The sequence below is a fragment of the Fringilla coelebs genome, assembly GCF_963513975.1.
Source record: "Fringilla coelebs genome assembly, chromosome: 2".
In the NCBI taxonomy this organism is placed as follows: domain Eukaryota; kingdom Metazoa; phylum Chordata; class Aves; order Passeriformes; family Fringillidae; genus Fringilla; species Fringilla coelebs.
Window position 1 is genome coordinate 25,397,137 of NC_140029.1, and position 144,179 is coordinate 25,541,315.

Sequence of the window (144,179 nt, forward strand, 5' to 3'; positions counted from 1 at the left end):
TCAGGACATAAGAGAATCAACACCTTTAATTGTGAAACAAGGAAGAAGAAGAAGTGCAGACTTGCAATAATTGTATATTTCATTGTTTGTGTTACTTCAAAACTCCCACCATGGCATGGGCTCCACTCAACAGATAGTGCAGATGCAAAATATCTGTCTGTCCTACAAGGTTGTAATATAAACAGACAGTACTGGAACATGCAGGAGGAAAGAATAAAACAAGGGAGCTGTGCAGAGAGTTCTGGTGCTTTGCAGTAAACACCTTGCAGGGGAAAGTCTGACAAGAAAGGAAGCCAAGAAGGGAGTGGTATGCTCCTAAATCTTTTGGGCATTTCATTTTTTTTCCTTTCGAGATCTGGAAATGGTTTCCCAACCTGGGTCAAGCTTCTTTTAGAAGTCTCCAGGCAATCCATCTATACAGCTTTCCAATGGCAAATAATTGCCATGTTGTGTTCTTCATAGCTGGCAAATCAGAAGGTGTTGTTCAAAATAAATATGGAAGGGTGTTCAGTTAAGTGCAGAAGCATGGTGAGGAGGTAGGTCATGGATGCCAGTCAGTGACAACCCAGATATTGCTTATAAAGAAACCCTTTATGCTTTGTTAAGATCACTGTTCTGTGTTGTGATATGTTGTTACTTCCACTGCCTTTGGATGGGTTTTCCCACATCATGCTCTCTGCTGTAATCAGCCCTGTGCTTTTCACCTTGTTCATGTACCCATCACATCTCTCACATAAAAAGCTTCATAAACTCGTGCCCGTTGTTTTCTACTATGGGCCAGTGCCAGGGATGGCCCCACTTGCTGCTCACCTTGCTTGGGAAGATACTGGGGAACCCCCGCTGGGGATGCTGAGGTTATAAATGCCTTCTGACCCTTGCTGTGTGCATTGTACTTGTTTATCTCATCCTGCTTGAGTCCAGGTGGGCATTAATACTGGCAGAGGCCAGTCTGCTGCTCTCACCTCAACCAAAAAGCAAGGAGCAAAAGGAAAAACAAATTTTGGAAGAGGTATCCACCTGAAGTGTCAGAATTTCAGAAAATATGCACCTATTATGGATTAGGAGGAGATTGAATGTTGAAATTAGATAATCTTGTATCAAATTGGAAAGCACCTCTGCCTTTCTGGGCTGGCCGGTGGTTTGGGAGGAGAGTCTGGGTCGGAAGAGCCTACCAGAGCTGCTGCTCAGGGACTGCGATGGTGGCGGACGCAGTGCACCAGGCTGGAAGCAGAGCAGCAGAGATGACTTTGGGTTGGCATTATTCCCTCTACCTCTGCCTTGAAGGCGTTTTGCCCCTCGAGGGGTTCAGATGGGGCGAGAAGGGAAAGCAGGGGCCGTGGTGGTGTCGCCTCTCCTGGCGTGTGTGCTGCATCAGGGAGGCTGATGGCAACAGAGGGATCCTGGGAGCCCATACCAGCCAGCTCCTAACAAAAAAATACTGATTGCTCATGGTGCCCTGTCCGAGCAAAGCCTTGAGGAATGGTTTTTGTCAGAATAAAAGGCACAGGAAGGCTCTGTTTCAGGTTAGCCTTCACAGTACTTCTGAGTATTCGAGCTGGCTTCCCAGGCGGTGCCGCAGACCATCGGGGTGGAAGCTGGCGGGAGGCGCTCCGGGGATGGAGCATCCCGGCAGGCGCACGGCGGGGATGGCGCGCACCGGGGCGAGCCCGCGACCCGGCCGCTGGGCCGAGGTTCCCGAACGGGTTTCCGCGCGCAAGGGAACGACGGACGAAGGCAGAGATCTCGTTAGTGCGGCCGGTCGGGCCGGAACCCGCTGCCGGTGCTCCCGGAGGTAGATGGCCCGAAACCAGTCTGCCCGAGCCTGGCGCTCGTGGAGGTTCGTTCTCCGCGCGACGGCGCCGTCCGAGGAGGAAACGAGGGGCCGGGGTATCCCGCAACTTTTCCCCGCGGCCGGCGGCTCCGCTCCCGCTCCCGCCCCGCTGCGCGCCCGCGGAGGCCCCGACCGCCCGCCAGGGGGCGCGCGCCGGCCGCCCCTCGGCGCGCGCAGCGGGCGCGGAGCGGTGCGCGGGTCTCCGCGGGCGCGCGGCCCCCGCCCGCCGCCGCTGCCAGTGATGTCATGGGGCGGCGGCGGCGGCGGCGGCGGCGGCGGGGGGGCGGGGGGGCGGCGGGGAGGAGGCGGCACTGCAGCTGCATGTGTCTGTAGCGGCGGGGCCGGGGCGTCGTCATCTGCATTCACATGGGGGCGGCGCCGCCGGCCTCCGCCTGAAGCCCCCGCCGGGGGAGACACAAAACCCACGCGAGGCGCGGGGCGCCGCGACCCCCGCCCGCCGCCGCCATCGCCATGAATTCGGCGGAGCAGACCGTTACGTGGCTGATCGCCCTGGGCGTGCTGGAGTCGCCCAAAAAGACCATCTCCGACCCCGAGGGCTTCCTTCAGTCCTCCCTGAAGGACGGCGTGGTGCTGTGCCGCCTGCTCGACCGCCTGCTCCCGGGCACCATAGACAAAGTAAGTGCCCGGCGGCCCCCGCCCCGCCGCCCTTTGTGCGGCCGGGCCCGCCGCCCCCGGCCCCGCCCGCGCCGCCCCCCGCGCCGGAGGGGGGACCCCCGGGCCCAGGGAGGGCGGCGAGGGGCGCGGGGGGCGGAGCGGAGCCGGTCCCCCTCGGGGGGCCGGGGGAGAGCGGGGAGCGGCAGCCGGGCTGGAGGGGCTTCCCCCCGAGGGGCCACTGTTCTGCAAGTGCTGTACAAACGCTCCGCTCGCCAAAGCGGAGTCCTGGCTGTGCACGGGAGATGCATTAATTTTGGGGGGTGACTATGGACCCTTCCTTGCGTGCCACGAGCCGGCTGCAAACTTATCTACGCAACTGCTGGAACAGCCGGTGCCTCACCTCGCTTGGGAGGTGATTCAGCTCATCCCTTCCCGCCTCTGAAGGACATTTTAGCGTTTGATGCTTAGTTTTCTTGAAGGCTGTTTTAGCGTTATTTGGGTCCCTTACTGTTCGGTAGCCTGTGGAAAAAAAAACTCATCCTTTTTTTTTTTGGGGGGGGGGGGGGGGGCTGAAAAAACGCGTTACAGCTCTAGTTTGCGTTGTGTTTGAAGAAAATGTACTCTGTCAGGGAACTTTTCTGTGTTCTGTGTACGTACGTAATTCCTGTCGTAGCTCAGCCAGAGGGAGAGGGGTTTGGTTGCGCCTCAAAACTTGGGACAGTACAGTTGTCTCACCTGATGTTCAGTAACGTAGTGCACACAGAGATCCAAATATTGGCAAAAAACTTTCCTAGTATGCCAGTCTAAGGTAGTGAAGAGAAGATTGATGAAGGTCATCTGCTATGATGGTGGGATGACTCCTTGCTTGAAAATAACACCGTATTTTTCACCTTTTGCAGTTGGCAGAGCACTCCACTCATGAGAGCCTGCTGACAGTGGGCTTTTGTTACCTTTTGTGGCTCTATTTCAAGTAGTTCTCAGACCCACAAAGTTGTAACCAGTGCCTTGAGTTCAGCAGGACACTGGACTGGGCTGTCCCCCTTTGGTTCTTCAGTTTGCCTCCCGCTGGGGTTGTTATTGTTTTGTGTTGTACTGTAGCTGGAGGTCTTGGCTCTGTACTGGAGTCCCATTCTGCAGATACAGTAGATCATTCCTGCCTCCCAAATTCACAGGTAGATTGGGTGGTGGTGTGGGGATATGGAAAGGAGCCCACAGTGCTATTGGCAGGCGATGGAAGTGATGAGAGCGGGCACAGTGTGTGTGAGTGTGGGTAACTCAGGGACCACCATGGTGGCCAGTGGGGCTAGCTGGGACAGCTGAAGCCCCTGCCAGCTTTCCCCACCACCATTTCTCCCTAAGTGGCTGTCCAGGCAGTAAAGCTGAAGAGGATATTGCTGTTCCTAGGGGGCGGCAACTTTGTGGAGGTGGTACGTGAGGTGCAAACTGCTGTCCAGTGCACTGGGCTGCGAAGTGGGGCTCCAGAGCAGGTAAATGTCCTGTTCTGCCGTCAGGTAAATGTCCTGTTCTGCCATCTGGGGTGACATGTGTGACGTGTGGCTGGGGGTAAGTGGGGGCTCCTCCACCTAACTATCCACTGGCTCTGACGGGCTCTGCCCATGCCTCCTTGTCCCCAGGCTCTTTTGCCTGGTGGCACCAAGCCCAAGGAGGGTTTTGGCAGCCTTTCCCACACTGCTGCTCCAGGCACGCTTCCTGAGCACCTCTTGGGCTTTGGGTTCTGAGCTTTAGGGCAGGAAAGGTCTTTCCACTTTGTGTAGATGTCAAGCCTAGTAAAATGGGGTCCTGCACTCAATCTGGGAAAGAGGCTCTCCCGAAAAACAAAATAAACAAAAAAGCATAACAGAAATAAGTGTTAAGAGTGTTTCCCAACTTAATGTGCTTCTCTGTTACAGTATAGTTTGGGACAGCTCGGTTATTGAATGAAAGGCTCTCTTTTCATCTCAGAGGAGCAAACACCTCTCATGTTCAGGCAAGGGTCCTCCCTTCACAGCACCCATATGCAGAGGAGGGTTGGCAGAGGCGCACAGCTCCCCACAGCCAGCAAGGACACCGGCCTGGGTGCGAGGAGCTGTCAGTGGGACTGATTGTGGAGCTCGCGGTGCAGCAGTGCGGGGTTCACCATGGGTGCTGCCCGGGCTGGGATGGCCGCAGGGCGGGAGGGACGCTGGCACCTCGCAGCCTCCCACCCCCTGAGCTCGCCCCGCGTCGACCCTGGGTGTCTCCTCCGGCTCTAACTTAGTTGTAAGTCTGGGGAGAAATAGCCCTTTTAACATTTTTTTTTAGAGGGATCTTTGGTTTTGTGAGGGTAACTCTTCTTATTTCCACGGGCCGTTCACAAAGCACTTTCTAATTCATAGATGTCTCTCAAACTCATTTTTCCATCTAACTTTGTAAATATTCTTTTTCTGTAGACTCAGAATTTATAACCCATACCTCTTTCACGTTCTCATCTATGTTATGTCTGAGATGTTTTCATGTTATTTTATTCTCTTTCTTTGTTTGTTAGTAAACATATAAAATTTACATCCTTTACTGTGACATGGTATTTTTTCCAAGTCTTTTTGGCTACTACCTTTTGTTACTTTTTTTATACTGAGTGCATTTAAAATATGAGCCTTTTTATTCCTTATTTGCCCTGAAAGTCTCTAGTTAAAACTGGACACTTTTGAAGTTTAAAAGATACAAGGATGTCCCACAGATGTAGACTGATTCAGTTCTTAAAATCATTTGAGATCATAACTTTCTATAAATATCTGACATTAGCAGACACTTTGAAGACTTACAGAGCTCATTTTTCTGTAAATACAAAATAGTAACTAAAACCAAAGAGAAAAATTTAAAAATTACAGAATATAAATATGAAGGAAGGTTTATCAGCTTGGGGTGCTTTTAAAGATGTTTTCTAGAAAATGTTATAAATGTATTTCTTTCATTCAAAAACAGATTAGAAAGAGGATTCAATATATGCAGGAATGTAGTAATGTATTTTTTGGCATTTTGTGCTTTTTAAAGCCTCTGGGTACCCTCAGAGTAATTAGCAGGAGATTTTTAATAAATAAAGATTGTGCGACCATAAAAGGAATCAAGCACTTGAAGGTCAAAGAACAGAATTTTCATAAGTCGATAAAACAAATTAGTGGGTTTCAAGGCTGGTTAAATATATTCTTTCTTTAGATTACTGTGTATTTGTATACCAGCATTGCACAGAGCAACCTACTGAGCTTCTTGCCAGGAAGTTTTGGCTGAATTTGTTTACATTACAATCATATTCTATCTTGAACAGGAAAGGACAGCTATTAAATTGACTAGATTTCTCTAAGTCAGAATGAAAATACCTTGAAAAGTAATGTTGTTACAGACTGTTCCTTATTTTGGGGCTCACATTTTATGTCATAATCATTCCTTTGCATTTTGAAAGAGACCATGACAGGGTAAAACAAAATAGTTGGGTTAGGCAGTGTGATGGTACTGCACAATAACCTTGTCCTGAACACAGGAAATGAACAAAAGTGAGGGTAATTATTAAAAAAAAAAAAAAAAAAATGCAAAATCAACAAAACCAACAACAGCTTCCCCCATCCACCCTGTCCAAACCCAGACATGTCTTAGTTTTTTAAATCATGGAGATATATGCTGAAACATGGTTAATTGATTTGCTCCAAAAGATAGGGAATTGCTGAAATTAAGTAATTTGAATAAAAAAGCCATAATTTCAAGTTAGAGGGTTTCAGCCTTGTGTGGTAAAACTGAATTACTTTGATGGCAGGGAAGGGATCCCCGTGGAAGCATTGCAGTGCAGTTGTCTGCCGCTTAGATGCTTTTCCTCTCAGAGATCATTTTCCAAACAGATTCCTCCATCGCAGACCAGTTTGACCCACTTTCAACGTTGTAAACAGAGATCAGAATTGGAGCGGGAATTTTCCTTGTCATTTGAGGCTTCGCGCTCCATTAAGTTTTGTTTGTACTTTTATTTTTGGTCAGCTGTTCGACAGAGAGCATCTTTTTGAGGACAGCTTTGTTCTTTTTTGGGGAAAATGCAGAAGAGGCATGGGGGAATGCGATGCAGCAGCCATTTGACACCCCGCGGTGCCCCCCCTCCGTCGGGGCTCCTGGAGGGCACGGCAGCAGCTGCCTCGGCGCTCTGAAGCCGGGGCACGGGGAGCGTGCGGGGATGCGGCTGGGGCTCGCCCCCCGGCCTCCCTCCGTCGAACGGAGCATCCCCAGGCGGTGCACCGAGCGTAGGATTGAACGGGGCAGGAGCTGCTCGGCTGCGCGGGGGAGGCTGATCCAAAACACAGCCGCTTCCTCGGGCTGCTCCCGCGGCGCTGAGGTGGGAGACGGGCGGCACGGGGCTGGCCCCAGGAAAACAGAGGCAGCTCTCTCTCCTGTGGATGAGGCTGGGTGCACGGCCGAAAGGAAACGTCATTCCTGTTCCCTGTGGAGGATTGGGTACTGGCGTTGACATTAATTTGGTTATTAATTGGGGTAGTGCCAGAACTGATGGCAACAAAGATTCAGATCTTTGTACAAATACCTCATACATCTGTATGATTCTCTTTTTAATGAGAGAGGTCTGTGGCTAAATGAGGCATTCTGAATTGTAATTTAGGAATAAATTAACCCTTTGTGATTCGCAAATGAATTGTTGTGTGTGAGCGCAAGCACGGAGGGTTTGGGCTGCCACATGCGGCAGCCATGTCACCAGCCGTGTCCCCGCGATGAGCGTGTGCGCCTAGGCTGGGGCAAAGGGAGATTTATGCTCACTTATCTCTCATTTCACACGTAAATATCGGGGCTAAGTAGACTTCTCTCCTGTTGTGACAAGGTGTGACCTGAACATGATACTTCACGTGTTGCGAAGGAAGAAGAAAGGAAAGGTGTTTGGACCCAGAGTTAATAACAAGTGAGGATTTTTGTAGCCCAGTATATTTGCAAAGGGTGTAAGACTGGCTGGGAGCTGAATGTGGAGCCCAGACAGAGCTTGGGAACATCCCACCAGCAACGCAGATATTACTCCTAAGGTGGAAATTTCCAGGTGCTATTTGGCCCTGAGCAACTAACATTTTGGAAGTTCTTCTGGCAGGATGTTCTCACTCTGAAGCCTTGGTGAGGCTGTTTGGGTCTGCCTGGCTGACCCCAAAGGCTGTTCTGCCTTCTCACTGAAATCTGTTGGGAAGGTATTGTGGTGGCTGTGCAGCAGCAGCAGAAGGTCATCACAGGACAGGAAGCAAAACCTGCATTTCAATATGCATATGCTCTCTTCCTTCAGCAACAGTCCTCCCAGGGAGATTATTGTGCTTCTGGCAAGAATAATCCGTGCTGGACAGGTGTGCCTGCCATGGCTGCGTGCTCAGGGAACACTGGTGTGTGTATGAGTGCTGTTACTCCAGGGTGGAAGCACTGCAAGGACGAGCTGAGAGCCTGGGGAAAAGTTATCCCAAACAAAGTCATTAGAGTGCCTTTTCCCTGAATACATGCTGTTCTCATCAGTGATACTGTGAGCTTTGTAGGATTTTTTGGTCCTGACTTGTCATGGACCATGCTACTCCTACTGCCTTGTGACAGCAGGGATGCAGGAATGCTTTGAAGGAGAATGCCCTTGCTTTTCCTGTCTATGTACTGGCTCTGGAATTCTGACAACTGGGATATTATCCAAAGAAATATGGTCTGCCTGTGCTCATTGAGGAAGCAGAGGACTTGTATTTATGTGCACTGCTTTGTTCCTTGAAAACCAGATCCTGTCAGTGCATAAATATCTGGGCTGAGTTAAATAAAGGTGTGCTAGATCCTGAGAAGAGGGGGCAATTAAGGAAACTGTTGGTGATTAAACTGTTTTTTGTGAGAAAACATGGAAAAATAATGTAGTTCTGCTAGTCTTACTCTCATTAATGTCTTTTCCACAGCTTTTATATGCATTCTTTCTGTGCCTGTACATAATTTGGGCAACAAAAAGTTAGCCCTCAGGTACCCTACTGCTACCCAGACTGTCCTCCAAATGCTCTGTGTGTGTGTGCAGAAGAGGAAGCACTGTGGGGATGCCACCAGCACGCTCCCCTCTGGTTACACTGCATGCTAGTGGCTGATGGCACCACATTGTTGAGCTGAAAATGTTTAAGATTGTAATTCCAGCCTTAGAAAAGTGGAAGTCTGGCTTTAAAATTGAAGTTTGCAGACTAGGTATGTATATAAGTGTATTTATACATACACACACATATATGTAATATATATTATATATAGTATGCGTATATATTATTAAAATCTGCCTATGAATCACCGAGGGGAATTCAATATACATCTTCCTTAAATAAAAATTTAAATTAATTGTTATTCAGTGGCTGTGATTTGAAGAACTGTAACTTTAAAACATTTCAAGCATGACAGGGCTTGCAAAAATACTGTGAGCTGGCAGCATGGAAGCTGTGTCTTGCACTTTGGCTGGCTGAGCTTTACTCCCTGATCCTCAGCCAGTGTGACATTCTGCTCTCTCCCTCACTTTGCTGCCTAGAGCAAAGCCATTTTCTCTCCACATCTCTCAGTATGATGTGGTTGCTGCCATTACCCACCACCAGAGTCACAGAACCATAGGATGGTTTGAGTTGGAAGGGACCATCTCGTTCCAACAGTCGTGCAATGGGACACCATGGGACACCTTCCACTGAATCAGGTTGCTCAAAACCCCATCCAGCCTGGCCTTGAGCACTTCCAGGGATGAGGCACCCATGACTTATCTGGGCAACCTGTTTCAGTGCCTCAGCACTGTAATTGTGGTAGGGAGTTGAGCAGGGCTGGCCAGCTTCGTCTGCAAGAAGTTTCCCTCGTGGATCTCCTCATCAGGGGTCACTGACACCCCGTGGGCAGAGGCCCCTGGCCCTTCTTTGCCAATGAAACACTGCTTGGGTCTAAGTGCGTTTAATTCGGGTCTCCATTTTCCTGCTCTGCAGTGAGTGCTATTGGATGATGTTGGCAGCTTGCCCAGAAGAGAATCCATCCCTTCTGTAGGGCTTTGGTAGTCCTATGGAATATTTTCATGGGGTGGGGGGAGGGGGAAAGCAGTAAAAATCATATACCCCCCACTGGTGCAGCTGTGCTGTCAGAGAAGTGGTTTTGTTGGCTTTGTTAATGTCACTGGGGGAAGTGGTACTGTGAGACTGGCAGAGGAATTCCCTCTCTGGCATATGTTACATCCACACTGAGGAGCGATGCCAGCATATCTAGCAGCAGAGCTCTCCCAGTGTAAACAAACCCTGAGTGATTGGACTCCTGAAGCCTGAGCTTGCGCGGCATCAAAACAGCGATGCTCCACAGGAAACACTGCAGGCTTTACGTGACAAGGGGTGCAAAACCCTTCCCCATCAGCCTTCCTTCACAGGGGAATCTCTTTGGTTCTGTTCCTGCCAAGCCCACACCTGGAGCTGCACTTCATCAGGCTTTTTTCATGTGCTGACTTCAGGGAAATACGCATCTTCCTGTGGACACTTAACGCTGGCACCCCTGGAGCTCTGCAGCCTGAGGCTGATGGTGCTGCTTGGGATTGGGGTCAGTTGCATGCTAGCTGATTTCCTCTTTTTCTTTGAAATAGCAAGAAAATAAGCAAAACCGCAGGAATTAGGAATATTAGTTCTTAGCTTTTAGGAAGGAAGGGAAAGCAGATTACTGCTGCAGCTGCAGCCAGGCTCTCTGATGTGCATGTATCACATCCTTCAGGCACACTCCTGTGCTGTGTTCTGGTAGGACTCCTGCCTAGTTCAGGTCACACTGGGGGGGCCTTCAAGGCTCCTAATAGCACTGGCAAAGACAACTCGTAAGTTTTATGTGCATGGCATTCTCATTTTCTTAATGCTGTGCCAACCTATGTTTTCTGTCTGAAATATAAAAATTAGATGGAAACTTGAGACAACAAAAGTACCATACAGATTGCCCTGGTGCCATTAGACTATGGTGTATCTTAGGGCTGGGTTCAAACCTGCTTCAGGAAGTCAATTTATAGACTTCCACAAAATCACAGAATCAATTATGTTGGAAAAGACATCTGAGATCATTGAGTCTGAGTGAACACCACCTTGTTAAGTAGACCTTGGCACTAAGTACCCCATCCAGTCTTTCCTTAAAGCCCTCTAGGGAAGGTGACTCCACCACCTCCCTGGGCAGCCCATTCCAATGTTTAATTACCCTTTCTGTGAAGAAAAGCCTCCTAGTGTCCAACCTGAACCTTCCCTGATGCAACTTGAGTCTATGTACATTGATGGGAATTTAATCAGGGTCCAAGGGAAGTGGCAAAAGTACTGTACTTCTACTGCAAAAAAAAAAAAAAAGTACTGTTTTCCTGAATATTGTTTAATTTAGGTACATATCTGAAAAGATGAACTCAAACAGCTGAATCAGTTTTACAGAGTAATTTTTGGGGTCAGATTAATGGAAAAAAGCAGCTCTAATTTTTGCATAAGGTCCCATTTATAAAGGCTGCCACAGGACCTGGCTTCCATTTTAACCAAACTACACATTTCATTTGCAACCTAGCTGAACTTACATTTTGGGGGCTATTACACTAAAGAACTGAAGCAGCTAAAGCAGAACATTTGTGTGTTTGAATGTAGGTCACTGTTAATGATGGCTAGTCAGGCAGAGGAGCATTACTGAACGCGTGCAGAGGAAAAAATCAGAAGAGCTGGAGGAGCCTTCAGAATTAAAAGTGCTCCTGGTTTCAGATAGCATAGCAAAGTGGAGATGGAGGGAGCACAGAGTGGTGGCTGATGAGTTGGCATGGCCTGTTGGACAGTAAAGAAGAGGTGGTGGGTGATGTTTGTGTGGCTAAATGTGGGATTGCATTTGCTGGTTTGGAAGGTGGTGGTGTGTGGTCTGAGGTGGGAGAGATGAAAAGGTGGAATGCAGGGACTGGTGTGGGGATGTAGGATGTAAAGCAGAGGAGTGTCAGATGTGGGGTTAGTCATGCCGATGGCTTTGGAGTGAGGTAATGGGATCTAAGAGCTCCTTCTGTGGCTGTCACCAGTAGTGGTGTCCAAGAGGGCAAGAGGTTTGGGAACCTTTTTGCTCTATTGTTAATAAAAAATGGACACTGACCACTTTTCAGAGAATTCTTCCAAATGACACTCAAAGAACTCTTGTAAGTCTAGGAGATGATTGGAGTTTGGGACACTAAGTAGATTCCTGCTTTTACGTTCTGCTGTGCATGATTACCTTGGTGTCTGGGTATTCTTTTCAGCAAATAAGAATTTTAGGGCATATCATAAGGCACCTTCCTTCCTCTTTGTATTGTATGCACAGTCTAGGTGAGTTGTGGAAATGTAAAATTTCAGCGCATAAAAAAATTTAGTCCATGACCTGTAGGAGCTTCAGTCTTTTGCTGGATCTAGCTCTTACTATGTGTCTGTGTGTCTGACTGCCTGCTGCTGTGCTTTCAGACCATGGGTTCTTTCAAGCCAAAACACAGGTGTGCAGCCCATGCTGACTGCTGTGTAGGTTATTATTGAAAAGTTTGTGGGTTGCAGGCTTTACAGGGTGGGAAAAGTCTGTGTTAAAGAGCTACAGTACTGCAGAAATTGTATCATGCTAAGGTCTAGTGCTCTGTCAAGACACCTGATTTTAAAACAGAGCTGCTCTCCATTGAGAATTCTGATCTGTGTTTTTAGTTTAGTTATAGCATCCTGCTAATGTGCCATCAGTAAGATGTGCAGTTCTTTAAGTGATTTGCTCAACTGCAGAGTGCTCCTTACTTGGAGATGTGGAAGATGCGATCCTTAGAAGTGCAGCTGTGCCTCCTGCTGTCCTGGGAGGAGCACGGGACTTCCATCTGCAGTCCTGCCAGCCCAACTGCTCACTGACTGTGGAGGAAGTGCTGCACCTGCCATTGGTCCCTAGCAGTGGATGCTTCCTCGAGAGGCAGAGGATGTCTTCCTGTGTAACTGTGTAGCCACTCTTTCTTGTCCATCCCCACAATCCCCAGGGGATTTGTGCCTCACAGATTTGTGCCTCACAAATTGTGCCTCAATTTGTGAGGGTCAGTGGTCTCGGACAGAGCAGGAAACCCAAATGCCCAAAGGGATGGGCCCTGCTGGGCGTGGGTGCAGGTGGAGGCAGGAGGCAGCAGCTGGGCAGGGAAGGAACCGGAGGAGGTGTTGGACAGTTAATCGCCTGCAGCTTCACCTTGCAGGCTGGTGTGAGAATGGCCAGGCTTCCTCCTCATGATGCTTTTTAATCTCATTTTTGTCCCTGAACACAAGCCCTGGCAACAAATCCCAGCCTGTAGTGCTTGTGCAGGAGGTGTTTGCCCCATTGGAAGATAGTTGCCCTTGACCAGTCAAAGGGGTTGGAAGCAAGGGAAACACAGCTGCTGTGGGGCTGAATGTGATCAATAGGACCCTTTTGTTAGCTTTGCTGCATTGTGCAATTATGATATTTTTACTGATTAGATTGCAGTAATGCTCTGTGTATACAAGGTGCTCTGAAACGTGGAGGGACAACTGTTTTGTGCTGTGAGGGCAATCTGATATTAAAGGGTCCAGGCAGGATGAAAAGGATTTCCCCCTATTTAAGGGCTCAGTCTTTGAACTTCAGGCTCAAGCAGCCATACACCTGAACAGGATGTTTTTAAGTGTCTGCTGAACTTGGCTGCTAGTTTGCAGCTAGGTTACATTTTCTATTAGTTTCTGCTTTCTAGCTACTGAGATAGGCTTCTTACATAGTAAACCATGTTGTAATTTTTATATGTTGTGCTAGATAAATGAGTGATGTAGCTTGCATGTAGGAACTGTGTTGGTACTCACTCTACCTAGTAGATTCCAGTTTCCATATAAAGGCCTTATACATTTCTTGTTCTGTGACCCAGTTTGTCAACTTGTTCAGCAGTGAATGTAAGTAAATAGCTGATTTCCCATACATATAGCTGAAGATGTCTCCTACTTTTTATTAAAGTGTCATGTTTACTTGAGATTGCAATCAAAGAACTGTGGGTTTGCTTGGGTTTAAAAAAAAATTAATTTATTCATTATTATACACATTCCTTGCTTATTTTCTTCATATAATTTCCCTATCCAAATGAACTTTTTTTTAGCCTTTTTCATTTTTTCTAAGACCACCCCTGTCAAACCTTTTCCTGATGTAGCCTCTCTGCATTGCCCTTTCTTATTCACTTGTTATGTTGATTAAAACCATAGATTTAAACTGATCTAAAGGGATGTAACATTTAGCTAGGTACCATCTATTTGCATTGCACATTGTTCCCCACCTTTTCTGGATGGTGGGAAATGTACTCTGCTCCTTGATAGCTACAGTGCATCACATAAGTGTCCTCATTGAACTACCTGTGGTTTCTAGCACTGCTCCCCAAGAGATTAAATCTTAATCAGAACCTGTCCCTGAACCACAAAGAAGTGGTTTAAACAGTGGCTGCTCTGCATATTACCTTCCTCTCATCTCTTTGGATTCCACTGTGGCACCCTGGTCCCTAATTAAGAATCTGTCATGCCCCTCTGGAATCCCCGTCTTTTCTAATTACTATTAACCTTTTTTATTTGTATTACTAGAGCACACAGAGGTTCCAGTTGGACACTGAGGCCTCTTTGTACTAAGAGCTGTGTATACATATAAGAAGTAGACAACCCCCATTAATGAACTAATGGTGTTGGTCTATATGATAGGAAAAGGATGAAGCAAATACTGGAGAGGAAAATACATAACCTTTTTATTTCACTGGCTTTATGTACATGCAACCTACTTTTTATGAAGCTAAGCAATTTGGGAATATGACCCTACTTTTATTTATCCTTTGTGTCTGTACAGATTAGCCGTCCTTCAGGCGGACTAGGACTTACCTGTGGTCTGCTTGCATGATGTTCTGGTACATTTTGAACAGTCTGTGAGGCTATAAATGTGATCTGTGGGAGAGGTCGTGCTCCTGAGCTTCCTGTAACTAAAAAGGATATCGTGTACCATATGTGTGATTTTATCATGGGCCTGGCCCACATAACTGCACTTCAACATTCTGTCGCAGGGCTGGTTTTGTTTTTCAGGTCCCTTACTGTGTTTCTTAGCTGTCTGTCAGAGAAGGTTGCCAGAATCACATTAAGATTTTCCAGGTAAATAATGGGTTTGCTTCATTTTATGGGATCATTAATGCTTTACATTTCTAGCAGGATGCAAATGCTAAGATATTTTTAAATTCTTTACCCATATGCTTCTGTCTTCTGTAGTATAAAAATGCTTGCAGCCACAGAGCTGAGAAAATGTACCCTGCTTCTTTTATCATTCCAAAGTGTTTTCCCTTATTTTGAAGGAAGAAATCATATTTCTAAAGATTTACTGTAACTTATTTTATTGTTTTGAGGAAGATGATTTTTAACTGAAAACATGCATTAGAGTGCTGGTGGGGCTAAGGTCTCAGTGGTGCATTTGGCATGTATTTTAAGCTTCCAGACCTGATAGGAAACAATTTGCTGGGTTTGAGTTTTCTTTGCTTGTTGTTTCTTTAATCTTCAATTGAAAGTTTTTGCCTTTCTCTAATCATGTCTCTCCTTACCCTCTTCCCTTTCTTCTCCCTTACCTTTTTTTTTTTTTTGCCTCTTTTTTCCAGTTATTGCTCGGTATTTTATGAATTATGTGCGGCCTCTTATGAGGTGATAGTACACGTGTGGGTTTCTTAGAATTACTGAGTTTAATGTGTTGGAGACTTTGGGACATTTTGTGTTAATGTGGATTACGAGCCAAGACATTTGCTTCTTTTAAGAGAAACCTGAATTTACTGTGGTTTCTTGGGAGATGTTATTTGTGTTTGAAGAGGTAATGTTAACGTTTCTCAGAATGAAAAGAGGCCTTGATGAACAAAGTAGCTGAAAAAGAAAATGGTGGATACAAAAAAGAGACCATGAAGTAGCAAGTGTAAAAGGCCATAAACCCCAGTTATTATGCAAATAGTTTAAGATAAAACAGTTATAAATTGTAATGATAACATTGTTGTGTGTATATTAAGAACATACAGGAGAGAGCATACTAGAAGCATCAACATGGAAAAAATTCCCAGCATCTTATTCTAACAAGGGATGTTGGCATGATAGCATTAGATTTCTTACTACAATTAAAAAATAAATCAGTAGAGTAATCAAAAAGTGTTTCAAGGAAGAGACATGAAGGTCATGGTACTTTCAGGAGGGTTCCTTCACCTCTTGTGTCCTTCAAACTTACTGAATTTATCTTTTGGGCTGTACGTCCTTCTGTAGGGCTTCTTTAGGATTCCCTTTATGTTTTAGTGTAGTAAAGGGCTATTCTTAAGCCACAGTGATTTATCATAGTACCAAACAATTTGAGGAGTTTGGAGCAGTGTGTGTATGTGTTCTTTCCTTGAGGAAAGGAAGATTCTGCAACTCATATCGTTACCAAATTCCTTGTATTACAGACTAGTGGCTTTCATTTAGGACTCATCTGAATTTTGTTTAGAAAATGATAGCGACTTATGTTTTAAATTTATTTGTGCCAGGTTCACCCTGTCATGCTGTCACATTTGTTAATTTTTGTGGTATCAAAAATTACCTCTGTGGTAATAATTCTGTATCAAAAAGTACTTCTCTGGGTCAGAGGTATCTTTGTGGGAAGGCACTACCTTGGTTTCAGCTTGACAGAATGTTTGGAGTCAACCTTATGTGAATTTCCCAGTGCTATGCAGGTGGATTATGCTGTGAGTTTATGTAACCTTGACACACATGCATGTAACAAAACCTTCTGTGAGTGTAATGCATGATCAAAGGCCATGACACTGTGTGTTGCAACACCTCGGTTTCCAGTGGCTTGCCAGTGCACTTCTGTGCTAGGCTTTCCACTTCTGACAGAATGAGGTGTCCAGTTTGGGCAATGATTTGTTTGCTAAACTACTTCACAGAAATCAATGAATGTATTGTGAAACGATGCTTATGTGCCGACAGAATTTAGTTAAGCTGTGGTAAGTTAGGCCATGTCCCTGAAGCTCTTGGGGCAGGCTGCTTTCCCGTGGAAGGGCTACCCTTTGCTTTTGGGGTATACAGAGGCTGAGCTGCAGGCACCGTGAGTGCGGCTGCAGAGAGCAGACGGCTGCGTTGCCAAAAACTGTCTTAGATTCAGTCAAGGTTTTCCTCTACGTGAAGTTGTTTTTCTTCTGGGGTGGGAAGGGGCTGTTTAATAAACTGCAGATAAAGGTCGTTAACATCAGACCCTGGAATTGGCAGATTATTAACTCCGGGCGCTGGTATTTTCCGCGGAGGTCTTCGGAGCATTTCTGATATATTTCCTCGTTAGAAAACCGATACCGGTGGACCGGAGCCAGAACGAGGGCACCGACGAGCCCCACTGGCGACACCGGCCACCCCCAGCGCAGTCACTGCTTGTCCCGAGGAGGGGCTGGGCCGCTCGCCCTGCAGCCAAACCCGTCACGGCACTGGGGTCTGTGCAGCAGCAAATTGAAAAATTCAGGAGCACGGTGCGGCGAGGCCCGGGGCCGCTTCCGCCCGCAGCCGGGGCGGGGCTGGGGAGGGCCGAGCGGGGCCGCGCCTCCCTCCCTCCCTCCTTCCCTCCCTGCCTGCCTCCCTCCCTCCGCCCGCCCCGCCGGGGCAGAGCCGCCCGCGACCGCGCCTGGCCGGGGCACCCCTGCCCGCGCTCCTGCCCGCCGCCCCCCGCCCTCGCACGCCATTTCCTGTGCTCCGTGTTTACTTCCCGGTTCAAAGCTTCCAGTGGGAGCGATCGGCGCCGCTGCCTGCGGAGGGAGCGGGAGGTGAGGGGAGCGGCGTGCTGGGGGACGGCGCTCCGGTGCGGCGCGGTCCCATCTCCTCCCCGCGCTGAGCCGCCCGCCTCTTCTCTTGCAGGTGTACCCGGAGCCGCGGACGGAGGGCGAGTGCCTGAGCAACATCCGCGAGTTCCTGCGGGGCTGCGGTGCTTCCCTGCGCCTGGAGGTGAGTCGGGGCTGGGGGCGCCCGGCTCGGTCCCGGGGGCGGGGGGTTTCTCGCCCTCCCTTTGTGCCCGGGGACGCGGCTGACAAGATGGTGGCGGCCGCCCCTCCCCTGGCTGCGGGCCCGGGGGGCTGCGGGGAAGCCGCTGCCGCCGCCAGCCCGGGGCTGCCGGGGCGCTGCCCGATGCTGCGCGGTGGCGGCCGCGCCCCGGCGGAGCCGCGCTCGGGGGCTCGGGCGGCGGGAGGGAGCGCCCGGAGAGCGGGGAAGGAAGGGCCGCGCCGCTCCTCGGGCGGGCAGGGCGCGCCCCGTCCCTCTGTCACTGCAGACACGAGTGCCGGGGACGGGGTTTGCCTGGCCCCGGGGCGGCTAAAACCGCTGCAGTTCCGTCCGAGTGAATTCTCGGTACGGATAAATTGTGTCCGCTTTATTCGTGGAATCGCTGTGGAAGCGCAGCGGTCGGCTTAGAGAAATTAAGTTGCCTACAACCGAGTGAAATGCTAATTGAAGAAAATGGCAGGTGCTGTTTCTTCTATTTAAATTTGCGTTACATAAAAGCCCTGCAAACTGCCATCTTTTCCGAACGTGTGTTCGCAGGGTTGCAAATTAGGTTCTCGAATATTGCTGGTATATTTAGCTATAGCAAGTACATACTGCTGTCGAGTTTACTTGATGTTGGCGTGTGGGAAGGAACTGATGAGATTAAAAACAGGTTTCAGCTTCTCTGCGTTGGAAAGTGAGAGGTATTGTCATTTCAGTTCTTGGAGACATTTTTTTGGGTGGAAAAATTGGTTTCTGATGCTTCTGGACTTTAATGTAGTGTTGCCTTAATTAATTTGCAAGGTCTTATGGTACCTCTGGTCTTGCCTGTGATTTTGCCAGGTAACTGAATGTCATTAAAAAAGACCAATTGCTTTCTTGAGGCCTCTAAACAGTGAAGTATCATTAGTGAAATAAATGATACTTGCAGGACTTGCCCTTTATCTTAAGTTCCCTCATGGATAAAGATAGAAATTAAGACCACTTTTAGCACTCCTTGTGAGTAAGTCCTTACATTTTTACCTTTCTTCCCTTCTCCCCGCCAAATATGTAGAAAATCCCTTAGGATTTGTTGGGAGTAAAACCAAATTCAGTTCTGAAATACTCAGAAACCAGGTCCTGGGGTTAACCGTGCATTATGTCAAACATTCTTTTTGCTTTGGAGCAGCTGTCACTCCCATTTGTCTTTTCTAGGGCCACACTGAGCTTTTCACGTTTTGAACATTCATGTGTGCGAGCAGAGCCAAACTTCAGGTGGTAGACATTCATGAACTGGGGAGGACTGGGGGAGGAGGTACTTCTGATCTCAATGCAGAAATAAATTGAGTGTAGTAAATGTTAAAGAGGGGGAAAATGGCATTAATAACATCTGCTCCCCTTTGCTAATTTCCTTGGTCAGGTCCCTCACAAAGTTTGAAGCTATTGCAACTGTGACAGGCTGCAGGTAGTTACAGTGTTGCAGCTTGGACTCTTTTCTAGTTGCAAAAAGCTTTTGTCAGCTCCTTTCCTTGGGGTGACGAGAAAATGAAGAAAAATGATTGAAAGAAAAGATAATTTTGCTCTTGTTCTGAGAGCCTGAGTATCTTTGGGAATAGTCAAATTGTTAACCTGGCCTCAGGGGCTTCTCAGCAAGAGCTCCGGAAACACCTTTCTTACGTGGAGGTAACTGGCAGCAGTGGCTTCCAGCTCAGCATGTTGGAACAGGAGTTACTCCCAAGCTACCAGAGAGTTCAGAATCTGGCAAGAAGGGGCACAAATGCTTGGGCTTATGGAGCTCTTGTGTGTGTATTTATGGTTTGTACATTGTCTGCTCCCTGTTGTTTTCTCATTAATTTTTCCAACCCCCTAACTGTGGCCAAAGATGAGAGCGATGGCAACCTGGAGTAGCTGGCAGGGGCCTCTTGGCCATCCGCTACTCCTGGGCTCTTTCCCCTCCCTCTGTTAACAAGGTGTGAGTCAGCCCTGGAGAATCTGAGCCTTCCTCACCGTGGGAACTGGGGAGATGCCACAGCTCCCCTGTGCAGGGTCTGTGTAATGCTTCCTGAGCCTCAGTCAGGGTGTAGAGATTGCGTTGATGAAGAGTGTGAGGAGCATCTCTGGAACTGCTTGAGGGGATATTGTCAGAGAGGGCAGATGAGCTAACAAAAGGAGTTAGTGGTGAGTACAAATATTTGACAAAGGGTTACATGTGTATCTGGTATCTTAAATAATAGAAACATTTGGACAATACGGGTATCAGAGGAAGCTCTGGGGTGGTGTGGGGAGATGTGGCATTATTCTGTGCACTAATGTGGTGCTTTTCCTAATAAGTATTCCATAAGGTGGAGATTTCTGTGGCTTTTAAGGGTTGTGCTTGAGCCTTATGTTGAATGTGAATTATATCTAGTTGGATCAGATGATTTCTCTGTGTGTTATTTTGTGAGCCTGGTGAAAGCATGGTAGTGGTTTGGTTAGCCTAAGATCAGCATTGCAGAAGCACTTTTTGCTCCCAGATCTGAACTCATCTTGGAAGCAGTGGTGGTGTGTTTTGACAAAGCCATGTCAGAGCTCCTTGCCTTGCTGGAGCTCTGTAGGTGTCCAGTTTAGGAGACTTTGTTACAGCATGATTGAGAATTTGATAAACTGCTGTGGTTAATGGAAAGCTGCATGGCAGTAGGTGGCTTCTTAGAGATGCTTTCATCTGTGGGTACCTTTTTTAGCGGACATGATGACTTTGGTTGCTTTCCTACATGTAAAATAAGGGGCAGAGATGAGAAAATCTGTTGGTTTGGAGAAGTGCTGGTGTCTAAAAGTTGTTCTTGTTTTCTTCCTCTTGCTTCCCAGTAAGGTTGGGTTGTTAGAAAGAAAATAAAACATTCAGAAAGAGTATTTCAAATTCTAATGAGGAGGATTGCTGTTCTTCAGAGGAAACCAATGGCTCCCTTCCCACACCCCCCAGTATTTTTTGATATTTAAGTGTTCCATAGGAAAGAGAATACTTAATTTGGAGCTTGCAGCAATCTTTGTACAGCAAAGCATAATTCCAGAAAAAAACAGAAGAATATGCTGCAAGTATTGGGTTTAAAAATTATTTTTAACACAGTTTTCTTGTATGCGAATGCAAGGAACTGAAACCTATTAATGAAAAAATGTTCCTAAGACCTTCACCAGGGACTGAATTTCCATATTTTTTCCCTTCTGAAAGCCATTAGTGCATCCTGAGAATAATTGTAGTGTTGAGTAGTTTATTCTACTTTGAGCCTTCAGTGCTGCTGCTGAATGTCTGTATAGATGGAGGGGACTGTAGAATAGCTACCTGTGATGTCAGTTCACATCTTACTGTGCACCTTCTCCTCAGGCAAATAGGATATTTGCTAGGTACTGTTCTTGCCATTTTTGCTTTAAAGACTGTTTTCCTACCCTGTTTTCTTTTTGGGTAGGAAGACATTTAACTCTAGTCCCTTTTGAGGAGCATGACCTGCTTTTCAAAACAGGGTCCTAGAAGCTTGTTGTACCTGAGGGACTCAGTTCTGGAAGAATGTGGGTGGATATGTATAGTTAAGAAGGAACTCACTGCAGGTATATCTTTCACAGAAGTCCTGCAAAGGAGAGAAAAATGAAAAAGTGATGGTTTATTTCTACCTGAGCCCTAGCAGCCATTATGATTATCTTGTACCTGTGTCATGTTACTCTAGTTTCATTCTCTTTCAAAGGAGCTTGAGCTTCCTGAATATAATGCTGTCTTTTCTTATTCTATGACCAGAGCTGTTTGACAGCTTGCCCTGGAGAAATCACTGTATAGTTCAACAGCAGTGAAGTTTGTTGGGGAGCAGTTGTGTGTAGAATAATAAACAAAAGTAGGTAAATGTTAGTTATCTGCTGTTTAAAGGGCAGAATGTTTGACATATCCTGTGAACAATGTCATGGTCTGTGTGATCAAATTCTGTAAGAAGCATCTTGCAGGGTTTTTTGGCTGGCTTTCATCAAATAAAAGATTAATGCTTGCTTATCTGAATGTTAACAGGTTTCTTGAGCTAAAAAATATTTTGTATTTCTGACTTTTATACTGATGGGTAAGATAGCAATGGGAAAATGCTTAATGGGAAAAGGCTCTGAGAATCCTTTCTCTACCTGCTGAGAGACCTGCTTGCCTCTAGGATTCAAGGATGGTCATTTTATTACAGAAGCAGCAATGCCAAGCCCAGGAATTTATTTCTGTAATAAACTAACCAAAGAAGAAATGAAGCAAACCTGGCAGTCCTACAGTCCTGTGCTCGTATATTATAAAATCTCTTGAACAAGAGGGATTTGCCCTTAAGGTTTAGAACACTGCATGCAAATTTGTGAAATAAAATTCATAGCACTCAAGATTTAATCAAGATATACAAATGCCTGTGAATGTCTATGATGGAGCTCCAGCCTTGGGGAAAAGTTTGTGAGGGGTGCCAGTGCCACTGTGTTAGAGCAGGGAGTCTTTTGGGAGCAAGGGTACCTGTCTGTCTTCTTCCCTCACAGCCACCCCTAACACAGCAGTTCATCTGTTAGGGGATGCTTCTTTCCCCTGAGCCTTGCCTACTTCTTCAGATCATTGTGGCTACAATCCTACTGCTAGTGTGGCCTTGGAAAGGTATTCTGCCAGTTAACTCTCCAAGACTATTTGTATAAGGTGTAGAGCTATGCTGCTAGTGTGGATGGACTTGGCTGACATGCACTTGTCAGTGAATTAGGAATAAATAGGTTTCTAGCACTGAAGACCTTCACACCAGTCTTAAGATGATGATACAGAGATTAAATCATCTACCTATCCTTTCAGCCCTTGTTCAGACTATGATCTTTATTTTGTCAAGAACAGTATTCCTTAGATTTTCTCCTGGGTTTAGTCCAACACAATGTCTTTCTAACCCAAAAGGTGTGCTGCCAAATGCCTTCATGATTCTTAAATGTCATAAACATTTCCAGAATTTCAAGGTTTTAAAGTTGCCATTCTTTGCTTATGGTCTGCACATTATGAAGTTTTATTTCGAGGCTGAGATCTTATAACTTTTCCCCTTGGAAAAATATACCAGTATCTTTTAATTAAGTTATGTCTACTGTATTTTTTCCTCCCAACTCCCACCCTGATTTCTACTTGTTCACAAAACTATTCTGAATATATTCTGGATATTGCTCACAGCAAAGTGCTGTGTGTCACTGAAACTTGTCCTGTACGTACAGATCTCTGACATGTGACTACTTATCTCTCTCTCACACCTGTAATTTCTATCCTTTTCCTCATATGTAAATATGTGTTTTTAGGACAGAGAGATGCTGTTGCTTGACTTATTTACATTATTTCCATAAGAATGGCTTCTTGTGATATGAAGAATTTTTATGATGCACAGAGTAGCAGGCCTATGACTGAGAGTGTGTTTCATGTGTTTATCAATCCTTTGTATTCCTCTTGAAGAGTAGCCTTTGAATACTACTTTAAGGATGTCTTAGATAGAATGGTGGAAAAAAAGTTGGTTTTTTTTTCTGATATTAACTCAGTTCCTCATCTTGTATACCATTCATGCATAGTGCCTTGCTAGCAGAGAAGGTGACACAGAGGCAGGAACATATGGCATTGGACAGGGAGGAATGGTAGTATCAGAAACTGTTACAGATTTCTTTAGTAAAACCCAGTCTGAAACACAAATGTGCATGGTAGCTTTTCAAATCCTTACATGGTTCCCATTTCACTTAAACCTTCCTGCTCTTTCTGTGAGAATTTACTTCTTGTGATTCTGCCTTGTGTGAGCTTGTTGCATCAGCAGTAGCATGATATTGTGCTATCACCTCCTGACTAAAGTGAGTCCGGCGGCTCTCATTAAAGAGAAGAATGAACCTCCTTACTGGAGTACAGGTTCAAAAGCACCTGATACACTGTAATTTGAAAAAAGACTTAGAAGAAGAAAGCTATCAAGTAACAAAAGTGGATACTTAGAAGAAAGCTATCAAGTAACAAAAGTGGGTACTTAAAAAAAGCTATCAAGTAACAAAAGTAGATTAAAAGAGTGTCTTTGTAATGAATATTGTAACAAATAGTGCTAGAATATATATTTTTTTAATGTGCTGGTGTGTTTGGGGTTTTTTGCTGCTCAAGGTCTATGTTCAGTACTTTCAAGGTAAAAAAATAATTTTAAAATTTTGAATTAGACCATGAATACTTTAATTCTTGCTGGTTCTTTTGTATTGCCTGATTTGTGGTACTTGAACACAAACATAGAAAGCAGTGTGCATATAGAGACTGGTGCAATGGATCTATCATGGGTGCAGATTCCTTTCTTTGCTGCATGAAGCAAATGTGAGGGAGAGTCTGATGTGTCAGAATACATCCAAAATGTTTCAGTCATGTCTTGGTGGTCAGCATGTACAAGGCAAGTTGCAGTGACACAGTAAATATTAACTAGTCTTCCTAGTTTTGGCTGGGATTGAGTTAATTTTATTCCTAGAAGCTGGTATAGTGCAGAATTTTGGATTTAGAATGAGAATAATATTAGTAACTCACTGTTTTGTTGTTTCTGAGCAGTGCTTACACTAAAGCAAGGACTGTTTAGATTTTTGTGCTGTCCTGCCAGGGAGGAGATGGTGGACAGGAGGTTGGAAGGGGACCCAGCCAGGGCAGCTGATCCCAGCTGACCAGAGGGACATCCCACACCGTGCGGTGTCATGCTCAGCACTGAAACTGAGAGGAGGGGACTGGGGGTGTCCACCTGCTGTTCCCTGACCACTGGCTGGGCCCTGGTCAAGAGGTGCTTGTGCATCACATTTTTTCTATATTCCCTAATCATTGTTATTTTCTCTTCCTTTTCTGTCATATTAAAGTGCCTTTATCTCAACCCATGAGTTTAACCTTTCTTTCCAGTTCTGTCCCCTAACCCATTTGTTGGGGGGTGGGCTGGGGGATGAGTGAGTGAATGGCTCAGTGGTGTTTAGCTGCCTGCCAGGCCAAACCACAGCACTGGTATAGATCTGTTCAGAGCAGCTTTGCAAGTGAGTTGCTCTGTGGTTTAGGAGGGGCTTCTGTGTAACTGCTTCATTTGTGGTGTTTCTTTGGAACTTGAGAATAAAATGAACCTTCATCTAGCAATTAAAATGTATTGCACTATTAATAGAGAATGCACAGAAGACTTCAGTGTTATGCTCAAATATAGCAGACTGTTTTCACAAGAGGGTTTCGTTGCTTCTTTGATAGAAGAGGAGTTAATCATCTGAGGGAAGGTGTGGTAACTAGGAAAGTTGGGAGAAAAGGGTGGGTAGAGAGAGTTGGAGGGTTTTGAGCAGAACTTTGCAGTCCTTAAGGCTTAAAAAGGGAGAAGAGTCTGCTTCCCGATTTATACGCTGTTCTCCTGACCTGTCAGAGGAGTTCTTGCTCTGTGATTTCTTTAGCCCTGTTGTGCCCTTCTTTGTTGTGAAGCACAGTGAGGAGGGGCTCATCTGCTGGTTTTCTGAAGGGTGGGAGCTGTGGACCCTTCAGATGAGCCCTGAGCAGGGAGCAAGCTGTGCAGAGGTGCTGGGGATGCCAGGTGTGAAGGCAGGTCTTGGGAGGAGAGCAGGTGAGCTGCTCTGTAACAGCAGGGACAGTAGAGAGAGGAGTGGAGATGGCATTGGGACACTGTGGCACCTGCTGTGAGCCCAGTGCTCAGCACAGAAGTGCATTTCAGAAGTCAAGTCTTGTTCCTGTCAGGACCTGCCTGACTTTTTACTTCCCAGAGGATGGCTATGGTCTTTTTAGTTGCTGTTGTGGTTTTTATGAGTGCCTTGTGAGGTTGGACTTAGGAGGTCTCAGACTCCCTCCCTCCACTTACACTTTATCTCTTGAATAATTTTGAAGAGATTTTTTTAGCTGGCAAGCATACTAAAAATAGAAATGTAGATAAATCTTGACCTGTACAACTACAATTGTGTATACTGAACAGTTACATTTTTATTAGGTGTCAGATTATTTCCCAAGCACGTGTGTGACAGAGGAAAACAAAAAAATATACAAAATAGGTTATAGTTGGTAGTGTATTGTGTGAAGAAAACTTGGGTACCTGAAGACCTTAATGACATAAAGTGTTTTCTTAATGTATGCATTTGTACTGAGAAGGTCCTCAGAGCTGAAGTGCATCCTGCAGAATGTTAGATGGCAGTGCTCAGTCTCTTCAGGAGCCTGGAAAACTTTCTCCTCTTTTGACAATGACTGTATTGCATCATTTTGGCAAGGGAGGACTTCTGTCAGAGCAGTTGCTTTGAACCTTACCTCAAATGAGGGCTGTGCAGAAGAGAGTCCATCCTGGCAAAGCACGCTGCTGCTTTTGTTGGCTGTCATCTCACCAGAATATTTTGATTTTTCTTTGAATTTAAGAGTCGACGTAAATTACTTTAGTTGTCTGTAAATGGTGGAGTAGCAAATCTAGGTCTTTTGTGAGTTGCTCTGATTTCTTATGTCCTTTCAGCTTTGCAACTGTTTCCGACTTCTGCTTGCATGTAAATATCCTGGCATGTGTGGGAAAGGTGATACCCATTCTGCAGTGGAGAGTAGTTTTCACAGGCTTGGTTTTGGAAGATGGTGTTGACAAGAGGTGGAAAAGCACCTTGCTCTAATTAAAAGGAAGAGAAATATTAGAATATGGTGATTTCTCCATTTCCTTAAGGGGAGTTATCTTACTGTGCTCAGCTGAGTGCACAAATGGCTCTACCACTTGCATGTTTCAGCTTGAGCCTTCTATTTCTCTAGTTAACTGTGTTTTGATGTTTCATCAGATACTGGGCTGGTCCTGTCAGTATCACTGAGAGCTGGAGTTTGTGTGAAGAGCAGCATGTTTTTTTGACACTTCTAGCTTTTCCCAGGTCTTTCTGTTTTTCAGGAAATACTGAAAAATTCTGGGTCACGGGGAAAACTGTAGTGCTAAAAACCTCGCACTCTTTTTACTGAAAAAAAAGCTGTCTTCAGCTGTGTGCCTCTTCCTCTGGGATGAAGCCAGCAGGATCCAGCTGGTTGGGTAACCTGGGGACAGGTGAGGAGGGAGATTCAGCTATGTGGGAAAATGATGTGGTGTTTTCAGTAGGTGGCAGTCCTTCTCAGTCCAGGGCCGGTGGTGAGGCTGGTGACAGAGAAAGGCAGGCACCGAGGGAAAAAGAGGGAGCAAAGTTTTTCTGTCAGTGCCATCTTGTGGGCCAAGTGTAAGTGCACTGAGCACTGGTGCCTTGGGAAGAGGAGGGGTATTCCTTCTGTGCAGGGCTGTCCGCCTGACTGCTGCCCTGCGGTGCTCTGCCTGCTGGCAGCCTTTGCTGTCAGCCTGTGTGCGGGCAGCCCAGCAGGGCTCTCTTTACTTCTGAGGCCAGCAGGGAGAGGGTGAAGCATTCTTGGGGTACCCTTTGCTTTCTGCAGCCCTGGGCTAGAGGCTCATGTTTAGCAGATGAAACCCTGATTAATTCTTTTTCTCCCAAACTTCAGCTGAAGTCATAGACTTCTTCCAGTTTTTTGACTGTTGTTGGCCATACTTCTTTGAATGGAGTGTTTAGAAACTGTTAAGTACCAGTTGCTTTGGAGTCCAGTTTACAAATAAAACAATAAATACTGAGCCAAGCTCCTTTGCTACAAATCCTCAATGCTACTTGCTTCAGCGGCCCTATGAAAGGTAGCAGTGCAGCTGCCTTAGGCTGTGGAATTTTAAAGGAAAACTAGAGATGAGAGAACCCAAAACCAAATACATGCTATTACTAGCTGATGTAAGGGCATCTTCACAGATCCTCTCCTGCTAGTGCTGAGTGATTTTTTTTTTTAATATCTAGATTTTAAAAAAAGTATTCCCATGCTCTCCACTCTTATTTTCTATCCCCATCCCTGACACGTTTTCCTTGAGGAGGATAGAAGACTTATCAGAGAGAGGACTAGTGATGGTTAGTGAGAATATGGTGATGATATGCTTAATAATTTCTGCCAGATATATGGTTAAATAACTTGCAGAATTCCTGCCTGATCAAGTCTTCTCCATGTGATGTCCACTCTTGCTTCACAGCAATCCCTAGGCTGTTTTGCATGATGTTTTTAGGAGAGTGTTGGCTGGAAGTGCCAGCAAAAGCAGTTCTCCTAGGCAAGTACTGCTGAAAACTGAACCACTGCACTAGCTTTAATCAAATTATCTCTTGTTTCCTCCCCCTCCCCCCTTCTTTAAGTTCCCCTCTGAAAAATTTCATGAATGGGTATTCTGGATATCTGTTTCCTTGTTGCCCACCTGCCTGGCAGTGGCTGGGCATGGCAGAGAAGGGCACACTGGTTTAGATCAATGTGTGTTGCAATGGAAGCACCCCAGCAAGGTATCAGTTCCGCCTTTTACTTTCCTGACAAAGTTGTAAACTCTGTCAGCAAGTGTATATTGTCTGTATATTATTTTTACATCATCTAGGTGAGTTTGCATTGTGTTTCATGGTTATTTCTAAAGAAATGGGAGTGGAAATACATCTTGCTTTGTTTTTAGATGATCGACAGACTCCTGGTAAATTTTTCATTGCTTCCCTGCCAATATGTGTGTTAGATTTTTCTTCCAGTTGTGACTGACCCTCAGAACTGGATTGGTTGAGTGGTTGGCACAGATGACTCAGGGGAGAAGGGAGGAGTCTGGGATGTCCTCTTTTGACAGCAGCAACCCAATATCAAATAAATAGACCTTTACAGACTTTTTAACTGGAGCAGCCTATTCCTAAAATGTTCTGAGGTTCATTCAGTCAGTACAAAGCAAAAAGAGTGGGAGAGGGAGTGGAATTTATTACACCCCCACACATGTTCACTTAATTAATGAATAGAAATGAGGTAAGAAAGACAGTTCTGAATTCTTAAGTCTCTTAGCAGAAAGTGCCTGGAAGCACTTGGTTTTAAATCATCAGGCACAAAGATTCCTACTTGTTAAATTAACTGGCTTTTAGTTCAAAACACATTGAAATGCCTTTTTTTGGCATGTCCTATATGTTTATTAGTTTCATAGAGTGTCCTCAAAATGTGCACTTTAGACAATTGCCATGTTTTGTCTAAAAGCAAGCCTTTGCAGAAATCATGACATAGTTCATCATAGTCTTTGTTGTTAAAGCATTTAAATCATGTATGTTAAAGCATTTAAGTGTGTGGAGATAGGGTAATCGCTCACTTTTTTTCTCTAAAGATTGATGCCAAAGGTTTAGGAAAGTGTTTGAATTACAAACATGGAACAGGATGTAAATCTATACTAATCTAATAATTATTTGAATAGGCCATTTAAATCCATCCACCCTGTGGGCTTGTGAGCAGCATAAAGTAAATTACAAGAAAATGCATTTTCACACCCTTTGCCTTAGGCTAGTTCTTCATCCTGGTGTCACATGAACATTTTGCAAAAGATAAATTTCATGGATAGATGCAGCTAAAGTTATTTTCTGTACTTGGCAGTAAAACTGAAAGAGAATTCTTCATTGTTAAAATACAAACTTGTAGTAATTACCTGACTTTGATATTGTAAACTGCTGATAGTTAAATTGACCACACCTACATATTATTTATGGCCTAAATTAATTAGTTGGCTTGGAGGGCTCAGCAGTTTTGAGGATGTCAGTCAGCTAGTTGTTTCCTGCCTGTACTTGCTTATTTAGATGGCTTATCTCTTAATTTTTTTGTTAATATTTCTTGCTAGAGGTATTTGAAATGTCACTATAGCATTCAAAATGAAGGGAATTAGTGTAAATTTATTTATAGCTGTTGTCAGCAAATGCAGAAGAATATACAGGTGCCTTTAGAGTACTGAAAACAATCTCAGGTTCTGGGAAAGTACACTTTGAGACAGAAGGGAGAGACTGTTGTAATTTAGAATGCTGCAGTTTGTTGTTTTCAATTGACACACTGGAAACACTGTAATTTGGTGTTGTTTTGCACAGGTGTAAATAAATCAGCTTTTGTATTAGTTTAAAATAGGTAAGTGGAATATTTATCTTTGTATTGTAAAAGCACTGCAAGACTGGAACAACTGTAGGCTTAACTTTTGCACACCACAGTACCCTCAATTCAATTTTTGATGTGGATGTTACTTAAATTGCTATGCCAAACCCAAAAAGCTTTATTGGGCCGCTTCTGTATGTTTATTTTGCTAAACAGGTAATTGCTCAGTTTTTTCTAGGAACCTTGCCTGGTTCCAGCTGGAAAACTGTTCATTGCTCTTCCTTTATTCATTGGATGGTCTCAGACTTGGATTTAAGTATGGGTAGAATTAGTAGGTGCTGTAGGAACGCAGTGCTTTCCACAGCACTTTTATTTTTGGTTTGGTTTCTGAAGGAGTGGCATTACCCTCGTTTCATGGTGTTTGAGCTGCAGCCTTGAGTGTCTATGGTTTGACACAGCTCCTCTGAGGCTCAGCTGGAGCTGTGAGTGCAGAGCATGGCACAGAGCAGGCTGTGCTCCTGGGGTAGATAAACCCTTGTGGCAGTGGAGCAGCAGTGACACGTGCTATCACTTGCCTGTTTCTTGCTCATCCATTGTCTAGCATGGATGCTTGGCAGACTCCAAGGTGAGATGGTGCAGGAAGGTCAGCTGGTAGAAATAACCCTGCTGACCTGCTTGCTTTTCCTGCCAAATTGACCTTGTGGAGGTCAAGAAGGAGCTGGGGCTGGCTCAAAGTGTGAGGACAGATTATTGTACAGTGAATATGTAGATCATCTTTAGGTGATCCTAGACTTCAAAAAAAATAGGGAGAAAGAAAGTTCTCTGTGGCAGCTTGGGGATGTGTGGGAGATCTGCATTTCTGTGTCTCCATCTCAGCCTCTGCACCTGAGCTGTCAGCTTATCTGCCAGTGGTGGTAAGCTCAGGTTTCGGCTTTGTGTGGAGCTGGGCATGTTCCCAACTGCTGTGTTTTCTAAGTGTTGATAGCAGAGGGATGATATGACTTGGCTTCTACACCAAGTTCTTAGTAACTGTTTGTTTCTCCTCTCCCATTCTCTCTTTCTTGTTGGCTCTGTTTTTCCACTTGTGTTTTGAGTTCTAATCTGCCTTTCTGCAATGTTTTCCTAGGTGACTTGCCTCTGTTTCCTCATTCCTATCATTCCTAGCTTAGCATCAGCTGTCTAACCCTGATTTCTGATGTTTCCAAGGTCAGTGCAGTTTCTGGCCAAAGAGACAAGTATTTTTCTATCTGTTGCAACTGCTTACTGTAGACTCTCTGTGGTGCTGGTCAGGTGCTTGAAATGCTGAGAACTATTCCAGGAAAAAAACTGGATTGATTTAGTTTTCAATTAATTCAGTTTGTTAGAGCAAAGGGGGTGATGGGCTCAAAAACTGGGGGGAAAGGGAGAGTGCAACTTTGTAGCTGAGCGTTCAGTTGAAACAAGTGGGTTTTGCAAAGGCTGCAGGTGTCTGTAACACTATCCTTTCCTCCCTGTGGCTTCAGCTCTGTCTCATGGATCCCAGCTAGAGTTAATTGTGGGCAACAACAGGAGCCTCTCCAGAGGATAACCTGTGGTGGGTAGGATCAAGTCTTCAGGGATACAAAAGAAGACAGCATTGACCCAGACAGCTGAAAAATACTGTCCTAAATTTAGGTGAAACTTATTACTGGCAGAGTCATTCTTTGTCTGGCATGCTCTCCCTTCTCATTTCTAGATGTGGCTTTTGTTTTACATGCTTTGAATTGGACAGTTGCTTTCTCTTGGAGGTAAAGCTTGTCAGACCTCTATTTGTGCCTTGTGAGAGACTTTAACTGTTGGGGGGATGTATTGCCATGCTCAGCCCTCCAGATAGCGTCTGAATTGTTTTGCTTTGCAACTGAAGTTGGATTGAATTCTATCTAATTGCTGCTTGTAATTGCTCTCAAGTTTATTCTGTTCTTGGTAGCAGTTAAGGCAGGTATCATCAAGGAGTGTCCTCACTACCTACTGAATACTAATAGTTTCAGTAGATAAATGACCCAAGGGAAATAATTATATTTTCATGGCAGTGTCTACCCTCAGGTAACTGTGGTGGTGCTTGAAGTGAGATATACTGAGGTTTGTTTGAAATAACCCTGGTTTTAATATTACAGACAACTTTTTCATCTTTGTGCGTTTCTTTTTCTTCTGTGGAATAGGGAGGCTTTGTAGTCCAGAAGAGGAAGCCTTGGGTGCCCTTCTTGTGAGTTAATGAATGATGTGAAATCACAGCATGAAACTCTCTCCTCCTTTGTTTTCCTGCCTTTTAAAAAGCCTCTGTGAGGGAATTTATGCAAGCAGATGCAGCCTCCTCGCAGGCAGTGAGCTGTGGCTTGTTTGACATTCAGAGAACTTGCTCTCAAACAACTTGCAGAGAGCACAGCTGCTCACCTGTGGAAGAGTTTTTGACAGAATACCTTGGCCATTAGTTGGGGTGGTACTGGGAAGGAGATACTCTTTTATGTTGGAAGACCCAGTGGCTGCTAGTACTTGGAAATTAAATTGTTCAGAAAGTACGAGAATCATGGAGTTTAGGGTGGTGGATTGCCATGAAGCAGGACTTGAATTGCTTTGGTACAATCCAGATACTGCATTGTGGCTTAACTCCATTTTAAAAGGTGGCATCGAGTTTGGGATTATGGTTAGAATGTCTCTCTGAAAGGAATTGCTTGTACAAGGCAGTGTGGAAACCACTGCTTCAAGCTTGGAGCACAGTCTTCATGGGTGGATTTATTGTTGGGGTACACTAAAAGTAATTATGTTGCAGGGCACAAATATGAGGAGTATGTACTGTACCTGTACAGTATATGTGTATTGTTTTATCAGGTGTGTTGCATTGAGCAACAGTCCAATCAGTGCAAAATAAGGCAGGCTCTTCTAGAAGCCTGGCAAAGGCTTGGCAAAACAAATTCTGCCTGGCAGATTGGTAGTACAGAACAAGCATATTCAGTCAGTTTTTAAGGAATGAGAAATGCTTTTTAATAGTTACTTTGTGTCAGATTAAAAAAAAAAAAAGTATGTTGATTTCCAGAGCTACTAATTAGAGGTTAAAAAGAGTGTTCTCTTGATACTGTTCACTAGGAGTTGTGATCTCTTGGAAGACTTCAGTATTGTCCTGACTTCTTGTGCATTGTTTCTTGAAGTGTATTTGAAAGAGTTTCTCACCCACAGAAGATGATATTTTTTTGTGTTTGTTTGGTTCTTTGGAACACAAGTCACTTTCTTGATTATGTCATCCATAAAGATAAGTTGCTGGCAGTACTGTTTTGAGATAACTTTGCTGAAGATTTTTAAGCAATTCCACTTTGTTGGAACCATGCCTTTGCATTTCTTAATGCTTCTGGAGCATCCAATTGGAAAGATTTGCTCGACTTTTTAACCTGTTTCTAGAGTGGCACATTGTACTCCATTATCCACACAGGATGTGGTGCTTCCTTTTGCCCCACACAGAGCACCTCTGAGCGTGCTCCTCTGAGACTGGGTCCTTGTGGTCACGGCCCTAGTTACTGCTTTTCATAAACAACCTTTTGCTTTTCCATTTCATTGCATTGGCATATTCTGTGTTAGTAAATCAGAATGTTTTGCAGTCTGTGTGTCTTGTAGAAGTTGGATTTCCAGTGCTGCATGACTCTGGAAATATCTGGATCTCTGCTTTGGTGTCACAGCTAAGAGGTTGACATCTTGAGACTGTTAGTCACATTAGTGACTTCAGCAGGAATTTTACATGGGATTTTTGAGGAGTGTAATGAAAAGAATAATTTGAAAAAGGTTTATATGTGCTCTTAGTTTGGCTTTTTCTGAAACTTGTGCTAAATGCCAGTGTTACAGCCATTTATGGCTTTACAGTGATGAATTGTGTTTCTGAGGATGTTGTAGATCCATGAGGTTTGGTTGGTATCCTTTTATCTGAAGGTATTATGTAAATCATAGTTTCAGTTTTAAATGCTTCCCTGCAGGGGTTTCAGTTGTACTTGAGGCCTCATTGTTAACTCAGCAAACTTGACTTTGCATATTACAAAATTGCAAGCCTCCCACAGAAGTCCCATTAGTATAAACTTCAACTCCACAGTATCAACTGTGAAGATGGGTCAGTATAATAATCCATGACTTGTTCTTCTAGACTAAGGCTGACTTTTTTTGTGGTATTTAAATAGCAAAGATTAAGTGGGGATAAAATGCTCTTGTGTTAATGTACCACATGAAATTTTTATAACAAAATGCTACTTCTCTGCCATAACTTTACATATTGGTATAGTGATATTTGGAGCTGTTTCTTCTTGCTAATCTCCTTGCTGTTATTTAAGGTTAGACATGATTGCTAGCTAATTTTGAAGTGGTGCAGAGTTGTGTTGGTGTTTGGATGGTGCATTCAGTGGTGTTAGCATGACAGTGTTTGCCCCTCTTGGTGGTGAACAAGGTTTGTTGCACATCTTTTGCTGTGGCTATGGACTGCAAGTGTGAAACTGGGTAATCCCAATAGTCCACAGCAGCAAACACAGCCCTGCCACTCTCTGTGACTCACCCCATGATTCTATGATCTGTGACCAGATCCCACACTGGAGAGGTGTGGGGAGCACACCTGTGGGGTCAGCACTGGCCCTTGGAGTAACAGGGTGCAATTAGACTGAGCTAGGTACAATGTTCTCTCAGTCTCCTCAGAGGGAACTGCTGTCAGAATATTTCTGTATCTTCCAATATGACAATTTAATTGCTTAGCTCAACCTTTAAATCCTATAATAATTGTGAAACAAAATTTGATGCATGGTTTTGAGAATTTGGGAAATAAATGCTAATTACTGTTACTCAAGCAGTGTTTTACAGAGGATTTTTTGTCATAACTACACTAGCATAAAAACTTTTTACCTAGCTTGGTTTTGGACATTAAAAATGTAGAAATAACCTTACTGCCTTCAATGACATAAAGATAACTATGCAAGTTCAGTTCAAAGGCTAGCTTACCTTATCTTGTGAGATGCAGGTCTATAGTAGTTGTCTGGAAGAAATGGTAAAAAACCCAGACAAGCTGGTGAAAATAGAGCATGATACCTGCTGTTAAATCTTTCCAGCTTCTACAGTCCATAGCTGAGGAGCTCCTTTTGGAGTCAGGGACGTATCCCAAAATGTTTAATATTTTAGCTCAGTGGAACTCCTTCTGTGGCTTATTTAAATAGCTTTCTAATGCTATTTTGAACTCTCTTTACCTTCACAGCATCCTATGGCAGTAAATTCCATGTCTAAATTATGCATTTTATAATAATTTCCTTTTGTTTGTTCAGCTGCTGCAGCTGGTGGCGGCGGGTGCCTTTGTTTTTGTGTCAGAGTTGTTCTCCATGCTATATGTGAGTTTGTGTGGCATTAGGGTACTGCACTGCATCCTCTCTCTTTCCAAGATGAACACATTGAGTTCACTTTTCCCTCATGTGAATACCATTGCATTAATTTTGTTGGTTTAAACAGTTTGCATCTCTGTACCCCTTCTTGTTTTGTAGTATCACAGTGGACCACAGCTGTATTTAGGCTACAGAAATAGTAAACAAGTCTGTTTGTTGCCTTTAATTTTCCAGTATTGCTTTTCTTGGACTCCATGACTTGGCTGATTAATGACCTGAGGTTGCTGCCTCAGGGTCATCTTTTACCTGTCAGTATAAATAGCTAATTGAGAACTCATTTCTGTACAGGTATAATGATGAAGTTTGGGACTTTTTTCCCTATTATTTTGCCTTGGGGTAGGTTTTGCATTTGTTGGCACTGGATTTTGCCTCTCACCTTAATGTTTGGCTGTTGACAACATTGTATGGTGACTGTTCTGTGAGTTCAAGTTTTGACTAATTGAAATAATTCCATGTCCTCATTAAAGGTCTGTCTCCATGCCTTGTGTGAAATTGCAGGTACATTGTGTTGAGCAATGTGGCTCCCAAGCTGGGTCTCTATTGGTCACTTCTGGTACTCCCTTCATGGTGAAACCCAGTTGTTTCTATACTGTTGTTTGTTTCTTCGGTAGCACTTCTGAATCTTCAAGAGGAGTCTCCTAGCTCAAATGACCTTTGTTTAAAATAAAAGCAATCTATGTTGTGTTGTCTTTTCAGAGGCTATTCAGATATGATGTATTATCTGAACTGCCCTGTGTTTGGCTAATGGCTTTAAGATGCATAGAAGCATTTTGGAAAAGCTCCTTTCTTCTACCAAGGCAATGCTAATTCTTTTCTATTTCCCTATTTATGCCAACCTCACCAATTCTGTTTTGTTTTTTTCTGTTACATCTTTTAATAATTTACCAAGCTTAGGCATTTGCTTTACTGCTCTATAAATCTCTGGACTTCTTCCCTTCTTCCTTCCATGACCTTTAAAGGCTTGGTTCATGTTTTCTGCCTTCCATTCCTCTGCTGCTGAGGCTGTGCCAAGTATTATGTTGCTTGCTGTAGTTAAAATTTCAATTTAGTATCTGAGTCCTTTTACTGACAGGTGTCATGGAGTCCTGGCAAATCACAAAGACGCTGTGCTTGGTCACTCACTATTCTGTGAATTCTAGCATCAAGATGAATTATACTTACAGCAGTGCCTGGGAGAAATGCTGTATTTAAAGGAAATGGAATAGTCTGCCATTTCAAGACTTAACAGAACTTGTTACAAGAAAATGAAGGAATTGAGTCTGTGTGAGGCGCAGATAAATTGAGTCTTCTGTCAACAGAAGAGATGAGTATGTGAGATCAATAAGATCTTGGTAACAGGCAGCATGGAGAAAGTGGAAAGGTTATTTTTTATTTCTCTTTGCACAGGAGCTAAGGGTTACTCAGGAAAAACCAAGCAATTGGCAAGGTCATAACAAATGGAAGGAAGTGATTCTTCACCCTGTAACTAATTGTGCAAATGATTTCTGTGGTTTTTGTACAAGTTGAAATTGCATCATTTACGAAGTGCTATAGAAATCTAAAAAAATCCATTTAAGACCTTTAGATGCAGATAGTCCCTGAGACAAATGGTTGGAAACAACCTAATGAAGTATTACCATTTCATATTTGCTTTTCTGTATTCTTCCTTATTGGCAAACCTGAGATGCAGGGTTTGGGCCTGAATAGGCTGTCAGTGATTTTTCTTAATTGCTTGTCCTGGTTCCACAGATGGCATCCCTAGCTGCTGCTTGGAGGAGTGTATGGCCCTCTGCTAGAAATTCTTGCTGTCAAGGAGCAGCACTTCTATTAGCAAAAGGGCTGACGCCAGAGCAATCTTTGCCAGCCACTGAGCTGGTGTAACTTGTAAAAGGACAAGGTAGCATACCTGAGTCTTGCACCAGATTCTGCGCTCTTGTGCCTGTGGACAGACGCATTCCTGACCCTACAGGGCACCAGCCACCATGGGCCTGGACTCCTCAGCAGTGGGTGCCTGCACTCAGGTGCTCATTCAGGGGATGGGTGAGGATGTCTCTGTATGGCTGCCATTGATCCCGTGGTGGCTGGGGCTTGCTGTGTTCAGCGGCTGGCTGTAGGAAACCCAGGATGAGCTTCCTGGATCAGGATGCTGGACCAGAGCCCAAGCAGCACTGGTGTGTTGGCAGTGAGAGGCTGGAGTGGGGACTGTTCTGTGCAGGTTGGAGTGGGAGTGGTTGTGTTTTGGAGAGGGCATTGATGTTAAGGTGTCTGCAGTGGGGCAGGTGGCGAGGCTGGGGGAGCCCTGGGCTGTGGAGATGAGACTCTTAAGAAGGAATTAAACTGTTGGGCCTCACTGCTCACAGTATCACCTCTAGCTGCCCTTGTCAGCTTGGCTACCCAAGCCCGTCATATAGTTTATCACCTGATGAATCAGAACTATCAAATTCTTGCAGTAGCTAATTTCTTAAAGGAAGTTATCTTTATTTCTTTCCAATTGAATTCCTGGACATTACTATGAATAAATAGAATTGGTGTGGATTGAATTTTTGTGGTTGCTTGTAACTTGCTAGAGGGCATCTTTTATTAGTTTGGAATGTGGAAACTTTTATAGATATGCCCATAACTATGAAGTCTGAATTTCTTACAGAAACTTACTACTGAATGATGCTGGATGATTTGCTGTGGCTGGACTGTAGCTAAGTGTTTGGGGTTTTTTTGTTTGGTGGGTTTTTGTTGTCTTTTTTTTTTTTGGTTCCCCTGGAAGATGGGGTATTTCTCTCCCATGCATTGGCTCAGGTGCTGGTCTTGTCTGATACTGGACTGGTTTAGCTCATGAAATTTGCAGCAAGCTTTCTACTTGCTGGATTAGTTTTCTGTGAGTTCACTTTAATGCCCCCCCCCGAGTGAAAAGTGTATAAGGTGGTGTGAGAGAAGGTCTGGGAGATTTTACTCCTGAAATCTTGCACTGATCTGTGGGCTTGCAGATCCAGAGCAGGAATGGTTTTACCTAGACATGTGCTGCATGTCTCTCCCTGCGGTGTCTGCCTGGTCCTTCAGAGAGAAGAGATGTCTGCTGGCCTGGCAGCTGCTGGATGCCCTCACCTTACAGGCTGTTGCATTAAATTGGCTTCAGTTTCAGTTTCCTCTCTTGCTTGGCCAAAGACACTGGGCCCTGGGGCTGCCCAGGCAGCTCCACCAGCCCTGCCACAGCAGGAGGGGCTGGCACTGCAGCAGGTGATGGTGAGGCTTGTCCCTGCTCCCTGGATAAAGTCCTGTGCCTGCTCCTTCAAAGTGAGTGTTAATAAGTGGTGAAGGATGCTGGATCACACTGTTGCAGGTACCTATGAGAGAGGGAGGAGAGGGAGGGATCCAGCCCTAGGCCCCTTTTTAAAGATTATTTGTTCTGGCTGGAGTCATAATGGTAAGCTAGGGAGGGAAAAGGGTGTGCTGGGGAGGAGCTGTAGCTCAGGGATCTGTGTACAGCTTTGTGTTCTTCAATCACTTCTTAAAAGGGAAGTATTGGAATTAATTTACTGTAGTTGAAACATGAAGTGTTGGTTTTGGGGCTTGTTCATTTCTGCTAACTGCTGGAGAATTACTTCTTTTCCATTTTGTGATTCTAAATTAAATGAAAGTTTCAACAAGCTATATGAAAATTGAGTAAGCCTTTATTCTTAATTTTTGGCACTTTCCACAGAGTATTAAGGAAGCAATTGAGATTTTTGATTAAATCCCTTCTTACCAGAAGGGTGTAACATTTATTTTTTTCCTTTTTTTTCTTTAGTTCTTGCATTTCTTTGTTATCTTGATTCCCCTCTCCCACTTTTTTTTTACATGTGTTTAATCACACTTAGTCCAATTCTGACTTATCAGAATATCAATTCCCCCTCAGTCTTTTTTCTTTGGTTACTAGTACATACTTAATGCTACAAGGATTTTCCTGTTTCTTTTGTTAATATGTTTGTTTTAAAAGTATGTGTGCACACAGCAGAAAGAGACTCCCAAGCTGATAAGCAGTGGGGGAAATGAGCCCGCTTGAGGTCAGTGTGTCTGTGCTTCTGGCCCGTGCTCTGTCCGTAGTTCATTCTCCATTGAAGCTGAATCCCTGCATCATCTGATCCCTTGGCTGCACACATTTGTTCCAGATGAAATGTGAGCATGTGATGGCATTTAAATTGTGGTTGGAGCACGTGGTAGTGTAGTAAAGCAGCCAGCAGACTATTTTAGGAGGGAGATGATAACCTCATGTAGTAGAAAATCTTTTGCAATAAGACGCCTCTTTTCACCCACCTCCAGCTTTGCTCTCTGGCACGCTCTGGGCATGCCTGTGTCTCTGAGCACTGCTGTTCTGAGTCAAGTCTGTCTCAGCAATCCTACTGTGTGCCTGTGGCACTTGGACTTGCAAATGGAGATTTGGATTGCAGGTAACAATCCCTATTTTGGAAGCAGGCTTTCCTAGGTTTGGTTTTTTTTTTTCCTCTCAAAAAAATTTCATTCTATAAATTAAGCTTTTTGCTGCATTGTATAGGCCTCTCTTTATCTCTCCATACAGCATGGCTTTTGAAACTAAGCTGATACTTCAGAAATTAGTTGAGAAATGTTGGCAGAACATGCATCTAGACAGAAGGCATCTGAAATCAGTTGTGGCAAGCCATCCTTCCTGTGTTTTTAGGTAAGAGTATGGCGATGTTCACAGTTTAGCTGATGTGTACTTTTTTTTATTTTAGAAAATAAATCTACAACTCAAGTATGCCAGAAGCAGACTCTCCCTTCGTAACATTTGAAACCTAGTTGAAAATTTTCTGAATATATCAACTTTCTCTTTCCTAGGAACTGGTTTAATCTGAACCTTAAAACATTTATTGTGTCACTGCTCAGTTCAGCCATTGGGAAGGAGATGATTTCATTCTGAGTGCTTATGTTCATTAACTACTTGCAGGCCCTGGCCAGGCCCTTTGGGCATCCTGTTTTGGTACTCTTAATCACTGTCATTGTTGCTCTTGTGTGATTTTGATTTCCACTGTGACTGACTGATCTATTTCAGGTCAGTTTTCCTTTTCAGTGCAGCATGAAGCCTTGGTCAGGAGCTTGTGCCAGAGACCTTTTTTTAGATTGTTCTTTCATTTAGGCCTTTTCATAATTTGTTTCTTTTTAACTTATTACTGAGGAAAAGAAAAGTCAGGAAGAAATTGTGAATGTATGAAAATGATGATGCCATAATGTCTGTTTCTTCTCTAAAATGGGAACAGTTTACAGATTCTGTTGCAGTAACTTTACTTGAAAGTTTGACAATAATCTATGGATTATGGAGAAGAAGGTGGGACACTGGTCTGTGAGCTAGCACAGTACTACAGAGCACTACAGACATGCTCTAAATGGAAACTCAGGGAGGCCTGTGTTCTCCATGCTGCTCCATCATGTCAGTGTTGAATGAGGCTGCTGAAAGGATTTAAGGGCCCAACAGAGCCTGAAGTAGCAGGAGCTGTGGAATCAAGGAGGAGCTCCCAAATTCATAACCTAATACTGTGATGTAAAAAGCAGTGCAGCCACTGGAGGGACCAGCTGCTCCCCTTACTTGCTGTTGTTCATGTCCAGGAGGGATTGTAGTCTTGGGAAGGTGCCCAGCTGATAGTGTTACAGACATCACATGGGCTTGGAAGACCAAAATCTTCTGGTTTTTGTAATTGCAAGTTATTGACTAATGTACTCAAACAGGTTACCAGCCTCTGGCTTGTAGGCAGCCCTAAAAACTGACTTCATAGGCTTTCTCATGTGACATTGATCTTTAATGGACTCTTCATAAAAGCAGCCACTGGTTTCATGACACAGATGTGTCTGCTCTCAGAATCAGCATCACAGTCCTGGAGTACTTGTGAGCTTTGTTCTTGTGATGGGTAGGGTTGGGGGAAGGGTAGTAAGACCTAGAAGACCTAGTAAGACCTGCTTTCTTTCTCTATAGTCTATTTCATCTCTATTTCTATTTCATTTACCTTGCTCATGTGGTTTTCTCAAGAAAATATCTATTTTACCATATTCTTGTTTATAAGATGTACTGGCAGTGTCTGCCTTGTGCAGTTACTAGTGAAAATCAAGTTTCACCATTTTTATTACTAACTGCTTACTCTGCTTGATAGCAGAGCTGTCTGTATTTCCAAATGTATACTTGTTTTTTCTTTTTCTCAATGCTGTGTGTCTTCTTACTTGAACACAGTATTCCCTTTGCATTTTGGCCTGCATTTCTACATCTGTGTTTCCTGATTTATTTTAGGAGACTAGCATACATGGTTGTCTGTGTATACAAGGAAGAGATGGGTTTTGCTGGCTGAATAACCTGAATTTCTCAGGGAATGTTTCTGGCCAATTTTCCTGTTGAGGTGCCTCTCTTCATTGGCACTAGACGGTGCTTATGCAATTGCTGTTTCAGCCAAGCATGTAGGTGTAACCTGTTACATTGGCAAGGACTGAGATGTCTCAGCTTCAGTGTCCTCATCAAATTTTCTTTGGTAATTTAATTCCAACAACTTTTATTTTTGCCTGTAGTTCTAGAAGTGTGAGCTTCCTTAGGCTGTATTACTCAATTGTGTCTTAATACTGTGTGCTACTGAATGTCTTTTTCTGTCAGCTGAGATTATCACTTTGTGATATCATCTATAAACCAAAACCTACAGAGCAATTTGAAAGTGTTTTAGGATGAAGATGTAATAAATGTAGTTTTTGTTTTGCTGTGCAGGTAGGAATTTGGAATAGGCTTGTTCTTATGCTTTCTTACTTACAGAAGTGTAGGTAGTGCTAATCTTTCTATTTATGCTTTTCAAATTGTGTCTTGTTTTGCTACTACTAGCAAAGTAGTTGGTGTTTATGCTCAAAAATACAAAATTCTATGACATCTTACAAAAGAATTCATTTGAGGGTACTAACTTGCAGTGTTACATTCTAAAAACAGATTTTGAAAGCTTAAGAAAGTGTGCAGTTCATCTCCAAAAGGAAACATAGCATTTCTTTGTGTTTCCTTTTTTGTAATGATATTTTTGCTTGTGTTGATGAAAAATAGGTTGTTTATGTGGGAAGTTTACTTTGAAGCACTTTCTTGGCTAAAACCTTGTTTAGTATTTGGAAGTAATGCTCTGTAGAATCTTTAGTGCTTTGATGTGTCTGGGTTTGGGCAAAAATTCTTGGAGCTGGAAAGCTTTAGGACTCTTTTTAACCTTTGTCCTCTTTGGATTTATGTTTTAAATGTGTATCTGGATGCATGCACACACAGATGTGCACACAGACACTACAAACTTCCATATACATTTTTACAGCTGTTTTGCTTGTTTTTGTAGATAACATGTTATGTCTTAAAAGTATTACTAGTCCAGGAATTAAAGCATTACTAGTTGCAGGAATTAAAGCTTTCTAGGTGATATGGTGTTTTAGTACAGTTAGGTTTTTACTTTTGAGGAACAAGTTTATATGAGCAGCAAAACTTATTCCAGAGCACCTCTTAAGTTTTATTTATTCTTTTCCACTGATGTTTTTTTTGCTAAATGTTACCAAATGGCACAGAAATTGTGTACTGCAGGTCTGTTCTTACAGTTATTTTCAAACCTTTCCTTTTATCTTACTCCTAATTTTTGAAAGAGAACTATTTTTTTTTTAGCTTTCTTTTGTGCTGTACAGTGCTACATTTGGGCAACAGTATGCTTCAGAGAGATTTCCAGAACATTTGTAATCATCTCTTCTCCCCTCACCCCTTCCTTTCCTCTCAGTTGTCATAGTTCCCTGCTTTTCTTATCTCTCCTTTTACTGCTGCAGCTTTCAGATGATAATGCACAGCTCGAGCAGCAGCTGCTGCATAATAGCTGCAGCACCACTTAGAGCTGACCTAATGTGAGAATAAATGAACAAATCTGTGATTTGCTTCTGAGCTTACCTACAGGATCTTTTTTTCAGCTTGAGTTTATTAGATGTCATCACTGGGAGGTGAACTGTGGATGGCCTCCCTGGCATCCTCTTTCCAGCTGCTCCATGGATTGCTGCACAACAAAGAAAGGTGTTGGGATTCCTGGTGCTTTTTGCAGTCACCTGTTCCTAAACATGACTTGCTTTTTTTCCCTACCACTTCTTTATTCGTGGCCAAGAGCAGTGCAGCAGGAGCAGGTGGAGTGACACGCTGTGGTGTCACGCTGTGCTCGCTCAGGCCACTCCGCTCATTTCCTCTCATTTCCTCCGGCTGAGCGAGCCAATGTTCTCCTCAGCTTTTGGGGGCCTGAGGCTGCAAAACCGAGCTGGAAAGTGTCCTGCTGCTCTAGTACACACAGCCCAGGGCTTCCAGCTTCTTTGGGGCTGGCTGGGGAGGCTGGCAGCAGCTGCCCTCTCTGTGCTGCACACATGCCTGGGCTGCTCCTCAGCTGCCGCAGCTGGTGATGCGGTACTGGAAAGAAAGCTGTCACCTGTTTTTGTCAGATGGTTTAAGTGTTACTACTCACTGGGAATACTGTACCTGTGTATATTCAAGGCAGTATTTTAGCAAGGAAACATGTTTCTATTCTACTCTATTTTACTCTTAACCAGAATATGAACTTTTCTTGCTGTGACTGTTAGATACAGCCTTACTGATGCTCTGCTGGTTTAAGGATACAAGCAAGGTTTGTAGAAGACATATTTGAAGAAAGTGTGTCAGAAGAAAGCTACCCCCAATTTTTTTTTCCTGTCTCCAGTTGTAGACTTTGCTTTATCAGGTGAAGTACCTTTATTTCAAAAATACTTCCTCCATAACTGGATTCTGACTTAAAGATCTAGAAGGGGGAAATAAAATAGTATGAAAGTTACATGAGGCTTTAAAGCTGACTGATTTGAAGAAAAGGGTCTTGCTGCAGGCTTACTGCATACTGTAGTCTGCTCTCACAAGATAAATTTTCAGCTTTATTTTCTCATTTCCTTTGTCTTTCATCAAGCTCTCTTTTTTCTTTTCAGTAGGTACTGGTTGTTGCAGGGACACGAGGGATAAGCCATTGTTATGTTCTATTTCCTTATTGCTATCAGATAGAAACACTGAACAGAAGTCTCCATCCACTGGGGGTTAGGGGTTTAGATAACTTAAAATGGTCCTAATAATACATTCAGGTAATTTTGAATGTTATGGAGTTTAAGCAGATTCATGCAGAGTTTAGTCTTGTTTAGAATCAGAGGGTAAATGTGGTAGTTGAACAGCCAGTGTGTGGATGAAATGAATCTCTAAGGAATTTCGTTTGGTGTTGAAGAAATGTCAGTGATGGAAAAGTGAAAATGGCTGTCATGAAGTGAGTTTAAAAACTGGCTTATTAATAAACTTCATTATAATTCCAAATGGAGAATGACCATCCAGTGTATATCTTGCTGTGTGGGGGTTTTGCTGCTGTTGCTACTCAACCACATTATGTAACATTTTATTAATGACCTGGAAGAGGTCATAGAATTGTTATCAATAAAGGATGCAGCCAATTGAGACCTGGGGAAAGAAAATGCATATATAGTTGTGGGAAACTAGCCTTGTGTGTTGGGAATTAGTGTGGTCTGTGGAAGCCAGGATCTGTGGGTGGGGGTGGGCAATTGGCAGGCCTTGGCAGACAGTGCCCAAAAGTGCCAGAGTGCTCTCGAGTGTCAGTGATAGTGCTGTGTGTAGGTCACTGCTCTGCCTTTAGGACATGGGGTCCATCTGGGGTGTTGTGGTGGTGCAGCCCCAGGCAGCCACACTCTCACTCTGCCCTGCTGGGGTGGGGGAGAGATTCAGAAGGGTACAGGTGAGAGAAAACTCCCCAGGTGAGAGAAAGGCAGTGTCATGGGTACAGCTGAAGCTCTGCATGCCAGAAAGCAGAACAAGGAGTGAATCCATTGCTTCTCATGAGCAGGCAGATAGATGTTCAGCAATCTCCAGGAAATTCAGGCTGCATCACTCCTAGGGATGACTTGGGAAGACAAACACCATCACTCTGAGCATCACCCCGTTCTCCTCCTCCCATCTTAATGTTTTTGTAAGGGGTATGTGCATGTGGGCAGTTCTGTGGTATTTCATAACAAAGGTATAGATAAATAGTTTGCTCAAAAGATTTGGCTTAGCTTGGTCCTCATCTGATCTGATTTATGATGGTTTTATTCTTGTATTCCTAGTAATGTTTAATCTGACTCTTGGTGGAAAGTAAGGATTGAATGAACCAGAGGGTGAATTTCATCACACTTAGAGTCTCTACAGAGTTATAAATTTTGTTTTCCTGGAAGTTGAGGACATATTGGAAATATTTTTTTCCATAAAGCTTTGTTTACTGTCTATTTATGCCTGTTGCATACTATTCAAAAGACAAATCTTAATATTTGCAAAGTTATACCTTTCTAAGTGTTTGTGGTTTTAGGTTTACAGAGCTGCAGGGATGTGCAGCTTTGAATTCATCTCATGCTTATGCTGTGATTAGAAAAGTGGGTTATGCCAGCATTATAGAAGTAATTTAGTATGTAGACCTTATTATTTGGTAATATATTGTGTTATAAAAATAGTTTGCCTTGATATTTGGATCTCAAAACCCAGCTTTGATTTTTGCAATAGAAGAATTGGGAGTGCTGTATGGGTGGAGGGGGGTTGTTTGCTATCCAGTGTCACTGAATGAGAGGTTACTCTTTTTATCATGAAGATAAATTTTGAGAGCCAGTTCTACAGCTGATTTGTCCATAATTACCAGAATAAAGACTGCAGACCACATGCAAGTCAGACTTCCCTTGAAAACCTGGAGTAGATTGTTTTCTCTGGATACTTGATTTTCTTACCCCATCAAAATTTTCAGATATATTGTGTAATGAACAAACCTCCACTAAGATGGGAGAAGGGTGGTGAGCAGGGGGTTGGTGTTTTTAGGGTTTTGGTTTTGGGGGTTTTTAGGTGGGTTTTTTAGTGTTGTGGGTGGGTTTTTTTTTGTTTGATTGTTGTGTTTGGTTTTTTTTTTTTTTGGTTGTTTGGTTTTTTTTCCTTTTGTGGGCTGTGTATTTCCTTGGTTTTTGGTTTGGTTTTTTTAGGTTTCTTTTTTTTTTTCTCTCTTTTTTTTTTTTTTTTTGAGAGAAGGGGTTTATAATCAAGAACTAGCCTTAAAGCTTTAGAACACTTACGTTTTTTCCCTCACCTTTTACCTCTCTAAGTTAGTTATTTCTTATATTTCTTAAACATTTGCTATGTTAGGAGAAGACCCCTCTGGAGGGTGTCATGTCCCCCTATCCCTTTATTGTAGGCTGCTGCTGAACGTGCTGGCCATGAGCTGCTGAGGGTGGCTTCCTGTCAGAATTGCTTCATGTAAAATCACAAGGAAGCAAATGTCTCTTGCATCCTCCCATTGTGCTGTTTCCTGTGAGCAGGCTGGATGCATGTCCTGGATACAGGTTTTTTATGGCACTGTACGTGTTGGGATGACCCAATCAAATTGTTCTTGGTAGCCCCTATAGTCTGAGCGCAGCAGGAAACGAGGCTTCCTCTCAACCTTTTGTTCTCAACTTAGCCTGACTGTGGAGAGCTCTTGGCTCTATCAGAATCCAGAATGAAGGTGAGATTAAAACAGATTGTTTTAAGGTTTTGTAAGTTTAAGCTATCATTTGTAACCTTTTTTGAAATGTTCCCTTTCTTATCATTCTCTTTCTCCCTTGTTGTCCTGTTCTGATCCAGTTCTGGTTTCTGTTGGACCCCTGTTTCATGTATTTAATTCTTTTAGGATCAGGGTTAGGCTTTTGTGATTCTGTTCACACTTCAAGTTTACTTACACTTCAAGTTTGCTTAAAAACTACTACAATAAGCGTGTGGTAATAATGGAAATTTCACACTCTTAATACTTTCTTGTTCCATAGCAGCTTAATTTTTTCCCCAATTTGAGCAGTGGTTAAGCTGATCTCCAGCCTGGTTTTGACTTTATAAATTATGCTGTTAATAAAATCTGTCATGTCTGTTTGTTAAATCAGATTATTTTTTCTCCTTAATGCCTTTTTTGTGTACATAGTCTTTTAATATTCCTTGTGTTTGAGGAAAAGCTTTACAGAATTCACATCTAGGCAATTCCCTGGTGCCTCTCCTTACTCCTTACAGCTTTGAATAACTGAGAGAAGTATTTTTAAATTATCCATAGTCCAGTGAAACTTGTTGAAGTAGTTATTTGACTTTATTTATGTGAGCAATAACTGCTTGGAGTACGCTGTTGTGTGGTTCTGACTGCTTGATGCTGTGTGTGTTGTGTGGCATTGCTTTTCTGAGCTGTGTAAATGCTACTCGAGCTTGAGGGATGTTGGCCCTGTACAGCCCAGCTAGAACTGCTGCTTTCTGGGACCAGAGATGATCCTCAGTCTGAGGGGGGAGTAATGAGCATGTGAATGTATGCAGGTTTTAAATGTTTCCTGAATCTGTTCTACCTTTCCTGTGATATTACATCACCAGCAGTCAGAACTGGTCTGGCAGCCCCTTCTGTGGTTGCTTTCATAGCTTTTGTTAACACTTCTGCTTCTCTTGGGTTAAACTGGCCTTTCTTTGTTCCTTTCTCGCTTCTCCCCTGGGATTATGAGTTTTTCCTCTCCTGTCTGTGAAGGCTGTTTTCTGGGTAAGGACTTTCTGATAGTGTCTGTGGGATGGGTCTGTTGTCAGAAAAGTGAACTGGTTTTTGTTGACTTTTTAGATAAAACTGCTTCATTGTAGAAAACTAAATATCTTTCTGTTTCTTAAATCAGTTGGAAGAACTGCAGCAGCTGTCTTTTATTGTCAGCTTTCTAGTCTTGTACAAAGGAGTACTGTGAGTTCTTTCAACCTATGCAGAATCTATTGCAAGAGCTATTTTCATGAGACTTTGGATGAGTGTTTCCATTACCTCAGGCAAATATGGGTTTGTGGGGATTTTCTTTTTTTTTAAAAATGTCCTCTTTTCCCCAAAAAATCCAGATGTTTAATGTCATCACCCAGTGCTTGAAAGTTGCTGGAGTGTTTTCTGCAAGATAATTCAAGGTTTGGATTGCCTTACCACAGTTAAAAAATAAAACTAAAATGAACCGCTCCTTTCATCTGTCCTCTTCCCAAAGCTCATCCTTGATCTAACCTGTCCAGCAATTCAATTCTTTTAAAATTCATTAATGTTCAGGAATGTTGTTTTCCTCTGTGTCTTGTGAAGAGATGGCATGTAGGCTGTAGTAGTTATTTTCAAAGTACATAATGAAAACTCAGGTACAATGCCTGTGCACTGCTACAGAAAAAGAAGAGTATGCCAGGAGTAATGGTACCCAGTAGCTTTTATTTGGCCAAAATGTCTTAGGAAAACTTCTGATACTTGTTTTATTCAACATTCTTGTAACTAAATGATACTTGATATTTTTGTTTTCTCAGTTCTTCATTTTTTCTTCAAATGCAGCTGTTGCTATATTGTCTTTCTATTTAAATTGGAGTTCTAAATTTTTTTAAGGAGAACCACCCCCCCACCCCCCCCCCCCATTTTACTGGTTCATAACAACCACTAAAAGACTGATGCTTTGTTCATGCAATAGCTTCTACAGTTGTGGTTTGTATGTACAAGCTTAAAGGCTTGTTTCCATGACTTAACTTCTTGTTTTTTGGTTGTTTTTCAGACTTTTGATGCAAATGACCTGTATCAGGGACAGAATTTCAGCAAAGTTCTTAGCTCTCTTGTGGCTTTAAATAAGGTGACTGCAGGTAAGTAGACTGCTCTGTCTTCTGCTGGCTTACTGCTGCTTTCACCTTGCATCAGTGTATATTTATACCTGTGTTGTACCCATGATGAGGCGAACATATGCAGTATTTTAAATGAGCTTTTGTTGAAGCTTATGCTTTTAAAACTTTTCAGTGCTCTGGGTTCTCTAGTCTTGTCATCTGCAGAAGGAAGCTTTGTGGTAGAGCTAAGGCTAAGCCTTTAAGCTGGCAAGCAATTTAGGAAAATTGTGTTTTTCAGAAAGGCCTGTTTTTTAGGTTGTTTTTCTTTTTTTTTCCTTCAAGTTCGAACTACTAAAGTTGACTTTTGCTCCATTCTGTCATTCTCCTATTTGAACAGCTTGGAAACATTTTTGCCCTCCCCAGCCTACATTTCTCAGTGTTATCCTGTCTTGCCAATAACAAAAGGATATCCAATGTCTTTGATCCCTTAAGCCACATATTTCATTCATTTAGCAGCTAGAAGTCATGAACCACTCACCCTAAGTTCTTTGGTGGGAGGGGAAAGAGCTGTAGGATTAACAGACAGGTGAGAGGTGTCCATCCATCCTCACAGGGTGAGGCTGTGATAAATTATGCCAGCTGGACCCTGGGACAGTCAAGAAATGTTGACATTGGCCCTTTTGGTTTCTTCCTGTTCCACCGTCAGCAGCAAGTATCAGTGCTGGTCATCAGGTCAGAGTCTGAGAGGGAGTCTAAAACTGAACCATGCATGTCAGTTTTTGTGCAAGGAAGAAAAGGTGATAGAAAAGTCAGTGATGCATAAGTGTTGCCTGATTTAATACTAATGAATAAGTGTCTTGTCACATTTGTAATCTCTTGTCTGTTTCATGGGAGACTTTGTGGTTTTGGTGGGTTATTTTTTTTTTTCTTGCATTAGAAAGCACCCCTTAAAATTAAGTTTTGCAACCAAATCTTAGTTTTAATGAATGGGCATGTAGTAATACCATTGACTTCTTTGAAGCTGTTTGCACCAGCTGGAGATACTGCCTCTCATCTCAAGTGTAAGTGCCAATGCACACCAGTGCAGTGCATCTTTAAAACTGCTGTACACTGGCCATTGCTGCCTTTGCTGTTGCTAAAGGGGAGAAAAAGTGTGACTGTTTTGTCCAAATGTCTTTGGATTAAGGCCTGTGTCAAAGAGCCACAACTGCAGCTGGTTGGAAGGGACCTGGGCTAATCCCTTTCATGGTAGGGGGCATGTGTTGGTGGTATGGAAACAAGAAATCAGAACCACATGCAAGCTGTGGTGGTGTCTCATTCCTGGGAGCAGGCATAAACCTTCTTGTTCTTCCAAACAATTTTCATTAGCTGGGTAATTGTGTAGCAGGCATTTTAGACTGTATCTCTCTGCTCTGGTAGTGGAAGATGGATTTCAGATTCCCACGTGGATCTGCAAGAATTTCAGGCATATGCAGGTTCTTCTGAGAATAGGCCTTCTACAAAATGAGGAATGTGAGAAATGGCCATGATTACTGATGAAGGACTTCTGTGGGTTTTCACTCCATGGAAGTGTCAGTCTCTGGAGTGGTGGGATCAAGGAAGGAGGCTGCAGCCAGCACTGAACATGGCTCTTGGGAGCTGCTTTTGGTGCAGCCCCCGGCTGGCTGGGGCTCACTAAGCCACAGGACACACCCCCACCCTTGTTGGCTGCCAACATCCCATCCCATCCCATCCCAGGGATGTGCAGCCCAGTGTCCAGGGCTGGGGCTGCCCTGGTGCCCCCAGTGCCCCACTCCTGGCTGGGATGGTGGGATGAGCCCTGTCCTGCTGCTCCCACGGTGCCTCCCAAGCAGCCCCTGATGGCACACAGCCCTTCAGGTGAACACATCACGAGGGTGTGCTTCTCAGAGGAGAGACAAATGGAAGAGGGGAAATGTTTTGGGAGGGTGTTGTTTACTTGAGAAACAGCATTTTCCTTTCTTCTATTCCTAGTCCTCCCTCCAAAGAAGAAAAAATAGCTTAGTTGGCAAAAAAAAAAAACAAAAAAACAACAACGGGATGAGGCAAAGGAATGTAGGAAAAAAGACAGTGGAAGGAATGTTTTAATTGAGGAGGAGATGGGGGGCTGTGGGAAGAGCTAAGAAACAGATGTGGCTGGCTTCACTTCAAGCAAGTTTTATGCAGTCAAAATTCTTGGCTACTAGCTAAAATGATGCTGGTTATTTACCTTTAAATAGACTGGTGGTGAGTAGGAATAGAGAAATACAACACTAACCCTCCTCTCTCTAAACAGGCCAAGTTGTTCTCTTGTCTGTGTGGGGAAGAAATTGTCGATAACTCAGGATTTTAGATTATTTATTGCTATCATTTTTTGAATCTTGAATTACTGAATAACTGCAGATACATCAAATATGCTTTAAGCATGCGAATTTTATAGAGATAAGCAGAAGTTATAGATGCAGATTGTTAAAATTCTAATATTTAATTTTTTTTTCCCACCCTCCTACAGACATAGGGCTGGGCAGTGACTCTATATGTGCACGTCCCTCATCTCATCGGATAAAATCCTTTGATTCTTTGGGATCCCAGTCTTCACACAGTAGAACTTCAAAACTCTTTCAGGGACAGTATCGGAGTTTGGTAAGTTCTGGAAGAATGAAATATGCTGTGGTGTGCTATTTTTCCCCCTCTTTCTTTTCCCCATTTTTTTTAAATGAGCTTTGTAAGTAAATGATAGTGTAGCAAAGTAACTGTTTCTTCTCTTTCAGTTCTGTATTTTTAGCCTGTGAGTTTGTGTTTGCAGCTTTTTATATGATGTTTCAAAATACATGCAGCTTTTTGTGAACTTCAAACTATTTTTTCTTCCTTTAGTGCTCCATGTTGTCTGCATAGACAGTATCTTCATGGATTTGTTTTTCTTCTCAGTGTAAGGACTTGCTTTTCCAAAGGCAAAAAATCTCATTTTCTCTCTGAGTTTAGGGGTGATGATTGAATGTTTTTCAAACCTCTGTGAAGGTGATACTTTTGGCAGTAGTGGTAGTTGTTCCTGTTTTCTGTTATATTTCAAGGTTGATCCTTTAACTTGCCTTTGGGTAAGTGAGTTGTTTGGGCCATTGTTTTATAGTACAGCTGAATTCAGAGTTGCATATCTCATGGAAATTGTGATAAACGTACCTTTAGTCACGGAAGGTTGGCAAGGAGGGTTCAGATCCCTAGTGAAAGCTGCTTTATCCGTGCCTTTCTTAGGTGTGTAATGTGTTTTATCAGGTAGCAGAGCCTGTGAAGTTTTTGCCAAGGTCACTAATTCGAGCTCCTGTTGTGCTGTTCACAGCCCAGTCAGTTTTGCAGATGCAGCAGTTGGTGGGACTGGCTGGTAGCTGGATCACTGAAGGGATCAGAGTTTTCAGTGTTTCTGTCACTTTGGTGATCTGAGTTGCTCTGTGAAAAGTTAAAGGAGGGAGGTGCAAGGAGGAGGGAAAAAGAGCTAGTGGCCAAACCCAGGAAACTCCTAGTTTGGTTTTGTTGGTGCAGATGATCTGTTTGGAACCGTTCTCACCAAGTTTGTACTCATTTCCTCTGCTGGAAAGCCGTACCGGCAGAGCACAGGGTTTGTAGCTGATCTCACTGTGCAATGCTTCTGCTTATTTTGTGGCTTTTTAGCGTTTACTAAACCAAAACATTCTCTCTTGTTGAGTAGAGAGGATGAAAGCACATAATGTACCAGCAGAGGACTAAGGCACAGGCACTTGAAAATGTGCCAATCTAATTGTCAAACACTGGGACTTGCCCTATCTTGGGACTTTCTGCGTGTTTTCAAAGTTGAGTTTGCCCTCATTTTCCTGTAGTTTCTCAGCTGCTAACTGATGAAAGTCATATTGAGTTGTGATACAGCAACATGATTGCTGGGGTTATGAATTAAGCTGACATGTAAGATCCTAGTGACAACATGCACTCTTTTCATCACCTCAGCTATATAGGCAACATGTAAGTGAAATTCTTCTACTTGGATAGCTGACTAGGACTGCTTACACAGTCATTTTCTCACTAAGCTATGTTTTTAGCTGTACAGGTATTGATTCTTGGTTATGAGAGAGACAAACATGATTTGTAGTGCTATTTTCTCAGTTCCAGTGCAATGTTTTTAAAGTTGTCCAAGTATTGCATTTTTTCAGCATAAAGGTTTGCCCAAACGCTCATGTAATGCTTGAATGGTGCAGCTACCCAAAATTGGCATCCAAGGACAAAGTGCTCAGTTTGAAAATCATTAATTTTAATTAGTTACTTCAAAGAACATTCAGATGTTAGGACAGAGTGATAATCTGCCTTTGCAGCCATGGCAAGGGATGAGCATACACACATACATAGTTGTAGTGTCCACTACAAGTCTGACTGCTGCAGGCTTCCAGCTCTGCTGGCCTTCAGAGAAATGATTTGGGATACTTGGTCAAGGTAAGTTGTGTAACTCTTTCATGGGCTTTGTGAAAGAACACTCCTTCTTTGGCAGGCCGTGGAGACTTGTACCTTCAGCTGTGGAAGCCACTAACCTGATCTGTTACAGGAAAAAAAGGAAAAAAAAAAGGTTTTGTGCTGCAAACTCTTGATATATCTAAAATTAAATTAAGCCAAACTCAGTTTCTCCCTCCTTGCAGCACAGAGAATTTTAGGAAAACTCTCTCTAATGTAAGGCCTTTGTTTCTTTGTAGTTGTCAAAGCCAGTTTGAATTTATGCTAGTTATAGAAAAATGTATATTTTTTTTTCTTTGTGAGAACAATAAATTTTCTCATTTTTGCTGTTAACCCTTTATGATTTGGAGGGACTGTAATAAGTAAAATATATACTCCCATGGCTGATAAAAATCTGTAGATTAAAAATTACAGAAATACTGGAAATGCTAAATTGCACCTTATAAAGGCTTCTGAGTAAAAATGTGTTGGGACTGTTGTGTGTGGAGCAAAGGCTATTTCCGTTTTATGGACATTTCTGTTTTGCTCATGGCAGTATTGTTTAAGTCTCTAATGATCACTTTATTCTTTGTTTTCTCTTACTAGGACATGACAGATAACGGCAACCATCAGTTGGTGGTGAGAGCCAAATTTAATTTTCAACAGACAAATGAAGATGAACTTTCTTTTTCAAAAGGTGATATTATTCATGTTACAAGAGTGGAAGAAGGAGGCTGGTGGGAAGGAACTTTGAATGGAAAAACAGGGTGGTTTCCAAGTAACTACGTACGAGAAATTAAATCAAACGGTGAGTTTTGAAGGGGAGAGCATATTTGAAGAAATTCTTGCTTTGGGAGAGGTGGTAGTTGGTTGATTCATTAAAACTTCTAATGCTTTTTGTTTAAGCTTGATTTTATTTACTGAAGATCATTCACAGCAATGATTAATGCTTGGGGGCTTGCACTTCCCCACCCCAGTTTACTGTATAGAGTGGGTTCTGAATTAGCAGGAAGTGTGCAGAAAACTCCCCATTCTGCTTGCTTGTCTGTCATGTTTGGGCTGCTCTCACTTCCTTGGTCTGAATTCCTAGAATATGGGATTTTGACTCAGATGCTGACAGACTTTGACAGACTTTGAATTGGTGCTTTTGGTTTAAATAGTGAGCAATTTCCTATAAAAAACCAAAAAAAAAAACCACCCAAGAAAAACCTCCAAACCTAACAAAAATTTACTCAATACATCCCATTACTTAGAAGTGAACAACGGCAGGAAGGAAACCCAATTCTATCAAAATCTTCTTTTGAAACTAATAGATTTGTGATTTTTCTTTTTCTTTCTTGTTCATGTTCCTTCAGCTTTTCTTCATACAGGCTTCATCCTTCCACTGAAGTTTTATTTTGAACTTTATACAGTCAAAGTGCCTTCTGTAAATGTCATCTGAATATCAGAAATAACATTCCTTTTTAATCCACTAGGATATTGCTGTGGGTGACATAATTTCTCTGTCTCCTTTATTTCCTTTTTCTACCCCATGTCTTGGCTTATTTTCAGTGATTAGGGATAAGCCTGGTAGGATAAAATTACCCAGGGTCTCTGGGAGGCTTTACCACTGTTTGCTTTGTTACAGCTCCAGTGAAAACACACATCTTTTGGGGCCATGCTCAAGTCTTTGGCATGGTTTTTTTTTTTTTTTCTTCCCCCCATTATGAGGCAGCTATTCAGATGTCTGATTGCAGTGAGATTGTGGGAGCAAAAGTCAATTTTAAAACTTACCTTTTCTCCTTTGGTTGCATCCTCTTGTTTTCTTCCTTGATTTAATATCTCCAGTCTGTTGTTGCCAAATATTAGTGTTAGATCTGCAGCTTCATTGTCCTTTTCAACCAGCTTCTCCCAGACATAGTCACAATGTAAGACTTGGCTTTTACACTCTTTAGAGATCCCTCAGATGCAACTTATCCCGAGAAGCAATTCTTGAATCCTGTTTTTGGTTTGTAGTGTTTTAGCATCAGCCATGATGACCCTCTTGTCTCATTGTTATTCATTTAAATCATTACTGCAGAGATTTTGTTTGAATTTCATCAGTTTTGACCTCTTAGAACTCCTGGAACCTAGGTAGACAATTAAGCTCCAGAATAGAAACGCTTTAACAGTGAAAACCAAGAGCCAGAAGTTGCCAGTAACCAGAATTAAGTGGTTCTTTTTTCATTGGGAATGCTGCACTTGGGTGAAGTCAGTAGGAAGGGGCAAGCTGTAGTGCCAAGTGCAGTCTGATGCTTGTGTCTCCTTGCAGCCCTGTCTGATCCCTGGGGCTGGCATGGTTTTTCCTTTCACTTCTTGCCCTCAGAAGAAAATTTGTCCAAATCCTTCTCCCTCCACTTTATAAGTGTATTCTCTCTGCCACAACAGTTTATCCCTTGTGGCTTCTGTAAGACTTCTTGCATCCTTGGACTGCTGTCTCATATGTTAAATTTCTTCTATGGAAGTTTCTTCTGTTTGTGCCCAAGCTTTTCTCTTCTCAGGAAGCTTAGTTCATTGAGTATTACGAAGTTGAAATGACTGAGCTGTAGCTCACTAGCTTTCTCTGTTCTCCTCCTCCATTTTAAAATTACTGTGGTTGGCTTTTTCCAGTACTTTATGGAATTTCACTTGTCCTCTCTGGTTTCAGATATGGATATAGCTAGTTCTCTTACTATCAGTTCAGCACAAGAGGTACTGTGTAATTTACCAAAATAGTAATTTTAACCTGCTTTTATGCATTTGTAGGTATGTTTGAGTTGTCTGGAGTTGACTTTTTTATGGGGAGGATGGGGAATGGTAGAAGGAAGCATGACAGACATACCAAGGGCTTCTTAATGTGTTAGTAACTGTGGAGTTGCAGATGAGCTTTACCCCTTCATGTCTGTATGCATGCTGTGGGATGCTTTGTTGCTACTATCCTCATGACCATGTTAGTTGCATTTTAAATGGTGACCTGACTTCCCCTGCTTCCTTTTGCTTCTTTTTGTGTGACTGTGGTCAGTGTACATATTTGTGAGATTTGCTCCCTGTCAGTTAGCATCCACTTTTTCTGTTCTTTCTTTGACATGCCACTAACTTTTAAAGGAATTATCATTCTCGAGAACCTATTCTGCTTATGTTGTTACTAGTGGGACTTCTTTTTTTATGCATATTTTTAAGTTTACTGAATTCTTCTTAAAGTCCATTGTTGTAATTTTGCTGCACTGTTTCTTTTATCTTATTGCTTGTCTCCATGAAACTTGTTATGAGCATTTCTATTCTCAACTAAGTTTTGCTTTATGGATATTGTTGAAGATCCTAAAGAGAGGGCTTTTCTGGAGTTCTCCTCCCTTCTGTATCCAAATGCACTGTTCTACTGCTGGACTTTCTTTGTTCTGCTGTCCTTGTGGAAACAAGGATGTAATGCTGTTTGTTACAAAGCTCTGAAGTTGTTTGAATAGGTGGGTGTTCATGAGAAGCTTCATCGAAGTTAAATGTAATTTCTGTTGCCTTCCTGTGTCCCTGCTCTTAGCTTGTCTTCTTTAGGAGAGTTGGCATTTCTGCCCACTTTTCTTTATTTCCTGCCCACTGCTCACTTTTCTTTATTTCCTAGTACCTATATATACACCTCACTTCAGGATTTCCCTAATTCAGCAGTGTTTTAAGTGCCTTTATGCCTTAAACGTGAGGTTGATATATAAAAGTGCTCTTTTTTGCCTTACGTATTTTAAAAGTGGTTGGGAGAACTTGCAGCCTTGCTAGGTCAAATTCAAAATGTGTTTTCTATCAGTGTTACAATAGATTGATTTTAAAAAAGATCCAGATAGGATTTTTGAAATACATGCTCTTGATTAAGGTCTCTCTGAAAAAAATGTTCATCCTGGACATCTCATTTGTTTTCAACATACTCTGTAAAATGGTCTGGTATTGGTAATATAAGTCTAGGCTTCTTTCTTCTCTGAAATGTAGCTGAAAATACTGTAAATACTTAGAAATTCTGTATAGGATGATGCATTCTATGGAGAATCCCAGGACATGACTAAATAAGCTCCTGGGTTTCACTAAATTAAATCTCCTCAGTCTTATGTAACCTGATTTCTGCAAATTGACTAAATGAAGAAATGAGTGAAGTTTTTTATGCATGTGTATTTGTGAGAATTAAAACAAAATCTTCATAGGCATTAGATGTTTAGATAAATGGATTTTTGCTCTAAATTAAAATCCTGTAGTGTAAAAAACCTGTAGATATATAATCTTAGCTTTTACAGTGGTTCTGAAGGTATATATTCAAGGAAGGGAAGAAAGGGATGTGTGGCAATGGAACTGCCTTTACCCACATTGATTTCTTAAAGTGTTTAGAAGGAAAGTAGGCTGCATTACATAAATTACACCAGCAGAGACTATCACATGATAAGATATCTCACAGTGCTTGTGCCATGGCTGTAACTTGTTTGTTTAGCTGTGCCTGGGTGATTAGAGTTAGCACACAATGCTAATGAGGTGGACTACAAATGGTTGTAGGACACTGAGATTGATGAGCAAAGCACAGCATTTCATTTTCTTAGGCTGGACAGTGACTATTTTGGGGGAAAATAAATTTGGTTGAGATAGAAAGCTGTTTTTGTTTTGCTTATGAGTGCCTATTTATTCTGTCCCCCTCCCTGACCCAAGGAGAAAAAGAGGATTTGTTTAAAGTTGTGATAGTTATGATCAAATATCTAAAAAAAAAAGTAAAAAAAAGTATTGTTTTCTATTCAGGTACATGCCTACCCTATGAACTTCAAAATAGGTCCATTTCTCTCTCCCTCCCCCCCATTTTCATTTCCCTTTTCAAACCCTCTAACATCTTATGTTTTTAAATATTCTTTGATCCCTAGTCAGGAAGTACTTCAAAATGAAAGGATTTTGGTTTTATCCTGCTCTACTATTACATGTGACAGAGGGTAGAAAATAATGTGTAAACTTGCTAAGATACTTGACAGTGTGGCCTTATTGAGGTTGTTTTTGCTTACATGAAATGGAACAGGAAGAGGTGAAGGTGTAGGTGGAGCCTTGTCTCTTACAGTGCTGCTTCTGTCTCACACGGTACTTAGAGAGGTTTGGAGACCTAGTTTTGAGGGCTCCCTTGCAATGAAAAGAAGGGTGGTTAGCCAGAATGGGATGCACTTGCTTAGCTACTGTCAGATGTTAATCAGGTTTAAAAAAACCCCACATGATCTGTTACTGAGTTGTGTCCAAGCATAATGCCTTTAAATGGCATGAGATTACACAGAAGGGACTACAGCTGTGTGCAAACTACATTTGATATGTCACAAACTTTATTCTAATGCTTTGCAGAAATTAATGTGTCTTTACTGCCCTAGCCTCTGTTATGCTTTCTTGACAGTTATTGGTATCAGGCCCAGTGCAAATTACAGTGATAGTTTCTTTTAGTTGGATGTTAAAAAAAATCAGTGTGGGGAAAAGGTCAGAATATAGTGGGGGAGTAGAGTGTCAGCTACTTCCATCCTGTGGTATGTGAGGGAAGGAAAAATTACACTTTTGGCTTTGGGGAAAAAAAAAAAAAGCAAAGGAAAAAATAACTAAAACCCCATGAAGAACGTTAGTTTTTCTCTCCCCAGCCATGTACACTCAGAGGAGTATTGTTTTCTCTTGTCAAGTGTAACCCTACAGGCATCAATAAAGCAGAGGTTGGCAGCAGTGAATGCTCTTGGGGCAGAAGTGTTGGTGGTGTCTGTATTGCAGAGTGGAGCACTGCAGCAGTGCCTGAGCCCTCTTGAGACCTGGGAGCAGGTTTAGGTCTGCCCTCCTGATGCTGGGCTTGAACTGATTAGTCTAGGAAGATGGAGCTTGCTTGTAGCACTTTGCTGATGGGGACCACACAGCTTTTGGTGTTCTTGTTGACACATCTTTCCTGCCCTAACGTGGGATGAAATAACCCAAATCAGATTTTTTGATCACGCCCCACGGCGCAGTGGTCACAGAAACGCTCAGGGATGTTCTGTAGCAGTAGGGTCAAAGTGCTTTAGTAAAGTATGTTCTGAAGGGAATAAATTCTCTGTGGAGTAGAGTGTTGCATGAAAATTAATATGGCATAAACTGAAGACATGGCAGAAGAGAGAATTTGGGAATGTCAGGTAATTTGAAGGCATGTAAGTTAAAATAGAAAGAAACAGAATATTGGGAAGGATTGGGGAAAGTGTCTTTTTACAGCCAATAAATAGACATTTGTAAAGAATAAAATAATTTTAGGGAGTTTGTGGCATCTTATACCACTTAGGGGAAGGTTATAAAAGCAGTTGCTTCCACTTCAGATAATTATTTGCTGGAAAAGTAATGTTAAAAGCCTGTGATACCCTCATTCTCCACCCAAAGATGATCTGTTCAGTGAAGTCCATCTGGTTTGCCACTAGACAATGCATTATCAAGTGTGGCTGAAAGCATTTGAATGTGATGCTTTGATCACAAGAGAGATGGACAGTGGGAACTTAGCTCTTGGTTTCAGTCACCAGCAGGATACCATCTCTTCCTGTACTTGAGCAGATGCCTGCCAGCTTTGGATTTGATCATACACTGAGCCATTTTCACTGTGCTTTCAGTGTTAATATAAGGGATGCACATTGTGGCTGGAGAAAAATAGGGAGATGCAAAAATCTGTGTGGGAAAAGCTGGTGTCTGGTTCAGGTCTCTCTCTTCCAGAGCTTTGAGAAATGGAGTGGGCAAGGTGCCAGGGTTTTGCTGATGTTTCCAAAACCCATGGAGTTCATAAAGACATAATGTGCTGAATAGGGGTGGTGCCTCCTTGAAATGTTTAATGAAATATGCTCTGTTTGCAAAATAATCTAATGTTCTATTACCAAGGATAATAAATGACACTTAACTTAGCATAAACAAAGAAAACGATTTCTTATGTTCAAGATCAGGATTTTCTTCTCTGTAATGTGTTGTGCAATAAGCTAATTGCAGCAAGACTGTTTCTTCTTCCTCATTATGAAGCAAGGCACTGCTTGGAGGCAGAATACCAGACATGATAGACAGATGGACTAATTTGCTGTGTCTGATTCTGTGTTTCTGCAATAGAAATGGCCTTTACATTTTAAAAGCTAAATGTTGATTATGACTGTTCAGGCAAAATTATATGAATGTGTGATTCTTTCTTTGTATCCTGTCTTTAAATCTGAATTTGGACATGTGAGTGTCTCTGATGGATAACTGAATCAGCTGAACAGCTGGCAATATAAATGACTCTATATGTTTCAGCAAAAAAACCTCCAACTTTCTTCAGCAGCTTAAGCAAAGAGAGGTATTTTTGCACCCTTTAAAATAACAAAGAACCGGAATTCCACGATCAGCCAGCTTAACAATGGTCAGGCATCTGTATTATGATAAATTCAGTGACAAGTATTTACCTTTATCCTTAAATAACTCTTGTTCCTCCTTTCAAGACATCTGTATTATGATAAATTCTGTGACAAGTATTTACTTTTATCCTTAAATAACTCTGGCTTCCCCTTTCATGCTTTTTGGCACATGATTAATAAACCTTTAGGTATTTAGTGAACCTGAAAGTCACTATAAATTGTAGGATAAGTTCAAGAGCTTCCACAGAGAGTGAAAGCAAATTACCACATTTGTGGGAATGACATCATTTTCATCTTTCAGTACAAAGAAAAGAATTTTAATTGTCCCATATAGAGAAGCATTATAGATGAATATATAAATGAGTAGCCATACATATGAGGTGATTTTAGGTGTTTTCACAAAGACCTAAAGTATTTGATGGCAAATCTGCTTGAGTTTACAGCTTGGTTCTAAGGGGGTGGGAGGATCCTGTCATTTGGAATTACTTGGCTGTATAGCAGAGCACATATGCATTGCAGGGCTGGTGGCTGAGAGCACCAGTGTTCCCAGCTGGATAACTGCTGGGTCTAACAGTTTTTGTGCTGTGTGTCAGCTTAGATCTGACATGGGCTGGATAGGCAGGGAATATTAACCAAAAGGGTTTTACTGTCGTCCCTGACTGTGCTAAGGAGGATTTTTTTTTCTTTGCACATGTTTGGCAGTTTTAAGACTTTATTTTATTTTTAGATTAGCTTCTTTGAGGGCAGTTCCACTGCAATAAAGAGCAAATCCCCTTAAAGATACTTGCGTTGGTGTGCTTTTGGGGCCTGAGCTGCTCTTTGTGGGCTGTTAGCTGAAGCCTCTGGCCTGCCAGGCTGTGCTGGTACTGGAGATGAAAGGGTGATCTGCACCTGGAGTCAGCTTGAGCTGGCATCACCCATGGGCTGCAGCTGGGAGCCTGAAAAAGCCCTAAATTGCTCAGGAGAGGCTGGTACCACAGGGAGTGTTGTGCTTATGATGGTGCTTCCCTGGTCAGCTCTGCTCTCCATGGGAATTTTCCATAGCTGGCCCTTAGCTTGGCTGACTGGGCTTCTCCTGGAGAGGTGTTTGAGGCTTGCATAATTTATTCTTAGCCTGAGGTATCAGGTAAACGAGACTTAAATTATTCATATATCTTTATTAAAATGTGTTTGAAACAGGAGCTTGCTTTTAAAATAAATGTAGAGCCTTCAGTAGGTATGTTTTGGTGATGCTTCTGTGGTTTTGTTTGGGGCAGTTCAGTTGACAATTTGCTGTTGTATAGCTTGGGTGCAAATTACTCAAATGCTCATTTGACATTTGCATATTAGAGAAGCCTGATTATTTAAAAAACATACAAAAATAGACAAACCAAAACACCAAAATGTCCTGATAAACACAGTCTCACAAGCACTCTCAGTTGGTTGAGTGCACAGTCAAGTGTGAGAGATCAAGAAGAGATGCTGCAAATCTTACTTGCTGTTTCTGCAGCATGCAGCATGTTGCTTTTGATTTTCTCTTGCCTCATGTTTGCTCCTCTGTAATTGACTTAGAGGAGCAGTAGTGGTGGGAGGGAAGGCTTTAGGGAGTGTGTTTTCTCTGTCTCTCTGATCTGGGCCAGCACTGGGGTAACTCTCAGGACTGTTGTTTTGATCTTGCAGATTAATGTTGTTCTTCTAGGAAGAGCATGCATTACTGAGGGATAGATTCCCTGTGGGTTATAGGAAGGATTTATTTTTATGAAGAACCCTGTTCTCATGTGTGTAAGCATCTCTATTCTATCCTTCATTAATAGCAAAAGATCATTTGTTTTAAAAGATGGTTTTCTGTGCACAAGGTAAGTCAGTTAACTAGTACAGTGTTTTGAATCTCTATTTTGAGAATGAGTGTAGTGTCTCACTTCTGGATTGTTCAGCTTTTGATTGGTCACTTGCTTTCACAGAGTTCATTAAATCAATATTGAAACTTAATATTACTTTTGTTTGAAAGTGTGTATATGGTTTGGAAGTGCTTGTTACTGATTTTCTTTTTTTACTTGTTTGTTTTTTTAATTGCAGTTTCTGACAACATATTGTTTTTAAAAAATAAATTTGGAAGAGCAAATTTTATTAACTTCCTTTCTAGTTCTAGGAAAAAGAATGGCAGATTTTCAGCTCGCCCTCAATGGGGCTAGAGTTTCATTCAATGTGAGCATACTGATTCTTTGCCAGTAATTTCAAGTACAATTATGTATGTTTCTCAGGGAAGCACCATTTTCACTGTATCTTGATAAATATTTTAAAGCAGTTTGTTTGACCTCTAGTGTTGAGCTGTGAAATTGCACCCCATTGACCCCAAAATATCTTTTATTTCAGAAAAACCAGTCTCCCCCAAATCAGGTACACTGAAGAGTCCACCTAAAGGCTTTGATACATCTGCAATTAACAAAAGTTACTACAATGTGGTGAGTGATCATTTTTTCTTCTATGGGAGCTGTTATATACAGTAGAATGCCGTTTAACTAAATGCTCATATCTGCCAAAAAAAAAAAAAAAAGGAGACAGTCTTGCCAGGAAGTACCAAAACTAGATAGGGGTATTGGTGGATTCTCATATAATCAAGATCATCATGAGTTTAATAGAATATGACATATGTGGATTCTTAAATTTTAGTCTAAAAGTAAGTAAATGATTGGCTTTTATGTAATATTATGCTCATGTTTTGCTAGTTGTTAATTTCCTTTTTTCTCCCATCCCCCACATGTGACATCAGTGTTCCCCAATCTCCATGAGTTACTGGAATTCTGCTGTGTTAAACTAATTAAGTATACTTTTGTCCTTTTTGTTGAATAAGAGACGGTTTCAAAATGTTCAGTTTGCTTCCTTTGTATTGATGCTTGTAAATCAAGTCTGTTGTTAACCTAAGGAACCTCTCCCTTATTCTGTGGGTAGATTGCACAGCAAGGCAGTACAGGCAGAGTGAGCCTTTAGCACACCCCCAGGAATTCTTAACCTGTACTCAGGTACTAGGTTGCATGGAAGAAACAGATGCATGTAAGAAACATACCCAGCTCTGTCTTTAAGTGTGTTCTAACCACGTTGAGAATAATTTATTTATTGAGGAGATACATTGGGAAGCAAACAAGCATCTTACTGTTTTTGTTAAGCACTGCTCCCTGCTGGTGTAAAACCAAACCACAACCTTTCTTTCCCTTTTCTTCCAAGCAGCTGTCATGGGTTTTCATTTTCTATGTCAGTTTTTAGGAAGGATCATAAAGCATCATTTTCTGGTTTTGTCTTGTGCGGTCGAGGAATGAATAGCACCTGAAGAGCAGAGGTGTTTTGTCTGTAGTCCCTAGTTGAAAGCTGTGAAGCAGCCTCCTGCTCTCCATCTGGCTCTGTCAGTAGCTGCAATTCTGTGTGGCTGCAGTTCTTTGGCTACTGCATCCCACAACTGTTGGTCACAATGGAAAGTATCCATGCAGGCACACCCTTCCCTCAAACTGCAGGAAGTAAAGATCTTGCTGTGGTATATCCAGCGACAAAATAGTGGATCGATTTTAATTTATTTTTGTTTTCACTGTATCTCTTTATAGTGTTTTTTTCTTTTTAAGTTATTGTAGGATGTGGATGCAAATTTGAGAGATGAAAGTGTATTTAAGTGAAAATAAGAGAATGTAAATGTTGAATTTGTTCAGGCACCTAAGTTGTACCATACAATTTTGAAATATCACCTTTGGTTTGTGTAATTTTTATAATTATTCCCTGGATAACCTTTTCTAATTGTGGAGGCTCAAGCTACTATACTTTGGGAAATACAGCTGTGGCTGGCTTTTAAAGTAGTTTAATTTAAAAAGAAACAAAACCCAAAAAACCCCCAAACCCTAGTGACCATCATATACCTACTCTTAGGATTAGTTTATTTTATATCTTGCTCAGGTGCAACTTTCTTGGTACAATTAACCTGATGTAATGAGACTGTTTTGACTGCTAATTGCTTAATAACTGTTGATGACATTGTAGGGAGTGAAAAGGACCAGTTCATAATAATATACTAATATGTTGTAAATTACAGTACTGACCCTAGATTGCTGGCCCTAAGTCTGTCTGCGATGAATTGGATAATTGTCATTTTCACATTTTTCCCCAGTGTGGCAAATGCCCCTGCTTTTTTTTAAGTCACCATTTTATTCTTCTGGTTTAGAAAATGAGAGGCTGTGCTGTATCTTGCCCATTGTTTCAGAGAAGTAAGACTGTACTGCTGTGTCTGAAACCTGCATTAGGCATGTTGACATTTAGGTTTTCTTGAAATATGTTTTGTGCTTCTGATGGCACAAAAATGTGCCATTTTTGACTTCTGAAAATATCTATAGAATATTTTCAATTTCTATTAAATATGTAAGATTTTTACATGTTTTGCATGTAGATTAGACAAAAAGCAAACCCATTCACTGAAGTGAACTTCTGAGTTGAGTTTTTGTGCTGTCTTAATATCTAAGCTGCAGACATGGCACTTTGCTGTGCTATATGTCATCACTCTGTACTGATAATATAGTTGAGGAAAAAGCAGAAGATCTTTAAAAAAACTTCTGGCAACTGGTAGCTGAAAGGATGTAGCTAGAATGAAGGAGTAAATGTTAAAATATGTGTTTAAGGTTCTCTTGGCTACTTAGCTGGAGTTGAGACTGGTACTCTGGGACTATGTTCTATTTTTGGCTGTCCCCACATGTGGATGTGCTGAGACTGTAGTCCTCACAGTTATTTATGGCTGTTTACCCTGGGGAAGGTTTATGTGCAGGCAACACTTGAGGATACATTTTTTGGACTGAGGACAAAATCAAAGGGCTGTCCAGAAAGTGATAGGAGAGGCTCCCTTTGTGGGAGGAGGACTAGGATAGGCTAAGGGAAAATACTTAATGAAAAGAGGAGACTGCTTTCACCACTCTGCTCTGCTCTTTGCTCCCTTGTAAACATGTTCTTTATTTCTGTGGATTCACAGCTCCGTCTGGAGTTCGTGAGACAAATCACATGCCTTCTAGTCTCAGTGTGCTTAATTATTGCTCCTTGCACTACGTGTTGCTGAGAAGACACATTTTTTATGTATGTACATTTGGCCTGGCTCAGGAATTCAGGTTAGTAGAGAATGCTGAGGTTTTGTCCTCCATGAAATGGTACAAGTCTGTAGTAGTGTGTAATATGAACCAGACTTGTGATGAAGCATTTTCCATGTAGAAGTAATTTAGTAGCCTATTACTGAAGAAGTGGGTGTATTGTTGCACGTTATTCCCTGAAGACAGAGCAGGCGTTACTCTGAGTTTTATTTTTGCTTCAGATCCCTTGAGATTTTATAACTGTATCCAAAATAAAATCAGGTTCTCTCCGTTTACAGTTGCATTGAGATTAGGTAGCTGTTCTAAAAACAGGTGAAGAAATGGGCATATTTCTCCACAGTTATGGGTATTTGTATAACTTTGCTTCCTTTTAAGTGTTTGAGAAGTAGTGGGGAAAAAACCACTCCTTTTGAGGTCACACTTTTAAAGTTGAATCAAGTTGTCTACTGAAGCTCATGTAAGTTTTTGAGACCCCTCAAGATATAGTATACTTGTGCAGTGCTTTACAATGCCCCTCTCGAGGGCCTGTTTTAAGGAGTTCAGCAAATTCTCATGAACCAGGAAAATGACATACTGATCACAATTTTGCTCAACTGTGTGATATTTTGGTGAAGTGCCAGACTACTGTGATAAAATGTCAGCGTGCTGCAGGATCATGCCCAAGTGTATCTCTGAGCTCTGCCTTTTCTCCCACCGACTTGGAAGGCAATCATCTTTGTGTAGGTAACTTTAAATCCATTTTTGGGTGGTAGGGAGAAGGCTGAGGTTTTGTGTGACAGAATTGTTAACCATGCTTGCATTTTGTGTGCCATGTGCTTGGGAGAGCTGGTGCTGTAGGAGCTCAGCTGCGTGTGCCTGCCATTCATCAGCGTTAGGGGCTGCCCAGGCTGCTGCTGCGATGCTGCTCTGCCGGGCGGATCGCGCAAATGTCGCGGTGGAGTTGTGGAAACGAGGTCTTGGAGGTCTCATGGGGTCCTGCAGCAGCCAGAGTGCGCAGAGAGCAGGGAAGGGAAGAAAGGTGATTATTAGATCATGCGGAAGAGATGTGGATGTGAGGAATGTAAGGGATTTCTGGTGCCAAAATACTGAGTTGCAGTCATGACTACTTGTCACTTCAAAGCACAGTCCAATAATCCTCTCAGCTTCTCAGTGAGGTAGGTAAGTCAAGCTGGAAGAATGCAAGATACCACAGAAATTATGTTTTAGAGCTATGTAAGCAAGGCTATTCTTTAAAAAATGTATTCAAAGAAAAAAAAATTGTGTGCAGTGAAAACTGTACTTGTTTAAAAGAAGGGGTAATAGATTTAATATGTTCTGGGGACTGTTGAAACTGTGTATATCTCAAGTATTGTGAAGGATTGTGAATTACTAGAATAAAAAGATGTGTAAGATCATCTGGTACTCTCCACACATTTTGTAGCGTGGTGTTATTTACAGTGACATTAATTTTCCTTTTTCCACTAATTGTCAGGTTACTAATTCTAGTTTTTAAGCTTTCTTGTTCTTACCTCCCCCTGTCCTTAAGTCTTTTTCCTCTAATCCCATGTTCTGCATATGGCAAAGAAAATCCTCAAAGAAAAATCCAAACCAGCACAAGGAAAAGAATGAAGTGTGTCCAGCATGAAACTAGTTTTATTTCAAGCTTTTCAGACAGCTGTTTAAAGCACAGAATAGAAGTTGTCTTTGAGAAAATTGGATAGTGGTGCAGTCTTTCAAGATCTTTAGCAAATTTGTTGACTTTTATCTTTCAGCGTCTTTTAATACAGTTTGGGTCTTCATCAGGACACTGTGGTTTTGTCCCTGGCTTTCAGTCTCCTTTTCCCTACTGATTTTTTCTGCCAGTGTAATGACTTTGGGCTGGGAGATTTTTGTGGGAAAAACCATACTGAAAAACATTGGTTTTGCACTTAGTTTTGAATGTCATGGATGCCAAGTACTTTTATATTTGCATTTGAACTATTTGCTTTCTTTGTTTTATATATATGAAAGAAAATATGGAGTTAGTGCTATGATTGGCAGAGATATTTTATTTCCCTGGTCTAAATGGTCAAAAAACTCTCTTAGCTTTTTAAAAATTTGCGTGCCCATATTGTACTTTGTGCTCTAATTTCCCTGCTAGTAGCCATAACTTTCCCTGTGACATTCTTCTGTCACAGTGTTTAGTAGAGAATGGAGACATTTTAATCTTCAGTTCAAGATTCAGACTTGCAACAAAAGAATGGACTCAAAAATGGTTTCTCTCTCTCTCTCCCCAAATGAATAGAAGCATTCAAGGAATAAGCAGAATCAGTGACACCAATGAAAGGAACAGTGAATTCTTCATTGACATACTGAACTATTTAAAGTTATTTCATCAGGTTTGCATTTAGGAATGAATGGCTTTTTTTATTTCCTAAGAAAGAGTATTGACTACAACAGTGAATAATGCACTCAATTACAGTCGTTCCTATAAATGCTGAAATGAGATATTGCTGTAGGCTTGACAAATAAGGCATGTAACAAAATGAGGTTTGTGCTGTGGCTTATGACCACTTACTAGCAGTAAGTTTTTGAAGTTCATCTCTGTTCACTAAACTGCATTTAATTCTGATGATTCTCTTGCTAAATAACTTTTGGAGGCAAAAAACATGTTGCCTTCTAAAAGCACAGTAGAGCCTGATATGATTATATTGGAGGATGTCCTAAAGCAGGCTCCCAAGAAATGACCTAGTAAAATGTTTTCTGCATATACTTGGGGTTATTCTACTTGTTTGATTTATATTCAGCTGAAACCCAAGTGTGTGTGCTGTATTTTATTAATACCTGGCTTTGCATCAGTCTATGCAATTTTCTTATGGTAGTGTACTCCCAGTGTAAGGTTAGGCAGCACTATTTGAAAATAATGTAATAGTGCTAATTGTATTGGTGAGTGACGTTGGAAATTACTTGACCTTTGTAAATCTGTTAATATTCAGGTGTTCTAGCAGGTTATTTAGTGCATCTGAACACTCCACTAGCAACATTAATCACAATGTGTTGTAATTGAGACTGAGAAAATGACACTGTTAATTTCTCTTGCAACTTCTATTGTGCTTTACCATCCTCTGATGATCTGTGACTGTTCTGAAGAACATAGGGGGAATAATTACCCCTGACTTTTGAGGAAAGCTCTGTATAACTCAAATTTTGCAACAAAATGTAGTGATAATCCTGTAAACTTACCTTTTTTTGTATATAGCTAAACGATGGCTCATCTGGTGTAGTGTGTTTTTTTTCTCCTGTGAATTTCACAGATGTATAGTATTCAATATTTACTGATATTTGTGTTTTTAAAGTAGGAACTCTAATTTAAGTTTTTCTCATGCTAAATAAGTTTTAGTATGCTTTAAAACTGGTATTGATATATCTTAAAAGTACCAATTAGCAATTGTCATTTATTGTAGGTGCTACAAAATATATTAGAAACAGAAAATGAATATGCTAAGGAGCTACAAACAATGCTTTCAAACTACCTGCGACCATTACAAGCCAGTGAAAAGTATGTGAGTTTGTCCTGTGTTTTAAATTGAGATCTCTCATGTGTTGGGGAGGGTTAACGTGGTCAAAATGTGGATGTCAGTGTGAATTCACCTCTGTGAACTGTGTTATTCTTGAGGCAGGGATTGCTTTTATTCAGTTTGCTTGCTGACTGAAACAGTCTGGTCCTTGATCTAAGAACCAGTAAGCATTTTCTTTAAATGCAATAGATAGTATTAATGCACAGTTAGTCAATAGCTGCAAACCTAAACATGTTTTATTTGCTTTGGCTCCAGGTTAACCTTGACAAATACTTCTTACTTAATGGGAAACCTGGAAGAAATAAGTTCTTTCCAGCAAATGCTTGTACAGTCTTTAGAAGAATGCACCAAGTAAGTATCATGTGTACTGCACAGAGTAAATGCTAACATGCAAATATCTTCTATTCCTTTACTTGTTGCATATTTTGTTGGGTATAGATTTTTTTTTTTTCTTTCAAGAGTTGTTGCCAGAGCAGCACAGTAATAGATATTTGGAGAATGTATTGATTGTTTGTACAGATACATATTGCAATTGCAAAGATAGAAATTTTCGATGTAGTTTAAAAGAAGTTTTGGATTTTTGTAATGCAAGTTCATACCAGTAGGAAAGTGGTGGTTTTGGTTTTGGGGGCATGAATTTTAAATATTTTCTTCAAAGTAAGAGAAAGAAAGAATGGAGGAACCTTATGTGATGGTGGAACAATGAAGAAGGAGGTAAGAGACTTGGATGAAAGACACTGTATGAGAATGCTTGTACTTGGTATTCTTCTGGCCTGAGGAAAAGTGATCATCCAAGTGTGCAGGATAGGCAGAAAGAGCAACCTGAATTAAATAAAACCCCTCATTGCTTGTCCTACAGTATATAGAAAGCATGGAGCACAGAAAGGAGGGCATGAAGACACTAGTTCTCCTTCCATAATTTAGGCTGAAGTGGTAACTTGGTATTTGTTCAGCTTGTTACCACAGCACTTGGGCATGTAGGAAAGAAGGTGCCTTTGGATTGTCCTAACAATTTTCTGAAACTCCACTGAAAGTGTAATTTACATTCAGAACCTCAGTTGTGTCATTTTCTTTGCCTGTCTTCTGGTTTTGTCTGACCACACGGGGAGCTAAGGCAACTTCCTAATACAAATTTTCTTGGTTTCTGCCAAATTAGTAATTTGATGTGCTAGTGAGGGCTTAACAAGTTTCAGTTTGCTGTGAGAATGAATCAATGTCTTGGATGGAGAAGGAAATACCAGTTTTGTCAAGAGTGAGCTTTGGATCACCTCAGTATGTGTTGTTTTGACTTCTCCCTCCTCTCCCTGAGCTGCTCTGTGTGAAGAAGCAGCCTTGTCGTGACAAAGGATAGGCTGCATCTCCTCTAGGTAGGAACATGTGCCTGGTACTGTTGCTGGCTTGAGGTCCCATGCCCTCCCACCACCTGCCTTCTGTCCCTCTCCTGCCTCGAGATAACCTAGACCAGAGAGAGGGGAAAGGAGGATGGTGTGTGCTCTTGGAATAGACTGTTCTTGGAATGGTCTGCCTTTCCTGCTGTGGGAAAGGATAGTAGTTCTGGGAAGTTTGACTTGATCAGTTAAATGTCTAAGTCTGAAAGTGCCTATTTGTCAACATACTCAAATGTTTCCTTTTGTTTCTTGTCACTGCTCTTTGTTGTCTCATTTGCTTGTTACCATGATTTTGTTTTTTTGTATCAGAAGTCAGGGAAATTAAATACTTTGCATGGAACAGACTGTCATCTTTTAAAACTTTTTTTTAAGGTGGTCTTAAAAATGAGAGGAAAGGAGTATATACCTTTAAATATATATATATTTATATATACACACACACACATATACACACCTTTATACTATACCTTTAAACAAATATTAATGCAAACTTCATTTTGACCTGCATTGTAAGTTAGTGATATCATTATGGAGCTTCAAGCTCAGAAATTTTTGTTATTACTCTGCTTGGTTTAAACTGTTTTAAAGCACCTTTTTATACTGTCCTTTATTTCTTCTCTCTGGTAAGTGAAATGTTGCTGTATAATAAGCTACAGGAACATACTGGGTACTAGTAAGTGGGCAGAAAAAGTGATGCCCTAGAGTTACTGAAGCATTATTGCAAACATTTTGTCTTATTTTCATTTCACAAATATGCTCATCATGCTGAGATGTATTTTTCAGTTTAATTTTCATCATAGCACATTAACTTGAGCATACAACATCCTCCTGTTTGGAATCTAATCCATTAATCCATCATGATTCCCATCATGTAGAAGAATGCTTGCTCTGCTGCCTTCTTTTTTTTCCTTGTCATTTTGCCATGTTTTTTTGGCTGGTGAACCTGTTCTGTAAACTCAGACTAGCTCCCAGGCTGAAAATAGATTTATCATTTTATTTTATTTTTGGCAGAGAGCTTATAGTTCCATCATTGGGGCACTTCATACTGCAACATCCGGTGTGGTGTTTTATTCTAACTTGACATGTCAGAATGACCAAGTGCTGTCATCCTGCCAGTTGTAATGCTGCCAGCCTACCTTGCTTGACAAATTCCTTTTCTGGGGCATGAGAGTTAAATATTTTTTGAATTCCACACCCACCTTGAGACAGTTTCTCATTAGAGTTTTCTCTTTAACAAATCCTGGCACATACTTCAGAAACTTTCCTGTGCTTTCCTCCTTTTTACTTGTGCCACTTCAGCTTGTTTAATCCTCCTGGTGTTAAACATTGGGTTGTGCATATAATGCTGTAGTGGGTTCTTTGTGTGTTTTGGGGGAAATGTTTGGATATGGTTTGGGTTTAGTTCTGTGTTGCCCTGCCCACAGCCTTGAAGGACTTCTGGTTCATTGATAAAGGTTTGTCCTCTTTGAACTTGTCCAGGTTGATGTTATTTCCACTTTTGTAACTTCTTAATTTGCAAAACAAAAGTGGTGTATGGAATAAATCCAACTAGCACTGAGTGGGAATCTTCTAGCTGATAGGCTTCAAAGGTGGGGTTTTTTTGGCTAATCAGCTTCCAGTGTACTTGGTCCATAGATGGAAAGGAACTGTGACAAGGCAGAGAGATGCTGTTTGAGCCTTCAGTTGTGAGAGAGCAGATTTCTGACAGGGAAACATAGAAAGAGTGCTCTGTGCTCTGGTCTCTTGAAGACAAAAGTGAGCCACTGCTCTAGGTCTCATTCCAGGTCTGTGGTCCTGTGCCAAAGACCAGCTCTGCAGTAGTTCACACAGCAGAAGAGCCAGTGTCCATCAGGTGATCTCTGGCCTGATACAAATGATCTCTATTGGAAGTGTTGCTCTTTGGGTACTTTTGTAGCAGGAGGGTGAACCTGATTTGATCTACTGCTCCAGAAAAGACTCTTCCATTCACCTGGAAGTAGAAGCAGTCAGTCCATGGCAGTATTTCTCAGTAAGGAGGGACACATGACACACGGGCTGGCTGTTGGCACCAGCCTGCATGGACTGCTAGACATGATCTCCTCTGTAGCAAATTGAAGTCTCTTATGTAGTATCACAGGCTTACCTCCCAGCCCTGTAACAGCCATGGCTGGGGTTTGTCCTCTCTTTCCCTCATGCCCCTGCTCTGCAGTCACAGGAACTGGTGTCTTGTTCCGTGTTTAGGTGCAAGCAGATATTTCATGTTTGGGAATGATCCTAAAGTGGAATGGAATTTAAAAAACCCCCAAGCAACAAAAACAGAGAGACCAGAGTGTGAGGGGGACACTATTTAAGTATACTCACAAGTATTTCAGGTTTTGTTTTGGAGTGCAGATACAAATTAAGTCTGTTAGGTCCCAGTATCATCCTTTACTTTTGGTTATCATGAGTATCAACAGAAATAAGGCTTTTGATGGTAAGGGAATTTGATTGCAGTGTCTTTAGATATCCTGAGACAAACATGCATGGTAACTGATGTCTGAGAGATAAAACAGTTAGACAATTAGTGAAAGGTGTGGTAGTGAAGAGGGTGAAAATTAGACTGAAGGATTGTGAATACGTTGAGTAGTGCCTAATTTGTGCAAGGAGTCTTTCAGAAAGTTGCAGCGGCCCCTTATTTCAGTAACCTTGTTAACTGTGAAGTCTCAGGATATAACGTTTAGTTTCTTCACAAACTGCACCCTCTGGGGCTCAATTACACTTACCTTTTATTTATTTCTTCAAATTACCATGCACTGGGTGCCTGTTGTAAGTCTGGAGAATCAGAACTGATAGCTGCTGCATGCAGCTCCAGCAAGCAGACAATATTAGGTAGTTTAGATGTAGTCACATGGTGGTTCCTCCAGCAAGTGTACAACAGCAGAGGCTTTGTTATGGCTCCTTTACATTTGCAAATAGAATTAAAACATGTATCTGTTAAAACCTTCTTTTAACTGAAGTTGGTATAACTTAAATATATCTGTCAATATTTATATGTGATTCCTTTTTAATGAAAGTGTTAAATATGAGAATAATGTTGGGATGATAATTTCAGAGTAAACTGTAAAATACCTATGGCCTTTATGGAGCACATTAATTACTAGAAGGTTTATATGATGTGGTGATAGGCATTAAAGTATTGATTTTTTTTTTTTTCAGCAGGTAAAGGACATATAGATAGTTTATCTGCTGAAAATAGTAGAGCACTTGCAACTAAAATGCATGGATTAGAAAAGTTAAAGGGGATGAGTTACCACCCCCTTACAAAGTCTGTTAATTATCTTAATTCAACAAAGAATATGCAGTATAAAGTGGCAACGCATGTGCAACGTGTGAAAGAGAATAATATCAGTCTTTGATTCTGCTAAAAGAACAGCAGACTGAGAAGACACAGATGTCTGCCTGGTGCAAAGAGCCATAATTCACCCTCCACCCCCATCACTGCAGTATGAAACAGGAATTTAACCATTTTTAGCAACTGTTTATTGGAGCCTCTTGCTATTTAATACTGAGTTATAAGTCTTGAGAATGTCTTCAGAGTTTGAGACTTTGGCTGCATCTATTACTCGAAGAATGTATTATTAGCTCGTGCTAGATTTATGAAAGGGGGCCAGCTGCTTGGCAGGAAATGCTGCTTGGCAAGGCTGTAAGAATAGCATTCCCTCAGTGTGCTTGGTTTTCCCCATAACACCTGCAAAAGCAGCCACTCTATTGACTTCAAACCTAAACTTCTTAAAAACAAAAGATGCAGACCTAACATATGAGCCCTAGCCTTTGATATAAGGAGGGTTGGTACTGTGACCTGAGTGTGTCTGGTGTGATGTGTTGGCTGGGGATTCTGCTGTTGTTTTCTGGGTGTCTAACAAATGTTGCTCTCAAATAACGTGTGTGTTTCCTCTGACTCGCATTTGGAACACCTCTACAGTCAATTTTTACTTCATTTTGGGTGGTCTGCCCATACTGTCCAGAGGGACTGAACAGCTTAATAAGAGACGGACTTAACTATTTGGAATTTGGGGGAGAATTTCTTGGGAACTTTGAGTTTTGACTGCTACGAGCAAACCTAAGGACTGGGACAAGTTGACTGTGTTTGTGCAGAATGGGAACATCCCCTGCCTGCAGGAGTGGTTGTCCTGGAAAGCTGAATGGTTTATTTCCTACTGAAGTTCCCTGGAACATCTCTCACTTTTTTCTAAAGGCGAAATGCTTAATACTGATGTTTAGGAACTTTATGTACATGTCTGGCACAACAACAGAAAATACTGACTTCTGTAAAATATTTTTTTTCAGGAAAAAAATATTCTTCCAGAAAGAATTGTTGGAGCTGATCTTAGAATGAAGCTCTGACTGTGTTAACAGTATTGCATTAAGTACTCAGTGAGGGCTCATTTAGCTTTACAGCCGATGTGAAGAGTGAAGTACTGGTTTTAAGAGCAGTTAAAAAGATTAACAACAACAGTAAAATCCACTGTCACGTCTTGCAAAGAAGCAAAAATTCAGCATATTTATTTTATGCAGCCTTTATGGAAGGGAGAGCAAGTGCATGGAGAAATAGAAACATTTTATCTTGCACATGTTGTACAGTGGTTTAGACAGGGTGTCAGGAATAAGTTTGTAATGTAGGACTGATGAAAGCTAGTGGCCCATCTTCTGGTTAACCTCAGTGTGGGTTATACAGTCGGTCACACAGCCTTCTCCTGAAGAGGCTTAGTCCTTCCAGTGGGGGCTGCTCTGTAGAAAAGAAGAGTTTCATCCCTTCTGTCAGCATTATACTATTGCACAAATCCAAAACATGGTGCCCTACTAGCCACTGGGAAGAAAATTAACTCTACCCCGGCCAAACCCAATATACACTGCTTTTTTGGGCTTTAATTTATTTCTCTGTCTGGTTGGAATTACAGTATTTTTATCTTTATTACTCTGTTTTTAGGTTGCCTGAAGCTCAGCAGAGGGTTGGAGGATGTTTTCTAAATCTGATGCCACAAATGAAAAGCTTATACCTTACATACTGTGCCAACCACCCATCAGCAGTAAATGTCCTCACAGAACACAGGTATGTTAACATTGTGGTCTTCTGAGTCTGATACAAAAATTCAAAATATACACTTCAGAAAATACAAATATACACTTGAATTGTAAAGCTGTGATGTCCCTTTTGACATGTTTGTTGAGGTAGAACTTGAGAAAAAAAACCTGCACTTTTAAATAAAAGACTAAATGCCCATAAAACTGTTTCATGTGGTCAGGACAGCTTGTCACTTTTGGCAGTGTATTATCAACTATTTGAGGGAATTTTTTCATTGAAAGAACTCATGCTGCCCTCTGAATATGTAAAGCAAACTTTGCTGATTGTCATTTTTGTTTTAAAATTGTTGAGATAAAAATGAGTTTGTGAAATTATGGCAAAACTGACATAATTTAGGCTTCTTAGACAGTTGGTGCAGTGTAACTTAGCCCTGTAAATGCCTGTATATACTTAACTTCAAAGTGTATTATACCCATAGCTTTGCTTTTGAGTGCTATGAGAGAAGTGGGAGGTTTACAAAATTACTATTTTCTGTAAGAAGTAGGATGCTTAGTTAACTTGATTTAGGTTGCTCAGCTTTTGGACAGATCTTACATTTGCGTGGAAGATACCCTGTATCATCTTGAGGGAAAAGTACTGAGGCCAGAATTTGATTAAAATAGTCAGGTTTCACAAGCTTTTGCTATAAACTTGTGTTCTGATGACCTCATGCTGAAGCAGCTGTTAGTTTGGGGCTATTTATGCTCGCTTCTGGTGCAGACCAGAACCATGACTTCTTCTTGGAGGTCAGCTATAGGACAGATTCTCACAGGATATATGTGCTTTTTGCTTCACACCCCTCTCCTCTTTGTCTTGTTGTGTTGGACTAAAGTAAAGATATTTTTTGTACTCTTAACACTTAGAAGACCAAGAGGATTACAATAGATTTTTTTCTGTAGTGTTAGCTTCTTTCAGGAACTCAAAGTTTGTTTTAACAGCAACATTGTGGTATACTTCTGAGCTTTACTTATAATGTTATGAAGACAAAAAACCTTCTAGTAACCAAATACTATGAACTTTCATATATGTTAATAATACATGTAACTATATTCCAACCCCAGCTGGAAAAATCAACCTGCAAATTCACATTGAAGTATAGGTAGAAGGTAAGTTTTTGTCATTAAAATTCAGCAAGACCAAAATATTTTTAAATCCCCCTGATGAAATCCCTATGTGTTTGCTTTCTTTCAAAATGCCCTCTTCTTAGTACCATTTTCTGTAAATGGTTTTTAGTACTCTTGGGATTAGAAAATGGTTTTTAGTACTCTTGGGATTAGAATTTCTTTTGTTTGTTTGAGTCTTTATGCTCTTTCCCAGAGGTCTGGGATTTAACCTATAGATGGAAGATGACATGATCAGCAAAGTGATCATCTACATTTTTTAGATTTGGGGATATCTATAAAGGATTATCTCAGAACTTGGTGAAACAGTGATAGAAATGGGAGGGAGGAAAGCTGTTTCTTCTGCAAATGGAGAAGAGAAGCATTTCTTCTCTTTCATGTTTCTTTTTGTGTAAGATGTCCTAAGAAAAATTCAGCTTCAGGTCTCTAAAGTCAGCTTGACATCAAATCCTGGTGGAGACAGTATAAGTATGATAGAGGAGTTGAGTAATTTGGTTGTGGAAGTTTGTTTCTGTGAGATAGCTCAAGGGAAGGGAAGTTGAGATGGATGGTTTTCTGTTTAATGCTATTGTGTTACTAGGCATGAGTCAACAGAATTGCACCCTATTCTTTCCAATTGCCCACCTTTTATTATTCTATTACCTTAATTTTTGTTTTTCAACGTTGCTGTAGGTAGCAAGTGGCCTGACTAAATATTCTGCTTGAGACAGCTGCCATGAAAAATCAGAAGGTGGCTTTAAGCAGTTCTGAATCTCTGCCTCTCAGAATGCTGGAAAACTTCTTAATTACATTGTTTCAGAGCAGAGGGAAAGAAAGAAATAACAAATAACTGGTTGGAGGCATGAAGAAATGTAAAATACTCAGAACTGTCTGTTTAGCTGAAATGATTTTAGTGTGTAAAAACTCCCCTATAAACCGAAATTTTAAAGTTGCCATGAGGTTTGAGGACAGCCATGATTGTAGCAATGGTGAAACAATGACACTGCAGTTTATACTGATAAAATACCAAGGTTTGAAGTTCTTAAGGAATGGCAATGTTAGTTGGCTGTTTTGTCAGTACAATTTTAGAAGGGGGTCCAAACCCAAGTGTTTTAATAGTAGCAAAAATAGGGCAAAGAAATAAGTGTATGTGGAAGACTTGGACTTCAATATCATGTTTGTAGCATCTGTGCTATTCAGTAGCATTTTAGAGAAGAAAAGAGAACTGTCTGGAACAGTTTGATTGGGAACATAAATTCTTACTATCTACAGAAGGTTATTTCTTGCCATGAGCTCTGTGCAATTCATAAAATGAACACATACACTATTACTGCACCTCTGAAAGCCTTTTTATGAAAAAACCCTAGCAAATGTCAAATTCTTATATCACAAAATTACTATTTTCTTCTCAGTTTATTAGGGTGCTTGTTTTTCTGGGAACCCATACCAACAAAAAAAATCTAGTTGCAAATTGCTCTAGATGCAGACTTAAAAAAATATTTTAAAATATACTACTTTTATTATAGCTTTTTTTTTTTTTACTGTCACTGGCCAAAAAAACTTTAAAAAAATTGGCTAAAGCATTAACTGTATTCTTTCTTCAGAGTGATTGGATCACTTACATTAAAATCATAAGCAGTTGTCTGGTTTGGTAGTGGGGGTTTTACATGCCAATTTCTGAGCTATCAATGGTGCTCTTCAAGCAGTGTTGTGAGACCTGTTAAAATGTTGGCACCTTGTAAAGTCTGTGGGTATGTATATAGGTAAAACACAATATTGATGTGCTCAGAACTGCTGTGCACTTCTAGAGAAAAGCTTTTTTTGAATAGCATTCTTGTGAAATAGGTTCTAAATAGCAGTCCTGGGGATGGGGTTGGAGATGTAAAAGGGGCATTCAATTGCAATGTGACAGTCTTCTTTTCCCCTTTCTTTTAAATGCCATCCAGTATGAATGCAAATTTCCTTCCACTTTATCTTTTGTCATTTGCTTCTTGATCATATGCAGCAGCAACATGGGGGCTTTCATTGAGTTAATCCAGAATAAGGGTTTGTGTGTACATATATGTTCATGTATGTGCATGTTTATGTAAATACACAGTCTGGGCTGAAGGGGGTCAATTATGTTATTTCAAGAATAAGACATTTATCATGTTCAAGTCTTCAAAGCCACAAACACCTTTCATTTCATTAAGTTAAATTATTAACAGTCAGACTATTAAATGACCATTAAAGTCATTGGAGACCTAAATGTATGTGAACATGAAGAAAGGGGAATAAACCCTAATGCAGCCCATACATGAGTTCAGGTTCCAGAGCTATGTGTTTCTGAAGATCTATTTGCCTCTGATAATCACAGCAACAACTAAATCTTTCTGTTAAGTTTGGGAACAGATTCTTTTCTTGGTTCCAGTTGTGGCTTTATAAGTTTTTATCCGGGTGTTAAAGTTCGTGTACAAAATAATTTCTCCTATTTTATACTGTCTTCAAATTTGGTAGATACCTTTTTGTCTCAGGAATTGTTTTGGAGCTATTGCATACTTTTTTCCCAGAGTTTAAATTCCTTCTGCTTAATGAATCAAGGTTTTTGAAGGATTAGGTAATTTTTCCTCAGATCAGTCATTGTATCTTGTAATTGACTCTTAAGCCACTGGCTAGAGCTGAAGAGGTGGAGTTTGCCAGGTACAGTTGGGTGGTGCTCTGGCAGAGCTCAAAGTTTTCCATGTTCCCTTCTCATAGTGGCTGCAGTGCCACTGTACACCGTCCCTATTTTATTTACTTTATTCCACAACAGTCCCAGCTTTTTGGCTCCCTTGTATCAGATTTAATTTTGCTTGAAGATCCCAGTTCACATCTAAGGGTAGGTATTCCAATAAATGGTGTTACTTTAGGACATAATTTTGCTGGCTGGTGAGACCAGTACTGCCTTGAGGGTGTGGAGTTTAGTCAAACTAGCATTGTTCCTGTGTGTGCTTCTGATCATAAACATGTGCTTGCCCTCCAGTAAGAGAAGTAACAGAACGAGCAACTGAAGGTGTGAAAGAGTGAATGTCCTGCAGATTAAAATACCCAGCTGGATACAAAGTACAGAAATGGGTAATTGGAGCAGGATAAGGAGTGCCAGGAACATGAAATGTTACCTAGCTGGAAAAGATCACGAGCAACAAAGTTCAGTGCAACAAGAAAGTCTAGCGAAAAGAAAAAAAAGAGCAGGCAGAAGCTAGGACTGGGACTTCCTATGGACTATATCCAAAAATGACAAGAGGAAAGATATTTGAGTCGGGGATTTACTGGAGTTTGGATAACATAATTTTAAAAAACAAGTGTAACAGGCCCCACTGATCAGTGGACAAAAAGTTCTTTTGAGGAGATGTGGACAGTACAGACCAAATGTAACCAGCATCAGGTATGTAATTTTGGAGGGGTAGAGTGGGGTGTTAAACTTTTTTACTTTGTTGAAACAGCAGTATGTTTATTTTAAAACAGACAGAAGAAAAATCTTACCAGAAGAAAATTTAATTTGATGAAAAGGCAGTTGAAAATTACTAACACACACCTGCTTTTTTTATTTTGCAAAGGGGCAAATATCAAGCCAGTTCTCAGCAGCAAGAAAGCTATGCACAAATCTTTACTTGTTGAAACATTAATTTTGCTAGATTTTTCTGTTCTCTGAGATAACATGTCCCAGACATATTCTACACTTGCATCACAGACCTAGCAGTCTGGATAAAATTTGTGGAGCTGGAACATGACAATTACTCTGAGTAACTGGAGCATGGAATACAGATCAGCTTGAGTCAGAAAACTCTTTGTGCTTCCCCCACTTTGGTGGATCCCTGAGCCTGCAAGTGTGCAGGCTGATGTCATACGCTGAGCAGCAGTCCCCGGGAGAGGAGCTGGGCTGGGAAGTGTAGCCCTAGGAAATCCAAAGCTGCAGCAGAGAGGGGTTGCTGAGCTGAGCTGTGTCACGACGCTCTCAAAATGCGGTGCCTGTGTGCAGTCCTCAGACCCCTCAGCAGTGATAGCTCCTGCTCCATCTATTACAAACAGAGACCTCCTTCAGAAGTGTAAGTTGTGATTTTAAATGTTTGCATTTTTAGTTCCTGGATCTGCTTTCCTCAAGGTTCAATGGCCTTTTTTTTTTTCTTCTTTTATTACTTGTAGGCACATCTGAACTTTGTTTTCTTCCCTCTTCCAGTGTGATTTGCAGCTTTTGAGGCAGCTGTTCTGAGAAGAATTTGAATATATTAGTAGGGCTTAAAGACAGTTTTCATGGTGACCTTTAAAATATCTCAAGCTGTGAACCAACTCCAGTCTGGAGTGGGGAGAACTCTTCAGCTTGAAATTTCAGAATAAATGAAGAACAGGACTTTTGTATGCTTCTCTGCATTTTATTGTGTAAAGTGATGCGAGTAGTGAATTAAAGTCTCATCTGCCTCTTTCTGAAAAGCTACTTGCTTAGGCAGTTGTGACTGAGTTGATGATTTCACTGTTCAAAAGATTTTCCTGTTCAGCTAAATGATAGCTTTTTATTAAAACATACTCTTAGCTGTGGGCTGGAGTTTCATTTAGCACATACTGTCTAGGAGACTCTGGTACTTGCAGGCATCAATTGAAATTGTGACATGAAAGAGCCATTGTCTTTGGCAAAGCAGCTGACACAGACTTTTTCATGTTGCAATTAATTACAAAACGGTCGTGAGCTGTTGTCATGTTCGAACAGTATTTTAACTCCCTCATGTTTTTGAAAGTAAAAATGAACCCTTCCATTATGTCCTGTATGCTGTTTGTCTTTTGTGACTAAATAAAAGACACTCTCTTTAAGCTAAAGTAACATCCACATTTTGATGGATATTTTATGTCCACAAAGCTGCGGAGATGCCAGGTTGGTATGGCATGAGTAGAATGCTACAGTGGTCTGCATGATGGAACTGCTCAGACAAAATTTTGGGTACTATTGTATTAAAGGAGTGTGTGCCTGTGTTCAGACTAGAGCTTGAACAAGCAGGCATGTCAAAACTTGTCAGAGGGAAGCGTAGAAGTGTATGAAAGAAAACATTGTCCTCTTGGGAATGTTGGGAGGAAAACTTCGTCATTCAGTTTTAATTACACCTATTAACACTGCTCTCCGTTGATGCCATTACTAAGCCTGTTTTTCAGGATTTTGTGTATGTTTCAAGTGAGCTGAGGTTTAAACTTGCTCCATAGATTTCTATATTGTGATTAAGTAAAAACAGTGGTGATCAACACCCAGTATCACTTGAGCGGAGGATGGCATAACCAGTGAGTGTGTTTAGTTAAAGGGATTGCAGAGTAGACAGTGAAAACAAGATAATACCAGCTTTTCATTTCAGGTTTCCAAGAAGTCAATTTTAATTCAAGCTACAGTAAATTTTCCCCTGTTTTTTTCATGTATCTTTCATAATGCTGAAGTTGAAGAAATGGAACAATGAAAATGAAAATGAGAAATGTGAATGTAGGTGAAACAGTAACCAAAGTTTCTCCTACAGTAAAAGAATTTAAAAAAAAACAGGGTGGGGGGGAAGTGCCTACATTGTCTGAGTGGATGGCTCAGCAAGTGCTATTTGTATAATGCATTTGTATGCACTCAACAGTATGGAGATGGCTGAAGTAACTAGGAGTGGGGGGTTTTGCCCCTTAGCAGTCTGAGGGCAAAAATGAGGACTGTCAGAACAGTGTTCAATTGAGTAGCCTGTGGTATTTGAGACTGGCACATCCTGGGGAAAATGCAGCTTTGTAGGGGTGAGAGAATCTGTGTAATACACTTATGGATTGTGCTGCCTGAAATGGGGCAGAGTAGTAGATACTGTAAAAAGGCAGAGTTGGTAGAATGAGGCAGCAGGGGCTGTGTCTGACTGAAGCAAAGAAAATGCAAAGAATGAGTTTAAACAGCTACTTCCTCTTGGCTCTTGTAGGAAATGTCATTGACATTAAGAAGATGAAGTATCAAGTGCTGTGTGTAACCTGACTTTATGATGCTGAAATGGGTGGGGCTGATTACAGGTGCAATGAATGGATAAAACAGAAAAGCAATGACTTGCACATGATTAGTGTCGTACATAGAAGGAATTGAAATTTCAAACCAATGAGTGCTGTCTGGCAGAAGAGCTTTCCTGGTGAACTTTGGTAAAGCTTCCTGTGTAAACTGGGTGTCAATACCTTTATTACTTTCTGGAAACAGTTTATCTTCTTTTAAGTGAGTCAGGAGGAGAGGAGGTGACAGCACACTGTAGCCGGGAAGCCTGGTGTTTCAGGGAATTACCCGGAATACTTGACCACAAAGTGGTAAGCCCAAGACACAGTTACAAGTCAAAATCTGTAGTTTTGTTTAGGGTGCCACTGCAGTCAGCTGTCAAGTTTTAGAGTGGTGTGATTTTATGCTAAGCAAGGGCTGTGATTAAGGAAGCATTAGGCAAAGTAGGTCTTCAGCCTCTAGGTATTCAGAGCTGGCCAGCTTTACTTAAATTTAAATTTAAGCTCAAAAAGTACTCAGGTTCATCTGTGTTGCATTATTATAACCCTTTGTGCAAGGTACTGTAGGAAGTTTTTCAAGGTGTTTTAATTCTGGCTAAAACCTGTTTATGTCACAAGCTGATTTGGAAGGCCTGGAGTTGCTGATATATCCTGTTTAAGAGGGATGCAAGGTCTTTCCCAAGTGTGCCCAGGTCTTCTCTTTGCATCTTCAACACACACAGCAGATGTTGAGAAATCCCCTCACCCTCTTTCTGCACTCTGTAGTGAAATGCAGCTGAAATGGCACAAATACATACACTGAGGAGAGCCTGGGCCTCCTTAGAATGGGGACAGAAAGCTCTGGACAATAGTGGTGTAAAATGATGATGGACCTGACAATTCAGAAACAGTGCTGGCTATTCATAAGCAAGGTGTAGCGTAAGTAAATTCTAATTAACTAATCCGAAGGCAAGTAAACTTGGAGTAAACTGTATGGAAAAGTATCTTCTTTTCTGAGAACTGGGGGAAACTTAGGTGTCTGAGAGGTGAAAGATCCAGGTGGGATGGTGGGTAGAGCACTTACATTGGACTGGGAAGGTCACAGCCCATAGAACTGTGGAATCATTTAGGTTGAAAAAGACTTTTAAGATACAATCCAGCTGTTAACCCAGCGCTTCCAAGTCCACCACTAAACCACGCCCCTAAGCACCATATTTGTGTTCTTCTTCTGTTGTCTTCATCTGCTTGGACAAATGGCATGGATAATCAGTGTCACTTGTTCTGCACTGGGAAGGAGTGTGTGTGTGTGTGTCTTGAATGCAGTAAGATGTTACATTTTTAATAAATTACTTTCTGATTTTTTTTTACATAGATTTTTGCCTTTAGAATTCTGTGTTCTTTTGCAACTTGTATTTTATGAAGCCTGGCAATCAGCCCAGGTGCTGCTGTATCTTTCATTCTGAATGGAGAGGGCTCATTTTGTTCTTGGTGATTTAAACTCTTGAAAAGCTAGTCCTCCTGCACCATAGTCCTTTAAAATCTCTGCATTGTAAGCAGAAGATGTAGCTATTTTGTTTCCTTGATAACAAAGGGAGCTGAAATTCTCAGATCTGATGTTTTAACTGAATTGCTGTAAAAGTTGAGGGGCTGGGCCAATTCTGAATTATTCAAATAACCAAAAAATATCTGGAGAGGGGAAGTAGCAATTCATGATGCATGGAGAGAATGGATTTCTTACAGTGGCTTTGCTGTGAAAAGATGTGTTTTGTGTAAGTCCACACTTAATGAAACCCTAGCTCATTAGAGAATAGATTTCATGGTGATTTTTCCTACCATTTGAATCAATGTTGGTAATTATTTTGCATTAACACCTTGGATGTGAGATGAGGATTAAACATGTAAGTGCGAGAGAAAAAAAACTGCTGAAAATTTGTCTTCTTATTAGTGCCTGACACCATGAAAATACCTGTTTTTTATTTGTACATGAAGCATTTGACTCTTGCTTGTGTATTACTTGTGTAAACTACCTCTAAGGTCATATGTCATTTTACTAGAATAAAGAGCTGAGTAATAAAATACAGCTTGATTCTGTAATTGTTGCTTGAATGGTGCAACATCTAGGAACTATCTTTGAGCACTGGTTATCTAGAACAGTGGATTTGTTCTTCTGTGTGTTTTTCCCTGGTTGGGTCCAAAATCTGCACATGGCTTTGTTCCTGTGTTTTGTTTAATATGCAGACTTGTCACAGCACTTAAGTTATACTTGAATTAATTTTTGATTTGGCCTCCTGTTTTATTGGTATACTTCATTGCAGGTGAAAGATTGAATCATCAATCCTATGTAATTTATTTGTTTTGATAATTTAATCTTAATTTGCTTAAATATCTTGTGTACACAGTGAGGAGCTAGGAGAATTCATGGAGATGAAAGGTGCAAACAGCCCTGGGATCCTTGTACTGACCACGGGCCTCAGCAAACCTTTTATGCGTCTGGATAAATACCCCACGTTACTCAAAGAACTTGAAAGGCACATGGAGGTATATCTTATCAGCATTTATGTTCCAGCTTAATGATGATTTGACAACAATTATTTTAAAGGTACATGTCAAACATGATGGGACCCAAAATTGCATTTGCTTGCTCTTCAGTCAGCCTTCTAAACTACAGGCTGCGGTGGTTTATGTAAAAGTCAGTGCAGTAAAACCTCTGTAAAAGATAAACATTTAAAGTAAAAATATCCAGAGAAGCTAATCATTATTCCTAGAACAGTCTTACCAGGGTCTTCAGTTGACTTGACATTGAATGTGTCCACTGCACAATACTTGAGGCCACTCTATCTTAGAGGGAGTGCTGCTTTTCGCCTCAGTGTGCTGAACACATTGGCAAAATAGTCCCCCTCACTTCTAGTGAGCACTGTCCAAAAGTGATCTTTACAGGACAGGAAAGTGTTTGAGGACCTACTCTTTTCACTTTTGCATTTTGTAGGTTATATGTTTGGAGTGGGGAAAAAAGAGAAATAGCAAGTGTGGGGGTTTTGTCACACAGATTGATTTGCCAGCCAGTGACAGCAGAATGTGCTAGATAGTCTGTAGGAAATCACCTTTGTGACAAAGCTAACCTGCTAAACAAAACTCTGTTAATACTTTCTGCTTGAGATTCCAAAATCTCTTACCCACTAGGTCTTGTAAAACTTCTTTGGCTCTATTTGAAGTATAAGTTAGCATTGTGCTTAGTAACTGCAGTCTTACTACAAGCCAGACCCACCAGTGTTTAATATAGGAAGGCCATGAAGAGACTAGATCAGTCTACAACTTCAATTTAGCAGAATTGTTTATTTGGTTTTAATTAAGCCTCTAACAATTTTTTAAATTAATTCTGCTAGAACTGAACCTTTTATATATGTTTTCTCCATTTTTTTAGGATTATCATCCGGATCGTCCTGATATTCAAAAATCCATGACTGCCTTCAAAAATCTTTCTGTAAGAGTGATAAAAGAATAGATTATATATTTTACGTAGAATGTTTTCTAATTACATCTTCCTTTATTGCTTAAAAGAGTGAAGCTTTTTCATAAATGTGTAATAAATTTTTTAAAGCCTGGAAATCAATGCTGTATGTAGGCAGAGCTAAGGATGGTAATTTGCTGGGGAGTTGTAGTAAGTGGACTATTTATAAGAGTTGTGCAAAGTATTCTGCACCTCTTTCCCTGCCCTCTCATCATACTTCATCTCCCTTTCTACTAGTGCTTGTATGACTATGTCCTGAAGAAGGGCTTCTTTACAACAAATGAGTATATGTTCTGCTTTTGTTTTTTTCTGCATGCATTCCTTCTCAGGGAATGATGTTGGATTTGAGAGAGGTTGAAAAGTGCTAGTGAAGTTAGAAGATGCCAAACTTCTAGTAATAATTGGAACAGGAAGCCTAATTTGAACAGATAAGCTGTCTGCTACTGTCTTTACAAAAAAAAAAAAAGAAAAGCTATGCCTAAACTGCAACAATGATTAATGCAATCTCAGTTGCAAGAAACTTAATGTGTTGTGCTTCCTCTTAGGGATGTATGCTGATGATGACCTGACATTTTTTATTTTTTAAATCAGAAATTTAGTGTTATCAGTGTTAGAAGAGGTTTGTGAATTGCATTCTGTTGGGTACTCTAAAAACAAGAGGAAACAATTCTGTTGAGAAAAATTCAAATAAACAGAAGTTGAGCAGGTTACTTAATAAAAGTAGGAGCACAAGGTTTGCACAGGTGGCATGTCTCTTTTTACTGAAAGATGCTTCATTGTGTAGATGTGTATTTCTGACAGCTGTGTTACTCTTTGCTGCTGAGCATGTCCATTTTTGGGCAGTCACACCAAAATTTGAAGTATAAAGGAAGGAGAAAATTGAGTAACAGAGCTGTGACTGAATTTGGAATGGTAATTGAAGTCAATGTATTGAAAAGCCATAATATTTAATTTAGTAAAACTAGTTCGTAAAACATATTGATAGCATTCATCTAAATGAAAGTGCTATGAAAGCTGCTGTCTTCTGTGTATACAAGCACAGCAGCAGTAAATACAACTGTAGTGGTATTTCTACCCTTAACCCATTCCAAGTTGGTAGAGTTGATAGAGATGTTTTTCCTGTGTTTGTTAGGCACAATGTCAAGAAGTACGGAAACGGAAAGAACTTGAACTGCAAATCCTGACAGAAGCTATTCGTTGTTGGGAGGGAGAGGACATCAAAACACTTGGCAATGTGATTTACATGTCCCAAGTCATGATTCAGTGTGCTGGAAGTGAGGTAATGTCCTTCTCATCTTTACTGTCACTCTTCCAATTTTGAATAAAATTCATTATAATCATTATACAGCAGAAATAAAGAGAGTGCTTTAGAGATGGTAATTAAGCTAAAATCTTTGTGTTGATTTAAGGTATTTTTTACAAAACCTGAAATAAAATTCCTTGAAAATGGATGGTCTCTTCTGTAAAATTTACTGAAAAGTGACTAAATATAGCAGTTATAAATATTGTAAGATGATTTTTACAGGGCTTTTTTCAGAGGGCATAATTGAACCAGATTTTCTATGTGTTATGTTACAGGATCATTGTTCATAGCAGTTATTCCAGTGTGTTTTAAATAGCAAAATGTTTCAAGTTTTATGTTGTAAGGTGTCTGAGACAAACTCTTTTTTGGCTGTTATGGGCACATTGCTAAAGTAGTAAATCTTGAGTACCAAATGCTGTTTGAGAAATAGAAAAAGAAGATACATTAGAAAGTTTAAAGTGACAAAGTCTGGTGATATATATTTTTTTTAAACAAAACAGCAAATAAAACATAAAGAAAAACTTGTCCTACCAGAACTAAGTATAAATGCTGTTAAAAGCAAGTGCTAACAGAAAGGCAATGTTATACAGCTTACTGACATGTTTTTATTGCTTGTTGTTCTCCTGAAAAATCAATGAGGCTTTGAATCTGATGAGAGCTTTTGAATTGCAACCTCATTCAGTCCATTTCCTCCCTTAGAGCAAAGAGGTCCAGAAATATGAAAAAAAAAGTCAAGTGTTTGTGCAACTGAATATTTAGAAGTTAGTCACTTGATATTTTTCTCTCAGGTATTTTGTTAGGTGTTAAAGTAAATAAGATTCAGTAGAGCTGACAGTGCATCTTCTGCAGCCATGCCTCTTTTTCAAGCCAGCAAAACAAATCACCATCCCCCACTCTCATCATGGGTGAAATGTTGAATGTAATGGACTTCTAGAAGTTTCTGTATAGCATCACAGCTTTTTGCAAGATACAGGACAGCTTCATTTGTGCAACAGCAACTGGGTTTGGTTTTCTCTTTCTAAAAATTATATACCCATTTGCAAATATTTACTTAAAAACATTAAAACCTGCTAAGGACTTGTAATTTTGCAAAGGTGCTTGAAATTAGGATGGTGGCTTTGTCAGTTGATACACTTATGTTGTCATTAAAATATTACGCTTTAATGCTTCTCCCTTTTGTTGTCTATAGCAGTAGATTCAGAGTAAACTTATTCGTAAACTTATTCCTTCTTCCATAAAATTACCTCAAAACACAACCACAATGGATAACTTTGCACATGAAACCAGAAAATTAAAACCAGAACAAAGTAATGAGTGCTTTTGTTGTGACTATACTAATTGTTCCTTTGCTTTTTCTGCTTCTGGGCATAATCCACTGTTTAAAAATCTGATCTCCAATTTGAGAGACCACAGTCTTGATATGACTGTAACAGTATCCATCTAAATTATAGGAAGAAATAGATCCAGTATGTAATTTTGGTTTTACTGAAATTGGCCACACAGTTGTTATCATATTAAGCAAGGTCAGTATTTCAGCCAGACTGTAAAATTCCTGTTTTAAAATACAGGGCTGTAATCTTCTGGAAAAAGTATAGGCATGTGTTAGTAGCACTTCTCAAATAAGAAAATAAGTAATTCTGTCTTCTTTCATTTTTTTTCTATTTTTAATTTTTTTTTTTAAATACAATGGAGAAATAGTTTTGCACTGTGGAAATACTTGTGGAGTAATCATCCAGTTTTAATGCTGATAGCTTTTAGTAATAGAAAAATGGGAAAGGGGACTTGTGATGGTGTATTTACTTTTTCATTTTCTTCTTTTAACAAGGAAAAGAATGAAAGGTATCTTCTTCTCTTCCCTAACATTTTGCTAATGTTGTCTGCCAGCCCAAGAATGAGTGGCTTTATCTATCAGGTAAAGTAATACATTTACATGTGTAAAAATATGTTGGGGGTTGTGTTCTTTCCAAATGATATTTCACAAGAAGCTTGGAAGGATTAATAAAGTTTTGCATTTATAAAGCTGAAAGGCAATATCTGCAATAAGAAGTGATCATCTGCTTTATGAAATTCTGGCCTAGAAGCCCAGGGTCTCATTTTCTTTGTGGCTGTGACTATCACCAAGGAGACATTATTTTTCTTTACTTTGTTGATAGTAGCTGATGAGATTGGCAGCTTTTTAGATGTGTGTGGAAAACCAGTGTTGCTGCATAGGTTTGTTAGTGCTCTCAGACTGCTGCTTGAGACTTAACAGAGTGACACAGCCCCCTTAAGCTTCCATTAGTGTGAATTAGGCTGTTACCATCAGTCTGTTTGGGGGCATCCACATTTGTGTTTTATCTTGGAATCGGTGGCACACTTTCAAAATTCATCTTTTCGTTTTTTCTGTTTAATGGGCACTGAGTCACAGAGTAGAAGTTGTTTTGGGGCTCACAGAATAGATTCCATCTGGATGAAGTTGAAGACATGTTCTAAATGTATGCTTGAGATGCTCTAACTATGGGAAAAGATCAAGTACACGGACTGACCTTCAGTCCCTGGCCCCAGCCTGGGGCTCCCCAGTGTAATAACACCACCTGAAGTGCTTACAAGGTAGCCCTAGAGACCTGAGCACCAGGTCTTTCACTTCACAAATCCTCTGCTCACAGCAGGTAGACAGAGCCTTTGAGCTCTCTCCCAAGTTTCCTAGCTGAGCACTTGTGGCTGTTGCCCCACAGGCCTGTTGCAGAGGTGGAACAAGTGCTGCAGTGCAGGGGTGCCATTTGTCTTGGCTCCCTCTAGCTCTGGGCTATGTTCCACAAAAACACTTGCATCTTGGGTATATAGTTTCAAAGACTCCTGAGAGAGGCAAATGTGCAAACCATGACTTCCAAAGTCTTGTAAACGTTCAAGTAATGCCATGGGGGTTTGGGACATCACAGTAAAATACCAAAAGACAGGGAAAAACTGCAACAAAGTTCTAAAAGGAGGCAGAGATTTCACCTACTAGAAATGCTTCTATAAAACAGACACTTGAACAGTTCATGCCTTTCTCCTGAGCAGTGATTTGCCTGTTTCAAAGGAATGCTGAAGGTTGGTCATTGGGTGTTCCTCTGTGATCAGCCACAGTCAGTCACAAAAATGTGACTTCTTTTTTTTTTTAATTAAGAGCAATTAAATTCCAAAATCTGTGTTTGGATTCGTACCTTACCTGCCACAATTCAGATGGATTTGTCTAAAATGCTGCCGCATTAGGGGGTTCAAGCGGACAGTCAAGTTTGTTAATTTTGGAGCACTTATAATTATCCCAGTGTTGATGGCAAAAGATAGTAGAAAAGGCAGGTTAGTTCTGTGTTCCAAGGGTACAAACAGAATTTCTGGAGAGGATAGATTCTTCTGTACTGATTACAAAGCAGCTGACTGGAAATTTAGCATGTTAACAAGCAACATGAAATTAAACAGTCCATCAAGCTTTATTCTTCCTCTCCTATCACTTGCATTTCTTCTTCCCACCCACTTTATCCCCTAAATGTACAGCATTATTTAGTAAATAAATAAGCCATTTTCTGTGATTTGTCTTCAGCTTCTACTCAGAATGGCCACAGCCCTATCTTGGTGCTCACTATCCAACCATCCCTTGAAAGAAAACTCTTAATTTCCTCACAAGCTCATGTGTGATCGTGCTAGCACTGAGACTGTCTCAGATTTTAATGGCTACATGTTCACAGCAAGGTGAAATTATTTCATCACTGTCTGTGTCTGAGTCAGTTGATCAGAGCCCATGTCTAGAGAGCATAATGTGGGCCGCCTGGACATTTCTTCTGAGGTTCACATCTCAGAACTGGGATGGATATGGGCAGAAGATGATGCAGTTCTCCCAGTCTTTCTCAAGGAAATTATGCCACTGGAGGCATCATCCTACATAATAACTTTTGCATTTCTGAATAGCCCAGTTGTTGTCAGGCTTCAGATTTTCTGGTTGATAGTGCTGATATCCACCACAGGAACTAAGGGGAAGAACTTTTAGCAGTTCTAAGCTGAACTCACAAGGAGCAAGAACCCATGCTTAGGAGAGCTGCACAATTGTTTGTTAAAGAAGGGGAGTACAAATGATTGACAAGCTCCCTTCAGTTTTCTGTTTTGCTGACTTTGTGTTTTTTGCTGCCCCGTGGTTCAGGTGATCTCTGTCACCACCGTACCCCTCTATTGCCTCCCCACCTGTCTCAGCAGTTCTTGCACATCTCTCTCGTTGTGGTTTTATGCTGTGTTGTTCATGAACCAGCAAACATGGCAAAAAAGGCAAAAGAGCAAATTTTAGCTGCATTTAATAGTGCACATGGCCACCATGTTTCCTGCAGCAGGGAAGCTGTCACAAGAGATCTCCTCCTTTCTTTTTGGTCTCTTGGGCCTGAGCATGCTCTGTGCCTACAGAATACCAAGTGATTTTTCGTTTTCAAGCTTCTAAGAAACCTTTGTCCGTTCTGCTGTCTGTAGGAAAGAGGAAAACATAAAGTTGGTTTTTATTCTTTCTGCTGTGTTTGGAGCCAAAATTCCACAGTACACAGTATTTGTGCTTTTGCCAGTATTTGCTGAATAGTGTTTCTGTGCAGGAGAATACAGGAAGTCTTAAAGAACTTTTCTTAAGTTTCATTTTTAATAAAACCTTTCATCCCAAAAATACTCAATTTTATTTATTCATCTGTGTTTTAAAGGGTCAAAAAGTTATCCTAAACTGACTTTTTTTTCCCCTGCTTGACTGGGTTTAAAATGGGATCTCCTGAAAAATTATTATGTTCTTCTGAAGAAAACTTACAAATTTGAAGGTGTTCACTGCTTCCCCCCCCACCCCAAAGTATTTCCATGAGGGAATTTAGGAGTGGCTTTATTAGAGAAATAAATTTCAGTAAATAATTGATGCATTTATTTTGTGAAGTACTCCTTTATAAATTTACTTGTTCTACAGACTTTATTCTGGGAGCTAATAAGACAGTTTGCAAACAAATGTGCTTAAAGTAGAGTCACTGTTGCCTCCAGTCATGTAATATGATCCTGAAGGTCTCAGTTTCAAGAACCTGAGACTGAGGAATGATCACTATGGTGTTTGTATGGATTTTGTAGCCTGAATAGGTATCAGCTAGACTTACTGACATCACAGATGTCATTTGCAGAAGTTGGATATATGAAAAACTCCCACTGTAACATGCTTGGATGGATTTTTGAATGTTTTGAAACCCATTGGGATGTATGTGTCAATTTACTGTGAATATCTTTTTTCAGAGTTTAAAGTTTGTATTTTCTTTAATTGGGAATGTTTTTATGTGTTTTGTATTTAATGTCAATATTAATGTCTCTTTTTTTTTTTTAAGGGAAAACTGCCTATGACAGGAATGACTATTACAAAGCTAGAAGACAGTGAAAACCATAAAAATGCATTTGAAATATCAGGTATTGCCCATTAGTATTTTTATTTGCTAGCTATTCCAGCATATACTGTTTCAAACATCCATTGCTCGTTTTGAACGGAGGAAAACATTTTTATTGTGAGGGTGACCAAGCACTGGCACAGGGTGCCTGGGGAGATGGCTGTCCTTGGAGGTACTGGAAAGTTCCCTGGCCATGATCTCAGGCAGCAGCTCCAGGTGTCTGTGCCTGAGCAGTGGGGAATGTGACCTGCAGAGGTCCCTGACAGCCTCAGCCATCCTGGGGGGATTCAGCCTTTGTAACTCAGCCATCCAGAGTCTCCCTTGAAGGCTGCTTTTTACCGCTTCTCTTAAGCAGTGCAGGAGCTCTTTGCATGGGATTCATCCTGGAATTTCTGTATCTTAATAAGTGGAGGCAGTAGCCTTGGAGAAGATCTTTTGGGATGAAGCAGTTCCAAGTGCACTATTTACTGAAAGAATAGGCATTCAAGAGGCTCTGGAAGAGCTTTCAGCAAGAGTTTTCTTCTATAAATTTTCCACCTCTTTCTGAGGAAACAAGATTCTTCTTTAGCATCTCTGATGTTAATGATTGTTGCCATTGTGCTTATAGGTAATTTCTATCTGTTTAGTCGTTCATTTCATCATGTGTGTCCTGAGACAATTTAAAGGACAGTGCAGGGTCCCCATGGTGAAGTTTTTTATCTTCATTAATTTCCCAGATCAGTTCTACATTCAAGCAGGTTGCATTTAGAGAAACTAACTTTGACTGTCTCAAGTATGATATCAATGTCATGAGTCACAGGGGAAAAAATTGTTTATATTGAGAAAAAAATGGGGTTTTTTTGGTGATAGTAGCTATGAAGCTGACCTCAAGGGGAATGCAGTGGGTTAAACGGTGTTAAGTGCAGAAGTGAAAGTAGTCTTTGGTTAATATTACATTCCCAAGTGACTTTTGCCTTAGCTTTAATTTTATGCCTTCTTCTGAGGGAAGATTGGTGAACTCTTATTTTATAATTTTTCCTGTGTTGCAGTGTACACACTCAAGAATGACATTTTAGGCTGTGTACAGGCTTTGCTGGGGAAGATGGAGAAGCATAAGGCTAGTAGATGAGCCTGTCTCCTACTCTTGTCATTTAAGGTTGTGCTTAATTACTAGAGTTAGGGGAAAAAAGTAGAACTCCTGTGCTAGGCTAAGAATAAATACATGGAAGCGATGTGTGTTACAACCTGGAAAAGTGGGATGCTGTTGTACTGAAAATAGGCTTTGAATTTTTGCTTAGTATTGAGAGGACATCATGTTTTAAGAAATAAGTATCTTTTTTAATCATGTCAGATTGACTAACTGGTTTTTTTTTTTTTTTTGCTTCCTATGTCTTTCTGGTGTCTTTGTCTCTTTCTATGTCTTTCCTATCACCTAGGAAATATGATTGAAAGGATATTAGTATCTTGTAACAACCAACAAGATTTGCATGAATGGGTGGATCACCTGCAGAAGCAAACCAAAGTCACAACTGTTGGGAATCCCACCATTAAACCTCACTCTGTGCCATCTCACACGGTAAGAAATGAATGAGCAGAATTAGGTTATAATTAGGTTGTCTGGCAAATATAACACCATGGAAAGTCTTTTTTTTTTAGCCATTAGTAACAAGAACTGAATTTTGTCACTTTAGTCCAATAGGTAAAAAGATAATTCTGTTTTGAATTGTGTGAACAAAGAATAAAATGCTTAAAAGTCAGTGTAACAGTTAACTGGGGTAAAAGAAAGTTCATTATCATTACTTTTTCTGTTTTGACCAAGTGCATGCATCACCATTTTTTAAGTATACTTAGAACAGTAGGTTGTAATTGGTGATGTACTTGACAGGCTGTGGAGAAACAGTAATTTCTTTTGGGTTCTGCATTTGAATTGTTGGATATGAATGGTTCTAAATTTAGTTCCACCCTTAGTGGTGAGAGAGTGGGAGCAGGGCTGCTTGTAGCTGTTCTATTTTTATTTTATGCTCCATCTGTGGTAGACAATAAAAAAAATTTAAGCTCCTTTTTTCCAAAAAATAATTTAGTGTCAAATTTTTTGAAGGCCAGCTGTAATAAACAGAAATGCTCTAGCAAGAGGGATTATTTCAGCAGTCCTCGATGATGTTGTATCTCCATTATGATAATATGCTTCCTTTCCTTTCCCGTCGTGTTCCACAGCTTCCTTCCCACCCAGTGACTCCCTCCAGCAAGCATTCAGACAGCAAGCCAATACCACTAACTCCTGCCTACCACACTCTCCCTCATCCCTCCCATCATGGGACTCCACACACCACAATCAACTGGGGACCACTGGAACCTCCCAAAACGCCCAAGCCCTGGAGCCTGAGCTGCCTGCGTCCCGCCCCGCCGCTGCGGCCTTCAGCGGCTCTGTGCTATAAAGAGGTGAGGGGCAGCAGCCCAGGAACAAGACAGTGGGACAGGCCTGCAGTAGGAAGTTGTACATTTTTTATGGTGGCTCTGTGTATGTGAGTTTCCTTTAATTTTGTGAATCTCGTAAACAGCAGGGAAAAAGTGAGAGTTTTTCTGCAGTGCAAGATTTGCATTGAAACTTAGCTGCTGTAAGAGATTCTTCTGTTTGGCTGTATCAGTTTGGCTGTACTATACCCTTATTTTGTAATTTAACTTGAGATCCTTTTATGCTTTCGTGTGTAGGCCACTAAATTCTCCAATGTATTAAAATTTCAATAATCTTTATAGTGTTTAGCCTGCAATAACATCCAAAACCTGTCTTGATCAACTTTGGTAGGTCCTGCTCAGTCACCTTTTTTCTTTCTTGTTCTGTGTTTCCACAGAACATGTCTGGGATCCTTAAGGTCAAGGGTAGACCAGCATCTTCCTTTTGTTCCCAAAACTTAGTATTGTTCCTGTAAATTACCATGACCACCATGACCACATCTTGAGCAGAAATGCTGCTGGGTTTCTTGTTTGTGAGTTTTGTTTGTTTGTTGTGTTGATTTTGGGTTTTTTTTTCCTGTAGACCTCTGTAAAAGCAGACCTAGACTTTTACAAATTTGGGCTTTGAGGAGTATAGTACCTGGCAAGCTTCCTTGTTAGGTCCATCTTTTACTTCTCAGTAGACAAGTGAAATGCGTTGTCTCTTCTGGAAATATTCCGGCCTCTTCTCTTCACTCTAGCTCCCAAACAGGCTGAATATCTTTGCAGCAGGTTTTATGTACATTTCTCTTCATAGAACAGATAAAATATTTGGCTGTGTGGATAGCTAGAGGAAGGGTAGAGAGGAAATCAGCCAATTCAAGTGAATTGAACATGGCAAAAAATATTACTAAACTGAATTTTGGTGCTGCTAAAAGGTTTTTAGTTAGTAATTCCTGTATGTATCTTAGAAGTTAAATTTTTGAAATACTGTCTAGAAGCTCTACCTTTTATTTTTCCTGTACAGGATCTCAGTAAAAGCCCTAAAACCATGAAAAAGCTGCTTCCCAAACGCAAGCCAGAGAGGAAGCCATCGGATGAAGAGTTTGCACTGAGAAAAAGTAAGAGAGACTTGAACAAATATCTGCATAATACGAAGGATGGAATTAACATCAGTTTAATTTCTGTAAGAATTAGGTGCACAGTGTAAGCAAGTCAGCTGGTTTCCTCTCTCATGTCAGGGGAGAGGGGTGGGTATCTCCAGAGGAGGATTTGCTGTAGTCATCTTGTGCTATGGTGGCATTTGTGGAGCTGTACTGATTGCTACAGTGGATGTCTGCTTGTGAAGTGCCTATTTCTGAAGGAAGGGAGGTTCACTAGAGAGCCAGGTGAAGTTCAGTAAGGTAAACCTGTCTATTAGTACTGTAAACAACAAGGTGAAGATACCGAACCACTCTTGCAGAATACTTTGTAGCTATGTTCTTAAGTTGGTCTTGGTAGGAGCTTTTATTGTCCTGAGTGTTGGAAAGCTGGTTATTGCTGCTGATTTGAAGACAAGTTGCTTCCACAATCACTCCTTCTAGGATCCAACAGTCTTCTCTTATCTCCTATAAATAATGTCTGTATCTAAATAAATTGCAGATATTTAGGCTGCCTGAAGTCAGAAGAAAAATGCTGATCTGAGAGAGACTTAGTAATGTACAGAAAGAGAGAGGTCAAAATCTGGATGTTGGGATAATTTGAAGTGGAGGGAGCATTAATGTTATCAAGCAAACACAGTACTCACTTACTTGTCAGTGTTGCTGTAATTCTTCCTTAGAAATGTGTGAATGAATAATCTGATTACTTGTATCAGTAAAAGACCGGGTGTTTTAGTGGACAGATTTTTGCTGTAGCTTTTGCTTCTCTGTGTCTGTCTTTTGCTCATGGACTTTTATTTAGAGTCTGTGCCATGAGTGTTCAGTGCATGAAGTGTGTTATTGTGGCAGTTCTTTCACAGGCTTATATAGAGTTGGAGAGAAAAAGCTTTTGCCCAGGGTGCTCTTGGTTTGTCTGAGGTGTTAGACTTTTTGAATGTTCTGCGAATTTCATGTGGCAAAGGTTAAGGTAATGAGTAGAATGATTCTCTGTTCATGGATGTGCAAATGGATGTTGTAGTTCAGGATGTTTTATCCTGACAGCAAGGCATCTGTTTAGGAAAAATAAAAGTACTATAGTACAGTATCATTTCAGATGTTGGAGAATGGAGATTCAAAAGTTATAATGATGAAGATGAAGCTGTCAACTTGTAGGTTTAGCAATTGAGCAATTGTTAAAGAACACAATGGGAGGAGTTAAGGATTTTCAGTTGGGGGAAGGAAGGAGTCTGTAGCTCGCAAATACATTATTCTACTCCTGATAGGTAACTTTTATTGAAAGATATTTTTTGGTAGCTTTTAGTCAAAGAGTGTTTCTTACAGATTCTTGGTATTGACCTTCCCTAATCAGTAATTAGAAGCTTCTGTTAGTGTTTCTTCAACTTTCTCAATTTTTTTTTGTGGAGCTATAAAAGTTTCCTATTTCTATCAAACTTAAAGCATATATTGATAGAGAGGTCTGGGTTTTGTTACTTCCCTTCTCAGGAATCCAGAGAATTTATGGGCTATGTTTTGAGAACTGCTGTGTCAAATTAGCATTTCCACAGACAAAAGAACCGAGATGATTCAACTGACTGCCCTCAAAATGCTATTTCAGAAGTGTAGAATTTGCCCTGCTACTGTAATTATATGGTGCTGCATTCTAACTACAAAATCCAATTATTTTTCCTGCCTTGAAAAAGGGATAACCCATACTTTGGAATTTCCGCATCTCATAAGCTGTAGGAAAATTACATTGGGTCAAGATAATTTCTGCAGTAGCTAGCTTATCCCAACAAATGTTTGGAAAGTTGGCTTGTTCTGGTGATAATAAATCACAAAACCCAACAGGATGCATTGGCTAGCAGAGTATACAACTGCATTTTGATGTTGAAGGCTGCTCAGATTTATGTAGCAGGAAATCTTCAAACCTAGTTATTTCACAGGGGAAAAGAGGAAAAAATGCTTTTAAAACAACAAATTGTCTTTCTTTGCATATAGACTTCTGCTTTAATCTAAACTAATAATGGTAGAGGTGGAAGTTCACTCTATTGTGAGTGAACAATTTGACACTATTTTTACTGAGTCACCCAATGAGATTTGCTGTGGAGCTTTACCTTTTGGAAAATGTTGCCATGTTTAGCTTGAATAGTTACATTTGTTCAGTAGTGCTATTTCTGTTGAAGTCTGAATAGTTTAGAGTAGTCGCTTTTCAGAGATATGTACATGATAGCAGTGTGTTCCCTTCTGCTGGACTGAAGTTATGCTGCTAATTCTGAGTTCTGTTTTCAGTTCTGTGCTGTTGAAAGAGGTAAATTTGATTTTTATATACATACATACAAACACACGTATATACACACACAAATGCAAAAGGTTTTTGAGATGTTTTCTGTGAATTAGTATTCTGTTCCTTGATTTTGTTGATTAAATAATGGAATAGTATACATATTGAATTGTGTGTTTATAGAACTTGAGTATATAGGAGTTTTTGAGTAAAATGGCTGGTTTAGAATGAGAGTTCTCACACTTCAAAACGCATTCTGTATAACATCAGACGCTCAGAAAATATCTTGAATGTGTGGGTGGTTACTCTGAATTATTTCTAAGCATTTCAAAATAGTATTTGTCTTTTTAGACCGTGACTTTTGTTCATTGAAGTTTGATTTTTAAAACGGTATGATTAAAATAATTTTAAATGGTTGATTAGGCTGAACTTTTCACTCAACTGAACTGTACTGATTTATAGAGACTTTTCTATATTAAGAAACATGCCCATATTTAAGATTCTGGTTTTCCCATTGATTCTAGGTACAGCTGCTTTAGAAGAAGATGCTCAAATTCTTAAAGTCATTGAAGCATATTGCACAAGTGCCAAAACACGTCAGACATTAAATTCAAGTAAGTTAGCCATTTCTACCCATTTTAGTACTTTCTAGCTAAAACATCAACATTTGATAGTTTGCAAAAGACAGTGCTGTATATTCTCAGGCCTTTGCAAATAGTAAGTTGGACCTGCAAATAATAATAAACTGTTTCTGGTTTAACATCAATGCCAGGTGTTCATGTATTGGATGCCAAGGACCATGGTTAGAGGCTATCATTTTTTTAGCATTTTGAAACAATCAGAAACAACAAAAACCCAAATGTAGCTACTTGTCATGGTTTAAAATGGTACTAAAGCTTTACCAATGAATAAGAGGTGTCTGAATTGAATATAACAGCTAATCAGTATGCTTTTGGATAAATTTCAAGAAGCTGGTAAGTAGGAGGAATGAAAGAGTCATTGTAATTTTGAAGGACTGTATTTTTGTTGTGTTCTGTTCAACAAAGACTTTGTCCCTGGAAAAGTAACTTAGACCTATAAAAATTTCTTTAATTTTATTGCCACTAGTTGTTTTTAGTATTAACCACAAATTTTAATCCCGTCTCATAATTTCAGGAGAAATTGTTCTCAGATGTGTGTTGCTTAAAGCCATTTTTAGTTTCTCAGATCAATACCTAGCATATTGAAAACCTGTAACGTGCCTCTGGGGTCCTACTTCATTTAATCCAAATCAAGGTTGCCATGTGGAGTTCCTCTGTATTGTAAGTAAAACATTGCTCAAAGCAGGGGAGTCCACCAGCATGTGTTCCATTTACACAAGGAAGGAGAAAATGCTGTTGCGTTTGTTCCTTTTTGCACTGTTGAATACAAATTTAATTTGGAGATCCTTGGAACACAGTATAATGAATTTGAGGTACTTGGCTGGTTTTGCTGGAACTAGAAGACTGGACATCATAACTTCTTGTCCATTTAAGATATTTAAATGTTGCAATATTAATCACTCTTAGTGCTGCCTACAGTGTTCTAGGCCTGTTTTGCTTCCAAGCAAAAGCACTTAGTGCTGACAGTTGAAGTCTTAAAACACAATTGCAGACTTAGTTCTTGAATCTTCCTAATATTTGCCTTTTTTGCTATTGCCACTTTGAAAAAAACACAGCTACTTTGTATTCCTATGTAACTTACAATGGGAATATGGCAGTTATATTAGACTGTAAAAACTTCTCAAGTAGCAACAAAAGCCTTAATTTTAATTTTTCTGTCTTAATGAACTGTAGATCTCCAAGATCATGAAATCAGCTACTACTACTACTAATCTTTTTACAGTCCTACAGTCATTACAGTAGTGTGTTTAATTGGATAAAGGGAATGAATGAGTTCAAAGTTCTGAAGATATACTGTTGTTCCAAACAAAATCAAATGAGATGATTGCCGTTGAAACACCTCAACTGTGTTCTGTTATTTCCAAGGATAACGTGACAAGAAATGGTTGGGAAAACATTTGCACTTGCACAGTAGTGTGTGTGTGTGCAGATATGAAGTGGATACAATTTTTTTTTTGCTTGCCTATTTTTCCTGTCTATGTATATTTAAGAAATATACATAGTGCTGTGGGTATCATTGCATACATCAGAAGTCAGCTCTTTTATTTGCTCTTAATTGAAGCAAGAAACAATTTTTTATTGATTAGGCACACAGCTGCTTTGTTTGGAAAGCATAGTGTTGTCACCTAAGACTAGGTTTCAGAAGGTCCATTTGTAAACTGGAATTGGAAATGGGGGAAGAACCAATAAAGCTGAAATTGCTTCTGTTGGAGCAGTAGTCAGAGTAGAATAATAGAATGAGAGTGTTGCCTGTCATCTGTGAAGTATGCTGGTTTTTACATACTCCATTCTTACCTCCTAGTTAATATTCTGCCTGTCCCTGACAGCATTCACTGGGCAATTCCCCTACTGCACCTTAATCTGCTGCTTTTGGCAGTGTCAGTACAGCAGAGCTATGGCACCAGTGCAAACTGGTAAGGTCTGGTATTAGAGGTAGCAGAGCAGCTTTTTATCAGTTTTTTGGGTGGGAAAAAGTGGGATTTAATTTGGGTAGATAGATGGAAATGAAAGACCAGAGTCTGACTTTCTCATGCTTTTTGTACACTGAGCTTATTTTGCATTCCTGCTTCAAATGAAGACTTAAAATCCTCTGCAATATCATGTGTATGGTGGCGCATAACATGGCCACTTACATGGCTTCAGTCCTTCAATATTGCCAGGCCTTGAAAAATTAAAAAACCTGTCCTTACTATGTTTGACCAATGACCCCAGAGATGTAAAAATACTGAACTGGGGGGATGGACTCAGGCATGTAGGAAGAGGTGTGTGAGGGGTCAGAATGGGCTAGGCTGTGTCACTGTTAGGCTCTTGGCCATGTTTTTCTGTGAGTTAATTTGCCACATGGTTTAACACATAACAAGGGGTATGGGCACAGAGAAAAATGTACTTTGACAGTCTCCTTCAATGGGTGCAACATGTTGCTGCTGATTTAGTAATCAGCAGCCCTGCTCTGCATGAGAACCTTTGCTTTTCTTTTTCCCCCTTCATTTTCCTCTTCACAGTGGTGACACAAGCACTTCTGTTGGCTGTGTTGTGAGCTGGTGGGAAAATTACCTGCTTGAAAAAACTAACCCTACAAAAGATTTTTTCATCTGAAGCTGTTTCCTGGCCTGGCTCATGAAGCAGCTGCACAAAAGACTGTGTCATTGCAAGGGAGGGAAAGGATGAGGTACAGATATGTGATGGGGAAGGGGCTGTTGCTTTTCACATTGGTGCTGGATCATGCTGGCTTACTGTGTTTGTTTACTGCTCTGTGCCCAGTCAAATCCTCCCCAGACCAGAACTGACTCTGTATTTCAAAAGAACCTGACTTCCTCTTCAAAAAATTCTACTTTCAAACAATATTTTGTTACTCAAAAAATTCTCAACTGAGACTGCCTAGAAACTTAAAAACCACTTCAAAATTGTATTGTAACCGTTCAAACATTATGTGCTGAGTGTAATTTATACCTAAACCCCAAACAAATTTGAAAAAAAAAAAAAAGAAAAAACCCAACTTTGGTGCCTTTTTAACAATATTTTCTCTTTTCCTTCTCTTCCCATCACCTTTTTGCTTTTATTTCATGTGTTTGGTTGTGGCTATTCCTTACGTTCTCCTCCTCATCCCACCTCTGCCTATCCACATCCACCATTTCATTTCACCTATACATCCTTAGCATGGCAAGGCACTGACCTGATGCATAATCACGTCTTGGCTGATGATGACCAATCAAGTCTAGACTCCTTGGGTCGTCGCAGTAGTCTTTCTCGTTTGGAGCCTTCAGACCTCTCAGAAGACTCTGACTATGACAGTATATGGACAGCCCATAGTTACAGAATGGGGTCTACATCTCGTAAGAGCTGTTGCTCATATATCTCTCACCAGAACTAATGCACTTCTGAGCTTTTTCTTAACAAATGCTTGTTGTATCACAGCCTGCTTTTCTTAGATGTTTTCTTGCTGTTCCTTGTCTCTTTAATGTGATATTTTAACAACTTCTGAGGGAGCTCCTGAAACTTCAGTTATACCTGGTGGAAGGCTCTATTGTCAATTCAGTACACGTACAAATAAGTCATTCTAAAAAGTGTATATCCTGTTAAGGATGATACTTCTTGAGGGTTTTTTAACTGACAGATGTTAATTTGTAGCTCTGAATGGTCTTTTTTTTTTCCTTTTGACTTGGTCAGTGTAGTAACAGGTCCTTTATTTTCTTTTTATTTTGGATAAGCACATTTTTATATTTTGTACTGAAGCCATACTGGTTTGAGAGCTGAGTGCCAGCTATATGGAAATACCTTAGTGGTAGTGGTTGGATTTTCTACATATTATTAACAAAAAACATAGCTGGTAGAGTAAGTGAAATGCAGCTTAAAAATAAGCAGTACAAGAGCTGTAAAATCATTCAGATATTCACATATCTGTCCTATTTGTTTGGAAGAGCATTTGCTAATCCATAAAAATTTCTGGTTTTATACTGCTGTCTTTTGCTCATTGCTTAAAACGTTTATATGAAGGACCTTGCTGCTCTTTCCCCACCCCAGTCCAGCAATTGTCATGAAAACCTGGCAGTCCATGCTCATTACATGCAGTGTTTCGGTACTCTCATGTTACCTGTGGTCATACTGTCACTTTACTGTGTGCAGTAGTGTGGCAGAAAGCAGGGTTTAGATGTTTACTTGCCTGTTAAAATACACAACTGTCAACTCTCAATTGACCATTCTTCTTGAAAAGACAAGAGGAAAATGATTCCCCTGATGGAGGCTCCAGTGTTCAGCATCTGAAACTCTAGGTACAACTGTGATCAAATTGGCTTGCTTGAAGTTCTGAATAATAGAATGCTTGGCTTTTGGGTTGTACTGTTTGGAGCATGTCTGTGACAGATTTTATTGTGTCTTGTAACTTCTCTCATAAGCAGGTTTGTTTTCAGCAGCAGCTCTTCACTTACGGTCACGTTGGCTTTTTCAGAGAACTGTGACATGCTGTGCACAGCTGAAGGTCTCAAACCTGCACCTGGGGCACCGCTGGGGTGAACTGTGTGTGTGTGCTCTGTCTTGTTGTTAAAGTAATTGGCATCAAAACAAAAATGGCATGTTTTCCAAATCTTTGTAAGCATTAGGGAAAAGTGTGGTGAAAGTGATGAAAGGACAGAAACAGTTCTCAGTTTTGCCAGGGTTCCCAAGGGCAACACCCTTATCACTTTTCACAGAAGCACGTTATCCAGTGTTCAGATACTACTGTATGAACAAGTTCAGAGTAACTGTGATGAAATTTAACTGCAGCCTGGGAACTTGATCACACTGTTTAAAAGGTAATCAATACCTTTCTGCAGGTCACATGATCAGAAAGGTGCAATTGCTAGGAGTGCATGACTCCAGAAGGTGGTCAGTGTGGAGAAGGTGTTTCAAGGCATTTCATGTCTTCAATTTACGTACAGTCTTGTTTGATCCCCTGCTTTATCCTCTCTCACTGTTGCTGGCATTCTATAATGTGACTGACAAAAGCAGTAGTGCTTACCAAGGAGGGTTTTCAGGGGTACATTTCACTGCTGGTCATATATTAATGTAATGACCAGGAACTTGTGTATGTTGAACCTTTTGCAAATGGAGGAGTCTTGCTTAGAGAAGTGAGATAAGTATATGTGCCCCATATCATTTCACAGCACATTTGTAACCCACTTCACTCCCTTCTTCTTTTCAGTCAGTTTTTTTTGTTTTGTTTTGTTTTTTTAACATATATGGGAAGTACAGATTGTTTTTTGCCCTGTTTCTTATAATGTGGTCTTCTAGTTGAATAATGTTTTCTGCACTGGATAAATGATAATTCTTTTATGTCTGTTTCATGTTATATAGTGTAAATATGAGTTTGTAATACAGTTGTTGCACTTGAACTTTCCTTATCACACAGAAAGTTTTGTTATCCAGATCTGAAGATTGACTTTTTATGCACCAAAGCTTTGACAGTTTACCACCATTAATTATTGTAGCATTTATGTCATTAGGTACTATCATAATTAGGATCTCTCATATTGTGTATTCTCATATTAACATCACAGCACATTTAAAACCATTCTACGTCTTCAGTGTTACAGGCTGTTAACTATTGTGAACTGATCAGGATTATTAATGCAAAATGCTTGAAACAAAAAAAAAGGACAAATGTGGAAATGATGGTATTCAGTCCAAAGGTTCAGTGTTTCTATTTTTGTGGAACTTTAGTCATGGTAAAAACAGTACCTTATGTTTATGCAATTCTGTAAATTGTATGTGTACAGTTACAAATACACTGGAAGGATGGAGAACCTGAATTGGAAGGTAGGTTCAAGCCATTGTCAGGCCCTCTTCTCATGGCTTATGCAGTGTTTCCATATAAATGAGTACTTACCATAAGCTGAAGCCAGCCAGTATTGATTGGGTGTTTTGCGTAACCTTGCCAAAACACAGTCATGTGTACATAGTGACGTAAAACATAGAAAGAGTAATATATATTGTGCACTTCATTTGTGAATGGGAGAAGCCATCTTTAGTAGGTGACTGCCTTTGGAAAATGCAAAATGGATGTATATCTGAATGTTTCATTGTACTGTACAGTATGCATATTGTTTGTGGTTGCATATATCAATTAAGTGTTTTGTTTTATATGAAAAGGACATCTGTTATGTACAGTTGAAATAAATTTTGCATTTGCTAGACTGTGACTTTAATATTTAATTATTACACAGGGGGAAAGGACAGCAGAACTTGTAACTTAACACATCCTCTTCTCCCTATGCCTCCTTTCTCTTCCTCCCTTCTTCCCAGAGGAATCAAATGCTGACATGAAAGACCTTTTCTGACATAAGTGTGTAATCTTTGTTTAATGTAGTTGACATCCACAGGAAATTCAATGTAATGGAAAGTATGTATTCTTCTATATCCTTTTTTTTTTGTAAAATAATTTCAGAGACGTTGCCATCTATAGATTGTTTTTCTGTTGCCTTCCTCTCCTGTTAAATTGATTTTATTTTCTTCCTTTTAGTTTTTTGGTTGGTTTTTTTTTGGTGTGTGGTATTTTTGGTGTTGTGTTTGCTTTGGTTTTTTTTTTTTTTTTTTTGCGGGGGGTGGGTTTTCTGTTTGTTTGTTTTTTGTTTTGTGGGGTTTGTTTTTTTTTTTTTTTTTTTTTTTTTTTTTTTTTTTTTTTTTTTGTTGGTATATTCTCAGTAGAAGCGTGGGCTGAATTATTGGAACAATCTAAAATTACTTCTGCGGGTCCTACTACCAGAAAGAAATTTTTTTAATATACTGAGGGTGTATATAACCTTATGTGTTTTCATGATTTAATATTACAACATTTTTATTTTAAAAGCAAGAGCTATTTTTAGTGTTTCTGCTTAAAAGTTGTTTACGTATGAGTGAATTTAAACAAATCAGTAAGCTAATATATGTGCTAAAAGGTTTACATCAGAATAAATTTAATAACCACCCCTCTATTAAAAGGTCATAACTTTGTTTTGCTATGATTTTAGCAGCTCTAGTCCTGCAGCAATGAGCTTTGAAGTTTTTGCATTGGTTAGTGAAATACAGCCTGGTGGAGTAGCTCTTTACAAATGTTGTCTTAGGGATCTCCCATGTCTTCAGATGGTGTATCTGTCTTCTCAAACCATCCGTTCTGTTCTTACATCACTAACACTTACATATGAAGTTATATTTTGGTCCACTTTAATTGTTTCCATTTTACTCATCTAAGCATATTGCTGTAAACTGCCTAAATCAGTCATCTGAGTCATGTGAGGTTTTATTCCTGTTTGTGATTCTCTATTAGTTAAAAAAAGACAAAACAACTTCATGCCCAAACCTTTTTTACTATTCCCAAGAATTTGCAGACTATGGTATATCTTATACAGTGAACTAAAGTTTAGCTCATATTTGGCTTCTGATTTGTGTTTTCTTTACAAAGATAGTAAAGGATACCCTTTTGATTTTGGCAGATCTGTAGCACAGATTTTTCCAATTTTTAAATCTCAACACATGCAGAGTCTGGGAACAGCATTTTTAGAATTGTTAGTATTAGGACCTCATGAAAAATTTATTAAGAAAGAGAAGGTTAATTTGGCAGGTCTGCTCATCTGCTTTAACATATTTAATATAACAAATGCAGTGGCACACTGAATATTTAAAATGACAAGTAATTTTTTTTTGTCTAATATTTGCCTCACTAGGAAATGTATATGTCTGTACATGCCAGTGGTTAATGGTAGATCTAAACAGTTGTGTATGCACACACTTGTTTTTCAGTGGCAGGTCACAATCCTGTCATTGAAACTTGAGTAAATTTAATTTCTGAGAGCTTCTTAGCTTGGGAAGTTGGTGAAAAACAGAATTGTATATATACAAGTACTGTTTCAAACTTTTGACCTTTATTCCTGCCTTGTTTCCCTTCTGACCTCTCCTAATCCCAGTAAAGGTATGAAGAAGTGAAGAAAACAATACTTAAAATCCATGCAACAGAGTCTTTGCTCATGGCCTCAGATAATACTGTGCATTTCTTGAATGTACCACCATGCCCACACATCTGACTTCCATAGCTTAAATTGGGACACTCAGTCTTCTATGAGCCTTCTCCTCCCTTTCACCAGCTGGAGGAAGCTGTTCTTGGTTGACTGGGGAGAGCTGTCTTTTAACTGATCCCCTGAAATTAGCTACTTCAGGCAGATCATGTGAATAACCACCTCCATTTTTCTCTTTGCTTAAATGGTTCCTGGACAGACAAGGTCTTTGGACATAGGCAGAGATTTAATATCCAGTTAAAGTGGAAAGGTTTCTGAATTTCATCCCCCTTTTATTGCTTCCCTTCTGCAAAACTTCTGAACTGGCTTCTGTCAGGAGCCAGGATGGTGCCACATAAAAATAGCATGGTGCCCAGGGAAATTGTGAATGCCCCATCCCTGGGAGTGCTCAAGGCCTGTTTGGATGGGGCTTTGAGCAGCCTGGTCTAGGGGAAGGTGTCTCTGCCCATGGCAGGGGGGTTGACTCTGAGTCAACCATTTTGTAAAATGTCATGCTCCTTTTGTGGGAGAGGGAATGAAAGGCTGAGGTTGTGAGTTAGGATTGCAAACAGACAGTGAGAACCTCTGTGACATTCAGTCTCTGCTGTAGTCTCTTTCTGATGTGGTGTTAAGACCATACTCCAGGGCAAGGAGTGACACTCTACCTGTTTTAGGCAGGTATAAACTGGACTTTTGATATGAAGTCTTTCAACTGTGGAAATACCCAAACAGGTTCCAGCTTTCCTTATTTATAGAAATCCTCAGAACTGCTTGCTTGTTTAAAACAGATTGATTTAGCTAGAAAGGGGATCAGGCACTGAAAACCAAAAGCATGGGGCTGTTCTTCACAGGCCTATTCTTGTATTTCAGGTGTTCCACCACATTATGTAGGTGGTATTGCTAAGGCCTGTAGCCTTGCTCTGAATGTCAGGTGGGCTGTGTTGTTACTGGCTTTACTCTGGAGGCTAAATTTGCTAAACCTAGAATTTAGGGTATGGTTTTGTCAAAAAGCATTGTAATTCTGTGTTCTCCACTATAGTGCTGAGAGATATTGATATTGAATAGATAGCTTTATTTTTTTTCATGGAATTTAATTTATGGAAACTTAATTGACAAATGATTGTAGTGGTCAGTTGTTGGCTTTAATTACTCAACAGACTTCTAAACAGTGGAGTCATTCTTCCAAGACCCCGGTTTTAAGAGTTCCCTATTGAGAAGTTATGGCAACTTACTTGGCCTTGATATTTGTTTGCCAATCTTGAAATAATTGTTTGGGTTTGTCAAACATACTTTCTCCCCCCATCTACCTTTCTTCCCTCAAGACCCACCCCCTCCAAAAAAAACCCCAAACCAAATGAAACCCTGTTTTTGAGTAGCTTGGGGTGCAGGGTGTCCATCTTAAAAAAAAAAACCCAAAAACTAACCAAACAAACCCCCAAACCCAAACTAAACCAAAAAAACCAACAACAAATCCCCGCATGAAAAACCCCTGCAAGCTAACTGACTACTACTTGTGGTTATGTTATCTCAAGGTGAATTGGGCAGTTGTTTGAGGTCAATTTAAATATAGTCATTTGGCCTTTTTGACTTGGAATAGTGTCTTGTAATAAAATTCAGTATGAAACTTGGATGCTTAGGATTGAGGAATAGCAGACATGGCAAACTAAAGTAACTTGATTCTTCCACCCTGTTTCATGAAAATGTGGAGTAGGTCTCAAAGGTGTTTAGGCTTATCTGAGCTGTATGAACTTCCCAGGCTGTCCTTTCAGTATTAATTCAGTGGGAAGTGCCCACTGTACTGTAACAAAACCCTCTCTACATGTCCTAAAGCTGTAGCTTTTGCAGAGGGAAATGGTTGCATGGGGGTAGGCCTAAAGAACTTGATGATGGCACAAGGTGGAATTTAGGCGATATTGCTGAGTGCCAGTGATGATTCTGCTTGAAGTTACTTCCAGATGTGTAATTGCAAAAAAAAAAAAAAAAAAACCAAACAAAACAACTTAAAAAAAAAAAAGTTAGCTGCTGACATAAATGGTGCAGAGAAGCAGGATTTTGAAGTAGCTTTCTTTTGCCTTTAGAACTTGACACCTCATTTCTGACGTTACTGTGCATGTACTCATTTGATGACCGAATCCTTTTTGGCAGGATAGATGTGCTGTGTGTTTGTACCTTTGATACTCAGCATGTGCTTGTGGGGTTTAGGAAAAAAAATCTACAATAAAGAAAAGCTCACAAAAGCTCACAAAGCTCACAAAACCCAAACCACGATCAAGGAGAAAGTGTGGGGGTTTTTACAGAAGTATGAAACATAAGAGCAGCAAGAGTTCTGACGTACCAATAAGGGTTTGTATGACCAAGGGTATTGGAGCAGTGAAGGCAAGAGTGGAACTTGTGTTCCACAGTGGTTACTGTCCTGTGGCACAGGAAGGTCAGTGTTGACAGCAGCAGTGTTCCATTGGGTGTGTTTGTTTAGTGTGAGGTCTCCTTGTGTGTGTAATGTTGGTGAAGTGCTTTGTGTGTCTGTGCAGTGTTGTGTGCTGTGCTCTGCTGTACTTCCATCAGGATATGCTGCTGTAGACATCTGCTTCACATGCATGTGTTTGTATAACTGAACAGCTGGGACATTTGTTGTCAAGCTGTCTCCTCCATGCTATCTGTGCTTTGCAAGGACCCATTACCCTGCCCAGGCTGGCAGCTGGATGCAGCTCTGTACAAAGGGAAAAATGTGTGCTCCATTTGGGTGATGGGAGTCAGGGTGAGAAATGTGTGCCAGTTCTCTCTCCTCGGTCAGTGTCTCCCTTGGCCTGTGCTGGGCTGAGGTGTGCTCCACATCAGTACAGAGCTTCAAAATGCAGTGATCTGGTAGCAGCTGCTGCCAACTAATTTCTAATACAACATTTAATTCAGTTCTATGTTAGCTGCCAGGCTAATAAAGCAGAGCAGTAAGCAATTAACTGAAATAAACATAGGAGAGCTTTTTACAGAGACTGACAGCACAAATAGGGAAGTGTCCTTGAGCTCCCTACAGAATTTGGATGTGTTTGTTTTATAGGTTGTTCCTCCTGGAAAATAAGTGGAAGTCTATTAACCCTTAAAAGATTTCTTCGCTCCGTAAGAAGAACTTACAGCTTTTGAGGACAAGATTCTTTCTCAAATCTGCTGTTCTCTTTAGTCTATATAATTTTGACAATCACATACTGATATGTTAGATCTTTACTGTAAGCTTAAGGAAACCTTTTTCTGCATTAAAGACATCTGTCATTGTTTGCTAAAATAATTTAAATATCTAAACATGTACAGCTTAGATAGGATCCCTACAAGCTCACTGTTCAGAACTCAAGACTGCAGCTGTTTGGGAAGTTAATATTTTGCAATGAGTGTTATTTATTCAACATTTTAATTTATTTGTTTATATTCTGTATTTTACCATGAACCTTAAAAGAAAAGCATTGCTAGCACAAAGCAGCTGCTCAGCAACTGATTTCTCTGGGCAGGCAAGTGCTCTGTAGTATGAAGTTATCAGTTTCAACTGTATGAGACTTGAGAAATTCCTGGTTAATGAAAGTTCACTACAGTGAATTTGTGACAGGTGTACCGTGTTTGTTAAAACTGATGTCTTAGTTAAAAAATGCAAGAACTTCAGCACTTTATCTGCAGTGTTTGAATTCTGAACAAATGCTTAGACACCAATTTATTTACAGACCTTCTTAAAAAAAACCCTTGTAATATGTTGCAGCCGAATTGAATAATGTTTATAGAATTATGGGTGGATGCACATTTCTGAGTTGTAGCTTTTCTAGTCAGAACTACATTTTTATAATCTATATGTTTTATCTCGATGTTATAAATTGCAATATGTGGAAAAAGTTCTGAAGATGTTAGAATGTTTTGAATTTTAATCATCAAACCATGAAGTGCTTTTTAAAACACCTATTAAATACAAAGAGTGTGTGTCATTTGGTAGGAAATGTATTGTAGGACTAAAAGGTTATCTAAGAGTATTTGCATGTTTATGCACACACAAAGAGGGGTGCTTACAGTGTTTTGGGGAAAAGGGGTTTTACTTATTTTTCTTTAATTGCTATGTCATTTGATACCACTATTCTGCTCCTTGCTGACAGTAATGGGTTTAGAGCAGAATCTTATCTTGGATTTATATCAGTGTGAGATCAGAATCTGTCCTTGATGCTTAAATCACTGTTACTTAAACACAGCTGTGTCTTTCTCAGTCTGCTGTGCGGAATTTGCACAGCTTTTACTGATGGTTGACTAGTGCTCTGTTCCTTGAACAGTGTAACATGTTACTCAGGAGTTATGTCACCAGTGGGGTAGGGGTGTCACACAACCTTTTGTTGTTGTAAGGCTGTGGTTTCAAAAGTAAAAAATGTCTCAGTAACTCATGTGTAGAGGGAAGGGGAAAATGGAAAGTGGTATACCTTGGTCATGGGGGTGTATCATGCGGTGAATGAAAGAATAATCTTTAAAATGCCCCAGTGGTATTTGTGAGTTGCTCACTTTGTAATTTATTTTTACAACAGGTTCCCGTAAAGAATCAGCTCCTCAAGTCCTGCTTCCAGAAGAAGAAAAAATTATTGTAGAAGAAACTAAAAGTAATGGTCAGACTGTTATAGAAGAGAAGTAAGAAAATGTTTAATGAATGATGAATTAAAGTAGTAAACTTTGCACTCTTCCTCCTCCTCCTGTCTCCCATTATAGCAGGGTGTGTGTGGTGTGTTTGGAGTTGGAATAGAGCTGTTTGGAGTATGCTGCCAGTCCTCTAAGTGCAGCTGGCCTTCATTTAAATGTCTGGTTTCTTTGTATATGCTGTGCAAGCTATTACACCCATGCCAGGAAGTGATGTGCTTCGCTTACAAATAATTTCTCCAAGTGCTGTCATATTTCAGTATTAAATTGGTGTCATCCTTCTAGTTAGCCTGTGGTGTCATTCAACTTTTTTGGTAAAGTGTATGTTGGTAGTGAAACTACAGTTCTGTTCTAGAAAGCTTTAATACAGAAACCAGCAGAGGTCCATAAATCCTTGAGAGGTGTTTCTTGTCACAGAAGCTGGTAACTGCCTTACTGAATATAAATCAGGATTAGAGACTGTTTTTTTTTAACACAGGTCTGAAATTAGCTATGAGGTGTGGGGTGTTTTTTTATTTAATTGCATTTCATTAAACAGTTTTGTCTAATAATAGATTTAGATATGTGTTTCTGAAAACTGTTGTTACAGATGATCTTTTTTTCGTTTTAGAAGCCTTGTTGACACAGTATATGCATTAAAGGATGAAGTACAGGAATTAAGACAGGTTGGTAACTTGCTACATTTATAGCAACATAGAGAAAGAAAAGATGGAAGGCTTGTTATAAAACTAACTATGGCTTGCAAGTTCACTTTGACAGTCATGAGCTTGAATTTTGGGCTAGATTTATTTTTAAAAATAAAATATCATTTGCCAAGAAAGCACTCCCTGTTGTTGTCATCAGTGTTTTTTGAGAATCACATTTAGGATTGCTTCTCTGAAGTGAATTACTAAGCTGGTTTTGGATGTTGCAGCTTCTGAAATGGTGGAAGTGTTAAGCAAATTCAGTTGTGCTGTATCACCAGCAAAGTAAGCTTACAGAGACTGAGAAATCATAGCTGCTTAAGAATGCTAACAAAAGCCTAAATAGAACCAGATATTTATAGTTCTAAGCTGATACAATCTTAAAGTAACCCAAACTCCTCAATGGATCAGTTCTTAAAACTGCTCATTTCCAGAGACAGGAGTCCTTTTCAGTGCCTCTCACATGGCTTTTTTTAAATGAGGGCTTCACAATAGCTCTGGGTGCTTTTTTGTCACTTGTTCTAAATATCCACCATGATTAAATAAAAATATCACCTTATCAGGGCATAGCTTGTTTTAACCATGTTAATGGTGCTGCATGTAGACTTTGCTTAATGTATAGATGAAAAGAAGCATTAGAGTTTCCTCACTATGCAAGGTGTTAATCTGCTAACCACTCTGACTCCTGAAGTTGGATAAAATTTCTTGTGTTAATGTAAAAAGGATTTGTGTTCAAATTTCTTCAGGTCCTTGGCTATAAATGTGATTTTTTTTTTTTTTTTTTTTTGCCGTCTGTAACCATGCCTAGTATTTCTAAGGATGTCATGCATATTCCTTGAAACAGGACATAAGTTGATGTGTTGCATAGTTAAATTCTGCTAGGTTCAGCATATAAAGAATGAGTATCCCAGGTTAGAACTGAATTTGGCAGTCTTTTAAAAAATACAATTCATATAAGAAAAGCAGCAATAATAGCTCTCTAATACTCCTGTGACCTCCTGCTTTTGTACAAAGAATAAACGTGCAGCCCCACTGAAGCTCTGCACAGCTCCGTGCAGGGCTCCATTAACAAAAAGTCACCTTCTCCTGAGCTTCATGCAACAGCTCTCTTTTCTGGTGCCTTTTCAAATAGATGTTCTTCAGAATCTTAAATCTTCCAAGCTTAGACATATTAAAGCCTGATTTCATTTTCTAACATATCAGGAATATCTTCTTAAAAACATTTATTGGTCCACTGCTCTGATGCTGCTAACCAGAGAAGGGGCAGAAATAATCTCTGAGCTGGCAAGGGCTTTTTGGATAAAGGCTCTCTGGAAGTACATAGCGTCCTGCTTGGTGCAGACACCAGACTGCAAAGTGGGATCCTTCCTAGAGCAGCTTCCATCAGTTATTCATAGCTGTTGCTCCACAGGCAATACACTTGAACTGGTCCTGAACTGGCAGACTTAACTTAAATCTGTTCCTACATAAAATAATGAACTTTCTAAGTTTCTTAACAGACTTGAGGAGGGAATGGAGTTAATGAGGTGACAGACCATGATTATGTGTACAGACTAGAGAACAAGAAGCTGCAGAGCAATACTGTGGAAAGGGACCTTGGGGTCCTGGTCAATGGCAAGTTGAACATGAGCCAGCAGTGCCCTGGCAGCCAGGAGGGACATCCCTGTCCTGGGGGGGCATCAGGCACAGCATGGCCAGCTGGGCAAGGGAGGGCATTGTCCTGCTCTGCTCTGAGCTGGGGTGGGCTCACCTCGAATGCTGGGGCAGTTTTGGGTGCCACAGTGTGAGAAAGATATTGAACTATTGGAGAGGGACGTAAGGAGGGCCATGAGGATGGTGAGTGGCCTTGAGGGAAAGCCTTATGGGCTGAGGTCACTTGGTCTGTTCAGCCTGGAGAAGAGGAGGCTGAGGGGAGACCACATTGTGGTCTGCAACTTCCTCATGAGGGGAAGAAGAGCAGGTACCAATCTTCTCTGGTGACCAGTGTCAGGACTTGAGGAAACAGCATGAGCCAGGGGAGGTTCAGGTTGGATATTAAGAAAAGGTTTTTCACCCAGGAGGTAGTTGAGTGATGGAACAGGCTCCCAGGAAGCCCAGCACCCCAGGTCACAGCACCAAGCCTGTCTGAATTCAGGAAGCATTTGGACAATGCTTTCAGGCATATGGTATGATTCTTGGGGTGTCCTGTGCAAAGTCAGGAGATGAACTTAATGATCTTGATGAGTCCCTTCCAACTCAACTCATATTCTATGGTTTTATGATCCCATCCTTTTTCTAAAATGTCTGTGAAGGACAGCTAATGGGAGTCCAGTTGGACCCTTGGATTGAAGACCTGTGTTTGTTAAACACCATTAGACTTGTCTTGGGGCCTTATTTCAATGTTATTTTACCTTCTGGTGGTTCCCTATTGTTCCCAGCATGACCTTGACCTGTGCAGGATTAAATGGTGTAAGCATTCTTGAGGACTGGTCCCTGTCATTCTTATGGTCCTGTTGTTCATTTATTTCAATATTGCCTGATGGCACTAAACAGTGAGAACTCAACTTGTTAATATACATGTAGAGAGTTGGTGTTCCTTGAATTCAAACTTCTCTTAGACTGCTGGTAGTCACCAATCTAGTTTAAAATCTGGTCACAAAACACTTTTCAGAGAACTTATTGGTTTTCAGGATAGTCCTTTCAACTATTTACATTCCTAATGAAGCAAGTTGATTAACATTAAGCTTTAAACTTTTTGGAGATTGAAACCAGTTAAAATCACAGGAGGTTCTTACAGGGGATATTTAGACTGCTTACTGCTCCATTGCCCTTCTCCATTAGCAAGAAATATCTTCTACTCTTCATTGATCAGATTTGAGCAGAAGAATTCATTAGTGGCCATGTGTTACTAGCACTTGCTAGTATAAAGGCCTCCAAGTACAAATAGGAAGTAGCTCCATTTCCATTTGGTAGCTTTTGTTGCATTGTGTGAAATAACTGTGTGTACCTTGTGAAGTTAATAGAAGCTTTGCTTTTGAACACCTAATACCAGTTTTATTGAGAAGGGCCTTCAGAGTTTGTAATTGATAGTGTACATGAAGTCAGATCTACTAAAAGCCCCCAAAACCAACCAGTAATATCTCTGTCTCTGTTAAACAGGATAACAAAAAGATGAAGAAATCATTAGAAGAGGAACAAAGAGCTCGCAAGGACTTGGAGAAGCTTGTTAGAAAAGTTTTAAAGAATATGAATGATCCATCTTGGGATGAAACCAACTTATAACCGCTTTTTCTTTTCCCCTTCTTCTTTCTATTGAAAGACCAGTTGTAGAACTGAGCTGGGAAGCCTTCTGACATTAGTCAGTGTTGCATCAAGAGCACTATTAAACAGGATTTAACTGGATCTAGTGATTTCTTGCTCTGAACATACAGAAAGAGTCAAGCCATTTACTGCAGCAATCTGTACTTTAAGCATGGAGACTGTGGATCCTGAACTCTACTAAACTTAATTTGTTTGCATCCAAATTACCTCATTTTGCAGAAAGTGCAGCACCTGACTAAAAGTCCAGTTTTTCAGTGGCTTTTTAATTAAATATATATTTTTCATGTAAATAGCTGTAATTTAGAATGCATATGTGATTGATGTATCAGGGCTGATATGTTGGGGTTTTTTCCTTGTGTTATTATAATGGTCACAAGTGTTAGAAATGATGGCAGTACTGTCTTACCTAAGAAAGGTCAGAGTTCTTTGTGGATAATTATGAATTAGTTCCAAATTACCCACTCACCACACATGCAAATTTAAACTCCTGTTTTTCCTATTTACCACTATATTTAAATCCTTTACTGTTACCTGTTACTTTAAACAGTTTACAGTTCCTTAAGAACAGTATTAAAATACAGGAAATTGTTTATTGACAGTAGAAACAATTTTTAACAAATCTAATGCCCACAATGTACATTCACATACACTTGTTTGGCAGACTAATCTATTGTGCTTTGGCCACCAAAAGACTGATGTACTTGCCTGCTTTTTATGACTGTGATTTTTAGGTGTTTATGTACTACATTTTCTATTGTTGTGCTTAAACATACAGCTGGCTGATAACAGATCATACAGTTTGTTAAAGGAAAAAATCAATCTAATCCAGAATTTTGTGAATAAATTGTTGCTATTTATATTTTATGGTCACAGCAATTAAATTTTAGCTAACCTTTGTGCGTAAGACACATGGGCTAGGCCAAACTTCATTCAGAGCTTTGTTTCTATACCACTATATAAGACTCTCTGTTTGGAGTTCCCATACTGTGGAAGCGGTCATTCCTTTCCCAACCTTTTTTCTTTGCATGTTGCTGATTTCTGTCCTACTGGGATTTAAATGGAAAGAAATGTGGAAGATTTTTTTTTTTTTTTAAATCGTACTGTAACTCATAATTTGCACTGCTGACAGATTTTAGAATACATAAAGGAACATGAATTCCCTAGTCTGATAGGTGCAATCACTGCAGTTGCTTGTATTTGAGATAGGAGATGATACATCACTGCAAACGGTGAGCTTCAGATGAAGCACTTAGGATACTAATCCCATTAAAGCTCACTGTTTTCATGGATTTCATCAAACTTTGGATTTGACTCCAGACAGTGCAGCTTTCTGAGGGGTTTGTGTTCAGTTGAGTCAGAAGTGCAGGTATAGCACAGACTTGAGTAACACCTTTTGTCATTCTGATTTTCTACTGCTCTTTTAACTCCTGCTAAATGTAATGCTCAGACTTAAGCAAATGTTTGTACAAACTTTAGTGAGTTGGAGCCAGGATGATTTGGGTGGTAAGCATTGTCATGCACATTTTGAATCTAATGAAAAATCTACTTTTAAAGCTACCCACTTTTTTCAGTCAAGAACAGCTTTTTTTAAATAGGAAATTCTTTCAATGATTACATACTTGAGAAACAATTCTGTGGGAATGGATGCTTCATAACCTGAGTAGACAAGTTGTCTCTTTTAGAAAGCTGAATATATTTGTAGGCGTTTTGTGTTCCTGCAATTTAAAAATGTTTTCCTTTAATTCTAAAGGAGGAGAAAATGAAAAACATCTACATTACCACTTTAATATATTCATAGAACTTTAAATTTGTTAATTATTGTCACCAAAATCTTCCCTTGATGTTTGCGGTTGCACAAAATTGTGGACTGGCATTTTATTTATTTTCACATTTAGAGAATATCCTGGCTAAAAACTAAGTGATACTAGCTCCTGGGAATGCATACTGTCATGTCCAAATTTAGACTTGGCAAAGCAAATATAATGAGAATTTTGCTAATATTTTCACTTTCTGCCATCCAGGGTATTTTCAGAGCGATTTTTAATTTTCAATTGAGCAGATGTGAAAGGACATTCCAGAGGAAGAACAAAAGGAAAACATTAAGCTTAGCAGTATTTAGCAAATTTTAACTCAGGAACAACTTGCATCATAACAATGTGTTTTGCATTCTATTGTAAAGAGTGGTGTTGCTATGTAAATCTGCTGACTCTTAGTACCTGTGATATTATAATTTCTGACAGTACCCCTACATTGACATCTAATGAACATGCCTTAAACACTGGGATGAAGCAGTTGTTAAATATGATCAGGACTTAGGGACTGATTTTATTCAAGGAGGATTGGGAGGACTAATTTTTACACAAACACACACAAAGAAAGGAGGCAGAAAAGAAAACTGACCTAATGCTGTAGGTAGCTTTTGTCTCTAGTGCAGACAGCAGCTTCTGACTTTTGGGAACCAAGAAGTACCTGAACTTGTTTTCATTGACAATTTGTTACAGTGTATATAGATTGTAAATGTCACCATGGACCTTCTGAATTGTTGGAAACTTTTACATAAGCATGGATAAATGGGGCACTGTTTATTTAACCTATTAAAGGGTTGTTTGTTTGCTCTCATCATTTAGGGATGAGGAGATGAAGCCATTTCTTATCCTATAGATGTGAAGCACTTTCAGTTCTGAACTGTCCAACATGTAGCATAACATTTCTCTGTACTTACTGATGTATGTGTGTTTGTCTCACCATGTCATGACATCCTAAAGATTGAATAACTGACTGCTTTTGTATAAACCTTTTTAATGCAAATCATTTAGGGAATTTAGAGTATCTGTTTACAGTGTCTGTGAAGAACTCTAGTTTAGATGTCACAATAATATCCTGGTATCCACTACTAAAGCTTTTATGCTACATTGTAATTAAACCATGAATTTTTTCCCCTACCCTATGAAGTGTTATGTTTCATCTAATATGTGGGCTATGAGATAAAGGGAAATTGCTTTAATTTTTTTGCTGTTCATATAAATAAGCACCTCTCCAATTTAGTAGCTGCTATACTATCTTGAAAGAGCTTTTTCATGGTGTTTTATAATAGTAAATTGATGCCTGGAGGAAAAAAACCAAAAACAAAAACAAAGCAAAGGTTGTTTAGAGGGGTGAGGAGGAGGATCTTAACTGTCTTTCATTGAGAGTTGTTCACTTCATTTGGCAACCTGACCTGCTCAGGTAATGTAAGAAATGGAGGAGATCAAAGACAGAAAATAGTGAAAGGAAATAAAGCAGGAAACACTAGAAACTGCATCAATTGAGTAAAAGATGTCTACATGCATGATCTGTCTGAACAGACAGTAATTTGTGATGTATGTGCCATAGAGATTTTTTGTGGCTGATGCTGCCTGAAATGGGAGGAGTGGGGTGATTTTTATGGTAGCAGAATCATCAGTATGGCTTTATGCCAGATGGTGGGATGGCTTGAGGAAAGTGCAGGGAGCCATTTGTTTGAAAAGATGGTTTCAGTCTTTGGACAAAACACTTGAAGGGATTAGTAACATCTTGGGTGTGTGAAATGATAGATTTATTCCAGCTTAGTTCAGCAAGGAGATATACTTGGAACAGAGGACTTTATTTGTAGCAGTTTATAATTATTCTCAGAAGTCTCACTTTGCAGCTTTTCTCTGGGCTCATCACTGTAAAGATGGATATTTGACACAATTTGAAATGGTCATTTCCTTGTCACCTGAAGTGTTTTGGGGATTTTTCTTTTTGAATGTTTTTTATTGTGGTGGGTTGACCATTGCTGGCTGCCAGACCCTCACACAGCCACTCTCTTACACCTCTCCCTCAGCAGGAGATGGAAGAAGGAATAAGATAGAAAAGCTTGTGCATTGGGATAAAAACCACTGATTTCTTATTGTTCACAAACAAAAAAACTAAGCCACCTTTCCCTTACCCCACTTTTTAGGTTGAACTTGACTCTTCCATTTCTATTGCCCCTGTCTTCCTCTCTCCTTCCACCAAGCAGTGCAGGAGGGTGGGAATGGGGGTTTTGGTCTGTCTATAACAATCCCTCTTTCCTGCTCCCCTTCACCCTTTTCCCTGCTCCAGTGTTGGTCTTCCCCACAGCTGGCAGTCCTTCAAGGATGGATATGCTCCCAGGTGGGTTCATCCTGGGCTACAGTTCCTGCCAATGATCCTGTCCCACTGAGGGCTCACTATGACTGCAGATTCCTTCAGTGCATCTGCTGCAGTGTGGAGTCCTCCATGGGCTGTAGGGCAAAAGCTGCTTCACTGTGGTGTTCTCCACAGGCTGCAGGGGAGCCTTCTTCAGCACCTGTGGCACCTTGTTCCCCTCCTCCTCCAACCTGGGTGTTTACAGGACTTTTTGTTGCACTTCTCCCTCACTGCTGCATTCTAAAATGGGTGTTCCTCAAGGCCCTACCATTTTGTCTGAGGTTTAGCTGTGTCCTGCTTGTTCAAGGGATATCTCAGTTACATCCTGTTGGACTGCTGCACCTACCAGGCTCAGAAATTCAGGTGCAGAACTTGCTGTTACCCACTGTCACACCTTCATTCACTGTGATAGGTCATGAGAAAGGAAAAGAAGGAGCATGTAACCCTTGATTATGGGAGTGAGGGGCCTACAATAGTCAGGGGTGGTGTGGGTTAATATGTGTATGTGTGTAATGTAGATACTCTGTAAGTCCCACAGTGCTGATGCTGAAGGGTCCCAGAAAAGGGGAGTTTGCACTTTGGAGAAATGCTGAGATGAAATTTGAGATGAATTTGCTCTGCAAGACACTCTTTGTCATCTGGAAAAGGGGTGGAGGCTTGCCATATTTTACCTTGTGTGGCTGCCGTAAAGTGGCTGCCTTTGAGTGGCTGCCTTAAAGCCGCTGTCCAGGCCTAAATCTAACTCTTGCTTCCTTAGGAAGACATGAGAGCTACAGTTCTGTGAGTTATTATGAATAGTTACAACTTTGGTATCAATTACTTGGAGCAGGTCTTCACAGTCTAAGATTTGCTCAGGTGCTGCCATTAGTTCCTGCACGTTCTCACTGATCTCTTTGAGCATGCACAGGCTCTCCTTTGTGCAAGGCAGAGCTCACTTCTGTGGTATTCTTCTCCCCATCCACTGTCTGGAATCTGTCCCTATTTGTGTGGGTGTGCACACCTGCAGGCATATCTGCTGGCTTTCTAATAATATGGCAGTACTAACCAGCCTGGGAAAGAAAGCACATTTTGCTGAATCCAAAACTTAGCACTGTACCAGCTAGCAAGACAAAAATGAACTCTGTCCCAGTTGAAACCAGAACAAACCTTTTCCTAATGTCCATTCTACTGTCATATGTAGGCCTGGTGAGATTCCCCAAACAATTAATTTTTTTCTTAGTGTCTTGCCAGCCACCTCTTGTCAGTGAAGCAGCCTGTGATAGCCGTGTGTTTGCAGTAGACAGAGATGAACAATACAGAAATAGCATGTTTTTGCAATATTTTTCCATCAGGGGACTGTGTTAGCTTCTCCTATGTCAGAAACTACTCACTTTCCCTGAATTTGTTAATATTTCTACTTTTGTATGCTTTATAACCAAATGGAGTTAGCTTTTTGTATATTCTGGAGCAGATTTCAAGCTGCAGTAGGTACAGTCTACTAAATACCTCTTGTCCTGTAGTAGAGAGGTAGACAGTCACAGTTGAAAGTGTTCACATAGCATTTGACTGAGCTGTGCCCATGGGATTTGTGTGGGGTTTTAGCACTTCCCCATGGCACATGGAATGTTATAGCATCTGTACATTCAGCATCACAAGGGCTCTTTCAGCATAATGCAGTGTGGAGGTAACACAGGATCAGATTTATTGTCAGGCAGAACTAAGCAAGGAATTTTCTGTGATCACTAACTCATTTAAATCTCTGGCCTTGGTCTACATCAGGCAGAATTTCAGACAGACTGAGAAAAATCCACTGCTACAACATTTAACACATGAAATCTTCATTCTGAGACCGAGTTGAGAAAGCTGACACAATGCAATGCATGCTCCATCCACTGCACTCGATTTCATCACTGCTGGGAATTTATGATACAGGACTATTAGCAGTGCTGGGAGGGGCAAAGCCTTTCCCAGCACTGCTAGTAGTCCTATATCATAGGCCGTGCATTGAGGGAGCTTGGTAACTTCCCTGTGCTTGAAGATGAGCGTTTGAAAATACAGGTTCAAGAAAGTGCCCCTGCCCTGCCATGACCACCAGATTTTCAGCAGGATTTCTGCCACTGCATCCAGACCTGGCTCTGTCTGTCAGAGCTGGTTCTACTGTCTGTCTCATCTTTACTTGTCAGGTCCTCACTGAGCCTTCTTTACCAGGCTAAACAGTTCCAGCTCCCTCAGCCACTCCTGTGGTTCATTCTCCAGACCCATTCCCCAGACCCAGCTCTATTGCCCTTCTCTGGACACACTCCAGTGCTCAGTGTCTTGCAGTGAGGGCCCAGAACTGAATACAGGATTGGAGGTGTGGCCTCACCAGTACCAAACACAGGGGGACAATCCCTGCCCTGCTCCTGCTGGCCACACTATTTGCTCACACAAGCCAGCTTGCCATTGGCCTTCTTGGCCACCTGGGCACTGCAGGCTCATGTTCTGCTGCTGCTGACCAGCCCTCCTGGTCCTTTTCTTCCAGGCAGCTTTCCAGCCTTTCTGCTCTGTAGTACTGCCTGGGGTTGTTGTGACCCAAGTGCAGGACCTGACACCTCCTTATTGGACCTCATACCCTTGGCCTTGACCCATCAAACCAACCTGTCCAGATCTCTCTGCAGAGCCTTCCTGCCCTCCAGCAGATCAATATCCTGCCCAGCCTGGTCTTGTCTGCAAATTGACTGAGGGTGCACTTGATCCTCTCATCCAGATTGTTGAAGATATTAAACACAACCGGCCCAGTGCTGAGCCCTGGGGAACACCACTTGTGACCATCCAGCAGCTGGATGCAACTCCATTCACCACCATTCTCTACGTCTGGCTGTCCAGACAGTTTTTCACCCCTTGAGCAGAGAGCACCCATCTATGCCATGAGCAGCCAGTTTCTCCAGGAACATGCTGCAGGAGACAGTTTTTGAAAGCTTTACAGGTTAACAGCAGGGATGTTGGACTAGATGGCCCACTAGTGGTACTTTTAAATTTCGATCCATCTCTGACTGGGAAATGATGGAAAGTGTCTCAATGATGACTTTATATGCTCAGGTGAATCCCATTCAGCCCCATAGGCTTGTGTAACTAAGTGTTGTAGCAGATTTCCTTGGACTATGGGAACTTTGTTCTGCTCCCCATCTCCCTCTTCCATTTACGGTACTAGTATTTTGGAAGCTGTTTAGATGAGACTTTAAAACAATTTAGACTAACTGGGTTCTATTAGGAAGTGAAATGCAAGAAATTTCTTAAATATTTCTTCAATGTAAGAAATAATGTAACATTTCAGTGCATTTCGATGTATTTCCCACTAGCAGGGAAGCGCTTGATTGAAAGAAAAAGCATGTAATTCTCTGGCTATTCTGAATGACTTCCTGCTCATTAAAAGCATCAGATTTTGTCAACATCCACCATGAAATACTTAGCATGAAGAGTTCTGTTTTCTGCAAGTCTGTATATAAAGAGCATAGATGCATCTGTGTAAGTTGAGAGGCACTGGTGCATGGCAGGAAGAAAAGTAATTTCTACCTCAATCATTATATGTATCTGTAAAGGCTGGAATTATGCGCTCAGCCTGATGTGGTGCATGCCAGGAGGATTCTTCTTAGCAGAGACTTTTGAAGGCTAGTTCAACCACCCTGTGGAAACAACAGTCATGCTTTGAGCTGCGCTCCAAATCAAAAGCATGGTGGAAGTGGGTTTGCAGGCAGGGACAGTAGGCAGCCTTGTGCAAAAGTGCACTGTAGGGGGGGAGGGACGTGACAAAGGAAACAGGGAGCTGTGACGTGGGGCTGACTTGTGACGTAAGAAAGCCACATTGAAAATGCCCTTGTCTCATGATCCTGATAGGGGAAGTACTGCTGTGCTCCTCCAGCAAGGCAGTATGTCCTGTGTGCTGTGCACACTGGGAAGAACAGGAGTGTGAAAATTTGAGTGGGAAGTGGCAGACAAGTTCTTGCCTAGCATTAATGAAAACCCTGGCTATTGGAAGAGGTTGGAGTAACAGGCTTTCTTTGATGGGAAAGCAGAACTGAAAACACTGTGCAACCCACAGGCACTGTCCCAGATGAGGTGGAAGTTTTGGAAGGTTTTTGTCCACAGAACATGAGCTCCTTATTCTGCTCTTTTCTGCTAGTGTTCTCTTCTGTGTTATGCCTCCCAACAACTATAATGCTATGTGAAACACTATGTGACCTCACTGAGCATCAGCCCACATTGTGGGGAAAGAAGGGTGGGATGCAGGTCCTGAGCAGCTGGAAAAGCTTCTGCACTGAATCTTTAAGCTACTGATTTTGGCTGCACTGAACACTTCATCTTTTCTCAATCACTTTAGGATCCTTGGTCCCAACTGAAGCCATGGCTTTCTAGAAAGTCCTCTTCATAGCTTTGTAAACAAAGTCAGCAGACTGCCATGAAGAAGCACTTTTTGTTACTGTGATACCTCACAGCTTCCCTTCAGCTTCCCAGGCTTGGCCTTTGCCTCTAAGTCACAGGTCATTGCTGACTGTAAATTCACTGTCTGTGTTCAGGCAAGATCTCCACAGGGGACATCTGGATCTCTGTCTACTGGGAACCTTGTCCAGTTAAGATTAGAAAGCAGAGATGTAGTTTACTCTGTGCATTCATGCATTGTGCAGGCAGTTACTGTGCACATTGTGATATATTAAGCTACTCAGTGAGCTATTACTTGGTTCCTAGGCAGAAACATGCTGCTGTAAGACTGTTCTGCATCTTGGCCTGACTGTGTCTTGCAGCATTTGGAAATGCTTTGTGATCAGCCTTGATAAGGTAGAATCTTTAATCTTGATTTAAGGAGAATAATCTTGATTTAAGGAGAATAATTTGCAGTGGTTTTTGGTCTAATGAGTGTTGCTTTATGGAAAATTAAAGACTTTATTGCCTGTGTCAAACATGGTTGAAGACTGAACCTCCATCAGGAGGTTCAAAAATCATTCAGATTTGGAGGGAGTATGGAAAGCAAAGGAGTTAGCCATTTTTGCCAGATTTTGTGGCTTTTGCAGGTACCTTAGGAAAGTGAGAGAAAAACTGTGTATTGACTTGTAATGAACCAAGTCTTGAAGCAACTGAAAATAGCAAAATGGAGCTGGGTACGTCAGACACCTCAATGAGACGCTGGCACAAGTTGCCCAGAGAAGCTGTGCATACCCCATCCCTGGAAATATTCAAGGCCAGGCTTGATGGGGCTCTGAGCAACCTGGTCTAGCAGACAGTGTCCCTGTCTATAGCAAGGGCTTGGAACTAGATGATCCCTAGGATCCCTTCTAAGCTAAGCCTCTCTGTTTTTGTGGGGCACTGGGACGTGCGTGCCTGTGTGGTAGTGGCTGCTGCCCAGCACAGCTGAAGCCTGCCAGCTGCTGGAGGCTGTGCCTGTGGACAGCCATAAGGTTATGTGGATGTTTGCAGTTCTGCTAAAATCCCCTTTCTAAAGCCAGTAACACTGCTTGTTTAGTTGCCAAGTTCTGCTTCAAGAACAGCTGCCCAACAATTTTGGAATGTTGTTTCTGGGCTTCTGTCTCCCTGTTCAGAGTGGAGTAATGCTGTGGAGATATGAAGGGAAAAAAAAAAAAAAAAAGTTGAGGCATGTTGATTGAGGGAAATCCAGTGACTTACAGGAACCATCTGCAATTTGAACAAAAGTGACTAGAGCAAAACTATGCTTACAAATCCCATTCTATAAACTTGTCACAGACTTGCACCCTCTTGTGGTTTTGGTGCATTGTCCTCCTGCTCATGGCTCAGGGTCTGTTACTTCCATCAAACTCTCTCTCCCTTTGGTTGCTGGCTCTTGACTGCAGAGTCCATGCATTTTGTGCCGGCTGATGGTCCTGGACAAACTCTTTAATCCAGCTCAATGTCTCTGCAAGGGTTGTTCTCCAGGCAACCCCACTCATGTCTCTTTCTGAACCTGCCTCTTTTTCATCTCTCCATGAAAGCCCCTGGTCTGAACCAAACACTCACAACTGGCTGCTTAGATGCTGCTTAGCTGCTGTCCTGGAGCAGCAATTGTAGGGCATTGTTTGGATGTGTTCTACAGTTGTTCACAGAAAAATATTTTAAATTTATCTGATTAAATGGATATGAAACCAACATGACTGTCCACATTAAACTGAGAAGTAAATGAAAAGTTGTGTAAAACAAAAAATAAACCCCCTCCTGTGTGACAGATGTCTTCTTCAGCCCCTATTTTGTGGAAGTGATACATGTAAAGGTGAAAACTGCAAAAATGGAATATTTGAGGGACTGAATCCAGGCATTTGCTATAGCTGATACTGTTGTGCAAGTTAGTATTTCCCTCTCCTCTGCCAAATTTGTAGTACTAAAACATACCTGGAATACAATGACTGACAATCTTGTGACTTTCCCTTCCTTCTAGGCTTTAGAAATAACTCAAAGAAAGTTATCTCTGAGCATTTGGCTTTGAAATAGTGATATTCATAAGTTGTGGTTTAGGAAGAAAAACTGCTTTGGATGAAAATATTTATTTTGGGTTTACATGCCTAAAGTGAGAAAAGCAAATGCTGTACTTCCATTATATGAGGCCCCAGGAGAATAAACAACCTGTCTTCAGGGCCAGAAAAAACCACACTGGATGAGAGATAATTCTGAAATTTAAACAGTCAATATTATAGCACTTCACCACAAAATGGTGCATATTGTAAAAGAGTCATGCCACTGCTCTTAACTGTGGTAAAGCACTAAACAGGATCCAGAATTGCAATGTTGCAGTTCAGTCCTGTACTTATCAGAAAAACAAAAAAGGAGAGTTTTTGCAAAAGCTGAGTGCTTCTGAAATCTGGTGCAATTGACAGGATTTTGAAACACGACAGACAGATAAGGTTCACAGAACATTTTGGCAAAGTCTAATTTATCTTTGTTCACTGTATGGGACATTGCATCGTGAGGAGATTGTGTGGTTTGGTGAATAATCCTATATAATGCATTTTCAGCGTGGACAAATTTGTAGAAAAAGAAAACCAGGTCCAGAGAAGCTTGTCATATATATTGTATTATCTTTGGAACAAGCACAATCCTAACAAAAGCCATGATGTAGGGGTAGAGGCTGGGGAAGTTGGAGATGTGCTAGCCCCTCTTCTTTCATTTGTACGTATCCCAGTGTTGTGCCATTTGTGTCTGAAGTAGACAGTGACGTGTGTTTTATTCTGATGCTTGGGAGCACCGAGCCCGCATGAATTCCCTAGAGCTCCTGGATAGTGCTCTTGGCTACCTGGATACCTGCATCCTCTGAAGTGCAGCTCACCTAGGGCTCTGGGAACGCCTAGGAGGTGACTCCAAGTGTGGCTGTTCACCAGCCAGTGCAGGAATTACTTTGTTTCACTACACAAGGATGAGGAGCAGCGCACATAGCAGCAGTGGTGGGAAAAGAAGCCCAAGAAGAAGATGTAAATTAAGGACACCTCACAGAGTACAAGTGGAACAAAGAAACATCTTGTGAACTCAGTATGAGTCCCCAAGGGACAGAGAACAAGCTGCTGTGTGTAAGGTTTTCTGTGCTCGACGTGAGGGCAGTGGGACTTGGAGGAATCACATCACTCAGGAGCAGCAAAGCAACATCATGTGCTGTACTGTACTAGTGCCTTCAAATTAGATACAGGAAGCCCTAAGAAACTCTGAACTCCGGGGAGACCCCTTCCCATACATCTTCCTCCTGCAAGTCTGGCAAAATCCCACCTGCTGTGCTATATCGGAGCGTCCTTAGCACGCCGGGCTGAGGAAACAAGGCGCTCTGCTTTTGTCACGGGTGTTCTCTAGGTACATTTTCCACCCTCCTCGAGAGCAGAGCCCAGCCTGCCCGTGCTGAGGGAGGGAGGGAAGGAGGGAGGGCCGCGCTCCGTGCGGGCTTTCCCGAGAAGGAGCCCAGCCTGCCCGTGCTGAGGGAGGGAGGGCCGCGCTCCAGGCGGGCTTTCCCGGGAAGGAGCCGCAGGTCTCGGAGCAGAGCCCAGCCTGCCCGTGCTGAGGGAGGGAGGGCGCGCTCCGGGCGGGCTTTCCCGGGAAGGAGCCGCGGGTCTCGGAGCAGAGCCCAGCCTGCCCGTGCTGAGGGAGGGAGGGCCGCGCTCCGGGCGGGCTTTCCCGGGAAGGAGCCGCGGGTCCATGCGCGGGGGAGGCGCGCCCCCTGCCGGCCGCGCCGGGCCCTCGGGCTTGGGCCCAGGGAGCGCAGCGGCAGTCAGGGAAAGGAGGGATTAAACAGGACCGTGCCTAAAATCCTCCCGAACAATCCCTTCTCTCGGCACCTTTTCCTGTTGCTCTGGCATTCTCTGCATTGCTCTGTCTGCTTTCCTGTGGTCGAACCCCAGCCGGCAGCCCAGCCCCAGGCAGCCTCTCACTCCGTCTCCCCCGCTGGGACTGAGGACAGAATTAGAGGGGTAAAAGTGAGAAAACTCGTGGGTTGAGATAAAGACCGTGTAACAGACAAAGCAAAATCCGCACACACTAGCAAGGCAGAAGAAGGAATTCCTCCACCAGTTCCTGTGAGCAGGCAGGTGTTCAGACATGTCCGGTAAATCCAGGCTGCCCAACCCCTAATGATGACTTCAGAAGAGAAGACCATCTCTCTGAATGCTCCCCTGCCCCTTCCTCCTTCCTACCCCAGCTTCACATGCTGGACATGACACCCTATGGTGTGGGATATCCCTCTGGTCACTTGGGGTCGGCTGTTTTGGCTGTGTCCTCTCCCAACTCCTTGTGCACCCCCAGCCCCTTTGCTGGTGGGGTGGGTTAGGGCAGAAAAGGCCCTAACATTGTGCAAGCCCTGCTCATCAATAACGCTGTGTTAACACTGCTTTCATCACAAATCTAAACACAGCACGACCATGGAAACTACTACAAGGAAAAAGAACTAGATTCTGATCAAACCAAGTACAGCTTTCAGATACTTCACAGGTTTCTAGAGACTGCATCTGGCTGGATCCAAACTTCTGCAGGTTCACTGTCCATTTTCAATAGAATATTCTTTTGGTGGTCCTCATGAACTGGAAGATCTGTGGTATTGTGTGGTAGTTTCCATCACCATAGCTCTCATTTTCCCAAAAAAAGATGATCCAAATTTTTTCCTGCAGCTGTCATCAAGGATAGCTGCAGCCCAACAAGTGACATTGAGAACTACTGGGAAGTTTTATTCCTAGTTGGAACTGGGATTTGGAACCACTATCTCATGTTAGTAGTGAGGTACAGAAAACTTGAACCCATCCTGAAAAAGAAAAAATGTCATTTGAAACTATGGCTCCTGTTTCAGATCAAGGATATTTAAGTATCTAAATCCTATTAGTTCTTCAGAAAATTTCCCCATTGGCAAAGAGAAAGACTGAGCAAGCTGGTCAAGCTGGTCTTTTAATCCTTTTTTTTTTTAACTTAGCTTTCTTGCTTTGTCAAGATTTGATTCCGGGAAGACAGGCATTAAACCCATACCAAATGTGCTCCACAGTTAGGCTGGGTTCCCAGGTGCTTGCTTTATGAAAAAAAAAAAAAAAAAAAAAAAAAAAAGAAAAAGAGGTGGGCCTTTGCTGACATTTGCCTAGTCACTACATTTCAGAGCTCCTAGGCCTATATTTGGATTAGAAATTTGACTGCAGCAGAGAGGAACAAGCATTTCCTCATCTCCACCTGAGCACTGATGGCAGGATCAGCTAAAGCAGTACAGGCTTTTTTGTGGGCTAGGTACATTATTAAAAACATTCAGGCTAGAAGGGACCTTGAAAGGTCTTTAGTCCAGCCTCCTGCCCAGAGCAGGGACAGCTCTGAGGTCCAACCTGATTGCTCAAAGCTTTGTCCAGTCAGGTCTCAAAAACCCTCAAGGATGAAAAACTCACCAGAGGAACCAGTGGGCTTGAACTGCTCATGCTGCTGAAGGAACTCTACTCAAAACAGCAGGACTACAGATAGGCTGGGCACATCTGTGAGGCTGCAGTGTAGCTGGTGCTGGTCCTAGCTCAAACACCAGTGTGGTGCTCTCTTGGCTGCTTTGTGTGGAGCATCAGTGTATGTACCCCCGTACCACAGCCACATTGTGTAGTGCAGCATAAAACACCCTGGGAGGGTGCCCTACAATGCCTCTACTTCCATGATATACATTTAATTTTTAAAATGGGACAGAGCTAATTGGGAATGAGTTTTCCCTTTCTTCTTGGTGGTTATGGGGAGGCAGGTTTGCAGGTCACGCCTACGGTTCTGGACCACAGACACCTCCAAAAACACAACTCCAAAGGGCTTCTGTTGTAACAAAATCCATCTAAAATTTTGATCCATTAGTGTTTGTGCTCCATTAATATTAGCTTTGCATCTGGGAGGTGTCCCCTGATGTGGGTTCAGTGTATCCTTTCCTGTTGCAGGCAGTGTCCTGTATGAGCACTTCAATGTGCAGCACACAGATTTCCCCCCAGTTTTAGCCTTTTACCTAGTTGTGCTGATTTTACAATTCCATTTCCACTTTATATTATAAAAAGATTTCTTGATTAAAATGTTGAACTACTTGTAAATATATTGAAATTGGTCAGTCACAGAGCTGTACTTTTCTTTATTCTTTTTCTGCAGTACATATTCATTATCTTCCTCCTTTCCTGTCAGAATGGGAGTAAAAATTCTATTCTATAACACAGACATGAAATACTAAAACCTCTGATGGGGATAATTTAAACTTATAATACAGTAAAATGTGGAATAATTATATATTGCAAATCGAATCTCAACATTTCTATTGTATTCAGTCTGTCTTGTGTTCTACTGGACTATTCAGACTGGCATCAGCAAGAGTCTTCCACTGAAGTGTATTATGACTTGAAGACTGTGTTGTTATGAATAGTCAATTCTACCTTTATTTTGTTTGCTTCAAACTTTAATTTATTCTACATACGCATTGCAGATTTCACTTTCAGTGATTATGAAGATAATGCAGCCACTTGCAGTGAAGATAAATGAAAAGCTAATGTTAAATCCACTGCCTTTTTTTCCTTTCTTCTTTTTTTGTTTTCTATTTTGTACTTTTTGAACACTATGCTTATGAAATACATCACCAAACAGTTCCAGGAGAGGTGTATGTAACCATACATACTGCTCCTTCTGTGGGTGTGATGGTTATCAGATCACTTATATTGCTCAGATGTCAGACTTTGCTTCTAATTTTGGGATTAATGTCTTTTCATGGACCAACTTTGTGGTGATCGTGTCTCAAGCAGAAGGAGATGTACCTGTGCCCATGAAGCCCAGCACAGTCTTTCTGTTCTCATTTCGAGTTATTGATGCCCTTGTGCCCCTGCATCTGATGACTGCCATCACATTGCTCATACTAAAATAACCAGGAGAACTTCATCAACTGTGTGGCTGATGTGGGAGGAAAATTTGCAGGAATAATATCCAGATTCCAATAAAAAATTATTTAAAGTTTCCTTATTAAAATGTCCAGGACAGGCTATGTAGGTTAATCATTGAACAACCGGTCTGTGTGGAGGCAGCTAAGCACTAATAATGTTTCAGTTCTGTCCAAAATGTAAGCTGGTGTTCACAAGTTGACTTGTACTTGCATTTCAGAGGGCTGGTTTCAGCTTCCTCTCGTAGAGCCACATTAGAGAAGAGAACAAAATCTTTATGAATAAAGGGGCAGAAATAAGTTTACTCAGAAAAATTATTGAAGATGTTTGCAAAAATGTAGAGCAGTCATGTTTTCTCCATGACGGAGAAAGAAACCTGCAAAAGAACACCTTCAGAGAGAAGTGGGATAGACAATTTTCCATTACCTTTTCCTGTATGGGTTATGCACATCTAAGTTAAATCTCTATTTATGCAATTCTGTGATTCTTTAAATACTGTGTTGTTAAAAATCTCGTTGAAAATATCTGGTTTCCATATAACAAGTCTATCTGGACTGACTGGAGAAAGTTAACTAGATCAGTGCAAGAATTCCTCTGAGGACTTCCAGGGATACTGAGCAAGTTCACAGATGATAAAAAACTGAGAGGAACTGTTAACTTCCTTGAAGGCAGGGAGGCCCTGCAGAGAGACCTCAATAAATTAGAGGATTGGGCGATCACCACCTGTATGAAGTTCAACAAGGGAAAGTGCTGGATTGTGCACTTGGGATGAGACAACCCTGGATGTACAGACTGGGGAAGGAAGGGTGGAAAGCAGTGCCATGGAGAGACCTGGGGGTCCTGGTCAATGGCAAGCTGAACATGATCCAGCAGTGCCCTGGCAGCCAGAAGGGACATCCCTGTCCTGGGGGGCATCAGGCACAGCATGGCCAGCTGGGCAAGGGAGGGCATTGTCCTGCTCTGCTCTGAGCTGGGGCAGCCTCACCTCGAGTGCTGGGGCAGTTTTGGGTGCCACAATATAAAAAAGATATTGAACTATTGGAGAGTGTCCGAAGGAGGCCAGAAAGATGGTGAAGGGCCTTGAGGGGAAGCCATATGGGCTGAGGTCACTTGGTCTGTTCAGCCTGGAGGAGGCTGAGGGGAGACCTCACTGCAGTTACAGCTTTCTTGTGAGGGGAAGAGGAGGGGCAGGCACTGATCAGCTCTCTGTGGTGACCAGTGACAGGATCCTAGGGAATGGCCTGAAATTGTGTCAGGGGAGGCTCAGGTTGGATATCAGGAAAAGTTTCTTCACCCAGAGGGTGGTTGGGTGCTGGAAAGGTTCCCCAGGGAAGTGGTCACAGTACCAAGCCTGACAGAATTCAAGAAGTGTTTGGACAATGCTTTCAGGCACAGGATGTGACTCATAGGGATGGTGCTGTGCAGAGCTGGGAGTTGGACTCAATGATCCTGATATGTGCCTTCCAACTCAGCATATTCTGTCAGAAGCTTGGATAAATAATAATGAAGAATTAAAATACAAAAGGTATAAAGCCAGAGATAGGAAAGGAAATTTTATTAAAAAATTATATTAAAATGAAGACAGTATCTGTGTGAAAGTGGGTAATGGGATAAAGGGAAACACAAAAAGGGGAAAATTACTGACCCATAACTCTTCAGCCTGGAGAGTCTTGCAAGTGAAGAACTCATCTTTGCTCAACAGATTTTAATTTCCAACTGAAGAAAAAGGTTTCTGACATACAATTTAGGGTATTCAAGGAACACCAAAATGAGCTGCAGAGGCGCGACTTCATTTTCAGAACAATGTCCCTGCCCATAGCAGTAGGATTGGAGCTAAATTTTTTTTATGGACCCTTCCAACCCAAGCTGTTCTATGATCACAGCATTATGAGCTTACAAGACCCAACATGCTCCTCATTTTATTTTTTCCTCCTCCTAATTCCTTTTTCTTTGTGAAACAAGTGTGGAACACACACAGAAGTATATGCATGTATATACTTTTCTGAGATTGGGGTTATCTCACGTGTTACATTTTCTTCTCTGCATTTCCCATTTACTTTAATTTACTCACTGTGTAAGTAGAAGATTCATGCTGAGTGCAGGGAAGATGGTGTGTGGTATTGTTTCTTCTGGCATAGGGCACCTTTAACTCAGACTCAGAGTGAGGCTTTGATGAAAGAACTGTTGTGCACAGAAAAGGGTATTGTTTTCCATACAAATCTCTGCCAAAAAAGTGCTGCTTCATTGTGGCTGCTCAGAGTTTCACATCCTGATTGAATCACATGAATAGTTTTGGCCAGAATAGGGAAAAATACATGACATGTTGCAATGCTTGATTCAAATGACCCATAAAAAACCATCACAGTGCTTCAGGATGGGTTTGCAGAGAAGTGCAGGTCTGTGCAGGGAGGATGCAGTGCTGCTTTTCTCCCTTACTGAGTGGTAACCCTGGGAGGGATCTGCTGGGTGGTGGGTCACAGGGTTCAAACCTTCCTTGTCCTGATGCCAGTGAGTCTGTAAAGCAGGGATAGAAATCCCTTGACCCTTTGCCTTGGCTGGGTAAATAGAACACTGAGATGCTTCCCATTTTATGTCAGTTTATCTACATGCCAGTACAAAGATATTCAGGGACCTGATTCCTTCATGATAAAGAAAATATGTTTTAAGGTGTCTTTGTGACTTTGCCAGTTTTTCAGCAAACTCCAGCCTTTAAAAACTGGGCTTTTTAAAATGTCATGGCAGTTATGATAACAAATTAGCAGTACCTCTAGTGATACATGCCTTTTATTAGGCATCTTACCTTTTAGCATAAATTTGTTATTTTTTTGCTCAACGAGCAAGGCTAAAAATTATGATTTTGTGTAGGGTTTCAAAGGTAGAATAATCTTACAGATTGCAGGAAAAAAAAAAAAGAAAAATCTTGTAAGATCCTAAATCATTATTTTTCTGCACATTTTTTTTTCTGGGTCTATCTGAAAGAAATCAGTCACTTAATCTTCTAATCAAGATAATTCCCTTGTTGTAAGTCAAAGGTGAAGACCAGACTCTTCATTTAAGGAAAATGAGAAGGAAGTCCCAGTTAAATCACCCATATCTATTTCAATAGTACCCTACAAGTTCCTCAAACTTGTGAACAAGTGTCACATGCTGGAAGAGAAAAATTTGTATGGTATCACTTTGTTCCGGTGATACCTAATGTTAATCACACCCCTAAGTGTGTGCTGTCCATTCCACTCCTGTATGTAATGTGCAGGCTGCTGCCATCATTATTTAAAGGAGGAGGAAGAAATAATGTTGAGGACTTGTAGATGACAGAGTGTAATTGTTTTTCAGCCTTTGTGAAAGTGCTTGCCAACTTGATAATGCTTGTCCTGGGCATCTTCATCGTATTTATGTATACAGCAGGTGAGTGCTTTTACTCTGTGAAGAAAATGTAATTCTATTGACTTTGCCAAAATTGAATTAGTACCATATATAACTTGATTTCAAGCTTATAGGGGCTTTCACAGATATTGGAATTTTTTTCCCTTTTTTTTTTTATCCCCAGAAAGGTCTGTGCTGCTGGCCCAGGGAATACCGAATGAAGACAGGGTATGTGAATTAACTTTGTGCTGTGGCACAACCAGGCTGTTTTGAGTATCCTGTCCTATCAGCTTGGACGGTGATTCAATGCAACTCACTCCCTTCAGCCATGGAAGAAGGATGATGGATGGATTATGACTTTATCCCACTTGAGGGAGGGTTTGAGAAAAATGATTTGTGCCCTTTTGGACAGTCCTGAGCTGCTCTAGCAGCTGGATCCTGCCCTGACTGTGCAGTTAATTAAGACATCTAAATGGGGGCACCTCTGTGTGTGTGTGTGCTAGGTGTCTAAGCTCTCCTGACAGCAAGTCACAATAGTCTGTGGAGCCTAGAGAAGCCTTCATCTGATGTGTGCTTTAGTACGTGAGCTGAGCCTTGCCCTGGGGTCCCATTACTCTGCTGAAAAGTGGAACTGGTTCCAGTTACCTAAATAAAATATGAGCATGTCTTGACAAATCTGGTGCACTAGGGAGTTAAGACATCTTCAGACTCATGCAGATGTCTTAGAGGACCTGTGGGAAATCTCTGCCCTGCTGGAGGCCACTCAGAAAACCCAGCTCACCTCAAAGATAGTAGTCCCACTGACTGCCATCGGCATAGGTCCTGAAATATTCCTGACACCAATAAAACTTACTGAAAAGATTCTGGTCTCCCTCATTCATTCACAGAAGTAATTGGTCTATAAGGTACTTGTCACCATTTCAAAGGGATCCTATTTCAGTGTGTTCTCTGGGATTTGTGAGGGAATTGCGTTAGTGATTCTGGCTCTGTGGTAAAACATAACTTCTTTATGGACCTTTAGTACTCATAAATGGAGAGATTTTTTACATTTTTATTTATGAAAATTTGGAGCTAGATGGATACTTGTTTTAGCAAAGGTTTTTGAGAATTCCTAGATGGGACAATGGGGAAAGAGGTTGTGAACTTGTTTATAATATGTTCTCTTGGTCTTAGAATTACTGGGGATTGTGAGGTGTGGGGCTGTGGAAAGGCTGAGTGTTGTGATGTGTGCTTGTGGCTCAACAGTGGCTGAAGACTTTCTTTCTTCCAATTACTCAACTTAAACCAATAAAAGCAATATTTGGCTTCTCCACACTGTAATTTTTGCTGCATTGTACAGTGACTAAGGTCCACAGGCAATATTTACCACTGCTTTCCCCCTATGCCTTAGGCTTCCACTCATTAATATCAGCCTCCCTCTGCTCCATGGGTAGTAACAATTTCTTCACAAAGACTGGAGGAACAGAGGGTCGCTATGGGATGGGTGCAAGTTAGGATGTTGCAAATATTCTAAGTGCCGGCATTTCTAGAAAGGGTTTCTTGGCCCTCCAATAGGAGTCTAAAGAAGTCACTTCACCTGGATTGATTGATTTTAACTTTGTCCTTCCTGACAGAGGTTTTAGTTTTTAAAGTCCCCTTCCTTTACAAAGGAAGATGCCTACAACATGTTGTTTGCTATCTTATATGAAGAGGTTGTATGAAAAATGAAAAATGTGTCATTTTGGTTAAAATACATTGTCCAGTAATTTAAAAAAAAACACCTGGGACTTGTTTTGTGGCTTATCATAAATCCATAATCAATATTCATTTAATAGAGGCAGGCTTTAGCAATCATTCCAATGATATACTTTCATCAAACATATTTTGCTGTTGAAATAATCAAATTATCCAGAGAAATTTAGAGCAGTATCAGATAAAAGTCAAACTAATATGGGAACATTGGCAGCATGATATACTCTCATTATAAACTGGTCATTAATGCCTGGTTAAATGATATATAGAGACTTAGAACATTTATCCAAAGAAATTGTTGTTTTTAAAGTCAATTAAATGATAGCTGGAAAAGAAAATAACGTGATTGCTGTTGTATTCATGAGATAATGGCCATGTCATTCATACTGCCTGCCTGCCTGGTGAACATCAGGTTTTCTTGTTTAATGTATTTAGAAAACTCACATGCTTTGAAGACGTGATGAGATATCAACATAGAAACTCTTGTTGTGGGTCCAAAAACACAAATATACATTATCACTGGAAATCAGAGAGGGTTTTCAATTTCTTATGTTCCTAAACTAGGTGTTGCCCAGTATTTGCACCGAATGCTTATCTGTAGAGTCCCATCACAGCTGGGTGATGTAGTTTGGTACATGATGAATGAGCTTAAGCAGACCTCTTCGATATTGTAAGCATGGAATCAAAAGTAATAAGGAAAGAGAGCGCATGCATTTAATTTCCCTGGTTTAGAAAGAATCCATAAAAGGAGGGCCTTTTCTAGCAACAGGTTTGAAATAAAGATGGTTGTCCTTGTTTCCTTAAAGGCAGGGGCCAGCTCAGACCCAGCCATTCTGAAACTCTGGTTCTGCAGCTGGTACCTACAACAGAGGCTTTTATCACAATGGGATCCATTTGAGGTCTAAGAAGGGAGATGACTAAGGAGGAAAATGCGTCATTGCCAACAAGTTGACCAACCTGGTATGAAGAGCTTTATGAAGGAATAACAGGAGTGAGAGCTGATGACCACATTCAGGTGAGGTGGTTGGTAGCTGGCAAGTAAAAGGTGCAGGGTGATATTGTCAAGACAGACAGACCCTGCAAACAGCAAAAGAGGACTTGAAAGGACCTCTGAGTGTATGAACATGACTGAAGAAATACCTGTAGAACAGCATGGTGGGCAAAGCTCTTACCTTTTCTGGGCTGTCAGTGCACTTGGGTGCCTCTCTGAAGAGCCTGTACAGCCATGCATGCAACTCAGGAACAAACTGAAGGGTTTAGAGGTCTGTGTGCACTTGCACAGAGACATGGTGGGGTAGGTCATGCTCCTGGAGTGCTGCAGGGGAGGGATACAGGCTCTGCAGAGAGGCAGGCTAGGAAGACAGGGAGAGAGACAGCATTTGTGAGAGGACAGCAGGACTGCACAGAGCTCTGCCTAGGAAAGGATGATGAGCCAGCCTAGCACTTACAGGATCAGGGTTAGTGGCTGGTGTTGCAGTGCGTGTCTGCTGCACACTGCCTGAGCAGGAAGAAGTAGATGAAACAGTTTTTCAGAAAAAAGTGGACTTCAGGATCCTTAGAAGAGGGAACAAGTCAAAAAGCCAGACAATAAGCCCAGACTTCAGAAGGGCAGAATTTGGCTTCTTCAGGGATATGCTTAGAATAATCCTATGGGAGCTGGCCCTGGAGATAAAAGGGGTTCAGGAGATTTGGTTGATATTGGAGGATTGCTTCCTTCTAGTTCAAGAATAGTCTCTTTCACTGCTACTGAGTACATACTTCTTAATAGTAAGACCGTCCTTCAGACAGGTAGGGACCCAGGGGAAAGTTTGGACCAAGAAAGACATTCCTTTGGTAGGAAAAAAAACCAGATTAGAGAATACTTAAGCAAACCAGACCTGCCAAAATCAATGGGGCCTGATAGGATGCACCCATGCATGCTGGGGAAGCTGCCAGATGTTTTTGAGAGATCACTGTCTATTGTCTTTGAATGATAATGGTGACTGGGAGAGATCCCTGAGGATTGGAGGAAAGCAAATGTCCCTCCTATCTTCAAGAAGGGCAAGGAGGAAAGCCCAGGAAATTATAAGCTTAAATGATAAGTTTAAAATGCCTTAAAACAAAGGAAAAAATCACTTGATATTTGGCACTGCAGTGCTGGGATTTATAAGGCAAGTTCCAAGCCTTGAAGGTTAAAAAAGGAGGAATTGTACTGGGCTTTACATGATTTCAGGCTGCAGCATCTTGCCGTGGCAAGGTAAGGGCAGGCTTGTCACATAAGGCTTCCAGAGAACTTCAGCATGGAAAGGGACATGTTCATGGTTTTTTTCCCAATGTCAAGAAACAGTGAAGAAAATTAGAAAGACAGCTGAAGTTTTAGTACTCTAATTTAATAGTCTGAATGTCAAGTTATATGTTCTTTAACGGGTGATTTGAAGTTCCTGTCCTTAAATATACCAACATTACCAGGACAGGCAGGCTGAAAATGTTTGTGGTGTTAATTTGTGTGTCTAGTTGCAGAAATATTTAAAACTGTAACACTTCTTTTAACTGCTTATTTTCCAGGTATGCTCCAGGAAGGGAAGCGACAGAGCGGGAAGGACGCAGTGGTCCCTATTTACCATCCTCAGTTGCTTGCTGAGCTTTTCTTCTGACCGGCTCAATACGGTACAGATGATGAAGTAGTTTCTAAGAAAAAAATTATCTATTGTGCACTAATGTAGTTTTCAAGGAAAATCCCTTCTGAATCATCACAAATGTTCTGTAATAGTTATTAGAGGACCTATTTTGCATCCATAAATAGTTTCTTTTATACTTAACTTCAAACCAAGTGTCTTTCCAGCTTGAATTAAAGTGTTGCTTTGTCAGACCATTTGTTGTTGCAGTAGCTGGTTGATTACAGATGTACATCTTTTTTTTTTCTGGTCTTTTTAGAGGGCAAATCACTATGGTAACCACATTACAGAAAATTGCTTGTTCTCCTTAAAATACCCTTCAGAAAAAGGTCATTTGTTATTAACATTTTCTGACTAAATCCAAAATGTTAACAACATCAGGAATATTATCACTGTTTCTATACTTACATGGTTTTTTTTTCTTTACCATGCACCTATCAGTTAACTATCAAAACAGGACAAAATATTGAGACTCCAAAACAATTGTGAAGCTGTAGACTTTTAGGTATGTGTGAAATATCAAGATTCACTCACTGTGCTGTTGATGTGCATGGCTTTGTTCAATTGTTTTCAGTTGTCTGATTCTAAGAAAAATCCAGGCTGAAGTTACTCTTTCAACCTCTGTGTGCTATGATGGAAAGGAAGGGCAGGCAGGCAGATGACTATTATGGGCAGCTGTCTGTTGTTGATTTATGAAATAGCTCTTCTGGGTAGTCATTCAAAAGCCTGGAATTGGCTGGTTAAAGGTTTCTACTCTCAGGGTAAAATGTGTCCAAGGGGTGTTAGATGGGAAAAATCAGGTCTGATCATAAAATAGGGTCCTAGCCTGTGAAGTGAGAACATACAAAGTTATTCTCTTCCTGGCATATGCCACTTGTGTTCTGCCTGATTGGACATGTTGTTTCTTTGCCATTTTACATTATCTACATTGCCTGCAAAGGATCTTCACATTTGTATAATTTTTTTGGTTTGCATATAGCTATTTGCAGCTTTTATCTACGCTCAGTAAACATCAACAAAAAAAATCCCCTTTCTTGGAGTTCCATCATTTTGGAATTGACAAACAAGTTAAAAAGGCTGCCAAAAGAAAGCAGGAGTTGGAGGAAGTTAATTCACATTGATGTGTGCATGCCACTGATAGCAAGTTATGCCTATGACATTCTGACATTGCCTCTCAAAAAAGAGAAAGAGTGGAGTGGAGTGAAAGACTAAGAGGATGTTCATTTAATTGGAAAGCCTACTGAGATCTGAGACAGCTGAGGCAAAGGATGCACCCTTTTTCTGCACAATGGCATTGGCTGAAGGTTGTATATAAGGTGGCCTTATTAAAGTGACAAGGCAATTTAATTCTTTTGTGCACAATGATTCTACTTCATTGATTTACAATGGGAAGGATATAATTTTGCTAGTGTTGGCAAAAAGCTCAAATGTCAGGCTTTTCAAATTGCCATACTTGCCTTGTTCAGGATGAATAATGAATAAGTCACCTTTTGTCTACCGTTAAATATTCTTGAATAAATACAAAGAACATAAAAGACATAAATGATTGCCTGATTTATATTTAAAATAAAGATCAACATTGTGATAAATGGTTGAAAATGCTTAGTGTGAAGTAATATGACTATGCTGATAATTATATTATCAATTAAGGGGCAGCCCAGGTGTGGAGTGTTATAGAATGGATGCCAGAGAGAAACCCCCAGTGTGGAACATGCCAAACTTGTCTATCTGGAAAATGTGGGTGAGGGAGTGAAGAGACCCTTAGCTGTGCAGGGGATCACATGTTTTAAATTGGACTATTTCATGTACTGAAACATCCATTCTCTCAGGAATCTGTGGCTGTTGCTTCTTGCTTTGTCATTAGCAGGATGCACTGGTCTCATTTCTGGAAACAGATATTGCTTAGTTTATTCCTGATGGTTTGAGTGGTCAGAGAAGGCTACTCATCATTTCTCAGGATCTGACTTTAGTCAGAGAGGAGCAGATCTTAAAAACTTGCTGAGTCAAAGGTTTATAGCTGGCAAAGTTGTCAACACCTCAGTAAAATCTGGAACAAGTTTGAAGAAAAAGAGATGCAAAAATACACTGAATACTCTTCATCGTGTGATTCCTAGACCATGAGCAGTAAGGCTTGTCTCCATCTGCACAAACATACAGGTTCCAGTTTATCTAAAGTAATTGTGTTAACACTACACCTACTCCTGATCTGTTGTTCTTTTTCTTTTAAAAAGATTTCTTTGTGTTTATATAATTTCTCAATGTCTTAAGATGATCAGAAAGATGGTGCTGGCCACAAGAGTGTGGTAAGATTCCTCAGCCTTGTGCAAGGGCAGCATATGCTCTTCTCTTACTCTCTTCTGTGGCAACTTTGATTGTACCATGACCATCCAGGCTCTCCTGATCTCATATTTTATTCTTCCATGCTTTCCTTTGTTTAGTTGGTTAAAAGATTCTCCTTTTTATCCCTTGTCCCAAAACCCCAATCTTCAGAGCTACCCTTGCTTTCCATGTAGATATGCTCCTATTTCTTTTGTCCTATCGCATTTCTCACTTTCACAGGATATGTTACAATGCAAAGTGGGAAAGAGCTGTTTCACCCTCTTTCCTGCCCCTTTTGCTCTAAAAACCCAACAAAAACAGCAGCTCAAAGTAAAGTGCTCCTACCTTACCCACTATCAGTGTGTGTAGGCACACAGTTTGTGGTGATTGGGAGTGGGACTGTGGCTGAGCCTCATCCCCAGTGGGTACAGCTGTGAGCAGCATTGACAGCAGTGAGGCATGGAGAGCCCAGGGGCACTGACCAACCCCCAAAGGGAGCAGAGGGCACACAGGTGCAATGCATCAACAGCAGGGGGATAAAAGGCTGGGCTAAAGAATGAGAAGGGAAGACTTGCACCCTTCTGAAGTGACGTGATGTTACTCTGTATGGGCTGATGCCCTCTGATGAGGTATGGTGTTACTCTGGGCAAATAGTTAAAGATTTCTGCTATTGTATGGTGATATCTGTGTATCGTGACTGTCTCAACTGTGATCGATGCTGTGCCAAGTGTGCTGCTTGTTTAGCTCCACATGGGGTGACAGCAATGGCCAGTACTAGTCCAGGAGCCAAAGGTATCTTCCACTCTGTCCTGGAGTTTTAAACTAGATGTTGAAGAGGTACTGTTTTTTCCCTTGCTGTTAAGAGTTCCTGTGGGTATCCTTCAGCTTCCCCATTACAGGTTTCTCACTACTTGACTGTTTTCTGAAGGAGTTTGTGTTTTGGCAGCTGCTGTGTAAAAGCTTAAGGTGTTCCCTGTTTTCCTAGTGTTTCCTGCTTTTTCTAAAATATTGTTGGCTGGTGATTCCTCTAGTACCTGTTTCTGACATGGCTTTTAATTCCTAGGGCTGAATAGTTTTAAAGTTATGTTAAATAACTCTTTTCCAGTTGGTCACTGTTAGAAAAGAAAATCTAATTTCTTGTGATATAATCTGGAAAACTATATTGATAGGGAGTAATCATTCTGAAGCTGCCAGATGTGTTTCTTTGTATTCACTCATCTACTATGAAGTTTTGCTAAAAAGAAAGGAGCACATGACAAGAACATGAAGATGGCAGGCTAATTTTAGAGATTCTGAATGATTTTAAGCTACATATGGCTTAAAAATCTTCATTGGGCAAAAAAACGCATCCAGTGTGTGCTTCCACTTAGCCATGCTGTAAGGAATATCATAGCCTTGGCTGTGCCTTTTTGTTCAAAGTTGCTGCTGCAGGTTTGAATGCCAGAGAAGTTGCTGTACTTCTAGAGCTGTGGAAGTAAACTGCTTTGTGATTTCTTTAGGTCCTGTGATAACAGTACAGTTACAGGGGCAAAAGGAGTCCTATATGAGTAATTGTGGTGAGCTACAAGGGGCAATGAAGGTAGATTGGAAAGCACAGTGTGCAACAACATTCCTCTTGAACCTGGGGAGAGTAAATCAGTGCTTTATCTACAGCAGTTGTGATGTCATTCTCCCAATAAGGCTGCATGGGCCAATTCTGCTCAATCCTTGCTTCTTCTGGCTGTGTTCCAGGTCCATCTGAGATCCTATGTTCTTCCTGAATTAGGAGATTTTGATAAAGCTTTTTCACTGCTATTTTTTTGCTAACTCCAGCTTCACAATATGACCATGAGACAGAGGGTTGAGGTGTTTTTTTCTCTATAATGAAACAGGAGACTCCATAGAGAACTTGTAAGAGACTGAAATAATGTGTCTGTGTTCACACACCCATTAGTTATAATTAATAAAAACCCCCATGGTATTGCTCTTGGTGGCTTTTTTTTGGCCACTTGCTATCAAGCAAAGCAAATGTGAAATATCATCCTGGATTTAACTGATAGTGTAATCAGAATAACACCTGTAGTTTGAACACTGCTTCTCTGCAGAGGGAAAATGGGCAGATGAGACATGCACCTGCTATTCCAGTGAGGACTAAACGGGCACTAAATTTTCATTTTCACCCAATAGGAGACTTATAGAGGAAAATTATTTCCAAATCAAGATCCATCAAGCAAAAGAATCTAGTATACAATGACAATTTCAAAGAGTTCTATGCTAGCAAATGTTGGAAGGGATCTCAGAAGATCACCTGGACCAATCTTCTGGTCTAATGTAAAGGCTGATAAGAAAAACAGCAGAATTAGAATTCTTTAAATACTTGGCATGCATCCAGAAAGTGTTGAAAGAATGGACTATTTAAAAGATTCACTTACTAGCAATACATTTCAGGACTTCTTTGCTAGGTTTGTTTTTACAAGAATAGAGACAGGAGGAGCTCTTTTAGTACTGGGGACTATTAATGCTAAGAGCCCAGATCTGAGCAAAGGAGTTTTGCCAATTACAGTTTCTGCCATCCTCACCTCTCCCAGCTCCATTTATTCACTGCAAGAAATGTCCTATAAGGTGCTTTAAAAAAAAAAAAATCCAAACATTTGACAAGGTGGTTTATATTTCAAAAGTAAAGACTGAGCAAATTGGAAATAGAAAGATAAATACTGGTGCTTACTCACTTAAGTGATTCTAGCATCTCTTTTAGTTTTGACATTAAACCAAGTCTCCCAAGTAGAAATTGAATGTTTTACTTGCAAGATGCCATTTTTAGGAAGGATTTATAAAGCACTGTTCAGGTAAATGGCTCTCCAAATCTCCTTTGTGTGAAACCACTGCAGTAACAAAGAGAAAGTAGTCTACATTTTCTCCATCTGTCTTTAAGAAAAAATCTGAGAACTGTGCAAACTCCTGGACTTATGTGAACTGCATTTTTCAGGTTATTCAATTACTCTGACCTGTCAGCATAGTTTAGGTATAATTTGTGGTCTG

General features: G+C 40.9%; 1 protein-coding gene across 3 annotated transcripts; it reads left to right on the forward strand.

Annotated features, from left to right (window-relative positions):
* Positions 1-2,181: 2,181 nt before the first annotated feature.
* Positions 2,182-118,515, forward strand: ARHGEF7 (Rho guanine nucleotide exchange factor 7). 3 transcript variants are annotated; one of them, XM_084201171.1, is made up of 21 exons: positions 2,182-2,467; positions 17,305-17,391; positions 48,292-48,376; positions 50,844-50,974; positions 53,384-53,585; positions 62,488-62,576; positions 68,645-68,739; positions 69,014-69,109; positions 75,092-75,214; positions 84,696-84,834; positions 85,718-85,777; positions 86,937-87,083; positions 88,933-89,019; positions 92,450-92,528; positions 93,922-94,061; positions 94,700-94,924; positions 95,943-96,036; positions 98,839-98,928; positions 111,494-111,593; positions 112,210-112,264; positions 115,421-118,515. In XM_084201171.1, exons 1-21 carry the CDS (start codon positions 2,303-2,305, stop codon positions 115,541-115,543), a joined length of 2,412 nt encoding a protein of 803 aa, XP_084057297.1. In that variant the 5' UTR covers positions 2,182-2,302; the 3' UTR covers positions 115,544-118,515. The 3 variants fall into 3 exon arrangements, with proteins under 3 accessions (XP_084057297.1, XP_084057298.1, XP_084057299.1); XM_084201173.1 differs by lacking the exon at positions 2,182-2,467 and adding an exon at positions 17,169-17,213; XM_084201172.1 differs by lacking the exons at positions 111,494-111,593; positions 112,210-112,264; positions 115,421-118,515 and adding an exon at positions 99,513-99,641.
* The last annotated feature ends 25,664 nt before the right edge of the window (positions 118,516-144,179 follow it).

Coding starts and splice junctions, on each gene's coding strand:
- ARHGEF7 (XM_084201171.1), top strand. CDS start 2,303: ATGAATTCGGCGGAGCAGACCGTTACGTGGCTGATCGCCCTGGGCGTG. Junction 48,377..50,843: donor TTTAAATAAGGTGACTGCAG/GTAAGTAGACTG, acceptor ACCCTCCTACAG/ACATAGGGCTGGGCAGTGAC. Junction 96,037..98,838: donor AGAGTTTGCACTGAGAAAAA/GTAAGAGAGACT, acceptor CATTGATTCTAG/GTACAGCTGCTTTAGAAGAA.